Raw genomic sequence first — 118,846 nt, 5'->3', positions numbered from 1 at the left:
CTCCTGACCAGAGCCAGATCCTGTCCTGGGATAGTACCCGGCTTGGATAGTACCCAGCTTAGAGGATACCCCTGGACTACGAGCCAATATTGCCTTCATAAGGACTCTGGTGAGGATAGAAGCCCCAGCTGTGCCGAAAGACAAAGCTGCACTCCTCATCCTCAGCGTTGTCCAGTGGGAGCAGTGCCGGTGTGCCGACCCCTCGGGTTCCCCACGCAGAGCTGTCTTTGATAAAGGCCTTTCTGAAGGAGCTGCTCTCCTGTTTATCACAGTGCTGGCCTGAAGCCCCGCTATCGGGTTAAGTGCTGCTGTGCTGGCCGTCCAGCCTGAGCCCTGCAGGGTGGGACAAGTGAAAGGCCAAGGAAGTACACTTCTAATGTGTGATTCCTGGAGAAATTGAGGTTCTTAACACTGTAGCAAATGTTTGCTCCTTTTGCTGCCTTTTCCTAGAAAAGGCAATCTGAAATTTTGCAGGTGAAGAAACAACAGGCAAATAAAAGCCCCTAAAATAATCTGTGATAGCAAATCAGTAACAAAATGAGTGGTGTTTGTTTTTATGTTTTGTTTTAGTGGGCTGGGAAATGTTTTCTTTGTAGAACAATCAAAGCTTTGGGTTCAGCAATTTAGTTTGTATCCTAAATGACACATGAACACACAGGTAGTGTCTCTCTGTGGGTTATTGCCACAAAATTTTTCTGTGACATTCATTTAAATCAGGCAGCTGGAGCTAATCCAACTTTGTTAGAGTGGAGTTTGTCCACAAGTTGTTCCCATTGCATTCAGCTCAAACCAGCTTCTTTTTACATTGACTATCTTAATGGATGGAGCCTGCTTTTAAATTGTACCTCCGTTCATCACAAGCCTCTCAGAAAACTAATAGCTTTCTAAAGTTGCCTTAAAAATGGAAGGAGCACAGAGAGCTGGATTGCTACCTTTTCTCTGCTCAGCTACCTCACCAGGGTCGGGGAAGGTGAGGTTGGGAGGCTGTATTGTGGCCAAGCCTGTCCCTGAACGGCCTCTGGAGTGCACTCAGCCAGCACAAGGGCTTCTTCAGCCCAGCCCGGCGGCACCAATGCAGATGAGCTCTGGTTGACTCTCAGTCAGGGTAATAGAAATGAGCTGTGTGCCAGAGCACCCTGCAATTTGTGCTGTTTTGCTTATCAGAGGAGAAATCTTAAGAATTGCTCATTTTGGAAGACAAGAATGCAGACAAACAGCAGCCTCTGCTGGGGAGAAACTTCCTGTGCTTTTTGCAAGTGCTGTCAGTATCAGTGGGGAAGCCAGAAGGAAAAAAAAAACCCAAAACCAACTTAATTGGAAAGACATGGATTTGGCAGAGGCTGTGGTAGTGTATGCAAGCTTCAGGCTTGGGGATGAGCCAGATGAGCTAAGAGTGTGTCTTTTGGTGCCAAAGTAAGCAAAAGAGGCAACACTGCTCTAGGCTGGGGTGCTTAAGTTGTGATCACAAACCTTTGGGGGAAACTACTGAGGTGAACAGAATTGTGCTGATAGGTGGCAGATCTGTGAGCTGCCCCTGCACAGCTTTCCCAGACAGATGTTCCTGTTCTGATTCTTGTCTTCCTCTTGGAGATGCTTTCTCTGCCTCTCTGAGATAGGTGCAGCAGAGCCTGCTGAGGAAAGACAGGGAGAAAAAATCAATTGTGCACTAGCAAAATCATGTCATGGAAAGAATGATCACTCTGGTGTTTGTGTCTTGAGGCAGCTGGTCTGAGTTCTGCTCTTGTCCAGCACCATATTTATCATGCTATACAGTGCATTGAGAAGCACTAAAAAGTGCTGACTGCTGAAATCCCAATAGAGTAAATCTGACTGAAAGGGGGATGCTGTATATAAATATTATGGGAAATATTTTAATGGCTCCTGCAGTGAGGAAAAAATGATTCTTCTTTTCCAAAGGGAGAAATGTTTGGGGAGAATTTCCACAGTCATCTGGCATTCCAAGCACTTCAGTTTGGAAAATCAAAGCTTCTTATATGCTTTCTTACTCTCCTTTTGTTCTGCTTACCAGCTCTGTTGACTGAATGATATGTACATCAGCTGTAATGCATTAATTCCCAAGCCCAGCTCTGGGCTTTACTGTGAAAAGAAAATGATAACATCTACTGAGCTGTTATTAGAGAATTTTGGCATCTGCAGTATGGCTCTTGTAGAGTGAGTGCTACCCTCATGGCCAGGTAAACGGGATATTTCTCATCAAAACCTGCCTCATTAGGATTTGTACACTGTGAATTACAGCAGGGAGGCAGGAGATTCTTTTTTGCAGCTGCTGCTGTGGCAGTCTAAGGCATTCAATATTCCAGCTAGCTCTGCTCTTCCCTGATAGCTCCTACCCCTTCAGAATGGGACAGGGAAAGATAAAACCCCTTCTGCTGGTCTTGTCTGGCCCAACCCAGGGCTCCCCTCTTGTAAGGTCACAGAGGTGGGTGTTCAGTGCTCACCTATGCCTGACCTGTTTAAAACCTGTTTAGGTTTAGTGGTTTGGGGTCTTTTCCCTCTCCTTTGGACCTGGAGAACAACTGTATGTTAATCCCTTTGAGCCAGCCTTCTGTGTAAAAGGAAATTGCTGAAAGAGAGACATTTTATGCTTTCAGCCCACCCCCACAGCTGTGGTTTTTGCATTTATTGCTTGTACCAGAAGCTGTCAACTTATGGTGTGTGGTACCTTCAAGCAGAGAAGCAGCTCCAGCTGGATCCTTGGCACTGATGCCAGAACAGAGCAAATTCCCCCAGTTTTTGTTTTATGTTGTTTTGATGTCTATCTTTTCAAACAAACAATAGTCACAGGGCAATTACACTTTTTCTCTAAGGCCGGGGAGATCTTACCTGTACATTTCATATTAGAGCTAGTACTTGACATGTACAGAGCTGTCTAACCAACAACAGCAAAATTACACATTGGATTAAAAATAAAGATACAAACAAGGCAGCTGAGCAGACCTGAAATTTCACAAGGCAAGTACCTTGCTATGTAATCTGGAGAAATAAAGCGATGCACAATAGAGAGACTTGTTTTATTAACTGTTTTCCTGAGAACTTCAGTAAAGCAAGTGATGACCAGAGAATGAAGTGCAGGAGCAGGGATTTCCAGACCTATGGTCTCCTCACCATGTCACTGCAGGAGTGGCTCACCAAACCCACTTTTTCAGAAAGGATTGGCACGTTCTGGAAGCTGCTGAAGCTGCACTTAAAACATTTCAATCCTTTTCAGGGAAGCAGGGGCTTGTCCTCGCTGCTGACCTGTGACCTGGCTGCCAAGGCCTTGCTGAGAGCCACTGAATAGCAGACAGAGATGAGATGGAGTAATTACAGTGCATGAATGGGGAAAATAAAGATGGACCCCTTTCTTCTTTTATCTCAAACAGAGGAGCTAATTTAGGGAACCTTTCCAACAAAGGCTCACAGTGACCCAAATCGTTCCCCCTTTGACTCGCTGGGGACAAAGCCAGGCTCAGAAGCAATGGGTTAGATGGACACTTTGGAGGCACGGGGCGATGAGTGTGGCTGGACCCTGGCACGGGCCTGGGAAGCTCAGCTGGGGCTCAGGGTGACCCCAGGAGCCCCTGTGGCTCCTGGGACCTGCCAGAGTCTCTCTGCAGCGAGAGGAAACCAATTGAGAGAGACTCTTGACCTTCTTTATTCTTCTACCAGCCTTTTCTTCTTGTATCCTGTCACTTCACTGAGGCTTTGTGCTGGTAGTGTTCCAGGAAATGGATGATTTTGTTTTGATTTTGAGTGAGTATAGCATGTCCCTGTGTGACTCATGAGGGTGACAAGGCTTTTCTGGTAACTGCTTGTAGCTCTTAGCTGCAAGCTAATAAATACCTTGTGCTACTGAGGGCCTCAGGATCTGCACTGATTGGTGCTTTTCCTTCCATTGCCTTCCCTGCTCCTGTGGTGTCTGTGTCTTGCTGCAGTGCTTCAAATCCATGTAAAAAGAGGCAGGTGGGCTGTTTTCACTGAAAAAAAATTCACCTGAAAATCAGCCCTAATCCCTGCTGTGGAAAACACTGTCAGTGCTGTTGATTTGAAAAACTTCTTGTTTGTAGAGAAAAATACCTGTTTTAAACCTCAGAAATAGATCAGCATATTGTCATTCCCAGTCCCAAAAACTGCTTGCCAGAGTGCTTAGAAAATGTTCATCCTGCAGAAAAATTGTGAAGAACCCTAGGCCTACCTTTGCCACTTTGTCAAGCTGAAGGGCAGGCAATCATGAGCAGACAAAAGAAGGGAGGTTTTACACCACTACCTGTAGAGATGATGCTGTCTGGTCAAACAGCTAGAACTTCTGTCCCTCCCTTGCAGTTTCTGGGAAGCTATGTGAGGTTTCTAGGAAGAAGATTTTACCTTCCCATTTGTGGTTCATGGCCTTCATCCAGCAGGACTGTGGTGACTCTTGAGCAGAGCACAGCCCCCAGAGGATGCTCTGCAGAGGTGGCTGTTTCTCACCAGTGCTGGCTCAAGGTGAAATACTCTCAGCCTCTCCTGCTTTGGGCAGTGTGCTGACCCAGCTAGACACCAGATGCCCACCAAAGCTGCTCTGTTACCCCTTCTTCAGCTGGACAGAGGAGGGAAAATGTAATAAAATATTCATTCAGGTTGAGATAAGGACAGGGAGAGATCAACCTCCAGTCACTGTGATGGGCAAAACAGACTTGATTTGGGGAAATTAGCATAATTTATTTCCAATCAAATCATAGTATGGTAATGAGAAACAAAATCTAAAACCAACTTCCCCACTTTTTCCCCCCACCCGTTCTTTCTGGGCTTGGTTTTATTCCCAAAACCTCTCTCTTTCCTGCCAGCAGTGCAGGGGAATGGACATTGTGGATTGCGGTAGCTCATCACAGATAGGATGTCTCTGCTTCTCCTTTCTCCTCAGGGAGAGGACTCCCCACACTCTTCCCCTGCTCCAGAGTGGTGTCCCTCTCATGGAAGACATTCCTTCATAAACTTCTCCAATGAAGTTAGTCCTTCCCATGGGCTGCAGTTGTTCATGAACTGCTCCAGTGTGGGTGCCTTCCATGAGGTGCAGCCCTTCAGGGACAGAATGGTTCAGTGTGGGTCCATCATGGGGCCACAGGCCCTGCCAGAAATCTGCTCCAGTGTGGGATTCTCATGGGGTCACAGCATCCTCTGGGCATCCACCTGCCACCCCATGGACCTCCATGGGCTGGAGGGGCACAGCTGCCCCTGCCCCCACACCCCAAACCTTGCAGCAAACCCAAGATGGGCAGGGGAACAAGGCTGTAGCTTTTAGCATTCAGGTCAGTTCAGGGCCATCACTTCTTCATGAGTCATCAGGAGAAACAGCCCCAATCCCTGGTCTGAAAATGGAGCGTTACTGAAACAGATGGAAGGGCACCTGAGCCTATTGCTGCTCTTTGAAGCCCCCTGATTCACTGTCCCCAAACTCCAGGAGCTGCCACTAATCCTATTTTTCCAGATTCTTTGGTCAGAGTGGCTAGCAAACCTTGCCCTCTTTTTCCCCTTTCTTTTATTTTCTTTCTTTTTTTTTTTTTTTTAATCACCTGGTGCTGAAACCATATGTCTGTTGCTGCAGTTCTTTAGCTTTAATTCCCCCTGGCTTTTGCTGACAGACGAACAGATCTTAGGGCTCAGGGACTGCTGGTGTGGGGCTTGTGCCTGTCCCCATCACCCTCCCACCGCAGCAGCCGAGCAGAGGGGCTCTGTGGGGGTAGCCTCTGCTCCTCTCTGCACAGCTTTGTGCAAGACAGCTGCTTTTCAGAAACTCTCAGGCTTGAAACTCCAGAGAAGTTACGGTTCAGCAGGCTTGACTGTGACTTTTTGTCACAGCTGTCAGGGTGGGTCAAGGAGAGATGAAAGAAACAGGGGCTGAATGGAAAGGAACTTGCTGGGCTTCAAGCCCCCACCCTTGCTGTGCTGCCTTGGGGGAGAAACGGCATTGCTGCTTTCTTTCATGGGCAACTCCCAAAATACTTCCAAATTCCACTTATTATACATCATTCTAGTAACTTTCAGCCAGTATTTCCCAAAATGTCTACTTAGTCTGATTGCCTCAAATATTTTGGGTGCTCCCACTGAAGTGGATTTGGTTGTTGTGTTTTATTATTATTTTGTTTGATTTGGTTTTGGTGGAGCAGTTTTAGCTAATTGCTTTAAAGAATCCAGCGCATGATAATCCAGCACATTTCTAAAAGGGAAAGAAGACAAAAGAACCAGTTCTCTAGGACACTAAAGACCAACACTGGCAGCTCAATAAGGCTGATTTTAAAGCCAGAGCTGATATGCTATCCCAGCATAGCCTTACTTCATTATGAATGAGGCAAGTTGCAGGTTTCTTAAAATAATGATAAAGGAGGAGGCAATTCTACACTAAATAAATAAATAAATATATATATATATACTGGGTCTTGTCTATAATTTTAAAAACTAAAGAAAGAGGGTTGAATTTCCTTATTGGTGCACACAGGACTTTTCACTACAGTGGACAAAGAGCTGGAAGTTGAAGCCAGTGGAACTGGAAAATGAGGCACTACTTATTAGCAGCAGGTGATTAAAACAAGCTGTCATGGAGCAGACCATCTCTTTTTTTTCTCAAAAGCATTCAGGCCTGACCTGAAGCCCTATTAGAAAATATGCTTAAAGCACCCAAGCAAACATGGCTCCAGCTAAAGCTGAGTGCTAAAATTCAATGCCCTGTAGCTGCCTTAAATTTAATAGCCTGCGATGTCCAGCAGGTCAAACTAGATAAACAACGGCTACTTCCTGGCCTGGAATCCTGGATGATTTGGAAGTAAATGGGTTGTAAGCATCTAAACCTAAGCTAAGCATCTAAACCTAAGCTCAGGGCTTGTCATTCTTTCTGCCTAGTTTGCCTTCTCCTGGCTGGAGAACATTAGAAACACCACCAGTCCATCTTTGTTGGTTTATGAATTGTTTGGCTGCTCCAGCCCTGAATATCTGGGCTAAGAGCTGTGCAGTAAGTGATGCCCAGGGCCAAATATTGAACAGTGAGCAAACAAAAATCGACCATCTGCATGTTAACTGAGCACCAGCAGCCTGAAAAGGTGCCTGGGGCTCGATGGCACCTACTCAGCAATCATCCAGTGGCCAATGACTGCAAAAATAATAACTGGTGCAGAGCAACATGCTCTTGAGGGGACTGCTCATCCCAGAGGTCAGCACCATTGCAGGCAGCAGACAATACTGGAAACAGCAGAGCACACTGCCAAAATTGTGTTTACATTAATTAATTGGGACATCACCTGAATTACACTGATATCAGGAGAATTCATGTCACATATTCATCCACAGAATGAATTCCCTCCTGTCCACCAAAGAGTGTCCTCCTGTGCAAGTATACAGGAGGTGTGAGGGCTAATTGTGTAAACAACTTGGAAATTACTTGCATCTGGGGTATTTTTGTTATTGGAGAAAAGTTGACTGGTGTTGAGGGAAGGAGATAGGTATGCTGAATCTACCATAAATTAGGAGTAGTTTAGAAATGAATAGCTTGTGTAAATGTAATGGCTTGTGGGAGCTCTTGCTTCCAACAGATTGCAAGAAAAATGCAATTCTTTCAAAAATGGCCACATTTGTTTTGGCACTTAGGATTACAGAAAGGCTGGAAGATAGCTTGGAAGCATGCATCCCAGGACCCACTGAGCAGGGAAGAAAATAAACAAACTACTTTTATTGTTATTTCAAAAGGCTTCTGTGATTTTGATGTCACTCTATTGATTAAATTAGAAGTTTCAACCCAAAGATTTTTTTCTTGTTGGCACAGAGCAATGTTGTTGTAATGCTGTGTGGCAGTGATCACTTCTCTGCAGGGTTAGGAAGGGAGGCCTTGCCTTGCAGCAGTGGGTTTAGGTGCTGCTGATGATTTGCCTTTGCCTAATGCACATGACAAGGCTTCCTGTCTATAACATGAAGAGAATAGCTCTAAACTGTCCTGGGAAAGGATAAAGATGCTGACTTTTAGTGGCTCTGGGAAGGAGGGCTGCTCATTTGGGAGATGAGGTGGGGAGAACTAGGTGCTGCCCTTCTTGCAGGTGCTTTGGTCTCAGTCAGCATTAGACACAGCTGGAGAGGAGGTTTCTTCATTTCACTTGTTCCAAGGGTTTCCCACATCTGTGCATGGCCAGAGCTGCTCAGTGCTCCCCGAGGTGGCTCCCTCCTGCCTGTGTCACCTTGCAGGGTGTTCCAGAGTTAGGTGGTGGCACACCCAAGGTGTCCCCTCCCATTCCCTGAGACACTGGGGTGAGGCTGGCCAGGAGCTCATGTAAGCACCTGGTGTGAACTGTGCTCTTCACAGAGCCCTCACCAGATGTTTCACAGGAAGCCTCACTGATCCTCAGGACTGACACCAGCAGTGGGACATGTGTGGGATGTTGGCCAAGGGGAATGCAAGTCACCTCTTCCACACTTCAGGAGAGTGATGAAACAACTTGGCTACAGGTTGGGAGTGAGGTGGGAACACGACTGGATGTGACTGGACATGTGATTGGGACACATCTTCATAGCTCACTCTTTTTTGTCAACATGTATAGAGGTAAGGGGAAGTAAATGGAAGTTTTCTGTGACTAGAAGAGTAGTAGATAGTCACCCTTTCATGCAGGTGTTTGTGCAATTAGAAAAAAAAATTCCTCCTTGTATTAGAAGAGGTTGTTAAATTTTGCCATTAATCACTGCATGAAGAGTCCTGTGTTAAAACAGAGGCACTGGAGCTGGCATATACACATCCTCAAATATTTTAATAGAGAATGATGAGCTAATGCCATCCAAGTCACTAATAACACTTTATGTAATTTACAGAAGGAATTTCCAGGTAATGAAAAATGAGAGCACTTTCCTTTCTAAAAAGAAATCCCTCTTCAATTCAGTTTAAATTACCATGAGATAGATATATACAAGCTTACAGATTATGGAAGTAGTGATAAAGATGGGATGAGGCTTAAATACCAAAAGCTTTTCAGGTGAGATAATAACCTAAATGTCTTATAGCCTCAATGTCCAGTGTATTCTCACAGAGAATAAGTACCAAAAGCTATAATCCTGCAGTTTGATTTCAATAGCTGAATAGGTTTTGGGGTACAATTTCTGCAGCACTGCAAGTATGATTCAGGTGTGAATTAATAATTTATTTCTCCCTCCCTCCCCCCAGCAATGACTTATATAACTCAAATTATTTTTTCTGAAGGTAATATCCCAAAACTAAGTGAGCATAGGTGCAAAAGAAAACTCCCCAGTGACATGCAGTGTGTTTTTACCATGCAAATAAAGCAAATCTCAAAGGCTCACTGTAAATGCCAATGTTATATGTTTTATTTTTAATCAAGTAATTCTTTGCAACCTCGCAATATCCATGACTGACAGGAAAAAAAGACATTAGGCATGAAATGAGAATATAAAATACATGATATGTAGAAAGGCAATCAGTGCTTTAGTCCCTCAAGACAGTAAACAGGTGAAATGACTTTCAAAACTTCAACTCAAGGTTTTTTTCTTACAACATAAAATTCAAGTGATTTTTCTTTTATTTCACCTTGTAAACAACATACAAGTCAAAATGGACAATGAGGTAATCTATACTACAGAGATAATTTAAAAACACTAGATAAGACACAGTATTAAAGACATATAGAAATCAGTGTTCACTTTGGTCTCTAGTACGGTTATTGTTATTATTATCACAAGCAACACATACTAGTTAAAGCCAGTCTGGTGATGTTTATCAGACAGTTGTTGCTTAACTTAGTAATCCAAGAGGTAGTCAAAACCATTGTCCTTTGTAAAGATATTCATACATTTGGTTCAATGACAATGGTAGCAAATACCTTGCTACTTTTCAACATTCTCAGAAAAATACTGCCACAGCTGCTGATACACAGCCCTGGTTTATACAAAAAAAAGAAATGTGTCTTCATAGATCAACCTCTTGTTATCAGTCAACAGTTGTAACAGGGGTAACACAACCACTGGATCTTAAAGAGGCTGTTGATAAAACTAACCAAAATAAGATCGATGCATTTAACAAGGCTCTGCTTGTTTCTAAAACAATACTCAAATCTCATTAAGACTTCTAGGAAATTAAAATCAGTGCATCTGCACATGTACACATCTTCCCAATTACTTTTATATCTAGCACAGGGGAATACATATATATTTTTTATGATAAACATTTCTTACAGATAAATTAATTAAATTAAAGACTCCATGCAATTTCCCATGTTCTTTTATAATGCTTCTTACAAAGAATGGTACAAGATCTATAAGCACTTTTTTTAAAATGGGGTTCTATTAACAAAACTAAGTTAGCAGGAACCAAGCAGGAACTCCAGGATAACACTGGTGCAGAATAAAATGGCTGAAAAAGGTGGCCTGCAACGGGAAGAGGTAGGATCCAAATGTGGTGTTTGGCACTCCCTGAAAGCTGGCTAAAGGCAAAATATTGCAAATGGTATTACAATGCCAGATCTGCTATTAACTGCAGCAAAAAGTTATTTGGCTCTTCCTCATGGCCTATCTTTTGTAGCATGTAATTAAATACTGTGACCTCTCCTTGGGGAAGAGTAAAAAATATCTCACAATGTCCCTTACAATTAAATCACATAGAGCGTTTTGGGATGGGGGAAGGGGAGGGAGGGAGATTCTTGCTTCAGGTTTACCCTTATCTCCACTATTGTTAGGAGAAAAATACATCTGTCTGAGCAGATATTTGAACTATTTCTACTCAAATGAGTTTTACTGTGGAGCGCTCTGGCAAGGACAGGCTGGTGAATAGGGGGAGATCCAGCCTGAGCAAATTCTGCCGAATATTAATTTTGTCCTTAGGCATGAAGGAAGAATTCCAAACTCAGTCTGTGCCTCCTCCTTTAAAAGGTTCTTTGCTTATTTGGAGCAGCCAATTGAAGGGTGTAACTACATTTTTTTTCCTACTGCAGCCCAGTGCTAAGTAGTTACCTGCTGCAGCTTATGCTGCTATATGTTTAACTTAGGCATGTACATTTTTGTCTCTTCTGGAGCTGTATTCATTCCCATGAACAGTGCCCATAATCCTTTGGACAGAAAAATAAAAACTTTCAAAGAAATGTTTGGAAAGGTCTCATAATTTCAAATGGATGCTTCATCTTAAACAAGTATTTATCATAACGTCTGCAGTGGTGAACTAACAGTCACATATTCAGTACAGATAAAAAGTATGTACCATAGATCAACAGCCACCTTTAAGGCCACAGCAGCACAAAGGTGTGTTCATGCAGTAGATATGAGGTAGCCTTTTGCTGTAAACAGAATAATAATTTTATTGTCACCTATGTAAACAAAGTGGGCTTGATGCTTCTGTGTTTTTGTTCTTCCCCCTTCACCCCAATCCCCCATCCCTCCCCTCCTAGAAAAGCCAAGCACCATAACCCCAACTGGAAGTCAGTGGGAGCTGTGGTTGCCCAGCATCTCTGAAAACTCAGACCCTGTGAATATAAAGACAAATGCTCACATAAGCAACCAGTACATAATACCACTTCATCATTTCACAGGAACTTATAATACAAAACGCTGAGATCTGATTATCAGAAACGTAGGTCTACGTCAACTCAGAGGTAGTTACTAACATCAGTACATAATACTTATACAGAGATAAAAAGGTCTAAGACTATTTGGTTTGTTCTGAGTAAGCAGGTCTGTAGACTATTCTGTAAAGAAAAAACATTACATGGTATATTCCCTGAGCAAAGTTCTTTGTCCTGAGTATGTTATGTAACAGTGATAACATTCTAATATATAAAAATAAAACCTTAAGCTTTCAACAATAAGATAGGGTTTGGTATGTGCTCTTAGCAGTTCAGTCTGACTTTGGTGCGCACAGTGATTTAAACAGCACCTACAAAAATCCACATGTTGAAAACATTTCTTTATCTCAGCTCTGAACTTCTTACATATAAACAGGGAATGACCAGTTTTCAAATCCACAGTTGCCTATTTCTATAAGGAACTTTGGTTTAAATTTTCAAAGTGACCTAAGTTTTGCATCTTTGCTGTTTAACCTGGTTTTTACACCGACTAGAAGGTTAAGCAATGCCACTTTGATTTGTCTACATAATTTAAATAAGTTTACTATCCTTACGTAAGGCAAGGACGTTCTCTATAGATATATCACATTCAATATCGTCAAAGGTAAGCTTTGCATTAGCATTACTGAGAACTTCAGTACAAACCTTGAGATTCTTGCAAACACTGGCAAGGAATTCACACAAAATAATTCTCTCTCGAAATTGTGCCCTTCACTGAGGAGTTTGATGACTACCTGTTCACTGAAGCAGCAGCAGCACCAGTAAAAGTCTCATGTGGCAGGACAAGTGGGAAGGGGAAAGGCCAGGCAGTGAGCCAGCTGCATACCTGGTGTAACCCTCGGCTGCAGAGGAGTCACCAGGGTAGGACTTTGGCTCGCTGTAGCCTTTCATGCAGGCTGTTTCTTTAGTTTGATTATCTGAGCTTAAACCTACCCGACACTTTCAAGCTTTAACAGCCTGTGTTTATTGCCAATGTTAAGGATTATACAGGTTTCTCTAATTAACTTACATCCACAATGGGATTTGTCAGAGTACGTTATCTTACATATGACTTGGTAATTCAAAAGTTACAAATGGAAAGCGACTTGAAGTTTTGATAGGCTCCAACTCTATTAACCCCGGGCAAGGCCTGCAGCCCAGGGAGTCTCACTCTGAGGCCACCAATCTTCCTCCTCCTTCACACAGAAGTGTGTGGTCCTAGGGCACTCTGCACCAAGGCTGGTCAGCTGCAGCCCCCAGTTCACCAGAAGCAGGTGATGGCCAGGGCTTCTGGGAAATCTGCAGGTCTGCACCCATGCTGTGTCACCATCTAGGGAGGCCAGCTGAGCAACCCCCAGCGCCCATCAACATTTAGTCTTAGGAAACTATTCAGCCCAGGATCTCATTAGCTTTGCATTTTGTTTTCTTGAAAACCCAAATGGACAACAACAATAAAAATCCCTAGGGAGTTCTCTCCACGGTATTTCAATAGGAAATAAGGGGGAAGACCCTTCAAATTGAGGGACACTACTTGGGACCAAGAGAAATTGCTGCTGCTGCGGCTACTACTGCCACCAAGGTACCCTAAATGTTCACAGTATACAAATGGCTAACCAGGATGGCATCCTGACACCACTCAAAAGGGTCTGTTCGGTAACAACTTACACATTCTCCCCTACACAACAGACATCTAAATTACAGTCACAATCATATTAATTTAACAAAACATTTTGAAAAACCATCACAGAAACTACACATTCATTGTCTTTTCTGGAGCTTTAAACTCCTCACCAACAAAGGGTGGTGGCAATGAGAGTTGTCTTGAGTCATGAAACTGCTCTGCACTGGCATGGGGAGGGGAGGGTTTTGATATTTTGTGGCGATGAAAAAGGAACTAATTCAAATTGATGGGACGGGGGATGTCTTAGTATCTTTAGTACCATATGGCAGCTTTAAAATATGAAAGTATCCTTTGGTTCACAAGAAACGTAACAGTCTTGATCTCAGTTCTTTGTGTGGTTTATCAGTTCTTGCTTGGTTTGTTTCTGAGTGAAATTTCAGAGAATTAGGTTTTCTTGTTTGCTTTCTGAACACATTTAGAAACAGGTTCTAGGAATGAGTTCAGGAACATTGGGTGGGTACAGTGACTTTTGCTTCACAGTAATGTCTGGTGGGATCTGGAGAATGGTCTGATGGAAAAATATATATTTATAGATATGTACACATACACACACACATGCATGCACACTCACACATACACACAGAAAGTAAAACATAATGCACCCTGCTCAAATGTATTTTGTTTGGAGTGATTTGTCTATCAAAGAAAAAAAAAAAAAAACAACAAAAAACAACAAAACATTCACAGTTCCTCAACAGTAGTTAAAATTCCAGGTCAGCTACTGATAATGAATTATTTCCCCTGTACTTGCATGAGGTAGACATCCCAAGAGGGTAAAGAAAACGGAACATTATGAAAAATGCATTAAGTTTTTTTCCTTTTCTGAACAGAAGGCCCCTTTCTGTTTGGTTCTTCAGGCGACGCAGACAACTTACTCGACGACACTTCCTGCGGTGACCTGCCCGAGCGCTCCGACATCTCCGGCCTGCCTTCCTGAGAGTACGATGGAGACGAGAAGCCGTGCGATCCTCCCCCTTCTCTCAGCAAGGCAGAAGTGGAAGGCTGCGGTTCGGCTTCGTGTCTTCCCTGAGAACTAGCGGGCTGCTGCGAGACAGTTTTATGGGGGCAGTTAGCCACCATGTGCATGATGCTCTGACAGTAATGGCACTTCTTTGGCTGCGGAGGTAGACTACATTCTTTAGCGTGGTGGTCGAGGCCACCGCAGTTGTAGCATCTAAAACCAAACAGAGACAGAGATGGAGTTACGCGAGGCAGCGTCCAGCGGGAAGGTTCCTTGCGGGCCCGGGCGCGGCCCCACTAGAGGGCACCAGATCTCCAGCCATGGCCGCTCCGCTGTCCCTGCGAGCCCCGGCACCCGCTCCCGCTGTCCCGCGTCGAGCGGGGATGCTCCGGCTGGGCCGCTCCCGGAACCGGGGCCCGAGGGACGCGGGGCCGGCAGCCGGGGAAACGCGAGCCCGGGGAGGGGCGCGGTGCCCGCCCCGAGCCAGGACCGGAATTGCCCCAGGGCCCGGCTCTGTCCCAGGGCCCGGCATTGTCCCAGATCCCGGCATTGCCCCAGATCTCGGCTCTGTCCCAGGGCCCGGCATTGTCCCAGATTCCGGCATTGTCCCAGATCCCGGCTCTGTCCCAGGGCCCGGCATTGTCCCAAGGACCGGCTCTGTCCCAGGGTCCGGCTTTGTCTCAGGACCGGCTCTGTCCCAGGGCCCGGCATTGTCCCAGGACCCGGCTCTGTTCCAGGGTCCGGCTCTGTCCCAGACCCCGGCTCTGCCCCAGGACCCGGCATTGTCTCAGATCCCGGCTCTGTCCCAGATCCCGGCTCCTCGGCTCCTCTGGCTCAGCCCAGGCACGGCGGGCTGTGGCCGCGGTGCCGCTTTCCTGGGATGCGCTGCCCGGGGTGCAGAGAGGCCCCTCCAGCCACACGGACACGGCTTCTCCCACACTTCTCAGAAATGGCTGAAGCCCACAAAACCTCTTCTATTTAACCTTGTTAGCCAGGGGAGTCCTGAAGAACTCTCCAGCAATTCCTTACAGAATCCTTTGTAACACACATCAGGAACACCAGTTATTGGATTACATTATTCTAACATACGATACAAAGAAATAATTACACGCCTTTGGCATGGTGACCTTATGTGCACCACCGAGTTTTCAACTTTGGCTGCTTTTGTATGCTTTCTGTTTCTTTGTTTTATAAAACTTGCACTGAATGCATAGACATTTCATTTCAAATAATCAAACATTACTGGAAAGAACTAAACCTGGGGGGTTTTTTTGTTTTGTCTTTTTTTTTTTACTTTCCCTTAACCACCAACGAATTAAAAACAATTATTTCACAAATACTTAGGTCTGTGGAGTCAAGGATTAAAAAAAAGACTGTAACTATAACTATGAACAAAATACTGCAATGTGCTCTGGATCAAGCCCACATAAAGATGTGTTACACTTTCAGATTCCTGAGAAGTAACAAAGCACCATTTGACTATTTCACCTAGGATTTAGAAGTCCCTACTAGTTTATACAATATCAAGAAGTTTAATCCAAGCAAAGCTTATGTATAACTGAAGTCTCACCTATGGAATTTGCTTTACCTTGCAAAGAAATGCTATTGATAAAACCTGTGTAACTTTTAAAAAAAGACTGCAAATACCAACATTTGTAATTCCACTCCAAGAAACAATGCCTGGCACCTCCCACTTCACATCTCTTCATCACTAGCAGCAAGATACCAACCATATCTTCATTTTCACAGACAAACAAAAAACCAGCACAAGTTTCTCATGGCATGCTGCATGCCATCATGTCCTACAAGACTGACCAGTAATTTACAGAAGTTAAATAATGAACAGAACTTCATTGTCCTTTCAGAAATTATTGTGATTTATTGTTGTATCTTCCCTAAAAATGAGTAAGAAGAAACCAAGCCCAGTACAATGAACTCTGCACTTCTACAACAACTGCAATAACATATTTTAGGTGAACTGGTTCCATTTTGATGTCACCACTGCCCTGAAGTTTGATGTGATTTTTCAGTGGAATTTGAAGACTGTGCTTACACTACTCTGTCTGCATATACTACAGACTAACCCATGAAGGCAAACACTGTCTAACAAAGCTTCCTCTGAATCACAAAGAAAATAACATGCACCAGCCCCATTATCACTTAGTATTGATTTCCCTAGCACAGGAAGGGAAATGACATACTAAGTACATTGCAAAATCCAAACATCCTGATCTAAGACCAAAACATCAAGGTTTTTTCTCCTATGGTTAAAAAAAATAATTTTCAAGTTATTAAACATTATCCCTACTTTTTGCCAAATCATTGCAGGTATTTTCAAATTAGTGACCCTCACTTGCCAGTATGTTCAGCATTCAGTCTTCCTAACTGGCATTCAGCTGCTTCCACCACAAGCTTTCTAAATACCTTCTGAAAAACGTAGCAAGGAAATAAAGCCTTGCAATTGGAGAAATGAAACAATAGCAGCAAAAATCTTTTAAGTGTTTTACTTTCTCCCCTTTCAATAAATACATCTAAGGATACACAGATGTGGTACTGATTGTAATTTAGGTTATATTAGAGAATGATGCTTATTATTTGTCATTGGTTTCTAGCAGTGTACTTGTTCCTGGGATAAATGCATTCTAACAGTATAGCATAGGAGTGTGCAGACATTCTGGAAATTGTATTTTTTGTCTTAATTCAGGATATGGAATTTTATGGCTGTGAATGCATCAGCACATTTATTTTCTCCCTTAATATCACATCTATTTAGAACAGTTAGCAAAAAGAAAAAAAGTTTGAAAATAGGGTAAAGGGCCTCAGTAGCAGGATAGGCAGTAACCATGGACAAATCAATTTAATCAGTCACTATGGTATGCTGTGTTATCCAATTCAGTGGACCATTTCACCTCACCAATTGGCAAAGAACCTGCTGTCAGGGCCCCTGCTTCCACTCAAGCAGCCTCTGTCACCCTTTGCATAGCTACTCAATCAATACATCCTATTTGCAAAATATTGTAATTCCTTGCTTTTATTTAAATTTTCATTGAAATGTCACTGTAAAAGAAAAACTGTCACAAGCAGTTGTGATGAAACTCTGATTTGGTTTTTGGGGATGTTTTTTGTTACCAACCAAATCAAGCATCTGGGTAAAGTGTCAAATTAAAGTATATATGTGCCAGCCAGGGTGTTGCCTGGACTTACAGAGGAGGGTGATATTTATTCAGTTCTTTTAACTATTTATTCATTCCTCATCAATCACTCTTACCAGGAGAACAGATCACACCTCGCTCTGAAACGCCTTCCCTTTCCAAGGGATTTATCCCAAAATGCAAGTGGTCAGCCACGTCAGAGCTCACAAATGACAGCATGGCATCATCCCCAGACATTAAGGTATGGCATTAACCCTTTCATTCTGAGCACTTCAGCCCTTTGCTCCTCTCTGCTGCGTGTTCTTATGTTACACCATCACGAAAGCCGAGAGCACAATGTGCACATGGGAGCTCACACATTCACATCTCCACCTACATACACACACAGAACAATACACAAGCTGATCCTGCCATGAAAACTGGAAATTCTCATTCCACTCTGCTCACAGAAACTCCAGATTAGTGCAACCACAGCAAGTATCTCTTCTCTTCTGAAGCACCACGGAAAGAATGTATGTTAGCTTATTAAACACAAGTTTATATGTAAATTCTACCGTGAGATGAATAAAACACAAAAAGCCCTTAAATGTGCAATTATAATAGAATCAGCACTTACAAAGAACAAAAGTAAGAAGGATTTGTTAAAATAGGATTGTCTTTCTCACAGTAGGCTTCCATGATTTGCTAGCTAGCTTCAGGCTCAAAAATATAAAGAGATGGCAATTATCCTAACGGGAAATCCTTTCTTCTCTACAGCACTGACAGGAAGGTGAATCAGGGTGATTTTTTAATATAAAAAAGATGAACACCTTAATAGAGGAACACCTTGAGGAACTAGTCTACCATTATATTTCAATACTCTCAAAAAAACCGTAACAATAATACCTACTAATGAAGAAAGAAGCGAGCATATAGCAAGGTTAAGAAAACCTCCTAAATTCTCCTTCACTATGGATTTGTGATTGCACAAAATTATACATATTAAAGGAAACATGAAGAAGCAGAAGTGTACAGATTCCAACACAAAATATGCTGTATTAATTGCAAAAAGCTAATGACTGAAATTGATTAGAAATACTCAATTTCACGACCAAATAATACCATCTAGTCTTTAGCCTTTTTTCCTTCTTCCAGCAATCAGATACTCCTACTCAGGAAGCACACCCCAGCCCTAAACTTTTTAAAACAACAATACCCTTGCCTTGCAAATATGTTTTCCACAGTAACAACTCAGATGGGTTAAGCAGCAGTAGTTAGAGTAAATACAACTGCTTGCTTCTCTGAGCTGTTTTATAATACAATTTAGATGATAATCCAATACATATGACAAGTAGAGAAAAAATATGTGTAACCCCAGACTGTTATCTGTTGAGAGAAAAAACTGTAAAATTACCCTAGTGACTGACTTGGGGGAGGGGAGGCAGGGAGTAAGGGGTTAACATCTAACAGGGATAGGAAAGGGAGGGAAGGGGGTACACTCAGAGGAAGACTAAAATAATTCACCAGGATATACCCCACACCAATTCCTCTTTTGTTATTCCTTTCTGAATGCTATCAGACCACAAAAAAATGATTCTTGGCTAACAATACTCCATCTTGCAACATTAATGCCTTGAAAACGGCATGGAATCCTAGCAGTGTGTGCACATGAGATGCTGTTACAATACACTGAATGCAACTGTGCAGTTAAAGCACAAAGGAAATGTTTAAAATCGTACCTAAATGTGCTGTCCTTTCCAGGCATTACTTTCACAACATACCTGAAGAAAGGCAGATGGAACAGGCAGCAGATCAATTATTCTATTTTGTAAATGGCTGTAAGGGGAAGTTAAACCATCCATGATTTAACAGAAAAATGGATCTTAGACATAACTAAGATTTCTTTCCTCTGTTTAAGGCTTCAGTGACTTGTCTTGAAAATAAGGCCATGAAATACTGCAAAGGGATGCTTCTCACTACCTGGATGTGACATTTAAAAAAGCTCAGGGTGCTTGCTCAGGTACCACCTGGGACAAGTGACAAAGACCTCCCACACCTCAGCAGGTGCTGGAGGATCCTCAGAAAGGATCTTCTGGACTCTCGAGGATCTGCTAATTTCAAATTGTCTTTGCTGCAGCTTGAAAAGCCAGGTTGGACGGGACTCCAAACAACCCAGTCTAGTGGAAGGTGTCCCTGCCCGTGGCAGGGGAGGTTGGAACTAGATGGTCTTTAAGGCTCCTTTCAACCCAAAGCATTTTGGTGAGCTGACAAGACACACAGAAGATGAGTGGAGTGTACACTCTGCTTGTGCCTCCTGACAGGGAAATGGATGGGATGTTCCTGCTCACAAATGCATTGCTGGGGTGTACACCACTCTGGCTATCAACCTTTAATTCTTAAGCTGTAGCTGAATGCAGGAGAGAATACAGACAACTTTGAAAACACACTAAACAGGTATTAGAATTAAAAGTAGTGAACACTGAAATACTACTGAAATAATAATTAAGGTCATGTGAAATTATCTTGTTAAATAAACTAGAGAAAGGAATATTTACAATCCTCATCAGAGCATTTATGGCTTGTCCATCAAGCAGGCTTACAATGAGGAAGAAAACCTCACTAGCACCTCATCTATCAATCCATGGGGAACAAAATCAGTTTAATTTTACTAAGTGTTTAGTAAGTAAGTATTTTTAATCAAGAATGTTGTAAAACAGTGTATTATCAATGCAGAAAATGGCACACTGGTGCCACATTTAGGTTTGTGTTGGTCCTGTGAGTATTTGCTACCCAAACTTCTCGTTCATGCAAAACACTGTGCAGAGGCAACATGCTGGGAAAGTTAATTGCAGGCTGGCATTTTTCAGTGAAATTCAGTTAGAAAATTTCCTGTGCTTTACTGCCTTTTTGAGATATTTAACAGGAATATATAAAAAAAGATAACCTCTTAAAGAAAAAAAAAAAAAAGATGAAATACAATAAAAATTCTCACCCATCTATTATTTTTCCTGTGAATCCTACAACTCATGATAATATACCAGAGATCCAAGACTTTCAATTTTGCGAGAAAAACAAGGTCCCTCCATTTTTTTAATCTTGCCTTCTTTCTTTTTACAGACAGCCCCATCACACTGACACCCACCCGCACTGTCTGCGAGGCTTCCAATAACACAGGGTGGAATATTGATGGTGTTTACTCTTGTTACAAATAAATAAATAAAAATGCTCTGTTGTAAACTCATCAGATCGACTCGTTTTCTGTGGTTAGTTCTAAATCAATCTATTTTCCCCAGTGTATCACAGAACTAATATCAATAGGTTACGGTCTTTTGTTGCTCGGGTTTCCCCTCCCCCTTCCCCCCAACAAAGAGGCTGACAAACAACGTGCGGCATTTGTCTGATAAATCAGGCCTGTCAGGATACAATTTAGCTTAAGTTCATGAGAAATAAAATTGTTTAAAATTTCCTAATACAATTTCACTGGAAGGTGATGGGGTTTGTTTTGTTTTTTTTACAATCAAGGGCAACAATGAAACAGAAAGGTGGTTCAAAAAGCACAAAATGCAGCTTTTTCTCCACAAAAATGGAAAGGACTACAGAGACAGCAGATCTTAAAAAATGACCTCAACGATGTTGTTTCCATTCTTCTTTCCACTAAATCTTATCTCTACTATCCACTCAGCTCCCTTTACAGGCATGGAGGAAAATTATTTTTCACACAATCACACAAAAATCCTTAAGAAATGCATCCTCATGGAGGAATGATTGGGATGCATTTTCATTTATTACAACCAAAGGGTTTTCTTTATATTAAGAGCTAAGAAGTCCTGAAATAACAATTTAAAAAGTGAAGTTTTGTTTCTAAATAACATGAAGGATGGTTTTGCTCCTATAGTATCAATATAGCATGGAAAGAATGTGTATATTTTAATGGTTTCAACCCATCCAGATAAAGCAGATACAAAATCAGCAATGGTTTAAGGAAGTTATGTTTTAAACAGCCATATATCACACATTTCAAACATGAAATGATTTCAAGCAAGTTTACTACTGTTAATCTTTTTGCACTATGAAACCACACACACAAATACTCTCAACCACAAATTTCCCTTGTAAGCTTTAATTTCTGTGGGAATAATAAAATAACCCAGTTTTTCAACAAGAACAGCTCTGCACACAATAATTTTTTTAAAAGTACGTATTTTCCACAGTTCCTGCTGGTGGTGGCAAGGCTGCCTGGGCTCTGCCCTGGGCACTGCTGCTGTGTGCACCCAGGTCTGCAGTGCCCTGCCAGAGCCAGCTGGGCTGCCAGGGCCTTGCAGGCCTCGCTGCCCGTGCCTGGAAGCCCTGCTGAGTGCCCTGTTTTCAGAAGCCTGCCTCAGTAACACTAGAAGCCTCTCACAGAGGTGGCTTGAGCCTCCTGGCCATGTGGATAAGGATGCACGCTGCATAAAACCGGCTCAGCTCTTTCTGGGTCAGTGAGGTGCTGGTCATGAGCTAAGAGGCATGCCTGACCTTATCTGCCTCTCAGCAGAGCTGGTTCCAGGGTTTCCACATCCACTGATCAGTTAATCCACAGATGAGATAAAAGGCAGTAGGTAACTGGGAATCAGTTGTTAAAAATTGCATTTTCAGTTTTGTTCCTTATTTCATTGCTAACATTAGCAGCAAATACAACAAATACAGCAAATGCAAGTGACGCCAACTCACAACAGCAGGAAACAGTAAATGGCATCCTGGCAGTAGGCTGGAGCACTGAGGCAGGCCACAGTAGAGAAAGAGAAGGAAAGGAGTTATTCTGGGAGTTCATAACCTATTCTTCCTCCTCAAATACCAGCTGTGAGTGGTGTGACTTTAGGTACCTCATATAAATCAGTTTCACACACAAAGTTTCAGAAATATCTGGTTGCAGGAGCATAGACTGACTTAGATGCTGGCCTTGAAATGGATTCTCCCATTACATACACTGAGTTAGATGGCTTGCATGAATACAGGCTTCATGAGTGTTAAGGATTGCAGGATTTAACCAGCAGCTCACATTTTCATTTCATTCTTCAGAAGCAAAGGGATGGTTACTGTCTCTGTGACACACTCTCTACGAGGAGACCACACCAGCTATCTCTGTAGCGGTTCTTTCCAGAGCTAATGGCACTGATAAAGTCATGTCACATGAATCACATGGAGGGCTTCCCATCCCAAATGTGGAACAAAAGGGCATCAAACATGGTGCTTGGTTTTGCTTGAAATAGCACCTGTAAGTTCATACATTCAATACCCACAAGAACAATTAAATAATTCAGATGCTCTATAGCCACACTTTAATGGTAAGGAAAATCTGCATCACTCTGATTGCACTGACTGAGAAAGGAAGCAGCCACCTTATTCACTTTTCTGAACTTGCACCTTAAGATGTCTAAAATGGACCAGCTTCATATATTTACATTATTACTAAATGGCTGGGCTGAGCATTTTCTCTAACACATTTTTAAGAGGCTTTCAGTATCTTGAAGAGAAAAAAATTATTTTGCAACTTTCACATTAAAATGCGGAAGCAACAGTAAAGCATGAAAAGAGGATTTCGCCTGCAACAGGATTAAGCCTTATATGTTAAAGCTTTTAATTCCCACCTGAGGCAGGTATTCTTGTTGTCCCACACTGCCTGATCCCTGAGCATTAAAAGAGAAATAATGCCATTTTCTACTATTCTGCCCTACATCACCACCGGATTTATCCTCATCATTAATTCTCACTATTAATTGTGTACATAAGATACATAATATCTTAATATACAAAAGACAAATACAATTGTGTACCCAAGAATAGAAAGCAATTTATGCATATAAAAATTATTGTTAATTCAGAATTTGGTGTTTCCTTTTTCCTTGTTTGGCCTCAGGATGGCAAATCTCATGCACATGTTTAATACTCATATCTCTGAATTTTGTCTGTATACACTTAAAAATAATGGAACATAATGATCTAGTTTACTACATATAGTTTCCCTATATGTGGTAAACTAGATCACTTTATCCTCTTGGTTGGATTATGTAGATTAAGTGGTATCACTGCAGTAAAATTATAACAATGAAGTTAATAAAAGTTTTCTTAAATATTGCTAGTTCCCAGAAAAAGAGCATCTTAATGGTCTTAGTTCTGATGTCAGTCACAATGGCGTAGATCCAGAGCAATTTTGATGACTTCACTGAGCTTATTTTCTGTTCTCTTTAATAATGTAACACAGAAAATTTCCCACTGTACAAATTCTGAAAGGTCACACAGCAGCAGCCAAGGCTGGTTGCAGAGGTCAGGTTGGTACAAGCTGTGGGGCCACAGAGCAACGTAGGCTGAAGCTCCTTCATTCCACCTGTAAATTTGTGTTGCTGGTTGATGTAACATTTGAAAGCAGAACACAGCATAAATCACAAAGAAAACCAAAGAACTGGGGCAAGAGTGGAGGAGTGATGTGTCTTCTGCCCATTTTTGCTCAGCCTTTCAGACTAAGAAAGAATGAATTATCTCAAAATTAAGGATCCCTGGTTTATAGGCCAGGGATCAGCTTTTCTGGCAGGACTGATGAACTGACTGATGAACTCTGAATTAGGAGATGTTATCAAATAGGAACCCCACACTTAAATAAAATGTTTGAAAGCAAAGAACAATTCAGACAAGAGCACCCCAGTTGTGATCATGGCAAGGGAAGAACAGATTACAAGCTGGACATTGAGTAAAGCTGCCACAGGAAAACACAGTGGATATGGTCACTGAACACAGCACAACCAACTTCCTGTAGTTTTGATCAGAAATTCACACACCAAAGCCCAGAATTTACAATTTTAAAAGCAGTCACAAACCAGAGGAATAATTAATGTCAGCATCATGTCTGTGTTTTAACAATTCATTAATACTCTGAAACAGCCCTCCAGTTATCCAGTAGCACTCACTGTGCAAGGCAGGAACACTGTACATTAAGAGTGGAAGAAGAGGCAGAAAGGGCACCATAATTTAATGCAAGCCCAAAAGTTGTTAGTGATAAATCCAGACCACTGGTTGGGGTGGAAGAAGGCACGTGCGTCTCTGCAGTCACTCTGTGAAGTGTGCAAAGGCCACAGGAATGGTTACAAGGGGATTGGCTACAAGTTCTTCCAATTTGGCAGGAAAATCTTGACTTCCAGTAAAATAGAGGATTACTCAGTTATGCTGGTAGCCTGTCTGCTCTCCTCAGATCCCAGGCTCTGAGGCACATTAGAAGACACAGAGAGGTGACTGTGACATACTGCAGGAGCTAGGAATGGAACATATAACATGTCAAATCCATAGGACTCCATTAGCCCTGACTGAAACTCAGCTTCTTCCTGCTTTAATGATTATTTACCACACTGCCACAAGGTTATGGAGACAATTCTTACTATTCATTGAGCTGTAATTATTCTAGTGACAGATCTACTGCAGGAAAGATTGAGAGTATCCTTCTGTCACAAGACCTTAAAGTATCACAGCTGGGGCAGGGGATTTGAACTCACAGCAAACTGAACTTATTCTTTTCTTCATTCTGGATAAACACCGAGTGCTTGAGGAAGGAGGGAGCGCACTGGCAGGCAGTGTGAGAGAGCACAGTTCTCAGCATCAGGCTGGAGCAGGGTCCCTCCCATCCACTCAGTGTCCTCCAGTGGCAGTGTCCTTTGTCACAGCTGCTCCTGAGGGGTGGCACATGGGTGCCACAATCCTTAGTGAGTGCAATAACAAATTGTACTGGCTGTGGGTGTTGGGTATCTGTATCACTGCACCACTGGAAAAACCAAACCACCAACCTCAGGAGCTGCTCTGTAGCTGAATTCTTCACCCTCTGCACCTCATGGAATCCCAGAGCCTCCATCACTGCCTGTCCTTGTCAGGTACAGTCTCCCCCACATCTTGTGCTGCTTCCATCACTGGGTGTAATGCTCTTTCAAGTGGTCACTGACCCTCCTTCCCCAGAGAGTGAAGATGAGAAACCTGGGTGTCTCACCTACAACCTACTAATCCTCCTTGAAAAGGCTGAACAACCCTCTGAAGATTACAGCAATCTCCTGATGGAGGGAAGATTGGCATCCAAACTTGTCTTTCACAAGTTTCACAAGGGGGAGGTGTGTGGTGAACTGGGGGACCTTTTGAGTAGGTTAGAAGTGTGCTCACTGGCTTGGGCCATACAAGTGAAGAGGAGAACTCAGAAGTCAACCTGGTAATTCCTGAGGGGCTCAGCTGTAAAAGCTAGAGCACAGAGTTGCTGCTGTCCAGTAAAAAACTCAGCTGACATAAGACAAAGACAGCAAGTTAAATTTGACATTCGAGTCTCTTGGCAGCCCCTAAACAACAAATCTAGGAACCAGATGCCTTTTGTGAGGTTGGAAATAGTCACACCTGAACAGTGTTAGCCATAGAAGACAAGGGACTGGACCTTTAGAAATCTGTCACTTCCTACAATATTCCTGGATACTTTCAGGAACAAATCAATTGTTTATTGAACCGACCTCTCTCTTAAAAACCTAAAAGGACTTTGCTGCTAATCAAGGTCCCTTTGGCTCTCCTCCTTACAAACCTTCTATCCAAAATATCCAAATTTCCTGGAAATACACAATCCCATATAACCACAAAATGAAGGGAAACTGTGTCTGCCACTCTGGATTTCAAGCACAGCCCACAAACTTCCCTTATGAAAAGTCTCATCCTTCCCAGGCTCAGAAGCTGCTGATGGAAACTTCTTTCTCTGTTATAGGCAGCCTGTGTGACACAGTTAGGTATAATCAAATGCTTACAGGAATTTAAATGCCTAAGTCCCACTGACTTCAGAGCTAAACAAGGTCCTCATAGCTTAGAAAATCTGAGTCTGTGCCCCTCAGGATTATATCTGGTACACCAAGGAAAGTTATGGTACAAAAAAGTACAACCACATGGTGATCAGGCCACAAATTGCCATTCACTAGTACAGGAATTAAGCACATGCTGAAAAATGCATAAAATACCTGATTTTGAAACTGTTCTCTTTGTTACAGCTATTTCACCACTGTCCAACTATTATCATGAAAAGTCATAGACAAGTTGTGAAAAGTAATTTCAATTACATCAGAAACATTACACAGAAAATGAGGGCTATCATGAGCTTAATTGGACTTCACATAAATGCTGAAATCCCCTCCACAAGTCTTTTACATTCCCTCTTGGCAGGCAGCACAGATTTGAGAATTAGATGAAGAAAGCACACACTTTCTAAACGATGAAACAAATCTAAACTAGAATGTCCTCAATAAGCTACTGTGCTTGGATTTCATTCCAGTTTCCTGTAAAGCTTTGCACAATGAGTGCCACCACTGCTTGCTGTCTTGGCAGCATCAGGAGCAGTTCCCAGGGTGCCCTTCTGTTTTCATACCCTGCACTGCAAAACAAGCCAGCAGCAGTGTGCTGTGCCAGGCAGAATGCAGGGAGAGTCAGGGACCCTGCTCCAATGCTGCAAACCATCCAGAACCATCAGCAAGTGACCAGGACTCCAGCTCAAATATTTAGCATTGCATTCACAGCTTTTCCTTGGGTAATATAAAAATAAGTGGAAGATAATTACTGAGTAAACAGCCCCCTTTCCAAGAAGAATGCTTCCAAAGGCATATAAACTGCTTTCAAAAACTGCTAAGGATGATCCCTGTAATGATCCATGCAGTCACTAAAATGCTAGCCAATTCTCAAAGGAAAAAAAATCAGTTAATTCACTTTTTTTTTTTTCCTATTTGTAGCATTTATTTAGCTTGCTTCATATCACACCTCCAGTTTTGAGACAAAATCATAAATCATTGCACTGGCACAACTGTGGGTGTGATAAACACTGTCAGGAGGTGGGAGGGAGTAGATTTGGCAATGCAATTCCCATTGTCCTCAAACACTCTTGCAGAGGAACTACAATGTGGAACAGGCACACTGCCTGGGATTTACCCCTGGTTTCACACAAATCTATACCGGATTTCAATCTGGATTCATGAATTTGTCAATATCATAATATTCCATCTGATCCCCACCAGTAGGTGTGTGTAAGTGAACAGTGGATGTAAGAATCACACACTCCAAGTCCAGGCAGAAGATGCAGATGTTCAGCTTAGTCTTGTGTGGCTGTGGCTGAATTTCCTTTCAGTTAGAGACAATGAGCTGGAAAAGAACTTAACTGACAAAACGTAGCTGAGCTGTGTGCTTTGAGTTAAATACACTCTAAATATAGTGCACAGAGATGCTTAACATCCCTCCTCTAAGGAAATAGGTTTTTTCACCATTCTTTTACATATTCCCCGTAAATCCACCAGCCCCATTTCAGGCTAACTAATGCTTTTTTTATGAACTGTCCCTCCACTTATGCAGAGCATGGCTAGGGCATTTCCCACTCGTGCTCATGCAAGTTACAGCTGGACATATGCTTTTACTTGCAGTCTGACTATTTTCCTTTTACCCCTTCACACGTTCTGCCTTGCTGTGTTATTCTTTCTTCATTTTCCTACCATTGCAATGCTTCATGTGGAAGCACTGCACCTGTCAGGGCTAGCAAGAATAGTTCTCTATTTTCCTTTTGAGGCTATTGTTAAGGTACGGCTTCAGAAAAAAGCTGCTGCTCATGGACAGACCAGCAGCTAAAAAGGGATAGGAGAAGGGAATGTCAGTGGTTTGTCACCAATTACATGAGATGACTTCTCAGCTCAATTTATTTTGCCTGTAGTTACCTCAAATTCAGTGGGGAGGAAACCTTTGAGAGGAGCTTGGCAACTTTGACATGCCTCTCAAATTTACAGTATTGTAAATTTGTAAAACTACTGCACGTTTCAATAATCACGGCTGTGATTACAGAACTGATGCATATAGTCAGAAACTCAAGTGTCACATTCTGTGTTTCCTGTCTTTGCAAGAGAGATGAAAAGGCAGCATGGAGGGGCCATAAGGGTGGGTCAGAAAGCTGAACAACCGAGTAAGAAGAGGGATAAACAAGAAGAGGGTCACCCACACCAAGCCACTTAGTAAAGGCAAGGGAGGCCATCAGCAATGGCACTGTCCCACCTGCTGGCAAAGCCTGGAAGGCACAAAGCAACTGTTCAGCCCTGGGGAGGCTGATGCCAACCCCAGGATGCTCAGGAGGAAGTGTGTCCATCACAGCAGCACTGCACAGCTCAGCAAGGAGGAAGCTCAGAATGGCAAGACCTGAAAGCCTTCCCATGTGAGCCTGCTGACACTGCCAGGATAACTGTGAGTCAACCATGTCTGCTGCTCTTAGGGTACACAAGTATAATTGTTTAACTTCAGGAGCAGAATTAACTTCTGTTCCACCACTGAACTCACAATTCATGGTCAGAGGCAGCTGAGATGGCCAGGTCATCCAGAGCAACACTTGCTCCATTCTGAGGAATGCCTTGAACACCTCTGCAGCAACAGCAGTCTATCCTCACTCTGTAAATTACCTTAGCTCTTTACCATGGATTTAACTGCTCAAATGCCTGTCTTACAAACAAAACAGCTTTGAGATTGAATTATCAACTTTAATACTCATTCAATAACAATTCATTTTTATTCAAGAATGGGACACCATAGAGGACGCTTGGGTTCCCTTAAATATGTCAAAGCTGGGACAAAGAACCTGATTTCTGCAATATGCTGGGATAATTCTCATGCCTTATTATACTCAATGGCATAGAAGTTAACAGGCCAACATACCTGTTGACATACCACTGGCTCTCTAGAGCAAAAATTTTTTAGAGGTTGTTATCTGCCATGGTTAACTCTGCTACTAAGTGCTTTGGTGGCTCTGAAAGCAGAGTGCTTTACAACAGAATACACCTATATGTATCAGTATCCCTTTTAGCTTCAATGAATACTTTGAAGTTTTGAGGTTTTCATGTCAGAAATGCTGGTGTCAACATTTCTAGGGCCTCTAATGATTTCTGCTGTTACTTAATCCAGCCTCTAATATTACCGTGCCTGTAAATTACTTGGAGTAAACAATATTCGACTGCAATTCTAGTTTGTTGACAGGATTAAAAAAAAATATTTAGGAAGAAACATCTGCACTTGGAAATAGTACTTTAAAATTATCTAAATGCTACCACTCTGGATCTTTGAAAGAGCATCAATACCAAATGTGCTTACCACACATCTTAGGCGACTCTTGCCGCGTGCGTTTAGAGTGGTGCTCCCTTCGGTCTGGCTCCAAAGTTAAAGCATCTGAAGTGTAAATTGTGTGTGACACAGCCAAGGAAACCCACTTTACTTTAACCTTGTTAATGGCGAGCCAGATGGAACCGCTGAGGCCACCCATTGTTCGGGTTTGCATTTTTTTGTAATGCCATGGTGTAGGTCCATAGGGCCTCATGAATTCCCCTCCTCTGAATATATACTGTGCTGTTAAAGGCACTGAAAGGATCAAGCTCTGCTCTGAGAGCAGCTGGCTTTGTATTTTTTTAATGGTTGTTAGCAGCAGCAGCAGCAGGTCCATTCTACTCCCCTATTCTTCCTCTGCCCTTCTTAAAATCCTGATCTGTTGGTTCTTGAGGGAAACCAAACCCTAACTCTGACCTATATAGCACATCATACATTACCTCAGGGTCATTACCCCAAATATTAATCAAAAGCCTCAGATTCTCCCTCCCTTGCAGCCTCAGATCCTGCCCCAGCAGTTCTTAATCACACAAGTAATCATCACTGACTTCATCAACAGTCAGGTTGTAATTTCTTTCCTACCAAACCCAGGTAACCTGTGAGTGCATCATTTTTGTTAATGACCATTGCCTTCTGAAAATTTGGTCAAATTTCCCTGTCTTGACCTCCTTTGTGCCTTTAAGATGAAAAAGGAAGTAAGAGGAGTTTGAGCAAAGCCAGCCCACAGCCAATGACCCTGCCTGAGAAATAAGGGGGTGCTTGCAAATTGTTACATGCCAAGACCTGTTTGAACAGCATTTGTGATGTAGAGGATGATACCTCGCAGTGCCAGTGCAATGATGCAGAATTGTCAAACATTTCCTGATGAAAAGCTGCAACACATGACTTAACAGAGGTAATAGAAAATCCACGAGACTACAGCTGGCTGCCTAGCAGGTTTCCAGTTGCTGTGCAAGATAACATCATTTTGGGAGAAAGGAGTATTGTTCTCCCGGTCTACTCCAACTGTGGTGCATGCTGCTCTGCACAGGATGAGGAAAGCACAAAGCCATCTCTTCAGCCCTTCCTACCCAATGGGCCTGCCATCAGGAAAGCAAACTGCATCTCAGGAAAAGGAGGCAGCAGCCAGGAATTACTGAATTGCATCACTGAGCACCAGACAATGTGCCTCCCTCTCTGCAGAGGACTTGACACTGCAGTTAGCACAACCTGTGAATGGCACTAGAGGGATGCTGCAAACAATTATCTGTTCCTACAGAAACTGCACAAAGGCTTTGGCAACACTGAGGCTGATCAGGCTATTAAAAGAGCTGAGAAACCATAATCAATACTTCAGAGCAAATTCTCTGATCTGTTCAAAGTGGTTTGCTTTTGCACTACACTGGCACAGTAAAGAAGGAAGGAAATCCTACTACCTGATTCCCAGGCTCATCTGGTATAGGAGACACACTACTCATTGAAATAGATTATACCCCTGCCATTCCCAGTTAGTGTGTGTGCCTTTAGGAAGGAGAGTCAGGAGGCACCTGAAGCTCAGCAGAGCTTAGCCTGCTCTAGGCATGAACTGGAGTAAAGAATCAAGGACCTGATAATTTATCTTCTTTCCCCAAACTGCTCTAGATGCTGTCAAAAGAGCTGCTTCCACTGTTCTACAGACTCCCAAAATCCAGCTAAATTCCAGCCAAACTCTTTACTCTTTCCCAGAGTTCCTGTAACCTGACACAATAACTTTGGGGCAACCATGGCAGGCAGGAAAAGGGGAAGATCAATGTACCCCAATGTTCCCCAGTGACCAAGGGCAACCACAGGAGACACACCAGAAGAAAAGGCAGGATGTGATAACTTCTGCTTCCTCCTACAAATGTCAAGTTTAAATTCTGTCCCTTACCCCTTTATCTTTTACATAAATAGTAGGGTGCAACTTAGGAAAATTATTTTTACTTGAATACTTCTCTAATATTGTTGTTCTTAAAGGCTATCTGTGTGGTGGTGCTGGCATAAGTGAGAGATGCTGCACAAGGCACAGAACTTTTATATTCACTGTGTTGTTAAAACCATTTCCATTTCTAAATAATAAATCACAGGGGAGGGTTCAAAACCAAGCAAAGCTCTTTTTCCTCCAAGTAAACTATTTTTCAACTATTTCATAGTTCCTGTATTGGACTTTCTTTTAACAAATAATTTTCCTTTGCACATTGTAACAGTTCATTTTTGAAGGCCAGACTACCTTTAGTATATTTCCATTGTCTAAGAAAATGATCCAGTTAACAGAATACAAATACTAGATAAAGTAAATAATAAAAAATAAGGCACAATTTGGAACTGATAAACTAACATTGCACTTCATTCACTTTTTATAATTTTCCTGTCTTCTCTATTTGCAGGATGCAAAGCTGTCATAAATATTTTGAAATTGGACAGGACTGATTGCCATTGCTTGCAGTTTTTATATCCCTTTTTCATGAACATTCTTTAGTCCTAAGTCCATATCTCAAAGCAAAAACTGTTAATAATCCTGGACTGATGTGACACTCAGTACTTTAGCACCCTAGGATGGAGATTATGTGCCCCCCTTGATTTCAGCATGTTAAGTTTCCTTGAAGCTTTGTTTCTTTCAGAGGCAGCTGTCTGCATTTCCATACCTTACCCTGCCTCTTGCCTCCAGAGCTTAAATCACATGGGTATCAGTTAGAAAAAAATAGATGCAAAATTATTTTTTTCCTATGAAGTCTTGCAGAATTAATTAGTTCAGCTGGTAACTTTCCTCTGCTGATGATGATGACAAGAAGAAAACCACAAGCTGTCTTATAGAAAGGGAAGTCATCAATAAATCAGGACTTTAGTTGCCAGTACCACATTCTTTGTACAAAAGGAACTCTGAATAACATTAGTATCACTCTAGAGCTTTACCATAAATTAATTTTTTTTAAATGAACTGGTTGTTTGTGTGAAGTTTTTTAAGACACCTGTTCAATTTTCTTAGTAACTGAGGGTGTTTGAAAGATTCAAAATAATGCTAGTTTACTATCTCAACATTGCAAAATAGCATTTTATAATTTACTTTTATATTTGAGCAGCACTTATAAATCCTTTGAAAACTCACTGATTCCTAGCAATGACTAGGAAAATACACATATCTGGAAACACCAGGGAATATATATTCCCTTTTTTGGAAGCCTGGAAAACACAATATTGTAGACTGAGTTTCACAAAGTTACTGACACTTAGGTCTGCCTTCCAGCATTACAGTACTACTAACTTCAAGTGCTGATTCTATCTAATCCTTCCCATTTGGTGGGAAAAATTCCTTTGAAGATCTGTCATTAAGAAATCTGAAATATTAACTTCTTCTGTATGACACACAAACACACTGTAATTAGAGCATGTGGTAAAATCAGATGGAAAGAATATGGTTTTCTGTTACTGTATGTGAAATTTATGTTATTTTTTCCCTTGTCATGAAGAATGCAGGCTATAATTTTAGTACATTTACGCTCCCAATGAACCTCTGAAACTGTAACACCCTTCCGATAATATGATTGATGTGAAATAGCTGAGCACTACAATGGGAAATACTAATTTCTGTACGTATCTCCAATTGTCTTCACATTGTTCACAGCACTTCAAACAAATGCAACAGAAGCAGAAAAAAAAGAAACAGATTGTTTGGCAGGAGCTGGCAGGGAAGGAAGAGCTGTGATGGCACCACAGCTGACTCCTCCAAGCCTACTGCTTGCATTTTGCAAATTTTGAGGAACAACTGCTGAAAGGCAGGAAGGGAACTGAGAAATGACCACTGCATACATACTAAATGCCAGACTGGAAGTTGGCAGTGAGTTAAGCCTGAGCACTGCAGCTTTTAAAGGCTGCTCTTCAGTGCCACAGGGATGTCAGGCACAGAGCTGAGGAACGCCGCTCACCTTCCCAGTCAGCTGCCAACTTCTGGTGCTGAACAGTTTCAGAGACAAGTTAATGGTGTGGTGGCACCAAAGCATCTAAAATAGGTAGGATTGCTTTTTGCATCCTATTTTCACTCCCTGGCCAGGGAAAGCACAGGCTGCAGCCCTGCTAAGAGGCAGGACCACGGCTCTTGTGTGCAGCGGGATCCACTGGCAGTCTGACAGAGGGAGCTCAAATAGAAAAGACCTCGCCTGGGACACTCCCCAAACCCTCTGCGAGGTCTTGCTGATGCCTAATTATACCTCTGGCCTTTTGGAGGCCAAACCCAACTCCCTGCTGGGTTTTGTGTTCCTGACACTTTCCTCCCATGAACCCCGCTGGCTCTTAAATCAGCACCTGCCACCAGCGAGGGCAGACTTCCTCTGGCTCCTACTGCAGAGGCCAAAAAGCTGCTGCCAGCAGGGAACGTCTGTGCCACGTCGAGCAGAGAGCACAACACGGCTCACGCCGAGCCGCCCGTGGGGTTCCTCGCTCCAGACAAACCCACTGAGCTGTCACCAGCGGCGTCCCCCACTCTGCCACCTCCCTGTCCGGCTGCTGCTCGGTGCCTTTCACTCCTGCAGGATTAGTTTGTGCTCAGTTACGCTCCCCAGAGTGGCTCTCTGAGGAATTAGATCAGCACTGGTGACCCTGCAGGCAGAGCACCACAAGGCCGGTGTGGGTGCAGGGGGTCAGGAGTGCCCAGCCTCGGTAATTTGAAACTGCACCCTGGCAGAGCCCTGGCTGGAGTCAGGGGCAGCATCCCTTTCTTTTAAAGCCACAGCTCCCCTTCAGGAATGTGAAAAACGCAATTTATGCATCATGTATGAGCTGTATGACTATGCAACAGGCTGTTGCTTTTAAGGGTTAATCCTTTGTTAACGGGGGTCCTTTTTGGGCTCGTGCTGCACAGAAAAAGGTACCCGGACGTCCATAGCTCTTTGTATTTGTTGTCTCATACTGTCCTAATTCAAATTGTCCAAATTATTATTACACTAATTGTATTACTATTTTTATAACCATTTTATTACTATTAAACTTTTAAAAATTTTGAAAACAAGTGATTGGGGTTTTTCACAAGGAAAAAATAATAAATAGGGATTCAATCTGTTAACGCAGTCCAGAGCCTTGGAGACTCCCATTACTTCGGCTTGTACAGAGCAGTGCAGACAAATCAACAACAGCTAAAAAACCTTGTATGTTTTATACTTGAAGAAGCATTGTTTTCTGAAATTTACATTACTTTCAACTTAATGGTGCCTCTCTAGCAGTTCTGGCTGAAGAATTCTGCTGCAATTGTTGGGGAGAGTTTTGGCAAACTTAGATCAGACATAATTAAACACCAGCTGTGTGTCCCCAGGGAATGTCAATATGGGATGACAAGAGTCCCCAAACCCAACTATGTATTAATGGATACAGGCATGAGATATAGAACCAGTGGGTGAAAGTTTACACTCTAGATATTCCATATATGATTTACAAGTATATATAAAGCAAAAAAAAAAAATCTCTGGACGTTCAATGCCTACACTGACAATAACCTAGACATACTCAATTTGCTGCATATTTAAGAATACTTACTGATGCAAGAAATTTTAATTCCAAAATCTGAAGGAATTTGTCTTGAATACCTCTGAGAAAGGGTGTGGCCTAGGGTTGGGCTAGGCCCACCTGTGTACCTTCCCCATTTTTGTCTTTCTTTCAGAGTGGCTCTCTTCCCTTGTGGAAAGAGACTGTGACATGCAGAATTATCTTACTGGCACATTCTGCCAAACAGGTCTCCAGGGCTGTGTCTATTACAGCATCCTCAGGAGAACTCTCCTGGCCACATTGCTTGACCATCTCAGCAGTCTCAGCAGTGTCATGAGTGCTGTCTGTCTGCAAACCAAGAGGGGAAATGTTACAAGTGCTTGTCTTGTCAGAGAGAGCCCAGTCCCGGGAGGGAGCACCCTGGGGCTCCAGTCACAGCACAGCCACAGGGAGCCTGGCTCTCAGCACCAAACCATGGCCTCACCACACTTCAGTGCAGCCACAGCTGTGCCACACACTTTCATTTGTGCTGGCTTCCACAGACACTGCACATCCCCATGCACAGAGTGCCTGGGGCTCCTGGGTGGCTGCCAGGGTGTGAGCCCCAGCAAAGAGCTGTACCCCAGCCAAGCAGAGCTCTGGCCAGACAAGCACCCTGGACCACTCAGCTACAGCCTCTGCTGTTTTCCCTCTCGGTCAGCTTGCAGCTCACCCATGTTTGGTACTCCCCCTCCTCTGCATCCTGTGGAATATGCACTTTAAAGCAGCTTCTCTAGCTTTCTGCAGGGGAAATGGGGGTAAAAGCTTTGGTTTGGGGCAGCAGCATGCTGCAGACCTGCCTAAAAGCACTGAAGTTATCAGTGCACAGAAAGCATCAGGTCAGAAGCAGCCCTGCCTCTGTCACCAAAGGTGAACACTGCCCACCCACCAATGCTCTTTATTCAGTCAGCCCCAGTCCCACAAACTACCTAGCTCACATCAGTATTACCTGTTACCATCTCCTTCCCATCTCCAGTTCTGCACACCCCCACCTTCACTTCCATGCTGATTCTGCTCCTAAAAGGCCCATTTGGCTCTTATGTACTGATTTTGCCTTTAGACACTGATTGGAATGAACCATTTCAGGGGACAGCTGGCTACTTTAAGGAAATAAGGATTTTTTAAACTTGAACTATCATGTAACAAAGAAGTGGGTTTTTTTTCGAAACAGGAATAATAATAATAATCATCATCATCATCATCATCAACCTGTCTCTGTGGAATCTTTTTTTTTTACTCATTTTTACAAATGAGAATCTGCTTGAAGAAAATATTTCCAAGCTAAATGAAAATGGATTTATATGCCACACACAAACTGTAGTACTCTACAATGTAACAAAATATGCAAGCTTAAGCAAATTTACCACCTGCTACCATAGCAAGGGAACATGGTGGAATCCTGCTCACAACACAGCATCTCATTATTGCAGCTGGATGTTCCACTACAGTGATTAGTGTGCACACAGTGGCACAATTAATTTCAGTACTAACACCACCTTCATATAGTTTTTCACTTACAGTCTCAATTCTTGAATCTGTCATTCAAGAATTTTTGCAGGTTTTTGGAAACTCTCAACTGGCCTTCCTACACAGACAAGACTGTAAATGATAAAAGGGCATGTGACATTTTTACTTCTGTTGTTACCTGGCCTAACAAGAGCAAGCTAACATAGCTACGTTATTATAGCTTCATTTTGGCTGATACCTTAAAACTTATTAAGTCATCTTTCTTCAGAGCAACTGAGGCAACCTTTCATAAATCTGTTGTATATACCATATATGTGTGTACAACACATGTATACAACAGATTTAATAATTATTTTTTCCTCTTGAAAAGTCTATTTTCTATGAAGTGCATCTTAACTTTGCACTGGTGTAAACACCTATTCTGACAAATCCAGAAGCTTTCAGATTTGACTAATTTGTATTTTATCCAATAATTAAGCAAGAAATGTGGGTCATGAAGAAAAGTTATATATAACATCTTAGATTTATTACCATATACTTCCAAAGATTCTATGGACAGCTATCACCTGAAGTATCTCTTACATTCATGCTCTCTTGGCAGCTGGAAACAACTTCAACCACTACTTAAAACAAAACCAACATGCTTTTTTTGCTGGCTTCTCATTCAAATCAGCAGCAAGAAACAGATGAGGAACACAAACCTCAATAGTCCCTTAAAAAAAGGCCACCAATAATCCAGTTTTCTGAAATCCTCTGAACTCAACTTTTTGTAGAAAGGGTTTTCTGATGAGTTTTTATTTTGAAAAGGAGGGGGGCAGTGCAGGCTAAACCCTAGAAAGCAAAGCAGAAGCAATAATCTCTTTAGGGCAGCTCATGGTAAGGAAGTGACTCAGCTGAGGAAAATTACAGAGTCCATTTGGAGACGCTGATTCCAAGAGCACCAGGGTCTGCAGCCAGGACTCTGGCACAGCTGCACTGCCAGAGATTTCAACCTTCACAAACACATAAGCCTGAAAAATACTATTTGCAGGAATTCTAAACAGGTTTGTCTATCTCTACAGCATTTTTTTGTTGTGAAAAGAAGATGTAAGGGAACTGAGGATATATCCTCAAGCTATTTCTCAAAAGGCCAAGCAAAAACAAAGCAGGGTTTCATCATAAGGAAGTCAAATTAATTTCTAAATAATTCAAAAATTGCATTATAACTTTCTTGAGTTTTGAATTACCCTTCCACAAACTCAGCAAGCAGTCTATTCTGCCCTGTAAGCTATGGCACACAAAACTTGGAGGCAGCTCTTAGCACATTTAGAATTAATGCCACAATTACTAAGAGATGAAAAACCTCCACCACCTTAAGAGTGTGCACTAGAGTAGTTTTCGATCTGCAGATCTCAGATATCTACAGATTATGTTTAAAGGGTGGGCAAAAGATATTAAGAAAAGCAGGCTTGTGAACAGGATGCTTGCATCATCAAAGATCATGAAACAAGAGGCTACACACATACAGCAAAAATCCTGGGGAGCAGTACTTCCAGATCAAAAAATGTGTGTGCATCACTGCATGCTAATAATTCAAATAGCCAAGAATCACAATTCTTGTAATAAAAAACTACAGTGATTTTTAAGTATTATATGGACTAAGAAGGATTGCATTGAAGAGTTTATTGGTAAATAAAGAGGACAGAAGGAAGGTATAGAAATGACTCAGGCAAACAAGAAAGTTTTTTAAGTCATTTCAGGTACACTATCTTTGTAATTAATTTTTTCTTTACTAATTAACATCTTCTGTCCCTTCACAAGGATTCACGAGTTCTCACAAGTGGGTAACCAAAACCATTCTGTAAAACAGAATTAGCCCTCCAACTATGGATTATTTAACCACAGAGAGTGCTGACAAGCAAGAAACCCAGAATGGCTGATCAGAAGCTGCCCCATTTTATCCCAAGAATTCAAACAGGGAACAGGTCACCAAGATGCAATAACATCAGGGCTGGTTCTGCCCCTTCAAATGCTCTGATTCCCAGTGCCTGTGGCACTCCTAGGGATGCAGGACACATCCAGGACCAGCAGTGCCTCCAGGATGGCAGAGCACAGCCCTGCAGCTGGCAGAGCCTCTCCAGCAACCCAGTGAAACGGCAGGAAGGAAACAAAGCACTCCCTGCACCCCTGGGAGCAGCTCCTCCTGCTTTCCCTTCTTTTCCTTCCATGAAAGAACAAGAAATTGTGGTGATAATTTTGTTCTATTTCCCCTCAGGTGCAAATCAAGACTAAAAGCTGCAAAAAGAAGGTTTTCACTGTTAGAGTTTGTAAAGTTATAAGCTTGCAAAGGGGTTTAAATCTCTTATCCTTCATTATCCAAAGTGGAAGTTACACTGAGGTTTAGAGATGGCTGTCTTCTTGAGTTTAACTGTATTACAGTACTTCAATTTAATTAGCAGCCATACCTACAGAAGCAGTACCATAATCCATATGCTGTGAGTCAGAGCCTGAGCTGAGAGGGACCTGGAACTTTTGTTTTCTTTCCTGCTAGATGGGTTTGCATGCTGAAACATTACTCTGGCTTTTGCCTATGATACTGAAACCACTTCCATTTGCACTTTAAACAACCAAGAAGAAAATATGATTGCTTACACAAATCCTCAAACTTGCATAATTGTTCAGATGTGGGAAGGTGTCTTCTTCTAGATAATAACATTTTTGAAATCAATGCACAGATGAAAGATGAAGTTGTCACTCTTCTAAAAACACACACTAATGAATTTTGAACTATGTCAGACAAGAACAAAGAGACAATGGTGTCTTTTCTTGTAAGTCAATTTATAATCTATAAAAGAACATGTCTTGGTCACAAATTTGTATGGGAAAGGAATTCACACTTCAAAAACTGAAACAAGGAGAGATGCTTACAAATGAGTTTGAAAGTTTTGGAGTTAAAATTTTAACTTGGGAATAATTTTTCCTTTGTACTGAGAGCACCTGCATTCTCCAACAACAGCAAGGGGTCTTCAGCAGACTACAAGCAAGTTTCAGGTTCTACAACACTTACTATTGCTGTTTGTAAGCAATACATCTAATTAAATGCACACAGACTGTATGAGCAGATCCTGAATTATTATCTCAAAATGTTGCACAAAAACATTTAGAATACAAAATACATAGTGCATTTATACTGAAGAGGCATTGTGTTTCTCCAATAAAAAAAAAAAAATTCTTCAGTGTTAATGTTCTCAAATAATATAAATTGCTTGCGTCAACAAACACAGTACAATTAGCTTGTTACCCTTAAACTGAGTTTAAAATAAGCAAATTGTTTGATGACTTTGATGTTTTCCACCCAAAATGTGCTGGCTAATTTTTCCATTCCAGTTCCCATTCCAGTCTTTTAACTGCCTTAATCTCCTGCCCTCAGATGTTGACCTCCTAAGAACAGAGGTCATAGGTTAGCACAGACAGACCTCAAAAGATCTGGACTATCAATTCATGCCTGAAAGATTTCTCTTCCACAAAAGAACTACTAAAAAAGCAAATTCCAAAATCCAACTCCACAGGCTGCATAAAATGTAAACTTGTTGATAAACTGCATTCATAAATATTATAAAAAGATTGGATCTAAACAGTGTGAATTAATTTCTGTAGGATACAAAAATAAACCATAGGCACAGACATGGAATAATGACGGAACTTCAAAGATAAAAAAGGAAAGCTCTAGACAGGGCAGAATTAAGAGTCGGCATCTTTAAGCACAGATATGCGTGTTTTAAATGTTTCTAATCTCTACATTTGAAAGTACCATTTTTCCACATCAGGCATTTTTAAACACGATTTGTTTTCTTGTAAGGGTGAAAGTGTGAGATTAGCTGACTCAGTAAATGAAACAGCACCAGTTAATACAAATTTTAGTGATTATTAGTGAGACTACTGCCTCATTTTCTTGCAATAATCAACCACACAACAGATTCCACGCTGCTTGATTGGTCAATGAGCAAACAGCTCTCATTAAAAAAAAAAAGCCAGATGTTTCTTTTCTATGTATAAGAGAAATGTATAAAATTGTAAAGGAGAAAGATAACTTCAGGAGGCTCCAGGGAGGTAAAAATACAGAGATAATAAGAAAGAACCATTTGATAAAATTATTTCTGGGATCCAAGGAAAATTTGTTTGTTACACAATGAACATAAAGACAAAAATTCCAGAATTTCTCACTAGTGAAGTGAGTAAGGATATTCTCACATTTAATAACATAAAATCACATTCAATTATTTACCGTGTAAATTAAATGAGGATTACTTTTTTACTTAGAAAATGAAACTGCTTACACATTTTAACTAATTATTAAAAGGAGGCGTATGCACATATTTCTAACAATTATTATTTGACTGGCTAACCATTATTCTTCAAAAAACTATATCAAAACATAAGAACTTGAAAGAATTAGTCTGATAAACAGGAAATAAGAGATTTTTCATTTACTTACTAGAAAGCAGTGATTTATAAAAACTGGGGAGAAAGAAGGTAAATACAATGAAACCTTTAAAAAGGTAAATTAATAGGCTTACATCTGAGCTACATACAACTTCTAATCCTATTGCAACCATTGATGGCTCCTTCTCATTGATGCAAGCAGTAACACTGCACAATTCTGTAGTACAGCTCATCTCAGGCAGACACACACTGACACACACTCACTATCGTTTTGTTTTATATTATTAGTTTAGCATAACAAAAAGGCAAAGATACTAATTTGAAACACTAGCAAATCAGAAATTGAATTTAAAACATGGAACTATTTCAGCTTTTTATACTGGTGAGAATATATTCATTTATCATTAAAAGAAATCAAAGCACTCTGGTTAAACTTTGATGCAAAGGCTGTTGCAACTTTAATTGAGCATTCTGTAGTTAGCTGTTGTTTGCAGAGCTGTCTAAAGTAAATTAAATGTTTAGCATTTAAACTATCCAACAGCTAAAAGGGTAAAACTCCAAGTGACTTCTAGAATAGAGGCAGCCATTCAAAACAAGACCAGTACAATTTAAATAGATTTTTTTACTTTCAGCTATTCGTTGTAAAAACTCTAGTGCCGGGAGAATCAACATCATAAGATTATAAATTAATGGAGATCAAAGAAAAGAAATTGTTTAGCTCACTCCCATATTTCATAGTGAACTTTCACAACTCTTTCCTCCTTAACCATTCCACTGTTACTGAGCAAAGCCAGCTCCCACTTCATCAATAATGCCATGCTTGGCTTGCTATTCCTCCAGCCTGGCCACAGCACCTCTGCTCTCCTGGGCAGTGTTCCACTTCCTCCCTGAAACTCTTCATCCTCATCCTACAGCAAACAAAAACTAGTCCAAATCCCAAAACTAGTGAGAGGAGTATGCAGGTTAATTTCTACAGATCCTATTATCTACCGAAAGATAGAAATAATTTACACTGCAGTAACAGCTTGTGAACCCACATGTGAATTCTCCTATATTGCCTTTTCTCATTTGCTGCATGAAATACAAATTATTGCACCCTTCTTCCTTAGCCTACTGAATTCAATGCTTGAACTCACCACCAAATCCAGCTAAATCATGAACACAAAAAATACTGATTTTGGGACTCTCACTATGATCTCTTTGTGCACTACAAACATCAACTACTTTGCAATGTCTCTACAAAATGTGTGGTTTATTTGGTATCAGAGAAATGCACCGGATTCTGGAGCACAAGGAAAAAAAAAAAGCCAAAATTATTTTCCAGAGGAGCATTATTCTAAGTGCCCAATTTGAAATACCAGTGCCCTTGGAGCACTCACTGTTTTTTAGCACTTGATGCATTTAAGGCAAAGTTCAAACTGAGCAACTGTGAGGGCTGCATTTGGTGGTTCTGCAAGACAAACTCCAGATTGTCAGATGTGTTTCGTTTGTCACCTGGCAAGCAAGGAACACACAATACGTAGAATATTCTAGAAAGTCCCATTTCAGGTCAACCCTCCCAGGTCCACTGGAATCACCACAGCTGCTGCAAGGCTGCAGAGCAGGAGCTCACATACCAACCTGTGCTCCAGCTCTTGATTTGCAGCAATTTTGCAAAATGCAGGAAAATTCAGTTGAATCCCTGACTGTGTGTGCAGGGAGATTCAGGTTTTTCTGTAGTCCCTGAAGAGCAGCAGAACCACCAGCATTGAGGCAACCATTTGGAGCCTGGAAAAGATCTGGGCTTCTCACACTGACACTCTTTTCAGTGGTCTCTTCTCTGTTTCCTAAGTCCTTTCTCATCCACCTCCTTCCTCATCTTCCCTGTGTTTGTTTTCCTATTCCTGCTTCTTCCTAATCTTCACCCTACCTTTTATCCTTGAAATACCTTCCTATTACCCTGCCTGAGGGATTGTGGATACCACAGGAGCGTTTCTATTCGAGCTCCACTGTGTTTTCACTGAGCAGCTTGTCATAACCAGGAGAAGAAACTGCAAAGTCCCACTCAGTGCTGCTACTTCTGCATGGAGGATGCAACATTGCTGTGCAGGGGTGGCTTCAACTGGTGCATTTTCCCCGAAATAAGAGTCCCTTTCCTGGTGTAAATATGCCCTTACAGACTCATGACTTCTTTCAGGACACCGCCTGTGTGTCACTACCTGCCTGACAAATGCTCCAGCTCAGGTGCTTGAGGTTTTGGGGGATGCACAGTGGGAAGAGCAGCATCGTGCCTGCACCACCACTATGGAGATGACTACCTCTGTGACACATTCCTCTTATATAATGAGCTGCTGAGCTTCTTGGCAAAATAAGATATTGAAGTAAATTCACATTTTAAATTATTCATATTTAAGTAGGTTTGATCTTTAAGTGTCAAGGACAGAAACATGAAGCCACAGCTAATAAAAGAAACAGCTGTAGTGACTTGGAATTACATTACCACACAGTCTTTATTAATTTGAAGTTAAAGGGCTCCAGAACTTTTATTCCTTCTAAAGAGCATCAGATTCATCCACAGTGGTAAATCAGGGGCAATGTTTCAGGTATTTAGCAAATATGCTGTAATTCATTTTTCTCCAGCTTTCAAGTTTTGGTATCTTTTTCAACAGGCCAAAATATATGACAATTATTTCCATCATCTGGAATCACCATTATAATTGGTCCTCAGTGTTGTGTATTTATTACATTTTATGTTTTATTATTGTGTTTTGAGTATGTTTGCTAGGTGATGCTCGAGTGCAACATATGTTAAAAAAAAAAAAGGCAAGAAATGCAATAGTTTTCCTAAAATAGGAGATTTGGGGTTTAGCTGTTTAATTACAGTGTGCTGTCATAAAATACAGCACAGGCAGTCTGCACCTTTAGAAAAGGCAGCTTATGCTGTGAGCAGGTCTTTTCCCAGTTCATTGACAGCTACAGCATCACACTTGAGTGTGATTCAATCAGTAGAGATGGAATTGATATAATATCAAGTTTGAAGTAACTTTGCTGTCCTAACCTAGCTCTCCTAGTCTATTTAACTTCAATTCAAATGTCCTCCATGGCATGCCACCATGTGTCATTCAGCTCTTTCATTGAAAGCAGCACAGTCTGTAGTCAGGACCAGGATCAACTTAAAACAGAATTATCACAATCTGGACAATATCTTCAAATAATTCTCTGTTCCCTGCTATTTTCAAAGCACGAGAGTATTTCCTGATTTGACCCCTGAAAATGTATGCACTATTTTGTTTATTTTTGTCTACTTGAAAATAGTATAGTAGTAAGAAATTAAACACTGAGAAACAAATTTGAATTAAAGAAGAATATGCCAGTTATGTCAGGAAGATTTTTTTAGAAACAGAATGATTTTTTGAAAATTATTTACTAAGATACTTTTAACATATACTCTACTGGATTTATGCGTAATGTCTGTTAAATTGAGCAAAGCTCTCAATTCTTTTTGCTTCTGAACTCCTTCTGGTATGTGTAATCATTAGTACAGTAAGAATGCAGAGGGATCATTAGGTGTATCAGTGCAGGCAAAGGTCTGAATATACACTGAGAGTTTACTGTAAGGGAGAAAGAGCTCACCCTGTGATTAAAGAGAGTGGAATAATAGTCAAAAAACATGAAGCCCAGAGACGACACCTGATTGAAGAAAAATATTCTGCGTTCCAAAAACAGTGTATGTACTTAAGAAACCCATCTGCTGTGCAGGGACAGCTTTACTCTACATGAGGCTGCACAGAAATGACACCTTCCTACTCACTTCATCTGTTCCTGGTATGTTTTCAGAATTGAATCTACTTACTTTAGCATCAAATTTGGATTTCTTATTATAAACACTGTGAAAAATTTGGGGCCTCTCTCTTCTTAACTGTACATGCATACAAACACATACCAAAAAACTTTTTCCAGTCTCTACTCTGTTCTAAGCTTGTAGTGATGAAAATCACACTTGGATGTTGCTTAGCAGAATCATGGCTACCAGGTTCCAGGCTCTTCCCTTGGCACAGATATTTGCATCTACTTGAAGAACATGAAAAGCCCCACCAGAAGACACATGGTGGAGAGGCAGCACATATTTTTGCATCTTTTGATGATCTGTAGGCCTCAGTGCAAAGCCCAATTCCTGCTTGCACCCAAGTGTGCAGGCTGAAACACTGCATGGTCATGCAAGCTCACCAGCAATGGAGGATCTGAAAAGAGTTCTTACTTTAAATGGCCTTGTGATGGATTTAGTAGTTAAATTATCTGAAACCAGAAAATGGCCTTTTAAATGAATGGGGATTGCTTGTGTAAGCACCCAGCACATTATAGTGTGCCAGGGTACCCCCAAATATCTAAAACTGACCTGGGATCAAATTAAGCTTTATAGCCTGCATCTAACTATGGGCCTTGGCTTTGCAAATCTAACCATGATTTAAAATTTTGAATGGGATTTCTTCCATGTCTTCTGAAAAACAAAACCTTATATTCAAATATTATACATGCTGTTATTCACAACTGTAATCATTTTCTACACTTTGCTCCAACATGCAAGCACTGATCTTTCAGCTCTGCATGCTGGCTCCTGACTGCTTGAGTTACATAACTACAGAAGAGAAATCCAGTGTCTTTTGAGAAAGGCAGCTCCCAGTGCTGTATGTTGGATCTGGGGGTAGAAGCTAGCCTGTCTTCCAAGAGGTGAGGTTCTCCTGCTTCTGCTCTCACTCTGGAACACTTTCCCATAGTTCTACACCAGGCATTTCAGGAAGACTGATTTAGTTACACCCTGTGCCAGAGAAGAAATCATGACACACAGTGTGCGGTCCACGGTATTGGGAGCTATACACACCAGGCAGTGGCAGTTGTTCTATCTTTTCTCCCTTAAGCCACTTTCTTTCTTTTCATTTTTTCCATGCCAAAAATACTTGCTCCTTAAGATCTGATTCTGTTCTTAGACTGGACAGGCCAAGTCCTGGAAGCACACTGTGCGTTTGTTATGCAGGAGGGCTGTGACTGCCGAGCTCCCTTTAAACAGAGATGGATGATGTAGATTTTAACAAGGGCTGTCTAATGAATATATGCACTAACACTTTTCAGAGGGTTCTGACTTAAGACTTGGATGGGTCTGCACAACGACAAGCAAAGATTGACCTCCTGCCCTAGAGATCCATCTCCAAGCCAGCTTTCAAGCCTCCAAGCCACAGCACCAACTGGTAGCTATTTTTAAAATTTACCTACTTTTTAACCCTACCAACAAGACCCTTTGGTATTCTGGTTTTATCTCACACCTGGAATACTCAAAATGTTGCTAAAACTTCCAAAGTCTTGCCAACCTGAGGAAAAAAACCAAGGATAAAAAACTTTGTCCCTAATGTTTGTAGCCCTGTTATGTAGCCCTGTTAAGGTGTTAAGATAAAACCTTCATAAAGAAGTACCTGGAGTATTGCAAAGCTCTCAAGGTAGTTTTTTGTTTTCTTTTATATATATATATATATATATATATATATATATATATATATATATATATATATATATATATATATATATATATATATATATATATAATTTTTTTTTAAATTCAGCATTCTGAAGTTCCTGTTACAAGCATTTCATGCCAGTTTAGTGGCTTATTATGGCACAGTCAGCAAATATCAGTCCTAAAATTATGTAAGGAAGCATTACTCAGAGTGGTTTATCTCCATTCTAGCCCATTGTCTAGACATGCAAATTGTTAACTCTATAAAACTCTGCACAAATAATACCAAGCTTTGCTTGAGGATCCAAAAGGAACTTGCATCCAGCAAATTCAGGGACTTAACACTTAATCTAATTTGTCTTTTGCACATTAGTTGTTGATACTGAAGGAATGTTTAAACCACTACTGCCAGAGATAGAATGCAATACCTCCCTGCTTTTTACAGTCTCTCCTTAAATATGTGCCTGTGTTGGAAAGATGGTAGTAGGCCAGAGGGACCTCATTTCATAGGGCAATTTTCACATAAGAGAACAAAATTATGGCTGTCTTTCCATTCTAAGTTTAAAAGGTTGTCTCAGACAACACTGGAAAGAGCAACTAAACACCTAACAAAATAAATCATTATGATGCAGAGAAAGGGCAAGCAGTCAAAAAAATGCCCTATGCTTGAAAAATGGGAAAAGCAAGAATGAAAATTGGAATGAAGAGATTCTTACCATCTAATACCAGGTGCAAGGGAATCATAGAGGAGGTGTTCATGCTCTAATTGCTGAAACACCACCCTTGAGCAATGTCCTTATGCAAGGTTGTATTTCTAAGAAACTGGTGCAAACCATGCAATATTTGCATTACTTGTGTGTCAGTTTCCTCTTTAGAAAATGGCAGAACTGTGAATGCAATCTACATTGAAAAGGAGTAGGAAAAATTCACCATCTCACAGTAACATGCTGACACCATTTTGTGCCAAAGGCAACAACTCCCTGAACTTGTTGTCCATTTCCCTGGCTGAATGACTCAGTTTGCCCATTCCCCACTTCACCTCAGTGCTGTTCAGGACCTGCCCAGAGCAGGTCTCTGGGGCTGGCCAAGTGATGTCTCCCCATTGTCAGGGCTGTGTGCGGTGACAGCCAGCCTGGCCTTGCTCACTCTCAGCAGAAGGGACTGACAGGCTGTCCCCACCCATCTGCTGAGCAGGGGCTTTATGTGCTTCTCCCACGTCGGCACTAGCTCAGGGCTCTCCTGCCCAGCCCATACCACTCTCATTGTTCACATCTCCTTCACAAAAACCTGCTTGGTTCAAGCCAATGGAGGCTTTTCTGTGAAAGTTAGATTATACACTTGTGTGTGATTCAATCAGTAGAGACGGAATTGATATAATATCAAGTTTGAAGTAACTGCTGTCCTAACCTAGCTCTCCTAGTCCATTTAACTTCAATTCAAATGTCCTCCATGGCATGCCACCATGTGTCATCCCCTCCTGCACCACACCAGCTTAGCGGCTGTTTGTGCAGATCACGAGCTTTTAAAGACCTTTAAGATTTTCTTAATATAGTCTGACTTCAGATCATCCACAAAATGTCTTCAGATATTAAAACCATTTTCTGTCTGACTCAGACACAAACTAGTTTTAAGTGACAGTTCACCCAGGGAGAATTATATTATTTAATTACAACCCCTCCTTCCCTAAGTGGCTCTATTTCCACCCTGTGGGTGGTTTAGAACTATGTTCTTCTTCATTTGAAGATTATGGGTTTGGTCACATTCAAGAGTTACTGGTGAACACCATTTATAACATCTTAACACAAAACCACTTCTTTTCTAATTGCTCCTCCTTCATATTTATCTATATTGGAATAAAAGTTTTCAAAGTGCTGTGTCCATGCTGCAGCACTCATTACTGTTTAGCCAGCTGAGCTGCAAACACGTGGCTGTTTCACCAGTCATACCCCAGAGTGTATTCAGCATCACCATTTATCCAGTGGCAATGGTTCTTTGAGCTCCATCATTTGGAGCAGCTCCCAAATCCCTTCCTCACAGCTCACTTGCAGGGCTGCACTATAAACCAAGCCAGTGAAATATTTCATGTCAATGTCCAATCTCACAATGTAGTATTTACTATTACATGTTTAAATCTAAACCAGTTACTGACACAGGTCACCTGTACTAGGAAGTTTCCAGGCCACAAGTATGATGTTAGCAGAAGGTATCAGAGGACTGAAATGACATAAATTAGAACTGGGAGATGGAGTTATACTCCTAATTATTTCTTCCTTGTTCCCTTCTTCTTGATTTATTTTATTGCTTCCATTTTGGTGTAAAGATTTCAAAACCAAAAAATAAAGAAAAAAAAGAAAGCTGTCAACCTTCCCATCTCCCCCAGAACACTCCACATGAAGCAAGTGCCAAGCTAAGCAAATGCAGCATAACAGACACTCTGCTAAAAAAGTATCCAAGTTTGAGCTCCTAGCAGGAATATTTACAGATACTGGGTAATACCTCTAGGTCCCAAAGATAACTCTAGCTTCTAGTCCTGTGAGCACCATGCACCTTTATTAATATTGTCCCAAAGGACTGTGGGTCAAATTATTTATATGTACACTGCACTAAAGAATATTCTCCCATCTATATAAATAATTACAACTCATAAAAGAGTCCTTTACCTGGTTTATTTTAGGTGACATAGAAACACTGGGAGTGCTTGTTAAAAAAAAAAAAAAAGAAAAAAAAAAAGAAAGTAGTGTAATTTTTTCCTTCTTCCCTTTTTCCTCTCAACTTTACTCTGCTGGGTTAGGTTCTAATTTCATTTGTTCTACTCTAAACCATAGATGTCTCAACAAATGACTAAGTACTTGATTAAGTGTGATTTCAGAGTGCTTCATCTTTTCTGCATCAGATCCCCGTGGTCATTCCTAGAGAGCAGCACAGCACACTTTAGTGCCAGCTCACTGCCAAAGCTGAGCAAAGCACACTGTGGATGGAATGTGTGAAGAGCTCCTACAAAGCGAGCTGCACCTGGTTACAGTGCAAATCCTCACAAATATCATCACAGCAAGGTCCCCACAGCAACAATACTGCAAATTACAGGGACCCTGAGTCTACCATGGAAGCCTCACAAAATCCACCAACGTTGGTAACCTCACTGTCAGGACTTTTTTTCCTCCCTGTCTGTACATATTGCTGCTTTTCTGGTTTTTCTCCCTCCACCTTTGCTATCTCTAACTCCTCTCAGTAATTAGAGTAACAGAATCCATCAAATGGGATCCAGACAAAAAGATGCACTGAGGCTGGGCCCTCACACTCTTACACTGGTAACATAAAAAGAGATGAACACAAGAAGTTGGAATTAGCTTTCATAAATGGAGGCAGTTCTCAGTACAAGAGAACAATCTTGTAAAATCTTCAAGAAACTTTTCACTAGACATGTTGGAGGTGCACCTTTTTAATTGTCTAAGCATTCAAAACTAATTTTTCTTCAAGCAAAGACACTGCTTTTCACTGAGTGATAATGTCAATGCTACTTCAAACATTTCAAATTTCAGCCTTTTTGGGTGTCTTATGACTTAAGTGTAAGAATTCTGAGACAGAAGTGGGTAGATGTTTTTGCCCACATTTTCACATTCAAATTAATTCAAATTAATTTTAAATTCTCCCTTTTTTAAAAGGCAAGTGAACATTAGAGAGTACACTGTCTCATAGATCAGCCCCCCACACTGTTTTCCAGGGTATATCTGTTCAACTTTTTCTATGCTTCAGCTATGAAAAAACATGATTGAAAGCAGAATTCATCTCATTTTATTTTAGAAGTTTGTAAGGGAAGCATTTACAGGATTGGAGCTAGGATCCCTTTGTAATCCCTGAAGAGGAACAGCAGCAAGGTAAGATACAACCCCAACGTTTTATGTGCTTGAGATGAATTCCATTTGGAAAGTTCTGCTTCCCCCTGCATCTACTACACTGTATACTACAGATTGTTCAAATCCCTGCCTCTATCAATATGTATTCTTCCCTCACTGCCTACAACCAGCCCATTTCAATTTCAAGGTTTCTGAAGCAAGGATTGTCTTCCTTCATATACATGTGCAACAAATAGGTAAACAGGATCACACCAGCATGACTGTGGCCTTTATTTGCTGCCAAAGTATGAAACATCAAAAACAGTGGTAATGCTAATACCCTGAACAGATTAGCAATTAGAATTCATGGAAAAAACCAATTATTTAAATAAGAATAATACTGAAAGCCTATGGCAAAATAACAAAAAAACCCAAAAAACCACCCCCAAAAAACCAGCCATTGCATGCAATACCACTCTATAAGGCCAGATATGGAGAGCAATCAAAAAGAAAGCTTTGTCCAGCTTACACAGTCCTTGTTGTGGTTATGGACTCTGATCTGTTCCAGCAGCAATAAATTTTCTTTATGGCTTTTAGCTTTTACAAAGGAGGTGAAAGAGGGACAAATATCATGTTGTATCATGTTGTCTCCACTCCTTAACTAAAAAAAAAAAATTAAAGTGGGGTGGGTGGGACAAAAAAAAAGGGCTTTTAACAGAAGTAGTGAGGACAAGTGGAGTTCATCTGTAGCTAGTAAAGGTTCCTGATCCCAAATTTCTCAAACCTGGGCTACATTGCCTTTCAAGGTGACCCTATCTTTCCTAAGCTACGCTTTGCTTCAGAATGTGCAAAGGAAGAGAGCATCACCTCCCAGTCATGCCATACATTAAACACTGCAGGCAGAACCTGGGCTGTTCTTACTAGGATCCTCACAAAGTATGTATTCCCCTTGCCTTCAGTCATTACAGGTCAGGGCTGGGGAACAGCATGAGGAAAAAGGGTGAATTCACCTAAACAAATAAATAAATACATAAGCTTTTGAGCAGGAAGGCTGTCCTTGGTGAACCAGGTACAGGTGGCTTTGAAGTGGACAGGATTCAGAATTTCTTGAAGCCATCAGAAGTAGAAAATAAAGGGTAACAGTGCAGAGCAAGTCAAACTGCTGCACATGTGTAGAGACAAGTGCAGCAATCAAAATTACTTGAAATTTGTAAAGCATTATTGCAACAGCCCCTCAGACCACCAGGAATTAAAAGCTCTGAAACACCTTATTCTCTGTTCACTAAGTAAAAATGTAATTAACCAAATTATGTACATCTGAACCCTTACTGCAGCACCCACATTTTTTTCCATATAAAACTACTGATGCAGTTTAATGATAGTTTGATAGTCTCTTTAGCATGCACAATTCTCACCTAAACATGACATTATTTCACCTGTGTTCAGACTGACCTCTCTCCAGTCTAAGAGCAATATCTTCAGAATAATAATATATTCCTCTGCAGGCTCCCTCTAATTTAATAAAACCTTCTCAAGTAAAACTCTTCAGTGGGTGACAGCTTTAATAAAATTACTAAGCTACATGTAAAAGCCAAATGTACACAGAAGGCTTTCCTTTCACAAACAATAAATGCTGAAAACACAATTTCAAGAAAAACTTGCAAAAGGAAAAAAGGGGGAATAACAAAGTAAGGTAATTACCTATCTCCCTTTGGTTTTCTTTTTTGTACTGTCTTCCCTTTGGGTCGTCTTTCACTTCCTAAACAGGGGCTCCCACCAGGGCCTGTTACCCGTATTGATTCAAGGCCTTTGGAAGATTTCTTAAAAGTAAATTCCACAGGTTCTCCTTCTTTTAGGCTTCTAAATCCTTCCATGTAAAGCTTGCTCTGTAAATAGGAAAAACACCGTTGGTTACCATTGCCTGAAAAACAGTATTTACATTTATAATCAACAGGACAAATCACCCCGTGTACCATCCTACAACACACACAAGTTGAGTAACAGCTTCCTCTGCATGAGCTGTAGCAGATAGTACAAATTATAGTCCTGGATACACTGAAAACCCCATTCAACACTAAACAAGTAAAAATAACCTATTTTTAGTATCAGCAAAACTGAAATAACATTTTCCTTTTCTGTGATGAATGCTATAGATGAAGCAGAAAAAAATGTTGTATTCTTAAAACCCTTAAAAATTCTTAACTGGTCTCAGGAAGTGAAATGGTCTGGAAAGAGAGCAAGTGCTCACTTCAGAGCAAATTAATTTCTGATTAAAGTTTTAATTCTTTATATCTGAGACATGGGTCTGCTGCTCTGAAAATGAATCAAAGACACAGCAAGCATGAGAGGCACAAGGAAGGAACTCTGAACAAAGTCAGCTGACATGGGCAATTCAAATATCCCTAGTGAGCTGCTGAATTTCTGTTGACTACACCAAAAAATCCTATCTACCTAGCACAATTTATGTATGGGTTTATATTTTCATTCACAGAAAAGGAAATTTTTATCATCAGGGCAAGTGAAATAAATACTGATAAGTATTTTAATAATACACTGCAGTAGAAAACTCTTGGACAAGCTGAAGTCAACAGGAGCTTACCACTGATTCTGATACAATGAAAATTTTCATCATGATTCCGAACAATGAAAATTTTCATCATGATTCCAAACAAATTATGTACAATAGTAAGTAAGCATTCCAAAAATCTGATTAATCAAACTCTTAAATAAAATGATAATTGAGTTAAATGACAAGGAGGCTTTTAGGGGTGGTGGAGATAAAGTGGTTGCAGTACATTTTTATTTTAGAAATTACACAGTACATGAATGAAAGCAGTTGGACTCACAGAGAATATTACAAAATACCCCAATTTACACACATTTGGGGGCCTTTCAGGAGAGTTATAACACCTATTTTCTTCCTTTGCTCATGAATTCCTCAAAGGAAAGAGAAAAAAATGTATCCTGGCTGATTCTTAATCCATTCCCTAACATTCACTTGGCTGAACCACGGAGTCCAGAAGGAAATCTCCACTGCAGGTGCCACCCCAAGTCAGCCATGTCAAAAAAAGCCAAGTGACACAAAACCTGCATCTGTTACTTGCCCAGTGCAACTAGGAACATGTAGAAATCAGCTGGCAGTCCTGACCTGGGCTCCCTGTGCCCCCTGATGGAGCTCTGCAGCACCTGACACTGTTCTAGCAGAGCACAGGAACTGACACAGGTCACTGTTTCCACACAGAGAGGGAGCTGGTTTCTCCAAAGGATGCACAGAGAACAGGACCAAGAGCAAGGGCAGCTCCCCCTGAGCTGCTACACAGCAAACTAGTCTCAGACATAAGGAGAAATTGCTCACTATAAAAAGAATTAAACAGAGAAGTCCAAAGTAATAGTTGCCTTTGCTGGAAATATTCAAGGCTTGTCTTACCAGGGCACTGAATAACCCAATCCAAGGCCCTGCTTTCAGCAAGATGCTCAACCAGATGTTCAAATCAAGAGGAGCCTTTCAACCCAGGCTTTCTTTTGGTTCTGATTTATTAACCCAGTGCTGGTGAGCCTGGAGAACAGGATTACAGTTCCTGGTTCTGCAGCAGAGCTACCTTGGGGCACCTGTGTCACTTAACTTCTCCCTGTTTTTCTGAAGAGGGGTGCCACTGAAAAGTCTATTTTTCACAGCACTAATAGATTAAATTATAAAATAATTTGGAATATTTATTTTAATGAAATCATGTAAAAGCACATATGCCTCAGCTTCCTCAAACCCCAAGTTCTCAGTGCATCAGCACAAGGCACTACTGCTGCTGGTCTGACTGAGTGGCTCAGGTGCTTATAATTTGTCCAGCAGCCAAAAGTAACCAAGAACACAGCTTCACTCATTAGGAAAAAGGATGGTTTTGTTTATCCAGTTGTGCAGCTCTAGTAGGCTTGGCTCTCAAACACAAATGTAACAGTGTGAAATATGAGACAAATCACTGATTTTATAGGCTGGAGGTTGAACACTATTTAAATGTGGGGGAAATAACATGGAAAGGCTGTGGAACACATGAAAGAAGAAATATATCTGTTCCCTGAATCATTACCTTGGCTTTTTTGAAATGTTAAAATTTAAGGCATGAAAAAATAAATAGGCAAATGTTCTTACTAATGCAACTGGAGGACAATAATTGTACACAAACCAATGAGACAACCACCCAGGAGGGCAGCATTATTTCAAGCAAGCTCTCCACTTTGAAATGCCTGTGTAGCAATAAGGGGATCCTTGCCACAATGAAGAACATCCAAGTTCAGGATGTGCCAAAAGAAGACACCACCACTCCTCAACTGAAACAACAGACAACCCTGAACTGTCTGTGGTGTGAGTCCATCTCTAGGTCTGTCCACAACTCTTCAGCCTTCAGTGGCCACCAGGGACATCTTGGTGAAAGGAAAGAACTGAACAATGTGTATTATGTCCTAAAATAAGCACACAGCTGAATGTTCCAAAACCAGACAATCAGTACAACACAGATGGGTGCTGATCACAAGGGAACCTCAGAGGCATAAGCCCTTATTTTCCTGTAATACTCAACACAGCATGGATGCTTCTCTACTTGCTTAATTACAACTTAATGAAGATACAGTTAAATCTCAGTAAGAGTTATGCATTTTCTTCCTGATTTCCACCATTATTAAAAAATGCAAAAAGGTTAACATCTGATACATGTAACGTTGTCTTCTTTTTTACCTCAAAAAAATACTTGCTTCAAATGCAACTTAAAGCAGGGCATTATTAGTATTCTAGAATGTTTTTATTTTTCTCATTTCACTGTTAACAACAGACCTTGATTTCTAAACAAAGCACTCTATTTACAAGAGATTTTTAAACATTTAAAAGCTTAAGTAAAGCAACAATCATGCTTTCATGAATCACATGTTATGCAGGTGTACGTTTTTTGCATGTGTTTTTTTCGAGCACTTTTAACAACAAAAAATGTTGAAAAAGCCCCACTTCAAATGACTTGCACAGTTCTCTTCTTGAATAGATCTCAACAGCTTTTCAATGTCAGAGATGGATTTGGTGCTGTCTGACTTTCTGTGCAAATGTATAGCTCATGGTGAGGTTCTCTGAGGGTGCAGTAACAAACAATTCAAAGCCATTGTGAAAAAATGGCATTTGGAAACCAGCAAAACCAATCTAAAACCTGAATCCCTCTTAACTCGTTTAAAGAGTTGGACAAAAAATGTCTGTAAAGTTGATCATTTAATGTTGAGAGACCTAGCTCAGTATTTTCCTCACATTACTTAAACAAATAAAACTGACACAATTAAAAGCAGCCAGAGTTTCAAGTCAGTGAACCATTTCTAGAGCCCTGAATGGGATGTATGGGCACACCGCCAACAAACAAAGAGAAAAACTTAAAAGCAACATGCTTTTCCTCCTCTCTCTCTTTCAGCTGTCAGAGACTTTACTGTTATTTTTACCAGCAGTCAATACAGTGGTTTCAGACTGGAGCTTTTTTTTTTTCTCTTTTTAAATTTGACAGGACCATTTATGGTGATTTGTTGGGGTTTTTTTTGTTTTTTTGTTTTTAATAGATATCCTAATGTAAAATCTCACACCTCTCTGTTACAAGCAATGGCTTGGTCCAAAATGCTGGCAATCTTGTCGTAGTATTGGTAACAACAAATATAAATAGAAAACCCCATGATCACAAGTTCATGGAAGCATTTCCTACTACAAAACAAAAACTAAAACCTAACAAGTATAAACTGTATTAGTAAAATGGTCCCCAAAGAAATGCACCAATTCCTGGGCAGTGTCAGGGAGTGCTTACAGCTTTCAGCAGGCTCTACAAAAGAAAGGAAGTTTGGAATTAAGGATCATTACAGGGGCCCTGATTGCCTCAGATATGTGTGCATTACTTTTAATAAGTGTGGGGAGTAAGTGCCTCATCACAACTTTGCCATTTCTAGTCAGGGCTGTGAACAACTGCTTTTGCAGACATTAAATCCTTTAGAGGGACGAGGGAGAAAAGTTATTTGGTGGCATTCTGCTTACCTCATTTATTTTCTGTATCTCTCATTTCTGACCCTTTTAATCTAGTGATTGATTGATTGCTTAGTACAATGACCAGACGCCACCAGTATGCTGAGTTTCCCAAAGTAAGAAAACTGTTTTTCCTCCAAAATTATCTACAATTAAATCCAGACATGAAGGAAAGCATATTCTAAAGCCCAGCTACAATAAAAATTGTAAGAAAATCTCTCCAAAACAACCTCGTACAGTTCCATCAAGAGTCGTCTGCCTTTGAGTAAAGCAAGGGCACACAGTGAGAGGACCCAGAAATAAAACAATTTAAACTGGATGCATACTACTGCCCTTCCTTGCATTGGACCAAAACCCATGCAGAATAGTATCAGGTCCATGACACAACTCCTGCTATGAGGACTTTTGCTGTTGACCAAAAGTTCTTTCTAGGAGGTTTGGGAAGACCGTTTTTGTATTTTGTATTTTTGCAGGCAGAATGCTAAAGCCAACAAAAAATTCACTACCCTGAATAACAGCCCCTCCAAGGGCAATGTGCAGCTCTGCTGCACTAACACAGGATTTGAAGACTGGGAACTTGCAAAACACCTCAACACTGCTCCTGCTGACCCTCAAGGGCTTGTTCCTGCTCCTAGGGGCTTATCTTGCACCAAATCTGGCACTTCTTTTGGTCCTCCCCATAAGCCAATTTAACTCGCTAATCTGACAGGAAACAAACTCAGTTTAAAAAGAAGGGGGGAGGATAAGAGGAAGAGGAAACAGAGATAGATTTTTGTTTTTCCAGTGAGCTAAATCTATTCACAGAGAAGTTCAATGAGCTCTGGGGCACACACAGTGGAAACAGCAACTTTTTGAGATGAGAATGTACTCCTTAATATTTTATGTAAAAAAGCAAACTCTACAGCATCACAGGGGGTTTTTTTAAAGCTTAACATAACACAAAGTAACTTTCAAAAAGCTACAAACCACTATTTCTCAAAGATTTGCACTTTGGCTCTAAGACAAGGAAGAGCCATGCACACTACATGTATAAAACATTTATGAGAAAGGGTGAGCTACTGCAAGTAACTTTACAGTAGGGAAAGAGCTGGTATGTAGGCAGTAACCACATGCAGCTGGTACACTGCAATTTCACACCTTTATTTACTTGGAATTTGTTTCTGTCTTGAATTTCCACCATGACCGTAGTCATGTTCATAACCTTGTTTCCATTCATCATCCTGTCGCTGTCCCCACACTGTTATTTTTCTTACTGAGAAGTGTGCAAAGGTATTTATTTAACTTTTGAACAAAAGGCTCTGTCTAATTCAAATCCACCCTCCCTATACAACAGAAGGATTTCTTCTTTCCCAATTTATATATCTAAGAAACTTCTACTACTGCTTTAACTTTTAAGAAGATTAAATGAATTCTAACTCCACTCAATACTTACAGTTCTTGTTTCGTCACTTCCAATAAGTGATTTCTTTTGATAATCTGTTCCTTTTCTGCATTACCTTTTCTCAACCCAATATCTCTCCCAAGAAAAGGGTCTGTGCTAGAATGATTAGGTAATTTGCCACAATTCTCCTTTTCCTTTACTTGTGATTCCAGTTGAACCTTTTCTTTATTTAAGCCTCCAGTACTTCAGCTCACCTATGTTTACTAAACTGTTCTCTTAAATTTAATGCATATATCTTCAAAAAATTACAACTTTCTGTCATCTCATTTATCTCATTTAATTTACACCAAATATACACAGTTAATATTGTACCTTCATTTTTTAAACAAGCATGTGTTCTGTAGGGTCAGCAATTCCTTTCAAGCGCAAAATAACACAACTTCTACTCTGAATTACTCTTTTGGTAAGAAAGCTATTGATGGTTGTATACAGAAAAAAACATTATTACATCATAGTATTAGACATGTTGTCTGTATATAAATCTAAGCTAGAGACCCACAACAAGTCTCTCATAATTCCTTCACAAAGTGATTTAGGCCAAATAGATTCTACTGTGTCCATGCTACTCTTTGTTTCCAAGGTGCCAACTTCACTGATGACACCATATCAATTTTCTGCATAATTTTAAGTATTTGTGTTCAGGCCATGAATTCAATTTGGCCTGTTCTCTTTGTATCTGGTTACTTATCCAGCAGTGTCTGCCCTGACTTTGTATACTAATAAAAAGAGCCTGGATATCAAACGTATTTTTGCTTTTCCTCCTCAACCTAACCCTCTTTTCCTGCTATAGTAAGTGTATCTTTTGTTAGTGTAGCACATACACAACTAGTGTTCTGCTAGTAATTTTCACCCTTTTCTCCTTTTCATGGACCATGTATGTTACTGCATATGCAATTCTCATTTACCCAATTTTCATTGTTCTGTGCTTTAATACCAGGCATGGAAATCAAACCAGTCTCTTCTCTCATTTATAGTTTAAGTAGTTTCCCATCAGTCACAGTAGGCACAAGAGAGAATTGACTCACTACAGTCAGTTTCAAAAGGGAAGTTCCTCTTTTCCCACCAAAGCCTCAGGTTGGCTCAGGAAGAAAACCGTTTAGCTCTCCTTGGCAGTGCCAGGTTTCTGCTTTGTTTCTGCTCCCTGAATCAGTTCTATGCCGTCAAAAACCCACCAGCACCCCTCAAAAGAAGCCTTGTGACTGTGCAGCCATGGCAGGTAAGGCTGTCCTGTGCAGCACCTTGCCAACACGTACATTGCTTCAGTGATCTCCTGAAACCACACTATTCATCTCAGATAGTTTAATCTCACACTGTTAATCCCAGACACTCAGAAGTTCCCCCACTGAGAAGCATCTTCTCCTCTTGATGGTCTCCCAATGGTCAAACACCTCCAAGCTCCCTCCCCACAAGCGTTCCTTGCTCCCAGCTGGCTGTGCTGCTTTTGGGAGCCCCACAGACACCCCAGGGTGGGGGCCCTTTCCTTCCTTCACTCACCACTGAGCCATTCCACCCTCAGGCAAGTGCAGCCACCCCATGCAACTGAAACCACCTTTTTTTCTGTCCCAAATACTCATCTGCTGTAATGCAGTTTTGCAGAAACCCAAAGGTTCTTTTCTACAAAGATTAGGAACAAACAAACATGACCTCTTATGCAATCAATAAACAGGGCAGATTATCCTCTTTCTATTTTCATTAGAATGAGGCTCTTTCTTCCCCACCCCCCAATTTTTATTCTTCCAGGATATGAGGCCCTGATGTCCAGCTGACCAGACTCTCCAAGGCATCCTGATATTCAATTCATTTTAGTGATGCTTCCAAGTGGAAAACTTCCCAAGAGGGAAGAACACCATCATCAGACTCTTTGGTGTACCTCTTCCCCTGACAATGTGCAATAAACTGAAAAATTAATGAGCTGCATACTTTTGTAGTGTCCACCTAGGCACAGTATTTTTCAAACCTCCTCTCTGTTAAAAAACACAAACTTCCAAGGCAGAGGTCAAAACAAGCCACCCCTGCAGCTCGTCTATTACATGAAGAAAGGAGCTATCATACAGAAACCTAGACCTTATCTCTTTCTCTTCTGGGAGAAAGGAAAAAAAAAAAGGAAAGAAGAAAAAGCAGAGTGAGCCACCAGAAAATCCAAAAATACCACCAAGTCCACTCCTCTAATTTCTTCCAGAATAGATACAAATACAGCGAAACCTGCAAGATGGATTTGGACAAGATGTCTCCTGTCAGGTATCTCTCCTGTAAGTTTAATAGTGAGGACAGAACACAGCATGGCTATGCTTGACTCATTTTAAAAACCACACTGAATATACTGAAACACAGTTCTCTTCTAGCAGATCTAAAAGCTAGCATCATTCCACAGAGGTGGAAATCAAAAGCACAGGAAGGCGCAATGTACAAGTCACAGTCTGCTGCATCTTTCAAGTACTGAAAATGTACTCTGGTAGAAAGCAGAGAGTGAATGGCAGAGTTATGTCACTTAAACCACAGCTTCCTGCAGATGTACTACACCTTTCTGGTGTCATGAACCATGTTTCCAGAAACAGCTGCAGCACCTCTATTTTCCATGCCTGCCCTATGATGTCTGTGACCTTAATTTCTGTGCTCCTCCATACACCCCCATGCACAAGAATGACAACCCCTGTGTCAAGAGATGTTTAAGCTATATAAAGGTTTCTTATCCACCTCCCTCACCACCTCCCACCATCCCAAGACACTGCATATAATTAAAAATAAATTAGGCTCACATTGTGATCTGCTAATTCAGATGTAGCAGGATGTCTCTCTGCACATGCACCTTTCCCTTGCTCTGCATAAAAGTGGCCTGAGAGTGATGTTTTCTTACTATAGACCCTTAACATCCATCTCTGAGGAAGCTGTTCTTAACTTTTAAATTGTATACCAGCTGCAGAATGGTACCAGGAAAATTCTGAGAAAGCAGTTCATCCACCTTTTTGTAACCCCTCACATGAGAAAATTAAGTGGTTCACACTTCACTAGTAAACAGAAGAATGGCTAACACTGTGGGCAGCTACAGAAGCCACAGGCTGGCACTAAAATCCCCTTGCATTTCAAACAAATGAATCAGCAAATCAGCATCCATATGGAGTCCTGAACCTCCTGTTCTCATGGCAAAACCTCCATCTCCCCCTATTCTGCTGGCAAAACATATCCCAGTTATCCTGAACTGCCTCCTTCTTCCTGAAGCATTGTATAACAGGTAGCCACCAACAATTCTGCAGCCCAAAAGGGAAACAGAAGATTACGGTGAGCATGGCAGGGTTATGTTTGTAGACATTGGCAAATAACCTGTAATAATAAGGACAAAAAAGAATCCTACTTGTGAGCAGTAAATTGAGGTAGGGCTCTGGGGTGCTAAGGAGGGAGGTAAGAGAGTGGATGGTTGTTGTATCCTGAAGGAATGCAGCAACTGGAGTTTCTCAACAGGCCAGGGACAGGGTGGTGGAAGGGCTGGGTAATGCCAGAAAAACAGGGCTGGTACCTCACAGGGAATGGGCTAGGGCAGGGGCCTGGCTGAGGCCTGAAGCCAAAACCAAGCTGTGAAAAAGAAGTGGCGGACAGTTACAGCAAGTGAAATCAAGTGAAAAAGAAGTGGTGGACAGTTACAGCATCTCCAGGTTCTCACAGCCACAGACAAGCCAACTGAGCCCTCTTCCCAATCAAGTACTGAGCAGAATGAAGGTTTACAGGCCAGTCCTGACTTGGGTCATGCTGGCACTCCACCCCTGCCCCTACCTCCTTCTTTCTCTTCCTCCCCAGCTACCTCTGGGCTGGAGTCTGGAAACTGTCCTCACATCACTTCCACCCTCTCCAGGCGCTGAGAGCAGGAGCCCAGCACAGCATCCTGACTGCCACTTCACCTCAGAAACCCGAGATCATGCTGCAGAGAATGTTTTCTGAAAACTGCCATCAGCTGCTTTAGTGCAAAGCTCCTCCATGCCTCAATGACCTCTTCTAATTCTTCAGAGAAAAACACTGTCTGCTTGAGAGCTCCTCTGAGCCAGGAGTGAGGGAGTAAATGAACATGCTTGGTATTTCACCCAACTGAGAGCAACCATGCCCTAAGCAATTCCAAGATAAAAATCCATGTTCTTGTAAACAGACACCTCTCTTGAACTATTCACCAGCTTTTGGGCAAACACAGTTTTCACTTTTATGGTACAGGTGTCCTTGCTTCCCACCAAGGACTCACATTGCACTATGCAAGGTCCTACACAAATGACAAAAGAAGCCATCCACAGGCAATGCATCAATGCTGCTAAACCATTTGGAGGTCAGAACCTGTATTTGCCATCTATTTTTTAATTCCATTTACTTAAAATGTCAATATACAAGCAAAACACAAAAATAAAATACTGATAGAATATTTGTTTACTAAAATCAAAGTCACCATGCACACAAGAATAAAACAAGATTATCTGACAAAACTGGTGGGGTTCAAACATTGCCTATAAAACAAGCAATAAATAGGCTGAAATTTTCATTGGGGATGATTACTTCTTTTCACAACATTATCTGTACTGTAAATGAAAGCCCTTTTCCCTTTACAATAAAAGAAAAATTAACAGCGACATTTATACTTTATTAACAATTCCTAAATTACAATTCAAGGTCCCTAGTACTTCTATGACCCTTTAATTATGGCTTCCTTAGCTATTCTTGTACAGCAGTTATACACATTTACTCAACTTTTAATTTTTTTTTGTTTGAACGAGATAATCGAGCATGACATCAGTTCTACCAATTTATAGGCAGCTATATTTTAATTTGATACAATTTTATCAGAAGTACAAGTATCTATTATGTGTTCAGATATTTGAACAAAAGAACCCATTTGGTTTGGATGAAGAATGAGCACAAGGTTATTTTACACTTCAAACATTAATCACTTTTTCTTTTGGAGGAAAGGGAGTGGCAGATGATCTAAATACATGATAATCAAGATAGCAGATAGCAGTGAAACTAGTAATAAAAGTCTCATTGGATGTAACAGGAAATGAGTGGCTGACTTCAAATTAAACTATTGAGGAGATAGCATTGAGGATTCAAAAAGTAACTTGAACTTAGCAGTACTTTTAACTTAGTATTTGGGTGAATACCTAATTTCTAACTTTACTGTGAACCAGTTCCCTAAAAAGCTGCATTTTTAAAACTGACAGAAATTGTTGGTTTGGAGCCATTTCTGTTATCAAATCTATATTCTGTTACAAAAGACACAACTTGTGTTTCAATTAAACACCTCTGAATATACAGTGATAAAAATGATAAAACAGCATTTGAGGCAAAACCCTTCTCAAGTAAATGGAAGGCAGATTTAAGTGATTTTTATGGAAGACAGCTAAGGATTTTAACTATAAACTGTTTGATGTTAGCATACGTATTGGACAGGTACTAAGAAATGCCTGAAAAACTCTACTTTTAAAATACTGTTTTATTACTATGGTTATGATTATGTTTATTTAGGTAGGAAGTAATTGTAAAAGTGCAATATCATGCATGCAACTGCATCAATCAAATGACAATAATGTTGGCTTCAGCTCAGATTGCAGAGAATACAACACTTAAATATTATTTGAGACTCCATTATTGAATCCATCATTTTTATGTCCCAATTTTAGCATGCTCTGGCAAAGAATGTAAATGTTTTCTGAGGCCTCCTGAAAGAGGGTCAGACCAGCTGCAGCAGGAGGACACAAAGGGGTTCCTTAAGGACAAGTCCTTCCTCTGGCAGTGTGCTGACACAGCTCCCACCCACACTGGTGGAGGAGAGCAGAGCCAGGAGTGTCACCCTGCTGATTCTGAACGTGTTTGCCTTGTGGGCTGATTGCACCTCACACATGCCAGACACATCTCACATGAAACCCAGGCAATGGTGAGTTCTGGTACAGCTGCAAGGCAAACAATCCACAGGAGAAATCCTTCCAAACACACATTTGTGGTTTATGTGCCTCCCCTAGACACATCCTTCCAGTATCTGCCCTTCTCTCAATCCTAGAGGCCTGATGTTTCACGGGGCACTGGTGGCATGTGTGCCACACTCAGGTTTCCCTGCCTGTCAGGGGCACAGATCCTCCCTGACAAAGGCAGCACAAACAATGATTGAGTACATTCTCTTCCAGATACCCCTTCCAGCCCAAGGGATCACAAGATCAGGCTTTGCAGTATTTTCTTAATTTCCAAGAAATTTATTTCTATTGCACCCATCTGTAGTAAGATTCAATCAGTCATAATTACACTCTTATACTCTTCCTCCCAGTTCTGGCTGAAGACTTTTCTTCGCCGTAACATTACACTTCATATTGGAGAAAAAACCCCATTAACTATATAAAATTGCATTTTTTTTCACTACAACATATTTATGTTTCCATTCAGTCTTTTTGCTGCATTGGTGTAATGGTCTGTTCTTACAGACAGCCATAACACCAGTGAAAGCTTCCACCCCTCCCCTTCCCTACCCACACCAACAGCTCAGGACCCCCAAAAACCTGAAATCCATAATAAACAAAATGCAGCCTGAAATCTCTACCATCTGTATTACTCCTTTACAGGTCCAATAAAAGTGGCCTGTTCCCCATGCTGTTTGCTTTTAATACCAGAAGTAAACAAATCCCAGGCTTCATTTTTATTGGACTGTTTGAAAGGAAAAGCTCCAAAGACTAAAATCAGAGCTATAATCATATAGTAACTATAATACAAGAAACCCAGCTGAGTTGTGGGAAACAAAAAAATTCTGAGCATTATTTTTTTTCTAGACTCCTTTCAGTGGCATACAAGATTTATTTTCTGGCTGCTATGTAAGATGCAACCATTTGTAGCTGAAAGCACAACACATTATGGAATGGAAGGGGGCAGGTAATAGGTGATCATAAAAATCAAGTGAGTACAAATTAAAGTGAGAGAAGTAAAAAAGGATAGACTTGTTAGGTGTGTGACTTCAGCTTCAGCATCATCTATGTGCTCCTCCTTGACTGCACAAACTCAGCACTCCCTTATCACATTCACATACATGTGTGTGAGCATGTGAAAACACACATGTCATTTAAAGGCAACACCATAACCTAGTTCATCAAATCAAGCAGCAGCCAAATTAAACACCAGGCCACACAAAGTATCCATTGCAAAGTATAATAAAGGCTAGCTAGGAAGTTCTTGCTGGCAGAAAACTTGTCAGTAACGAGCTCTGCAGATGTCTCTTGTCCACACTACACATAGGCAGAACAGCTATGTTGCAGTATTTAACTACAAAGGCTTTTTAAAATCCAGGCAGCTTAACTCCGGTCAGTACCTACACCAGATGCATGTGCCCAGCAGTTCTTGCAGAAATCCATTCCTCTCCATTGGGAGAGGAAGAGAGCAGGATCAGGAAGAAAGCCACAGGAGAAGAAGACTTCTGACCAAGTGCTCAAGCACTCATTAAATAAACTCTAATGATTATCAGTAGATTCACCTGAGCATGGGCCAACCCCCATTTGCGCAGTCTTTGACTCAGATACAGCTATAAACAGCTGTGAAGGTGCAGGGAAGTAAATCAGGAACAGCCACCTCTGTGTGGGAATGACTCAGCCTTTGTTAAAAGATGGGAGGTGAAACTCTAATGTGAAATAGCTGTGCTTTGTTTCCACCAGGTGTGGACAGCTGGTAAAACACAGTTTTTAATCCAACTCAGATTTTGCACACTCAGCCAAAAGCCATCTCCACCTTCAGGTGGGGACTCAAAGCTGCTGCAGGTAAGAAGGGGATGATCAGGATCTAACAGGTGTGGGTTCATCCAGGCTCCATGCAGGCAACAGGAGGGAGGAAATAAAGATTGTGACAGCAATTCCCCCTCCTGATGTGCAAGAGGAGGCCTGAGAGCCATGGGGAGAGTACAGGGATGAGTTAGTGAGCAGACCTGCCTGCCTTGGCCAGATGGGAACAGGAACAACAGAGGGTCTCATTTGCTCTCATAGAACACATAAAGGACAAAAGGCATAAACAGATGAGCAAATAAGAATTTTTCACTAACCAAAGCCAACAAAGGTGTCAATGTGATGCTACAATCTCCTCTGGAAAAATGTTTCAGCAATTTTGGATAACACAAGAAGTAGTTTTAATTAGGCACAGTCTAAGAAAATAATCTGTGGTAGAGCTCTTGCAAAAAATAATAATCGATTAGTAAATGCTAACATACTGCAATTCTATTTACTGTGTTGACAAATTTAACCTGATAAATCTGCTTTTTAGGTGTTTTGAAGGCTAAAAAAATACATTACTGATGTCTGTATCCACAAAAAAGTAGTGCATTAATTCCCAAAGCTGACAACCACCTTACACACAGGAAGAAGATGACAAAGCTCTGTACCACATCTTCCATGTCAGAGAATGATTCTCCAGGAGTGGTCATGAAGAGCTGGCAGGCTGTGCAGCAATGCACCCACAGGCTCTGTGACACAGCACAGCTGCTCAGGAGACTGACACCATGGGCATGAAGCGCATTTGGAATTTGTTTCCACACCCTGGCAAAAAAGGAACCACAAACAAACCACCCCCTCCTCCAAGAACAGTAAATATCATGGGCTACAGGACTGTGTAGGCTTGGTAAACACTCCACTCATGAGCAAAATGGGCTCATGGACAGAGAGAGGAGAAAAAAAAAACCAAAACCAACCAAACAAAACAACACAAAACTTAGGATAGTGACTGATTTTGAGACCAATCTGACATAATTTATCTCACTTTCCTAAACATTTCAATTCAACAGATCTTAAGGACAAACTAGCAAACCAGCTTTTTTTCTCCATGGCACTTTTGCACATCCCAGACCACTTAGGTGTGACCACTATTTCATACAAATAGTTATTTTAAGAAAGCAAGAAAATCATAAGATTATATTCATGATTAATCACCTGCCAGGTTTCTGCAGTTCATATAGCACGTGGGATTTCTTATGGCTGGCTTTGTTCTGTAAACATGGGAATATTTTTCAGAATATCCAGGTGCATAAACGTCTGTTATATAGACAGGCAAGATATTTTTGAGATAAGAAATTGAAAAAAAAAATGTTTACAAGAAAACAGAAAGTCAAGAGTACAAAAATTTAAAGCCTTGATTGTTGTGTTTTTTTACTGTTAACACATATTAACTTGTTAATCACACTCAAGTATTTCCAGAGAAATAAGCCCCTGAAGCTAACAACAAACATGGGAAACTTAAAAGTGAGAGAGGGGCAGCGCTTGGCAATTAGGACATTCAAATACATAGAGAAGAGACACCATAAAAATGGATGCAGAACTGGAAGATATATGATTTTCACAGACTCAAGACCTCAGGTTTTCCTCCTGTACTAAAATTAAGAATACCTGAAGATGCAAGAATTAGTCCCATATCAGTAAAATTCAATTCAGCTGTTTAGAAGAGAGTTAAAGAAGTAAAAATCATCAGTGTGATATCAAAGCACAGCTTTAAGACCTGGTATTCTTTCTCAAATGACATAACCTAATGTGAATGAGAAACTTTCTTAGAGAGTAAAAATGGGGACTGACTGTTTTCCCATCAATGCAGATTCTAAAAACTAGAAGTCTTGCTGTCCTGTCTTCCAAAGGGCACAGAAGAAAAAAGGGCATCTAAAAACTTTTCCTGCTTGTCAAAGAAAACATACTGTGAATGTACTCAAAAATAGTTAATTCACAGGTGTCTCTCCTGGGAAATAACACTCTAATCCAATCCATTTCTCATTTCCTGATATGACAGACAATGAAGGCTTATCACATATAAAATCAAAGCCAGTAGCAAAGCCATTTGTTGTCTGGTGAAAAGGACACAGAACTGGCTATGTATGATCAGGCAAATGAGAACATGGCCAGGACAGTGACAGAGAGCTCTCATAAGAACAGCCCAGCAAAGCCACATGCAACAACTGGGACAAACCCGATGATCCTGGATAAAAGTTGAACAAAATAAAAACTAACTGAAGAATGAGAAAGGTCATTCTCAAAGGAAAGGGCAGGGTCCCTGCTCAGAAACTAGAAAGATGGACCAGCCCAAAGAGACTGCATCACAGCCATCTGCAGAAAATGGGTGTTACTCAGCCCAGGAAATTACACAGCGCTGGTCTTCAGTCACATGCTCCGTGGCTTGTGATTTTTAAGATGCTTTTCCCTCTGTTGCTTTTGGTTCTATAACAATTATACTTCTGTTTGAAGGTAATTTCTGGTCACTGATTAACACATCCCTGCTCTCAAGGGAAAGAATGGCAGTTATGAGCCCAGTTGCACTTGCTGAGCAGGAACACCACAGACCCTTTTACAAGAGAAGGATGACAGAGCCAGGGAGCAGCTGGGTCATGGATCCAGCCTGGGAGAGGCTGGACACATTACCAATGCAGCCTGCCCCAGTGCTTGCTAGCACATGATGCATCCCTCTTTAGGGAGCAAAAATTTTGCTGAAGGGACAAGCTTTAAAGTGTTGTTAAAAGTTTCTGTAAATACAGAGCCCAGAGCCTGCCTGCTGAAGGTCTGGATTGCTTGCACGTCAAATGTCACTAGATTATTTCAATACACAGAGTCCCTTTCCTTGCACTGGTGCCTTTGGTTTTCTGTGCCCCAGTAGGACATAAAGGCAGAAACAGTGGTTTTGTTTATATAAAGACTCACACAGGGTTTGGTCTCAATTACAGTTAATGGTGTTTGAACAACTATCTGAGCCCTTATTCGTAGAAAAGGTATTGTCCTTGGCTGGTCAAAATGGCTCCATGCTTCAAAGCAGGATAAAACTCAGAGCAGCCAACAGGAGCTTCACTCACCAAATCTCATGGTGTAAACTATCACTGCCAGATAGATGGCCATCAGTGGTGTTGAAATCTGAAGAATTCTCACCCACCAGAATGTGTTATCAACGACCTGATATAGATAAAAACATTTGCTGCACCTCTTTTGTGTTTTTCTACATCAAATAGTTGCACTGCATCATTTCTGATACAGCCCACTCCCAAGCCTTGAACATCTTCTGACTCAATCATCTAAACATCAAGACTATTTTTAGCTTCCTTAACATGCTTCAACTTCCAGGGCTTAACTGGAATTTAGATTTATAAGATATACTAACTGTATTTTATGCTGTAACAACCTGTAATCACAGCTGTACAGAATATTGTGGGCTTGTCCCTGATACATTTCTGTTCCATTACAGTCAATATAAGAAGCCATCCAGGCAAGGTTTTTGGCCAAATATGACATTTGGTTCTTAAAAACAAAGCAACCAACCCATTGCAAATGAACTGATCATAAAATAAAAGCAGTTGGCTATTTAAACAGCAGGCTGAATCCATAGTATCTTACAAAATTCTATCAGTAGTGCAGACAAAGAGAGGGATATGGACATCTGTGTGTAGATACATACAGAATATCCTATTTTCAGAATATCCTGTTTTCAGAAATTATTTCTGAAATGCCAACACAACTAAAATGATATAAACTCATTAATGTAATTTTTAATTTAAACAATTAGGAAAAAGGACAAGGCTTCTGCTCTTTCCTGCTGGAAATGCAGATTCTTTCCTTCACCCACTGTACCAGGTTTGGCAATCATCTGAATAATCACCAATTTAGGGATCAATGTTCACACAAATGTAATTTTAAAAAAAAAGAAAAAGGTGGGGTTGTGTGTGTTTTGCTTTTAAAACAAGTTCAACTTGCTGAACTGCTTGATGCTGGAGCCTGGGCCAGCACAGAAAGAGTAAAGAAAGTAAGACTGCTCCTCTTGATGCAGTGAATCTAAATGTACTAAACTATTCAAATCAGACCCTAAGAGTATCAGTAAAATTTAACTTTAAAAGATAAATTAAGTTTAGTAATTAAAAGCAATTTTAAAATATTTTTCTTTGTGGGATGTTTCACTTAGGTATTCACACACTGCAGTCAGAACTCAGAGGGACACAGATGAACTCCTCATGGAAAATTTTGAATATGTCACAAAGCCTTTCTATCAATAATGACAAAGACCAGTTCAGGAACTCTAAAAAAATATTCAAAGTTTACTTGGCACTTCACTGGGAAGTAAGTTTGGTTGTATTAACATAATATACTGAATCTATACAATTAAGATCTGGTAAGCTTAGTAACTGATGAGCCAATCAAGATGCTGATTTTTTTCAACCCCTTTCATATCATCTTCACACTTCTACTGCCTCTAAAATCATGAATTAGTATGTGCCAACATACTGAACTAGAAATGGCAAGTACTGTTGGATTAAGTCTGAGTAAATAGTTGAGCTTCTTAGCAGCTAGGGAACTAATATAAAGCAGGAATGAGGAACATTTCTGAGAAAAGATCAAGTTTGTGGAGCAGTGGGCCACAGGGCTTTAAAAATTATTGCCATGAGATCCCCCAAAAAGCAATTAAGTGACAAGAAAAGATATTCTACTTCAGTATCAGAGCCCAGCATACACAGCAGCTGACAAATAAAATGGTGCTGAGCACACTGTGCTGATTCCTCCTGCCCTGCAAAAGGTGTATTATCAATAGCTCACACAGCATTTGCAAAATACATGCAAGGAAACACAAACTACCATCCTAAGTTCCACTCAGACTGTGGATGGGGCTAAAGTTAAGCACATTCTTCATTCACTGTCTTATGAAGAAAAATTTCAACCTCCAGCAAAAAATGGTAAACCTGACAATCAAATATGTACTCACATTTTAGACTATAACTGTGGGCTCATCTTCACTACTGTTAAATCAATTGTACTTAACTCAATTACAGTGAGGTAATTACATTAACATGAGTCAGTGCATCCACACATGGCATTTGCACGTGTGCTGAGTGAATTGCTGTTACCTCCCACATGGCACAAGTCCTTTGCTCAATCACATTAAACAGGACACAGGTCAGCACACTTTCCCCTGCAGCTCAAGTCACCACACTGCTGTCAAATGCCTCTATCCCACCTGTGCAGGGGGAGACCCACTGCACAGCTTCTCTTAACCAGGTACAGACTAACCCTGGTGTGGATTTACCCACTGTAGCACCTTTCATCTTCTAAACCTTGCTATGTCCTACTGCTTTTGGAAAGGGAACAAAAACACCCATCTTTGCAACCTGTTATTATTAAACTTAAAGGCGATGAGAACATCAACAGTGATAAATAAATTTTTAACAATTCAACGAACCTGTGTGAGTTACAGAGGTGTTACCATTAATACAAACAGGGTGATTCACTGGCTCCTGCCAACATCTGCTGGCAGCCACATGCGCACCCGTCTCTACAGTCTCAGGCTACATATGTGCCTCTAATTAACAGCTTGGGCACCTTTCCCTGGGTCTGAAGCAAGGTGGCACAACATAATTGAACATTCATCTGGCAACATTCTTTCCTTCTCCACTTCAGCCCCATTCCCAGCAGTCAGGGTGGCTATGCCACGACAGCCCTTCCCGTGTGCCAAATGCAGTAAAAGCTGCTGTGAGGAGGACAAAAAACAGACACAGGGAATAATGTGCAGCCTCTCACATGATGGAGGATCACACTCCACTGCCTCAACCTGCCCCTGACCCAGGGTTATTTATCACTCACCTCAGAGTGAGCAATACTGGTTTGTTAACTGGGAGAGTTTCTGTCACTGATCAGGCAGGTGCTTGCAGAAATTACATATAGCTCGCCCGTACTTTAATTTAAGCAAGAACCTGTACCCTGGTATCTGTGAGCACAGCTCAGCAGTGCTCCTTGCTCATCTCTGCATCCTGAGAGAAATCTCTGCATTACTTTTTAATATAAATGACAATCAGTTGCCAAGAAACTGAATCCGTAGTCAGACATGTAAAAATCAGACCCACAGGTACAGCACAATAAAGTGACGCAGCATGTCCTTTCTCTTAAAGGACTTGCCCAGAGCCACTGAGCACAGTATTAAGGAGGCTCTGTTATCAGACATTCACAAAACTTGTGAATGCTTCTCCTCACTGCACACAGAGAGCAATGACTGATAAACATGGAAATGAAAACCCAACTGCAGAACATGTCCCCTGGTGCCCAGGTGTATGACAAGGGTAACAAATGGTGGTGCTCAAATCCTATCAAGGGGAAGATGAAAATCAAACTCAAGGTTTGTATGACTTTGGAGACAGAAGGACAAGAGGAATGAAAGTTTCTTATGCTTGTCTCAAGAAGCACTTTCTAAAACACTTTTGAAGGGTTTAATCATGTACTCACTAGGCAGGAATAAGCCCACTTTATCACAAAAGTACAAGTACTTTCTGCTTACATTCTGTATTTGGACACACCATTTTACAAAACATGGAACCTGGAATACTAATGCCAAGAAATAGGTTAAATATATTAATACAGGGTTCTAAAATATCATTATTACAAAACACTAAGTTAAGGTCAACTTCTGAATAAAAAAGCATATTTATACACATCAGAGATGTCATCTCTTAGGAATAAATAGGTATTAATTTGCAAGGCCAAATTAATATTTAAATTGTGTCACATGGTTTTCAAAGGTTTATTTTGGGGAAACTTGTTTGCAATGAAAAAAATACAAAGAAAATAATTCTTCTGTTTGGTGCTTGTTGGTCTTTTTAGACTCAGAGTGCTTATTCTTATTTCTCTGGTCTTATTTTTTCTGAATTGTAACAACAAATCACAAGAGAAAAATCAGATCTTAACGAAATCTATATAGGGATTTTTCACAAATAGCTGTGCTATCTGGCAAAATTACATGTCAAACAATCTGTACGAAATTCAAGCCCTGTTTCAAGACTATTGCATTATTTTATACAAAAAAAATCTGCAGACCTCTGCTTTCCTTTTGCTGCCTTTGCAGACCCTTCCCGGTGCTTTCTGAGCCTGCCAGGGTCCTGTGTGGCTGCAGGCTCACACAGCGAGGTCAAGAGAGACCACAACCAGAAAACTTGGGAAAAAGGCAAACAAAATGGAGGAGGGGCAGGAGATGAAGGAGAGCCAGCAGAAATGCCCACAGGGTACAGCAGCATTTCTCTCAGCCCTCATGAAATAGCATGTCCTTAGCACTACCTGAGAACTTAAAAAAACAAAAAAAAAGATACTAAAGAAAAGCTCGTCCCTGGCCAACCTCCACAAATTTCCAGCAACAATCTGGAAATTACTTATTTATTGTGGGTTATATCCTATTTGTAAAGAAATCAAGAGCTCATTGTAAAATGCTGGCTCACAAATGCTAATCTGATGGGACAGAAAATAAGTTTATACAGCTTCCTCTTGCAATTAGTGATTTATATATGTTTACTCAGAAAGGGTAAACATTGTTTCATTTTGTTAAATAAAAAACTCTGTGCTATGCAAATACCTTTAAATGGAAAATAAATTTACATTTCATAGTAGTTTTTCAAATATTACTTTCACAACCGATATAACTTTTAAAAATGTTTTCTCACACACAGCTTATTCTTTCTTACAATAAATTTTCCATTTGTTTGCAACCCTCCCCCAAGCCCTGGGGGAAAAAAAACTGCTTACTTTCATGTCAGTGTTGTAACTTATTATAACTATTTCAAATTTGAAAATCAATGATACGAAGAACAACTTACAAATAAAGATAAATGGTATTTTGTTCACTTAACTCACTCTTTGCTAGAATAATTTGCCAAATTATTTAATTTGTTACAATATGCCTAATATTGATATTCTGCTGATTCTTATCTGTGTACCAGAAACATCCACACCTACTTTGGTCACCCTTAAATTAAGGCAACTTGTGATCAGCCTAGACTGAACATGTAATATCAGTGCACAAGGCACACAGATAATTGTCTGCAAAAGAAAATTACTTTAATCAACCATTAATCCACTCAATAAATCAAGGTTACTGAAAAGTCTAGTGATCTTCTCAGTTACATGTTACACTTGAACAGAATTTTTTTAGTTTATCAATTTTTCTTTCTAAAATAAATACCTAGGTGCATTTATAAGAAAAGTAGCTACAAATTCAAACCATCTGAAATTTTACAGATGAAAGACAACCTCATTGTGAGGATCCTGATCAAATGCGATTACACAGAGATTTGCTACTGGACAGGCTCCATTCATGAGAGGCAATCTCTCTCTGTAGAAGAGAAATATTTCCTAAAATGTCAGGACATACATTTTGCTCAATTAAAAACAGCTCCTACACTGCCCATCCCAGCTGCCTGAGGACACTCACTTTGATAGAAATTACATATATATATATATATATATATATACACACATATATATATGTAATTTCTATTATATAAAACATGCACATACAACAGAGAATATATGTATATAAATAAAGGCTCCCTCAATTTATTTACATCTGTATTACCTCCTCACCAATCTCCTTGGGGACAGGGTGAACACTAACATAAATTAAGTAGAACTGCTCTCTAGCCAGTCACAGCAGAGCTTGTGTCAATAAACAATTTCAAGACAACCATTCTTGCTTTTTATTAAATACAACATCCTTCTGACCTCATGTTAAATCAGCAAGAAGCAGAACTCAATGTTTTAATGTATCTACTAAGTTTGCCCACATTACATGCATGCAGCGCCCAGCATAATTTCATTTTCCTGTACAGACAAAACTCAGTCCCACTTGCTCTCACACAAACTGAGGTCCCCTCCTGTCACTTGTCACACAAGGGAGTCCTGCACAGAGCTCACTTCCAGACTTCACTCATCAGCGGCCACATCCAATGAAATCCAAGTGACTCTGTAATTGTGGCACAGTGTTGTGCAGCACTGGACTTACACCATGAATGACAAAACATCTGTGTGAACATGAGAAGTATTTCTTTAAGAACATCTTTTTTGTCATTCATAGAGGTTTATTTCAGTGAAAATATTTTTCAAATGTCCTTAAAAGGAAAATTTAAATTACTGCTACAGCTTGCTTTGAAACAGTTTGCACAACAGGAGAGAAACTGTTCATAGCTGAGCCTTTGTTGAAGTAGCCACCGAGATCATTTAATAAACATTACACTGAATCTACTAAGAAAGTTCAAATCATGGAGATACTTCCAGGGAACTTAACATGATCCTCCTGTACTATTAAGGAAAAGCAGTGCCCAGTAAAGAAACAGCTCTGTTATACCTGCTAGCTACACACCAGAGGGGCAGTCACAAATTAAATGTTGCCAACAGGAAAGTCATTCTATTTTTTTTAAAGTTACAGAACAAGACACACCCACTGTTTGCAGGACTGGACTCTTAGCATCTCTTTCTGAGGAAATGAATGCCAGAAATGAAACCAAGGCTGGCACTGGTACAATGTGCAGTCACAGTGAGCACACACCAACAGAGGTGGCAGCTCCATGAGATACAGCTGTGCAAAGTCTCACTCTGCCATTTCTCTCCTAGGTAGCATGTTGAATCAATGAGAGCAACAAGAAGTTCAGGGAACAAGACCTGCCATTTAATTTTGGCTCAGTTCCTCAAAAATTGCACTCCACCACTGTGCTGATACAAAATGGAATGGTGTATCCCAAATTTCCTCAGGCTGCATGCCTCTGCTGCTTTCCTCAAGTTAGCTCAATTTTTCATGCAGCAAAGCCAAAGCCCTATGAGTTTCATGATACAAATGAAACCCAAACACAGAAAATAAATTACCAGTTTGCAGCTTAAGAAGAAAAGTATTGTAACTCCTGCAGCTACAGAGCAGTGGAATTGATACGGGAGTCTAGGTGGAGGAAAGAGTGGGAAGGATTGCCACTTCTAGCAGAAATCTACAGTTTTGTGGCTTAAGGCAGTAATGAAACTGCAGGGTCGTAACAAGCAAGGATTTCATCCAGGAGAAGAAAAAACAAAAAGCTAAAACCCAAATCAAACAAGTGAGCACAAAAACAACAACAAAAAAAGAAACTTAACCAAACCAAACAATCGCAAAAGCCTAGCATGGATCATATCTTCGGCAAACAGTTTTTTCTTCAAGATTAATAGAGATGCTTGCTTAATTTAAAAATAACCATGCAGAATAATTAAAGCGCTCACAGCAACAGCAATGAAAAGTTTAATGTCTATCAACCAAATGTAATTATGCACTGGTGTATGGAATGACAATCACTGGGCTCTCCAAGATATGAGATTTGGGAAAAGCATTTCTCCCATTTGGCATTGTAAAAGCAATATGTAACATTAACATTAAAAACAGACAAAGAATTTTACATAGAAAGGTTAAAATAAGTAGCTAACTTCATACAAAACATCATTAAATATTCCCATTATCTAATGTGTCTATTTAAAAACAATTTTTTGTACATTTTGTAAAACCCTATGTTTAGCTGAAATATGTAAATATAAGGCACACATGGATTAACTAAAACTACAGAAAACCAACTTACTTTGTACTGGAAACATTAAATACTTCTGCTTGCAAAACACTTTCAAAAAGCACGTGCCACCTATTTGAAGGCAGCAATAAAAGTAAAGCAGCCTTTAATCCCTGCACTATTCTGAAACAACCAAAGTAACCTTAGGTTTGTCTGTAAAAACTCCTTTCATAACATATGCTTCTAAAAAATTATCAGAAAAAACCATGAGATTCCTACAAGTGGGATTCTGATGGGAGGAAGGAACAATTGACACAAATGCATCACAGTCAATGGTGTTACACCAAACTCACCCCATAGGAGAGGCTGTCCCAGAGGGGTGAATCATTAAACACTGCTGACAGCCTGGAAGTACATTTTATATTTAGGAATGCAAAAAGTACTGCATTTAATTATGCTGTTATAAACTACAGTGAGAAAACTGGTAAAAGGTTTGCACAACTCAACCACAGACCAAAAAACCAGCATAATGTGACCTGCATTGGGAAAGATTGCTTGACGTTACTTCCATTAGAGCAAAACTGTTGGTGGGAAGAAAGATATGTATTTAATCCATAGTACATAAAGAAAAATTTCTATAGACCATCAATTCTTTTTTCAAAAGAAGTCTTTTTAAGTAGTAAAGCTATAGTCATAACACAAGGTAAAAACATCCCATCAAGTCCATGTGGAACTTCACCCAAGGACAGACAAAAGCAGAAGACCATTTAGTTATAAAAGCTGCATATTTAAGGTCCTAATCTTGAAACCTTTATTTACATGAACAGGTCTTACTTTAAAGAACAAATGTTTGCAAGATTGGAATCCAGCAATCATTAATCTTGTTGAAAGACTTTTTAGCATGAAGGACTTTGCTGTCCTTCCAAATAAACAAAAGCAGATAATTCTGCTGAATATTTTTCAAAAGTTCTGTCTTGTCACATTACAGAACTCAGAAGTTCAAAAGAGATATAAGATATGAGGTAAAACATCACTGAAAAGTTCTAACAATTCAAGGAGAATAATTTGTTGTAAAATTTTCTTCCTTTTCAAATATTTCTAAAAATATGACTGCTTCAAGGTGGTGTAGTATTCTGTAGTATGATTTGTTTGATCATTAGGAGGGCAAGCCTGAGAGGCCACAGAAAATTGTGATGTGCCCAATTTTTTATCATCTTTGCTGAGTTGGTCAGAGCAGGGTGATGATAAAACCAAAGACTGTGGGTTTGAGCCCCATAGGGACCATTCACTGAAAGCTGGACACCTCTGGGTCCCTTCTGACTCAGAATAATCTGTGATTCTGTGACTACCCAAGTTTAACTCTTCCTCCAAGCATCAATGAAGCAAACAAATGACTCCTGAAAGGGAGGCTGCATTTCTTTTCAAAGTTGTTCTTGATGTCACCCTGCTGCCATCTTGGTGTGTGGCAGCTCCTGAGAGCCAGGCAGAGAAGTGCAGGGCTCAGTGACCCCAGCTCGGCTTATTCCACACCCCAGTATGGACAGTGCTGCCACAAACGGAGGCAAAGCTCCAGGGAAAAGTGTTTGCTGCACAGAGCTTTATTGGCATTGTCTGCGTATCACTGTGCCCTGTGGCTGATGGAGGACTGGCCATGGCTGATGTAACACCCTTCCCCGATCAGAGATCAGGGGCACTGACCTCTTCTCTCTGGCAGTCAGGGACAGGACCTGATGGAATGGCCTGAAGTTGTGCCAGGGGAGGTTTAGGTTGGTATCAGGAAAAGTTTCTTCCCCAGAGTATGGCGGAGCACTGAAAAGGCTCCCCAGGGAAGTGGTCATGGCACCAAGCCTGACAGAGCTCAAGAAGTGTTTGAACAAGGCTCTTGGGCACATGGTGGGACTTTTGGGGATGTCCTGTGCAAGGCTAAAAGTTGACTCAATCCTTGTGGATCCCTTTCAGCTAAGACTATTTTGAACCTGTGATTCTAGTCTTTCAGCACAGGGAGCTGTGATTGTCCCTGCTTGCCCCATGCCAGCATCCCAGTGGAGGGCAGGCTGTGTGTCACTGCAGGGAGATGGGCACACACTGCACTGTGTGTGTGTCACTGCAGGGAGATGGGCACACACTGCACTGTGTGTCACTGCAGGGAGATGGGCACACTGCACTGCGTGTCACTGCAGGGAGATGGGCACACACTGCACTGTGTGTGTGTCACTGCAGGGAGATGGGCACACACTGCACTGTGTGTCACTGCAGGGAGATGGGCACACTGCACTGCGTGTCACTGCAGGGAGATGGGCACACACTGCACTGTGTGTGTGTCACTGCAGGGAGATGGGCACACACTGTACTGTGTGTCACTGCAGGGAGATGGGCACACACTGTACTGTGTGTCACTGCAGGGAAATGGGCACACACTGCACTAAACCCATGAGCTCCAGCAGTGCTGCCCTTCAGACAGTTTTGATCTATCATTATTTTGATCCTCAAAGATATTAATCAGCATTTCCAGTTCTGCACCGTGTGCCAAATCAGCTTTTTTTTTCCCCTTTATTTTTTAAAATAAAACAAATAAACCGAACATTTAAACCGTATTTAGAGAGTAATAAAATCTTCGAATCTCTCATATCAATCACTTCCTTGGACCACAGTCAGCTGCCCGGGGAGGAGCGGGTTATAAATGGCCGAGGAAGCGATAGGCAACGAATAGCCCTGACCCCCGCTTCCCCGCTTCGCTCGGGGCTTGCAACCTGAGCCGGGAGGGGGCAAATTCCTGCGGCTCCCGCTGCAGCCGGGCCGGCCAGGGGAGCCGAGGGCGCCGCAAGGGAGGCCCCGGCCCCTCCTCGGCGCCGCCGCGGCACCCGCGCCCCGCACACGCCCTGCCCGAACCCAGCTCCATCCTGCCTAACCAAACCCAGCTCCATCCTGCCTAACCAAACCCAGCTCCATCCTGCCTAACCAAACCCAGCACCCCCTGCCCGCCCGAACCGAGCTCCATCCTGCCTAACCAAACCCAGCTCCATCCTGCCCGCCCGAACCGAGCTCCATCCTGCCCGCCCGAACCCAGCTCCATCCTGCCCGCCCGAACCCAGCACCCCCTGCCCATCCAAACCCAGCACCCCCTGCCCGCCCGAACCCAGCATCCTCTGCCCACCCGAGCCCAGCTCCATCCCGCGGTGCCTCCATCCACCCTCGGAGCACCGGAGCAGCTCCTGCAGCAGGAACAACCTGCCCTGCCCTGCCCTGCCCGCGGCATTCCCGGCTGGCCGCGCCATTAACGCTGCATCCACGGCGCAGGAAAAGCCGAGCGGAGCCTTTCCGCCCCCCGCGCCCACCGCAGCGCAGCAAAGTCAGCAGCCGACAGGCAAACCTTGCCAGCGAGCGGAAAAATTAAGGCCCAGACTGTTTTCCTTCGGCGCCTTGCAGATCTGCAGCGATCCAGAGGGGAACTGGCAGCGTAAAACCCGCGGTAAAGTCTGCACCACCCTCTGCCATCCCTCCACCCGGCACAATCCAAACTGACCCACATTGTTAAACCTGCTTCCTGAAACACGCAGGAATGCTGTACAAGATAAAAACAACGCTTGTATCAGGGATCTTGTATTTCCTATATTAGCATCTATTCATGGTGGATATTTCATTGTGGGGTTTTTGCATAATTTCTAAATTAATTCTTCTGATTTGATTCCTTAATGCATGAATGTAACATTTTAATACAAAATTTTAATAGCAACATTGCTACCAGAAAGCTTTTGATAAAATTTGTGAAATTAATAGAAACTTCATATTTCAAAATTTTAACAGCTGCTTTTGACACAACAGTATTTTGTTTAGTAAATGTGTAAAAATTATGTTACAATAATATAATCAGTACTTTTCAACAAACCAATTATTAAAGGAAGAAAGGATTAATGTCCTTCTTCTGTATTTAGCATGTCCCTTATTGTCTGATGATTTACTTCCATGCAGATTTAATAAAAGGAAGCTATTTGCTCTTTTGTCCATCGTATTTAAAAATATGGCAGTGAGTTGTTAGTGTGCCCAGAACAATGGGCTCATAAGACATACAAATTCAGATCAACTTAGTTAAATCACTGGAATTAAACAGTAACAAAAAACTCCTGTACTAAATTTTCTACATGTTCACTTAAGTGGAGAAAACTGTGGATGAGTACACATTTTTATCTCTTTCAGTCCTCTTTCCTCTTTCAGACCTGAAATGTCAGGAATTTCAAACTTGTCCACAAAGTGGCACAGCTACACTTAAAATAATGAAGATCCTGCTGAATGTGCTGCAAGAAACTCAGATGAACATTTGTGTATGATAAGTTCATACAAATAATACTGTTATAAAATTAGTTTTGAGGGCATTTTAAAGATTACAAAGCTGCCACAAAGATAGTAAAAAACAAGTCCACTGAATGATAGCTTATACACACAAACTCCCCTTTCATTTATTTAATCAACGTTTTCTGGTTTAAGTATCTAAGCTCCCAAATGAAACTATCAGATAAAAAATCCTTGAGACAAACTCTGCATATGCACTGAAACTCCTTGACAACTATTTCACTGACTTCACATGGCTCAACATTTCATTTCTTAGTAACATTTGGTCCTTGAAATATAGATAAAACATACTGTACTTTCAAAATGCACATCAGATGGAGGGAGAAAACAGAAACTAAGCTAAGGTTTACCAGTTTTTTTAAGAATTTAACATATAGATTATATTTATAATCCTGAAACCAGAAATGCTGCAACAAAATCAACCATGTTATGCCATTAGCTCACTCAAGAGAATATAATACACTATAGGTGCATTTCATGACACCTACTGTGGTCAGTGCTGGCTTAGATCCCTTATCATGGACACTCAGATTAAAGGAAATCAAATTATAACTACAAAAACATTTTAGTGTTTTATGTATGCTTTAAAAAAATATACTGATTCCCATTAAAAAGATATTAATATGTGGATCACAGAAAATCTTAAACATTGATTATACTATCTAATAATGGCCACTAAATATAATTCATTTTTTGCCAAATGCTCCAACTGTAGCTGCTTTGGCAGTCTAATCTTAGTCCATTTACAGCTGTCTCCAGTAAAGAATGATCATCCAAAGAAGAAGAACTGTGTGAAGATTAACAATAAACCCACACAAGCATGGAACGGGCTATCATTTCTCAATAAACTACTTATGATTATTCTCAGTAAAAAAGAAACTATACTGCAAGAATAAATTAATCTGCCATTTGAAGAAAATATGTAATTGCTCAATTAAAATAAATTAATGAAAATTAACGTGAAAATTCTTCAGGGAATCTGGATCTACCAATTACGTTATCAAACATAAAAAGATGTTGCTCAAAGCAGACTGCAAATTAATTTAAAAAGCATCCACGTTCTTGAAAAATGTAGTTACTAAATGTAAATACATATAAAAGGGAATATGCATTTTTATTTTTTATAGAAGTCTTTAAGAATTTCTTCTGAAGACAATGTAGGCACAGATCAAATTTAAAGGGACTTTCCCAATCAGTGTCTTGAATCTATATAATTTTAAACATTTTCAAATAAAATTGAATGTATTTTGGAATATTGTAAACTTCTTTTTTTGATTCTTGAGGAAGAGAAGGCATTGCTAAGAGGAGAATCTGATAACCTACTTTCTTAGTGTAGATAATAGACTATAGTCCAGGATAATTAAGCATTCCTTAGTGAAAGATGTGGTAATTACTGCTCCATTTAGTGTTTGCAAAAGCAGGAACTAACACTAACAAAATCCTATTCCTCCAAGTCTAAGCAAAAATTTTATCTTCAGATAAAATTATCTTGTCTTTTATCTACTATATTTCTGCCTAAAAATTTTGAATTTCGTTTTCATCTTAACAATGGACCTTTAAAATGTTTAGCTCTCTTATCCTCTACAGTTCTATCCCACAGTCCTCTCTTTGTGCCTAGTGCTGTAAAGTCAATGATGACATGTAAAGTTCTCTAAAGTATGAGAAATCAAGAGTTTATTGGTTTATTAATGCATCTGCTTCACATCCAGAATAAATTATTTCAGTAGAAATTATCCAGTAGAAATTATTTCATCTTTTTTTTCCCCAAGTTGCAGTAGTTTCTAAACCAGAATCACACACAACAAACAGGATGCCCTTAGATCAGCCTGCATGCCAGACCCACCCAGACCCCTACACAAGAAACCACACATTCCTTACAGGGTTCACTTCCACCCCACATTTCCCACCCACTGAAAAAGTTTCTGCAAAACATGCTACATGAAAACATTGAACAAACGTGATTTTTACTCATGTAAAACAGCTATTTTTACAAATGCAACGTGCTTCTTTAATTGACACACACACACAGGCACACAAACCTCCAAAACCAAACAGCAAAGCAGGCAAACAAAGCAGATTTGGCACAGCCAAAGGAGAATGTATTCACTGCAGTGGAGACCCATTGAGGACTGTGGTGAGATGGAAACTTTTTGACTAACTGCATTTACAAATATTTGAGGATTATACAATGCCTCCAAATCCATGAACTGTCCACCTGCTCCTGTCTGAGCAGAAGGTTCAGCTGCTTCCTCCTCCCCACAGGCCGTGCTCTCCCTTGTCTCTGAGTAGTATCTCTGCTCTCCCTTGTCTCTGAGTAGTATCTCTGCTCTCCCTGTCTCTCAGTAGTATCTCTGCTCTCCCTTGTCTCTCAGTAGTATCTCTGCTCTCCCTTGTCTCTCAGTAGTATCTCTGCTCCCCCTTCTCTCAGTAGTATCTCTGCTCTCCCTTGTCTCTCAGTAGTATCTCTGCTCTCCCTTGTCTCTCAGTAGTATCTCTCCTCTCCCTTGTCTCTCAGTAGTATCTCTGCTCTCCCTTGTCTCTCAGTAGTATCTCTGCTCTCCCTTGTCTCTCAGTAGTATCTCTGCTCTCCCTTGTCTCTCAGTAGTATCTTTGCATCCCTAATACTAGGGCCTGGGAAGAAGACAGATCCTAAAGGATCCATCCAGCATGACTCCCATCCTCCCCCTCGCCAACACAGATATGCAATACTGCAAGTTACAAGGTTTTCAAAAAAATTTGCCAATACCTACTGCATCCCATCATCAGCCCTGCCAGAAATCAGAGGCCCTGCATGGGGCTCAGAAACTGTTCAACACCCCAAAGGCACTTTCACTGCAAGGATGAACTGCACTCACCTCCAACAGAACCTGCTGTGCCCACACTGTGGATCCTTTCCCACACTAGGAATATTTCACATACTTCTCCCACTTTCTCCTACTGTGAGGAACTTATTTGGGACTGAGCAATTTTTCAACAGGAAGATGTAAAAAAACCACATTATCATATTATTATTATATTATACCTTAGCATCAGAGCAGACTGGTAGATGCGTGGCCAGGTGAATTTAGGTGAGACATTAAATATTACACGCTCACAGTAGGAAAGAAGGAGCATACTGTGAAAAGTATATACAAATTACATACATAACATAGTATGTGTGCATGAACTCAACAAGTTGTATCACTTTTAGTCAACTTTTAATTATGCAACAGTAACCCAAATCCTGTTTACAACCCTACATTTCAGGCACTGTACAGGAACAGCTCAGATCGTTTTTGAGCACAAAATGCACACTTACAGCCTTATGAAAACAAAAGCCTGTGAACCACAGAGTTTCAGTAAAAACATTCATGTAAGAGTCTTAACATCCACTTGTAACTTTTACAGGTCAGTAGGACCTGTATTCACGAGAGAATACTGAGCAGAATTGGGCCCACCAGGTCTATAATCAACAAGAAGGGAAGGGATGTCATAATTTCATTGCATTAAGGAAGAGGTGCTTAATTGTGTTTAATATCTGGGGAAGAGGGCAGCAAACAGGTTTGTGAATAATTCTTGGATTTTATTCCACTTTATGTCAAAAATGACTGATTCTCAGGATGTACAATCTGCATGTCTTAGACCAGGTAGCTAAACTGGGTGAGATAATATATATTTTAAATACAGGATGCAGTTTGGGGTCTAATCCAACATCTAGAGAAGTCAGCTTGGGTCTATTAGGTATGTTTGATACTACTACTTTTATATATTTCTAGCATTTCCAGTACAACGAGTCTAAGAATATTCATAAATTATTACACATGGTCAGCAGAGGCTTTTTAAACCCCCTTATTTCCCCTAAGATTGTATTATTACAAATGGCTCATAAAACTAACCAAGGTTTTGATTATCACCTTGCAAAACACAGTTGTAAAATTAAATAAACTATTTTTTAAATTATAGCCCATGTGCACAATTTAGGAATTTTAAAGACACCTATACTTTGAAAAAAATATGAAATTATGCTTATTCTGGTCTTGTTAAGGAACACAATGGCTATCACTTTTACTCTCAGTCTCAGACCAGGGTTTATTTTGGGCCATGTATTTATATGACCATAAACAGAGAGTTGTAACACAATTGTTAAAGTAACCTCATGTGGCACTGTAATAAAAACAATCAAGAAAAAGAAATTCTCTCAGCACTGCCTATAAATTAGCATGGCTAATTTAAAGAAGGCCTCTCTGGGAACAGATTATCTTTGATGGGAAAGCCACTATCAGCTAAATTGATGAGAATTACACATTTATGAATGTAATAATAACATTAGCATTTTCTGAGAGTGCACAAGATCTGTAATAGTCATGAAATATTACTTTGATTTTGTAGATAAATTCATACACTTCAAATATTGATTACATATGCCTTTACTCAGATTTTATGCATTAAACAACTTTAATCAGTGAAAATATTATCTTATGATGCTAAAAAATGAATCTAAACTTTTCAGCCTTCTTCCTTCCAAAAAATGCAATTCTAGCACCAGATCAGAATTTTGAAATAGAAACTGTGTGATTTTCTTGGCTCCTGCTCTGATAATAGAATAAGAATATTCTAAAAACTCAGACAAATAATCTCAAATGCTTTGATGTACTTAATTTTCTAAGTTGAAATTCCATACACATGGAGTAATTAAGTAGCTGTACTTTCCAGATTATCAACTAATTTCACTAAGACCTCACCTATCTGCTAAAAAGTTCTATCCAAATTATTATGTATATGCCCTGTAAACATGCTTATTTCAGTTCAGTAGAAGAAAAAGCCCCCATATTATTTACATGTATCAAGGGTTCCCTGATTTTTATCTGCCTCATAAATAGTGCTTTTTAAAATCTGCAATCAATATATTTCAGTGCCACCACTGAACCGCAATCTCCAAACAAGAAAAAGAGAAACTGGAAAACTGAAGTGTGACAAAAAGATTGCTGAAATCAAGTGACTGATTTCACTTCCAAAGAGAGCTCAGATGCTTGTACTCTCATGCCAATACCCTCAAATGCCCTTTTCCTTGAAAAATCATTATCACTTTCGTTGTGTCTCCATCCTCAGCTGAAGGTGGCAACACAAGAACTCAGCTATTTTGCACCAGGAGGCTGCAGCTCCATTCATCACATTCCTGTGACAGCAGCTTCCAACTCTTTGCTCCAATTCCTCCACCTCACCCTGGCTGCTCCTTGCTTGCACCCTTGGCCACCCTCCCACGGTGCCAACACTGCCCACCCCTATTTGTGGGGATCATAGGGATTCTCTGCTATGAAAAATGATACAAAAATCAGATACAAACCTGAACACTTCCCCAGCTGAGTCTGCAATGCAGCCCCACAAGCATTTATCCTAGTCCAACATGAAGAATGATGCAAAAGCTCTTGAATCTTCCTGAGGCAGCTGCACTGCTGCCAAAAGGAAAAGTCATCCCTGTAGGATTCCCACTGAGAAGGGTGGCTGTAGGAGTTTAAACCTCCACCTATTCACCCACACTGCTACTGCAAAGCCTTGTTCAGCTGCTTGCAGAGCAGCTGCTGAACCTGCTGCATGATACAGCTTTGCATGGTCAGAAAAAATCAAATTCAGTGCCAGTTTTCCATGACACAGCAGGCTGTGAGGTCTGCAGCAAGGTCCACAGCTGCTCCACCAGCAGCCAAGCCATCTCTGGAGTGAGATGTGGAATTCCCTTTAGCTATTTCTCTAGTTAACCCCCTGCTCCATTTTAAGTCAGAACCAGCCAGACTAACCTGAGGAAAAGCATGGACACCAGTTTCTTCAGCTGAATAGGCTTAAGCAATTAGATGCACTTCCCCACCTTCCATGCAGAGGTGTTCAGTGATACTCTGCTGATGTAAAAGCAATTTAAGGATTCACTGCTTTTACCAGTGCTATCCATCAGGCAAAAGCCAGTCCAAATCAGTCCTGAAGAACTGTCCTTTAAAAAGAGCCAAGCATCACACAATACCTCTCTAACATTCCTGGTTACTTTCAGCTGGTTTTTAAAAAGGCAAAAAAGCACTCCTACATACAGGGAATTAAAAATTTAAACAGTACATCCTTATTTATTTGTGTTGGTTTTAAAAAGCATCATAAATGGTCTTTAGTTTTTAGTTCCTATCATTCTTAAATGATACTTTCACAGTCACTTTTATACACCTTTGTAGAAACTGGTGGGCCTAATTTTGCTTCTGTTGATAATTAGTGAGGGAATATGGCAGGCCTTTACTGCAATGGGTTGCTTAAGGAAGATGAATCAAACAATATTTACATGGGAGTATACTTTGTGAAACAAAGCTCTGGATGGTTCTAAATGTACTTACTACCTTGGTAATGTAGTTGCAAACCAGAACAAGCAACAATAACAACATTTTTCCCAATTTGACAATTCATTTCCTTTTAGCTTTGGTTCATACATCTGCTTTGATATCTTATGTTTGTGCCCCAGACAAAATATCCTCTTCCTTCCAGTATCCCAACTCCTGTGCACAACTTCCTCAGTCTTGGAGAAAAGGAGGATAGCCTGCTCTGGAAAGGGTGCATTCACTGCTCTGCCAAAGAGGGAAACATCTCTTAAAACAAAGTTGTCCCACTGAAACCCTCTGCCTTTGGGCCACTTGGGATTTCTACTTGTCAACATGCAAGGTTTAAAACTCTTCAGCCAAGTCTGATCTGATTGAACACCACTTGGGTTTAATGGTGCTGCCATTCACTTAAACACTATATAGGTTTACTAATAACAATTTACTACAGCATTGGGGATAGATGTAAATAGATGAAATGTGGAAGATTAAGAAGATGGCAGGTGCATAACTCAAATAACCAAATTACAAGTTTCTTCAGACAACCATCTTAAACCATCAAGCTGTCAGTGAAGTATATGTGTCCATACACTATGCTAACTCATACAATAACTAGTAGCCAAAACAAATTTTTCAAAATTAAAAAAAAAAAATCCCAAACTGCTGTAGCACTCCACAGCACAATCAGTGGTCCCCATCATTTCTGTGCATGCTGCAGCCCAGCTGGTGAGTGCCAAAGCCTGGCTGGCTCTCCAGCAGCTCCATCCCATTTGGACACTGCACTCAGCGCTGAGGCTGCTGAGCAGACTCTGACACCCGTGGCTGATCCCTGCTGGATCCTCCCCACGCTGCAGACACACTTCCTTCCTCAGCCTCCCTCCCCAGATCCTGCTGGCCACTTTTGTTTTGATTAGGACTGGGCTTGCCTGGTCCCCAGCAGAAGTCAAAGACGACAATTCTGTAGCAGCACATTCTGCCTGGGGATTTCTATACCCCAAACAGGCACACCTATGTCATATTAGACATAGGAGCAATGAAATACTGATCCCACTTGCTTGCCCAGCACTTCCAGTTATCCTGAGCAATTAAGTAGTTTTTAAAAGCCCCCAATGAAACAAATGAGAAAGGTATGCTAGATGAAAGAATGAATGCATCCTTGAAAAAGCACAAGATCACAAGTGCTCACAATGTAAGAAAGTCAGCATTGAGTGTACAATGTCATGCCCTACTCTGTCATAGAAAAAGTAGTTCAGCTGCGCCTAAAAACTAGGAATTCAAGGAACACACATCTGATTCATCCTTGAAAAGAACAGTTGGTCACATTAAGGGAAAAGACTGTTCAGATGCTGCTTATATGTCTCATTTTCCATTTATTCTTCTGTTTATAGTCAAAATAGTCACAATAATTTTTCCTCCTTCTTTAGTTATAGGTACTTGAAACAGTAAGAGCAACCTTTATAATACACAAATGATAGTACAGTATAAAAGGACTCAATGCAAGAAAAAGGTGCTTTCTCCATTTTAATCAAATTTTGCAGTAATAGTAAGAAAGTCCAGATGAAAGTGAAAATTTTCAAGCCAACTATGTTCCTTTTAATGAGAAGACAAAATACACCAGCTCCTACATGCTGCTCCTCCCTTCCTTCCTCTCCCTATCTCATAAAAAAGGATCCCAAAGAATGATTGTGTTTAAGGTCCCGGTTCAGAAATATTGTATCAATCCCTTAGTGTGGTAAGAATTTTGGACTACAGAGCCAGGTCCCAACAAACTCCATCTAAACTGAACAATCCATTCCATCCTGAAAAAACACATTATTGAGAAACAGACATAAATTCTTAACCCTCAATACTCACAACCATACATTTAATTGCATCTGTTTACATTCAACACCCTACAGCTCATGATCATCTTTAACATCTGTGCTTCACACTAAGCAAAGGAATAAAAGATTTGTTTCTAACTTAGTCTGTACAAAGTGTGTGTGAAAAAGAATAAACAGCATTTTTGCCTTACTGCCAGCATCCAAAAGAACTAGTATATATTTAAGTTGTCTAATTTTGAATGTGCAAAAAAAAATGTAACAAACATCATCCTTTTCTGATTCTATGAGAACTTCAGCTCTTCTGAGTTCCTTGCACTGAAGACCTTTATTCATGTGCACCACAAAAGGTTTCCCTCGCTTCACCTCTCCAGTCTGCTTTACCCTTTGACAAATAGATCTTCTAAAATTTAGTAAGAGCCACTCACACATAACTAGGTCCAGAATTCACATCACAAAAGAGAAACAAGCTGTATTATTCATTCCAGTAAGGTGCACAGCCCTTGGATTTAAAAAGGTTACAAAGGACTATCATTGCTACTCTTCCATTTTTTTTTTTGAGAAGAAACAGAGTTGACTTGGCACATTGCTGCAGTGAACGTGGCTTCTGTTCCAAAAAATCAAATTGTTTATAGGGCTCATAATTTGTATATGACCCTGATTGACTCAAACACAAGACTTAAAGATTTAAGCTGCATCAGAATAGAGCTAAAAAGGAAAAGACTGGACGTGTGTAAGTGTACCAAATTACACTGTAGACACACAGATGCACATATATAATGGCTGACGTGTTTCTACCTTAAATAATGCATCCAGCTCGAGGTACTTCATTACCAGAAGGGTAACAACAGTCTGAAGGTAGTTCAGAGGAGATCAATCGAAATGATTAACACCAAAGGAAGGACTTAAAAGGCAGGGTTAAAAACTCAATACTGCAGCTGTTTTGTGAATAGGACTTTCGCTGGGTGAAGGGGAAGAGAAGTCCAAACAAAAGCATGGTCCTCTAAAAATATATCAATATATACAATTAGCAAAGCACTGACTTTAGAAAAATGTGACTATAACTCACACATAGCTAAGGGGGAACTCCAAGAAGAAAGGAAAATTATTTATTGCAAGCTCAAAAGTCTAGGTATAATGAGCTTAAACTATTACAGGAATTTTGACTTGACATACTGTAAGTTTTTGCTCATAGCAAGATCTCAGAAACTGGGCATAACCTCACCAAAAAAGGGTAAGATAAGAAAGTAAAAACGCTGTTGTTGGGTTCAAGCTAGCTTTGAGAGGACTTAGAACTAAGTAAACTAGAAGCTTTTCTCCCTTGTTCACACTGCTTAATTCTATAAAACTATACTATTGGCTACAAACACTGCAGAAAGAGCGAATGAATGCATGCAACACTACCTGCACACACTTCAATGATGAAGTATCTTCAAAGCAGTTTTGAACAGTAGGGTTTTGTTTCAACAGATTAATAAACTAACATCTTTGCCTTGAAAAGGACCCTTCACGTGGCAAATTTTTTTCAAATTAAAGAAACTAATAGGAATAGGGTCCAACCACTGCTCAGGCAACAGACTGTTGTACAAGCAGGAGCATTAAATAACATTACAGAATTAAAGACATTTTTATGCTCTGGCTGCTACTGCTAGAACTGGTCAGCTAGTTAGCTAACAAAGCATTGTACATAACAATAACAATTATCTAAAATGTACTCTGAAATACAACAGGTAGTAGTTCTCCCTGTTACACTACACAGAAAACTGATAGAAAGAAGATTCATGTCACCATGAAGTTTATATATACACACCTTAGATTTCATCAGAATGAAAATGATGAGTAACATACTTTGCTGCAAGAGCAATTCATTGCAAAATACTAATAATAACTTCACTCAGTAAGACATATCTGTAAGTAAGCTCAAAATGACAGAGACACACAGTTAACATGCAAGGAAACATGGTATTTTTCACTGCATTTTACACTGTGATTGTCTTAGAAACCCAAGGGTATGGATAAATTGTAGATTATTAAACTGTAATAAACAAACTTGTCTAACGTTTCCTTCTCTTCCCTTCCTTTAGGGAACACAACTCAATAGAGACCTTCAAATTTACAACTACTTTATTATTTTCTATGACTACTTTCCATTATGAAACTGAAAACCTTGTCTAGTATTACTTAAATGTATCAGGTTATCATGCAGTTCAATACTTCTCTATTTCCATAGCTCTAAGAATATCTTTGTTTCCAAATGTGTTTTTTATTAACAGCACTGCTATGTTTTAAATATTTGTCTTCTACAATTCAAGAAGCAAAAAATTTACATACATTAACACAAAATTACATTAAGAAAGAGGGAGTTTTATCTTTAAAGTAAATTTATAGAACTGTAAAGAGCAACTTCGTGACTTAAGATACAAAGAAGGGAAGAAAAGGGGAAAAGGAGGAAGACTGCTCCTTCTTTGATAAGTGTTTCATTCATTCAGTTCTAAAGAGAAAAAGCAGCAGCAAAGAGGGGGCAGTTTTCATGGCAGCACAAAGCAGGAAGTGTAGGAATTTAGTGAGTTCACTACTGGATTCTGTGCTTTGTACATAATTCCAAATGCAAGCAGCTGTATTGGAGGTGCAAGGGCACGTGTGTGTAAGGCACTAGGACAGAAATCCACCCCACCCTGCCACAGCAGCACATTCTGCAGAAGTTTCAGCCACCTTTTCACTAACCTAATCAAAGGTGTATGATTTTAAAAAGCCTGATAAACTTACTGGAGAATAAAGCCGGGCCACCAAACGCACAATTAGAAGGGAGTCACTCTATAACCACGAACAGCCCCTTCACCGTCATTGCAGACGTCACAGCAAACGGACAGCCACGTAAAAAGTGGAAAAAGATGCCTTTTGCCTCCCTAACATGGCCCTAGCCAAGCCCAAAATGGTCTCTCTACCTGAGAGCTCTCCTCTTCCCTGATCACAGAGGAGATGGGTGAAATTCAAAATAGCACTGTTGCAACTGGAGACTTACAGAAGAACCAGGGAAGATCTTCTTTACAAACCACAGTACAGGTCTCAGAAGAAGTTCCCTTATTATTTCATACCGATTTTGCATCTGAAACTCGTTTATCATGAAGGCATTCATACCAGTTTCCACGTTCAAAACACAAAACCAACTATGCTGCTTAAAATTAAAACCATGGACCCTACACCCTTTGTCTCCCCAACAGCCTTACAGAGACACTGCTTTTGGTCTGAATATTTTATAATTACTCTTTTTTTTATTCCCTAGAAAGAAATAATTAAAAGCCAACCAACCAAACCACGTACACGCTTCAGAGTATCACCACAGGGACACTCTCAGGTCTGAATTACTGCAAAATAACACTATAATTACGTCTTAATTTCACTAACTAATCTCAGATGAGCTTTTAAAAAGTAATTCGAGGTTTACAAGTAAGCCGTTTAAAACTGTACTCAAATGTTATCTGAATGAAACCCGACATTTATTTATCCTTTTCCCAGCTTAATTTTAAACAGTTTCCAAGGAAAGGCATATCTGCTTCTGATCAGTCTGGTGACAAATGATAAACCTTGTTAAAAAGTGTGACATTTGAAAATAAATAAAAACCACAGGAGACTTTTTCCAGCCAAGGAGGAAGATACGAAGAAACATTATACCCTCGCACAAATCACCAGCCACAGAGACCAAGCACAATCTAACGACCTTATTTACTCAAATTGTACACTGCCAACAAAACCACTACCTAAGGCAACTCTTTAACTACAAATGTACCTAAACACCGAGAAAAAAATAGGTTACTTCTCTTCACATAAAACCGGAGCCCCACTGAGCTCAACCAAATGTGGCAGGCTGAGATGGAAGACAAAAACGGGTCTTACTTGGTGTACAAAGACATCAACTGGAGACTCCAAGGGGCTTCCCTCTCGGTTGCTCATGGAGATGAACCCGAATCCCATTCTCACATTGAACCATTTGCAATGGCCGGTCCCGTGCAAAACCTGGGATTCCTCTTCTTCCTCCTGCTCCGGCAACTTCCCGGGCTCGTCTCCACCTTTACTCGCCCCTGCTGAGGTAGAGGGAAAGGCGGGGGGTGTGGGGGGGAAGGGGGGAGAAAAAGAGGGAAGAGAGGGACAAGATGCAAAGCAAAGAGTTAAATTCTGGTAACATCCTTTTGCCGCTGTATAAAGGGGTTACTATAAACGGAACGGGGTAAAAAAATAAAAAAAAAAAGGGGGGGGGCGAACAAAACAAAATCAAAAAGCAAACGGTGAAAAGTGCGTATTTTTCCTAAATCCTAAAATAAACAACCTTCTCCCCAAAATACGTAAAAAAATTAAATCACCGGAGGTTACAGAGAGGAAACACTGCGCACGGAGGCTCTCCCTCTCTCCGAGCCCAGGGCAGCCCACGTTTCTGTACATACGTGTATTTTTCCATTTAACTCCATCTTTCAGCCACATTACAGCACGGAACGCGATACTTTACTTGAATATTGCTGGTTTAAGACCGATCCCATTTCTCAACAGAAATTCTCAGCCCAATTAGTCTCTCCTCGCAAGGCGCAGGACCGGGGGGGCGAGGGGGGAGGCCGGCCGAGGAGGGGTGGAGGAGAGAGAATGAGCAAAATTGGGTAGATTGCACAACTGCTTATTGCACATGCAGCGCCGAAACCACTATTTTCCACCGTGTATCCATCCCTCCTTGGAATAAACTTTCGATTAAAGTTGGGACAGGTGTACGGCCGTTTTCTCATCCCACCACTGCAACTGTGCTTAATCAAACAGGAACAATTCAAACAATAGCCCCCTGAAAGCTTTTCAAGTTGTGAATCGGTGTGGGCGGTACGGAACAGTTTCTGAGCTGGGTAACAATGGGTTTGGAGAAAGCCCCCTTGCGCGAGCTGCTAAAAAAGGGTAATGCATAGTTGGGTTAAAAAAGGGTGGGGGGAGGGGGGGAGAGGGGGAGAGAGCGAGCGAGCGAGCGAGCGAAAATCATAGTAAAACAATAGAAAAAGAAAATTAACCTTCGGCCATGTTGCCCCACGGGCCCTCTGCTCCAAACTCGTGAGATGAAAACTTTCCCTGTGGATCGAAGTGGTCTTCTGCATTAATCTAACATCCTGATTTTGAACGATCGCAAATTTAGCTCGCATGGTCTAATGTGCTTTCCCTCTTTTGATTTTTCCCCGTCTCTCTGCTCCGTTTCTGGCCCCCTGCGCACACGTGACTCGGTCAATTACATGCTTTCTTGCTACTAATTTCGCATCGGATCCTTAAGGGGTTGGTAGCAGGCAGGAGCAGCCAATCGCCATTTCAAGTAGCCTGACACACCAAAATAATTTATGAATGAACAAGAAATTTCCAACGCGGCGCTTTTTTTTTTTTTCCTCCCCTTCCTTTTCGGACAGCTAATCTGCACGCTTCTTTACGGGAAATCGAGATGACGTATTATTCTGGGGTTTCTGCCCTCCCGTGCGTGCAGAAATCCGTAGGAAGGTCCGTGTGTTTCTAGATACGGCCCAGTGAACAACAGCTGCACGCAGGGGCGGCCGTGCGGGGGAGATGTGGGGTGTCCGTGCCCAGCGCAGGCGGGATCCGCGCACGGAGGCGAGATGCTCCCGCACGGGGACACGCGTGTGTGCGGACATGGAACGGGGTCACACGTGTGTGCGGACATGGAACGGGGACACGCGTGTGTGCGGACAGGGATCGGGGTCACGCGTGTGCGCGGACATAGAGCGGGGTCACACGCGTGTGCAGACACGGACCGGGGACACACGGAACAGGGACAAACGTCTGTGCTGACATAGAGCAGGGTCACATGTGTGTGCAGACACAGACGGGGGACACACGTGTGTGCAGACACGGAACAGGGATACACGTGTGCAGACAGGGACCAGGCACACACGTGTGTGCACACACGGACCGGGGACACACGCGTGTGCAGATATGGACCGGGGACACACGTGTGTGCAGACATGGACCGGGGACACACGTGTGTGCAGACATAGAGCGGGGACATATGTGTCTGCAGACACAGACAGGGGACACACGCGTGTGCAGACACGGACCGGGGACACACGTGTGCACACATACAGAACAGGGTCACACGCGTGTGCAGACACGGACCGGGGACACACGTGTGTGCACACACAGAACAGGGTCACACGTGTGTACACACACAGAACAGGGTCACACGCGTGTGCACACATACAGAAGAGGGTCACACGCGTGTGCACACACGCACAGCGAGCGCCCGCAGGCATCTGTGGCACCCCGTGCGCACAGCGCGGGCAGATGCGCAACTGAATCGTGACTAATTTCGCATTCAAATGAGAAGCGCGCCGGAAACGCGGTATCACCTTAATATGCCCCAGAATGTGCGGAGATCTAGCGTTTCACAACATTTCTGGAGGGGGGATGGGGCGAGGAATTGTACTTCACAGGTTTCTCCGCCATCTCTTTCCGGGGGAGGGGATGTGATTAATGACTTCCTAAATAAGAGCCCAGTTTTCAAGCCGAGAATTGGAGTGAACCTCAATCAGCAGTTGGGAGAGGACTGACAGAGAGAGGGATTTACTGGAGAAGAGGGCAGAAAAAAAAAAAAAAAGCCTCGGGGGAAGAGGACAAAGAGGGGAGAAATAGCGGTGACCAGGCACTGCTGGTTTAAGTCTTCACTGCCAGCGGGAGGGGGATCCGATTCGGAGAAGAAATGTGTGATGTGTAACGGGCTTGGTAACAGTCCCTTTGCAAGAGAACTCCCCTTCCGCGCTCACAGGTACACGGCTCTGGCCCTGCCCTTCCTGCTGCTCTACGCACGGCCAAACGCTTGTAAAATAATACTTTAGAAACGTGAAAAACGAACAGGGGAGAATTAGTTTTATTTTTCCACCTGCCCATCTCATTTAAAGTTACAGATTAAAGTATTCTGTCCTCATCACCACCTGCTCGCATTAACCTGTCTTTCCATGCGGTATTTATACATATAGATACATGCATATATACGTATATATATAGATATGTGCTTTAAACGTTGCCCATACCTTGTAAAAACCAGGACTCCGACTTTCTTTTTAACCTCCCCCCTCCTCCCCAGCATCCTCTCTTATCCCAAGGACACACAAACAAAAGCCAAGGCAACAAACCGATCCGTGCAGAACCTCAATGCAAGGGGCTTATGCATTTGCAAAGCACTTGCTGTTGTTTGGGAAGTGGCGTCGATCAGTCTGCCCAATTAAGGGGAACGCCTTTGCCCCCATGGGCCTGTTTACTCCTTTTGTTGCCTTTCGGAAAGCGTCAATTCCCCTGCCAGCGCCTCATTCCTGTGTGAAACACCAAGGTGGAGGCTCCGTGTGATCGCCGGCAAGAAAGAGGCGAGGGTGGGCAAGAGTGTACAAATACAAGCACCCTGACAAGTGGAGCAGAAGCTTTAAATCCTGAAATTCCTTTGCAGTCTTCAACCGTAAATTTCCTATAGGTTATTTCAACAGTCAGGTCGACTTCCTACACTGACCTGCCTTACGCATTCGTGCTACATACCGCTGCTTTTGGCTCATAACCTCCCTTTCCCCCTTACAACAGCGATTATTTTGCAAAATAAATCGCCAGTAATTTTATATGTTTGGTTCTTATGACCCGGACGATATGTAATATATAATGCTTGTACACGATTTTAATAAACGCGAAACCTCAGTTATGAACAAGAAATTAAGGTTACCGGAAGAAAACAATCCTTACACCTCTTACTTGAACTGCCCAAGACTACATATCTACTATGTAGCAGAATGGCACATTAATAAAATACAAGATCCCCCTGCCCCTCGAAAAGAAAGAAAATACCGGTTTAATAAAGTTTTTTAAGTCTTTATTTTAAAAGATCGGTTTAATTTACCGGTATTCGGAATTAAAAAAAAAAAATCCTTAGAGGCTAGAATATTGGTTTAAAAGACACAAACGAGTTGATTGAGTTCATTAAATGGACAAAATGTCTTGTTAGCAAATTTCAGTGAAAAGAAAATTCACTATATGTTCTTCGATGAATAAATGAACGACTACTAAACCACGTAAATAAATGAATGTAAATATATTGGTTGCAAAGTTTTTCTTAGGTTGCAAAATAAGTGCAGATTTTGTAAAATGGAAGGGGGGTTGGGATTTGCAATGTGTCTTTACGGAGATTTTCAGGCCTCCAGTATTAGTGGAATTAAGGTTGGGGTCACTGGACTGGTCACTGGTGTCAGATGTTATCGACTCATTCATTTCCTGCAAGGGACATCAGCCTTTCAAGTTTTGTGGAAGGTAGAGAGCTGTTGCCAGCTGGGAACTCTCCGGGTAAAAGAAAAAAAAAAAAATTAAAAAGAAATAAAAGGAACCCCAACCAACACCCTTCCAAAATTCATTCTGAAAGGAGGAGGGAAGAGGTAAGAAAACCCTACAGAACAAGCCAGTTCGCGGAAAAAATTAGTTTCATAGTAATAGTTTACTTTTTCTTTTTTTAGTCAACTTCTATCCTTACATTTCGCTAAACAGATGCTAATTTTGGAAAAAACAATTATAGGAAGCTGGAATCATTGTCTTCCCACATGCACAGCAAGAGCTCGCCTGAAACTATGTAACCAAAACCAGTGGTGTTGGATTTCCTATTTGTCACCTTCCTAAAGCTTTTAAAGTCCTAACTTTGCTTTCTTCTAGTCCCCTAAACAAAACCAAAACAAGGCAAAAACCGCACAACCCCCCTCCCCGAAAATACTACAATATTACTCGCCTTCTCAAAAAAGACCCCATCTCAAAAAAAAAAAAAAAAAAAAAAGAGGGAAAAAGAAAACAGGGGAAAAAACAAATCACAAAAATCCAAAACAAACGGCGGAGCCGCGCGCATTTGTGCGTTTGAAACAAAACGCGTGTTTTACACTTAAAAGCAGAGCTCGGGGTGCTGCTGCCATTCCCATTTCAAAGCACGGGCAGCGCCGCTCGCCGACGGGCGGGCGGGGCAGGAGCGGCAGGAGGGGCGGGCAGGAGGGGAGGGAGGGGCAGGAGGGGCAGGAGGGGCGGGCGGGAGGGGCGGGCAGGAGGGGCGGGAGGGGCGGGAGGGGCGGGAGGGGCGGGCAGGAGGGGCGGGAGGGGCGGGAGGGGCGGGAGGGGCAGGAGGGGCGGGAGGGGCAGGAGGGGCGGGCAGGAGGGGAGGGAGGGGAGGGAGGGGCAGGAGGGGCAGGAGGGGAGGGAGGGGCAGGAGGGGCAGGAGGGGCGGGCGGGAGGGGCAGGAGGGACAGGAGGGGCGGGAGGGGCAGGAGGGGCGGGCGGGGCAGGAGGGGCGGGCAGGAGGGGAGGGAGGGGCAGGAGGGGCAGGAGGGGCAGGAGGGGCGGGCAGGAGGGGAGGGAGGGACAGGAGGGGCAGGAGGGGCAGGAGGGGCGGGCGGGAGGGGCAGGAGGGGCGGGCGGGAGGGGCAGGAGGGGCGGGCGGGAGGGGCAGGAGGGGCGGGCGCGGCGCCCCTGCCCCCTCTCTCTGCTCGGCGCCGCCCCGCCGATGCTGCACCGAATGAGATGCCCGTCGTGTTTTTTCTGCACGGTCTCCACCGACAGCGGCTCTTCCTAGATGTGTGGCCGGAGGGAGGCCTTTCCCGCCGCTCCTGCGGCCGGGAGGCTGTGCCGGTGCGGAGCTGTTCCCGCCAAAACCCTCTCACCTACATTTTGGGCGCCAAAGCCGCTTTCCCTTTCCGCCGCCGGGCCCCGCTCCCGGTGTGGCCGTGCCGCTCCCGGGGAGCCGAGGCCGCTTCCACCGCTGCGCCTCCGCCGGGCCGGGCGGGAGTCGGGAGCCCGCCGTCAGGGCCCGGGAGGCGGCGGATCTGTCCTCCCAACCCTGCCCAAAGCCGGGCTTTGCCCCCGGGCTTTTGTTTAACACTGCCCCGAAAATGCGGCTCCTTCCCGGCGGGGACGTGGCGGTGTGCCTTCCCGCGCCTTTGCGAGAGCAGGGTCGGACGCGCTCGGGACACCGCCAGTTCCCCTGGTCGGGCTGATTCCCTCTCTTTAAAACGCCAGCATTAAGAGTGGAAAATATGCAATTTGTAATTATTTTTATAAAAAAAACCGAAACGGCGCCGGCCCAACTGCGTGGTGCCACGGCTCGGATCGAGCAGGGACGGGATTTGCCCGACGTGCGGCTGCGGGTATGAAGTTAGAGGCTTTAAGGAGGCGCCTTCGCACCGCGCCCGTCCCGAACCGCGGCTCTTTTCGGGAAATGCAGTTTCCAAACTGCATTTCAGGGCTCAGAAAGCGCCTCTCCGCCCTCACTCCCGGCCGCCGCAGCAGCTCGGGTTTTTAGCTTCCCCGACGCTCCTCAGCAGTCACACCCACGGATGCCCGGAGCCCGCCCTGCTCCCTCATGGGGACGGGGCAGCCCCCGCCGGGGTTCGCAAGCGCCGCTGCTCGAGGTGGGGTCGGAGCGCGGTTTCAAGCACGGGCTTTGCGAGCACGGTCTGTCGGAACGAGAAGCGGCGGCCGTGGGTGCGGCGCTGCCCGCCCTGCCGTCCGTGCACCTCTGCCGGGCGTGCCGGCGCTTTGCGGGGAACTGAAGGTGCTGTCAATTACTGCGATCCCGCGCGGGAGGACGCGGGAGGCGCTTCCTCGGGTGCAGGATGTGGTCTCACGTACATTAACCGTCTCCCAGCTGAGGATTTGCGACTGATAGCGGCCGCTTTCCCGGGGGATTTAAGGAGGCTCTGGAAGTCGTCGCGGGAGACCGTCTGACAGGGCTAACGCCCCGCAGGGAGCACTGGCCACCGCGGAGGGACCGGCCACACGGCCCGGTGTCACCGCTTCGCCGCCCGTTCGGCAGCCGCTGGACGATGAGCGGACGGGTCCGCGCCACGGGCACTTTCGCTGCAGCCCGTCCCCTCAGGCGGGACAGCGCGGCTTGAGCGAGCCTCATCCTCCCCGACGGGCAAGTGCCCCGCGCTGACACGGACAGCTCCTCCCGCCCCAGCACACAGCCAAGCCCCGGCGCCCGCCATCGCCCCCCCAGGCCGCCCACCGCTGCAGGGATCGCGGTGCAGGAGCGCGGTGCGGGTCGCGGTGTCCCCGGGACGCGCGTCCTTCCCTCGGGGGCGCAGCGCCGCTCCGCGGGGAGCTCCGCGCCCCGGCCCGCGCATGCGCCGCCCCTGAGGGCACGGAGGGCGCCCGGGCAGGGGGACGGACGGGCGGGCAGGCGGACGGACGGACGGACGGGCAGGGGGACGGACGGACGGGTAGGGGGATGGACGGACGGGCGGGCAGGATGGACGGGCAGGGGGACAGACGGACGGGCAGGGGGATGGACGGACGGGCGGGCAGGGGGACAGACGGACGGGCAGGGGGACGGACAGGCGGGCAAGGGGATGGACGGGCAGGGGGACGGACGGACGGGCAGGGGGACGGACAGGCGGGCAAGGGGATGGACGGGCAGGGGGATAGACGGGCGGGCAGGAGGCGGACAGACGGCACTGCTGAGGCGCCGCAGTCGCAGGAGGTGCGTGGCGCCAGTGTGGCAGCGGCGCGGCAATACCGGGTTTGAATTTGAGCCCGTGACTGAGGTGTGTGCGCCCACCGGCGCGCCTGCCGCGGGGATGGTCCCGGAGCGCTCACACGAACCCGTGAGCTCCCACCATTTGCGACAGGTATGCGACATGCGGTTATTGTAAATAAACTTTCCTTATGTAATTGTTTATTTTTCTTACAGAAGCCGAGCACTCACGACTGCATCCAACAAGAACTCTGAAGCTGTGGACAAAATCAGCGGTTCTTCCCCATCCCACCCAGTGATTAGTTCATGAGGGTCAGCGGGACAGAAGTGCTGAAGCCCGTCAGTTTTACAGATACACAGTCAGCCACGTAAGACGCTGGAGAGAAGACTGACCTGAGCCTGAGGAGACCTTCTTGAATGACCTCATCGTCTTCTGAGGAACCTAAAATCAGAGAGCCGGAGTCAGTACCGCGTTCAATGTCCCAGAGTACCGTATTTAATTACCTCAGCTCCCGTTCAACGGCTCATTAGGAGGCCATAAAATGCCAGGGCACTGACTCTATGAAGTGACCTTTAAACCTACTGTGTGAGACTTACCTAGCTCATCAGAACCACAGGGAGATAACCGAGAGAAAAAATTTAAGTGCTGCTTCCCCCCTGTCCCCCAGTACCAGTAAAAGCATTGCCCCTTTCATTAGTCTCTTATGAAAGCTACACAATTGATGACAAGAGGGAAAAGACACAGATTTGCAGAATATTGGAAGGTGTTATTTTCCTTTATCAATATTTAATTGCAGTAGGTAACCTAAGAACTAGTGAGCTGTCTTTACTATGCTTAAATTGTACATAATAAACAATTAAGTCACTCCTTGTATATGATTTATGAAAAGCCAATAAAAACAATTCTCCAGGATTCTTTCATGGTCAAAATAGTAACTCAATGCCAACTTATGAGTATCAACATAAAAATGCTTTTAGTTATGACTTATAAAACTGCAGAGCACAGTATGTAATATTAAATTCTAGGTCTCAATCTAAACAAAATCAAGCAGTCATACAAATACAGATGTGTGACTTGACTGAAACTTCATAAAAGGTGTATTTTTGCTCTAGTTGAAAAAGGCCTGCCTTATTTTGTATAATGTCAACGAAAATATCACACAGAAGAAACCCACTGCAGATGGCACGAAGCATTAAGGAAAGTACCTTGGTTTTGGAGTATTCTTCTTACTTAGGTTGTCCAGTTTGCTTAACAAATGAAGGATGAATAGACAGGAGCATGCACAAACTCACCTGCCACAAGCCTGTCTTCCTGTCACCCTACTATCTTTCTGAATAATCCATGTTAACCAAAACCCATGCAAAAAGAAACACGGAATTGCAGTATCAACCTGTTTAGATATAAGCCCAGTTCTCTTCTGTTTTAGAGAAATCTGAGTTCTGTCTTTTTTCCAATTTAAGAGAACATCTGTACAGCTATCCTGCTCTCGTACTAAAAAACAAAAAATGGAGTTGGATATCCTACTAGGAGTGAGAAAAGTCACAAGAATGAACAAAGACAAATCAGAACCAATTTTCTTTAACTTCTTTTCCCTTACAGTTAAATATCCCGAATACTTTCATACACCAGAAATGGGAAAAGGGGGTGGTACAATTTTTCTTTTCAGTGCAACAACACTGGCAAGTTGATTCTGTTCCTTTTCTTTTGTAGTAACTAAGTTTTCCAATGGAATTGTGTGGACTTTTGTCTAGTACTAAACCTAACTCTGCTTTTACACCTTCAAGCACTGAAGCCCAATCTCTTGTATCTGCTTCTTTGTTCTGCCAACCTGTGGCCATGTGGCTTTTGTGTCTTTCAGATTTACCTGCATTATTTATGCAACATAATGAAATATGCAAGCATAGAGTAAAGGATCCGTTCTTGGCTTTGGAACATAGCCTGCTTCAGTTTATGAAGGGATTAAAAATAAGTATTTGGGGGAGTGGTGTTGGGATTCAAAGGAGGAAAGTGCAGTTCTTAAAAACTGTAGCAGAAAACAGGACAAGTTCAAGCTATTCTTGTTTCCAGTATTGTCATTTTGTGACACATTTTTAAGCATCATATATTATAGAGAGTCACAGATTATTAAGCAGAAACATGGATATCTAATTTTTTTATAATTATTACAAAAAGCTTCCTGATACAAATCTTAAAGCTTGGCATATAGATGTGTTAGTGTAGAAGAGCTTGGGCATTTCAATTCTATTAACTCATTTAAATAGATAGTTTAAATGAGAAATTATTCTGGCATGTATTTTACTGTGTCCTACTGAAAGACATACAAAATCAGTTCCTGATTTAAATGGAAGCAGGTTTGGGCTCTGAAATGGCTCATGGTGAACTCTCCTGTGCCTGCTTATGTTGTACAAACCAAATAATTATTTTGGCATTTTACTTCTGCAACTATCTTGGCATTTACGTGAGCTTTGTAACTGCAAGTAAGTAAATAAATGCTGCTGAGGAATTGTGTACTAGACAGCAAGATGTTTTCAGGGAAAAAGTCACTAGCTTTGAAAGCAATCCTCATTTTTACCAGGCATTCACAGCATGTGGAAGGATACTGTAACAGTAAGCATGAAAATTAACGCGAGAGAACACCAAATAGAATTATTGCTGGATAGAAAATACAATGAAAAGTGTAAAGGCACACTGACAGACACTCAACAAAGGTAATCCACTTTCCCTTACAAGTAGCACATTCTGTAATTGAACTAACTTTACAGCTTATGTAATCTATTTTTGAAAACTTATCAATCAGTAAAAAAATAATAAGTTTGTATCTATTTAAAATGAATTCTCTGAGATATGGATTGTTTTGAATTCATTACCTTAAGCAGGTTTGCTGCCAAAGAATTTAGAAACATTGTTTGTTTGGAAGAAAGCAAAGCAGAAATAAATAGTTACTCCATTTAAGATATACACTTTCCTCCAAAAGTAAGTTGAAAAGAAAAATTAATATGTTAAACTCATTTCTTTGACCGAGGTAGCCAGAGGACTGTTTTCTTCCAGAGTAAAGCCAGCAGTATTTTTTAAAAGAATGCTGGGTACTGTAAGTATGATTAGAGAGTAAAAGAACTAGAAAACAAAACCCACCAATCCTTTATTTTATAACAAACAAGGAAAATAGTGATGCAAAGGAATAGGGGAAAACATTCCAGTGTTGAAAGGATCTTCCTTCAGTTAACTCACCAGGAGTGAAGACTTAAATGATGAATGCTGCAAAGCATATACAAAATTTTAAAACTCTGTGGACAGAACCTAAGCATAGTAAGAGCATAAAACATGAGCTTTTAAAATATATCTATATACACATACACACCAGTCAGATATGTTAACAAACTTTACTGTCATTTGAACCAGCCAGTAAAAATTAATCTTATTTACTGTTCCTGACTGCTGATAGAAGCATTATGCACACAGTATTTTGATTTCAAATCTCACAAATGAGCGTTGTCTGGCACTCTGAATTTACATGTTTTACACAGATTCCTCAATGTGCAATTCTAAATATTGGATTTCCTCCTGACATGTTTTTATTGTTTAAACTCTTTTTCCTCCCTTTTCATTTTGTTCAGTTCAATATAGTTACTTTGAAATGCATATATAAGAAAAATTAAAGTTTCCAGAAAAGGTACACTCAAGCGTTAATGTCCTTATGTAATGAGAGGGTGGATAAAGTTGAAAGCTCTCACAATTTTATTCTTTGTTTAGCCATAATTTTCTTTGCTTTTCTTCCATATTTCTGTTTATACACCATTACAGTACTTTTCTAGCATGTGAAGGTGAAAGCAAGCATGCATGAGATATTTAAAAATATTTTCACAATGCTAATTTAAGGAAATTAATTGAACAACTAACAAATGAAAACTTTGCCTTCTTTGCTAATTTCACTCACTTTTGTCACTGATCGGAAGCAGGGTGACTACAGCTTCAGGTAAATAACACAGCTAGGCAATAGCCCAGATATGTTTTTTTTTCTGATATGAAAGAGGCTAAGCATATCTTAGTTTTTAGGAAATGAACAAACAAACATCTAGTTACACACCTTTTAATTATGTGTAAGAATGTCATTTGACTACAGTGAGAACTGGAACAAAGAAAGGCAGAATGTGCTTCCACCATTGTTAGGAATCTGATTCTTTTGGGCAATAAAAAGGGTAAAGAACTCGACACAATATCAGAACAGGAGCCAATGAAAGCCTGACAACTCCAGGATCAGAGTTTCTCCTCAAAATTAAATGCTACTACTATACTGACAATTGTTTAAGCAATAAAAACTATTAACCATTTATTTAGTTTAAAATGTTAATAATACATAACAAAGGAATATGCTGAACAAGGTTATTTTTGTTTAAAGGATTGAAATTAATTAGATACAATTTTCATATTTAGTGTATTTGATTTAGTAAAATCTGTAATTTCTTATGGTCTGCATTTGAATATTCATATCTTAAACAATGATCATAATTCTATAATTAAATAGCAATGTAAACCAGGTATGTTTCAAACAATATTCTGTGATTCAAAGATGAAATTTTTAAACACACAATGTAAAAATGGATCACTACTGTTCTACTTCCTACATATTTAAAGTATTTTGTTCCCAGTTTACTGTTAGTAAGGGCATTTGAAATTGCTGCACATTGATTTGCTATACAGCAAATGAAACAATGAGAAAACTACCTTGTGATCTTATTATATGTTTTCAGATGGATTTTTTTCTTTGTACTTCTTAAATTACTTCATATCAGTACTTTGTAAGGAAAAGAACTTTAAAAGCCCTAATTCTCAAATCATAAGTAGGCAATATTTTTCAGAGCTTGATCACTCGTTTATTTTGTTATTTATTTCTGTGAGAAGCTACATATAAAGAGTAAGATTCTATTTCCCCACTTGATACCTATTTGCAAACAAAACAATGCCAAATGAAGTACTGAAAAAGAACCCTGCTAAAGGTCAAATTAAGAACAAATCTTATGACTAGCTGAATTCAGTATTTGTGTAACTTACAACTTTCACCTAGGTTATAAAAATACTGCAGCCAAGTAGGATTTTAATATCATCCTGTCAAAAGTGATGGCACTACAATTTTTATTTTAAAAATGGAATAATTTTCATTTACTTTTATAACAATTTTATTATGGTTTGTTCAGATCTCTTTTCTGAAATGTTTTCCATTAACACTTGTTTTGATGGACTTTACACACCTTCACATATCTCTTCCTTTGCACAAAACTTTTGTCTTATTTGCACGTGCTATTTATCTACAAACCACAGAATCTTATTTCTTAATTTTTGTTGGGTTTTTAAATCACTGAATTATTACTTGAGAGCACTACTAATGATGGATTTTATAATAATTTGTACTTTGCAATATGTTTATCAAGTATTGTCCATTAAAATAATAAAATCAAACATTGTAGAAGGTAAAGAGCAGATGAGTGTCTGTATTTCAAACACCAATATTCACTTTCCTAGAAGAGTGGATAGTTCAGGACACATCTTTCCCATTTCAGCTGGAGTGGACATCAGTCCTGTATGTCAATGGCTTCTAACTGAGTCATGGTTTAAAACAACCAAACAAATAATGCAATAGTCACTTTTTATAAACTTTCGTGGAGATAGGTTATTAATTCAAATAGGGGGAAAAAAGTAAACAAGAACATCAGTGATATATAACTAAAATTCACAATATCTAAAAGAAAAGATAAAAACTTTAAAAACAATGTACACATCAGTAGCTGAAGTAGGTACAGGATATAAAGTATCTGAAAAAAAAGCAAAAAACCTAATATGTGATACAAAATTATTAGTGAGTGAGTGTACACATTTTAACAGTTGAATTTCTAGTAGTTATCCTTAGGTGTTTCATTACTGCATATGGTCACCCTATAGAATATTTGTTAAATACCTTCAGAATATTTATGAAAGCTTGGTTTAATTTAAATGTGATATTACTGATATAATTACTGAACCAATACCTTCAAATTGTTAGAACACTGAATCTTAGTGCATAAAATAATAATCACATACACATACTTGTTAAACAGTCAGGTATTAGGTCTCTCTAATTATTGCATTTGGACATAGAGCATGCTGCAGACTGAAAGTAGGATTATGGGGAAGTGGTTTGCTAGAAATAATAAGTATGTGCATGAATGCAGAATGGACCTGCAATCTAACTTTATTGAAACAACAGCATAAGCAGGACTTTTTTTTTTTTTTTTTGCTAAAATCACTGAAAAATCAGAAAATGGTTACACAACCCTCTCATCTCTGATGCAGTAATATTAAGTAAAGATGGTGGATTATTACATGTTAACTTAAGAAATGCATTTAAATATTTTAAGACAAACACATTTTGCACCAGTAACAGCACAAATATTTCCCTAACAGAACTACATTCAATAAAATAGGGAATTGTGTAAAACTTCTTCTATTTCTCTGTTAGAACTGACTAGTTAGGTATTACAGTCCTTACCCTTCTGTATAATTAAGCTTTTGTTCAACTATGAAAAAACTAGAAACTGATTGCTTGAAAATGAGCTGCATGACCTTTGTCCTGGTTTGTCACCTCTGACCTTTAATTTGAAGGTCAATTCATTCTGCATATCAATTAATTCTATTTTTAGAAGCAGAATGTATATTTTTAAAAGTGTTATCCTCCCATATGAAACACACCATGTTGGCTTTGTATTTTTGTCAGCCTCTACACATCACACCAGAGGAGCATATTTGCCTTTTATTGTGCAACTGTATTTGAAACATCCAGTGTGCAATTACAGAAAATGAATGCTTGTCTCTGAGATGAAAAAAAGTCTTTTCTTTTTCATGTGGTAGAGATGTTACAGCACATTAAAGTGAATTTGGTAAAAAAGATCTGCTAGACAGCACACCTTTCTAAATTTGTCTTTTTTAAATAGAGGAAAAAAGGAGAAAATCCTATGCCTGTGTTTGCACTGCTGCTAATGGATAGCAGGTTTTTCCTGAACCTTCCCTGTGCCACGAGTGGTTATTTCGTGTCCACTGATGATATCCTGTTTCAGAACTTCCTTTCATAAACTGAGCCTGTGGTTAAAAACAGCGAATACCAAGTTCTTGTCTAGTTGCTGGTTTCATCCGCACACTTCCATTTCACATAGATAACGTTAAGTTACAAGTTGGCTACAAAAAAATCTGCGTTGCTGGGAGCGCTCGCGTTCCGAAGGAGAAAGCGCTGTGGCATTTGCCATTGATTTTGCTGTCAGCATCCGACACCGGCGCGATGCGGTGTATGACACACAGGCCGTGGGTGAGCGCTGCCGTGACCCGAGCGCTGCAGCGCCGAGAGCGGCGGGGGCAGCCGGGGCCGGCACACGGCAGGAACATGGCCGCGGCCGGCTTCAGCACCGCGGACAGCGCCGAGACACCGGGGAGGGAGGGAGGGGCCGCGCCCGGCACCGCGCTGCCAACCCCGGCCGCTCCCTGAGGGGCACCGCGCTGCCAACCCCGGCCGCTCCCGGCCGCTCCCTGAGGGGCACCGCGCTGCCAACCCCGGCCGCTCCCGGCCGCTCCCTGAGGGGCACCGCGCTGCCAACCCCGGCCGCTCCCTGAGGGGCACCGCGCTGCCAACCCCGGCCGCTCCCGGCCGCTCCCTGAGGGGCACCGCGCTGCCAACCCCGGCCGCTCCCGGCCGCTCCCTGAGGGGCACCGCGCTGCCAACCCCGGCCGCTCCCTGAGGGGCACCGCGCTGCCAACCTCGGCCGCTCCCTGAGGGGCACCGCGCTGCCAACCCCGGCCCCCGGCCGCTCCGGGCCGCTCCCCGCGGGCACCGCCGGGCACCGCGCTGCCATCCCCGGCCTTTCCCCGCGGGGCACCGCGCTGCCCACCCCGATCCCCGGCCGCCCTCCGAGGGGCACCGCGCCGCCAACCCGGCCCCTACCGGCCGCGCCCCGCGGGCACCGCGCTGCCAACCCTGGCGCTCCCGCCCTCGGGGGATGCGCTCCTGCCCGCCCAGCCAAGGCAAAAGGCTCCTCTGGAAGCTGCTCCCGGCCCAGCGCCCCGCTCGCAGTGCCGCCTCTCCGGCCCAGGATCGCGCTGAGCGCCGCGGGCTTCAGCTGCCGCCCAAACAAAACGCTGCCACGGGGTTGCAAAGCGCAAAAAAGAGGAGGAACAAATGGCTTAACAGCTTGGGGTTTAAAATTCACTTCTGTGCTCGGCGATGCAATGTGAAACACTGCGTGTGACCTACCACTGCATCCTGCAAATGGCCTAGACTGCAGCTGCTCAGGCCTAGGAGGGAGAGCATGTGGGGTTTCCTTCTTCCTTCCGTCTTCCCTCTCATGAAATTCTCAGTACATGCCAGCTAATAGATTTTCAGATTAATTAAAATTTTTTCAATAAAGTTTTGATAAAAATGAGACAACAGCACATGTCCTTTACAGAATGTATTTTAAAATGATCAGAGTAGAAGGCAGTTACTTTTGTGATACACACAGAGGCAGAGTTTTTAGCACAGCTGCATTTTTGTAACTACTGCAAGGGACAAACATCAGATATAATCACTATCTTTGCCATTACATACATGATTCATTTGACTACAGCAAAGGAAACTTGACTTCCTGGTGTATTAATAATTTAGGTCATAATTTAATTCAACATTGATTCTTACTACTCTTGTACCAAAGGGGAAAAGAAATCATCATCCTTTGAAGAATTACGGCTTAGCTGCATATATTACAAATATTTTTTCAAACAAGTTTGTCAGTATTACCTCCTCTGAAGCTTTAAGGGTTTGTTTGGGTTTTTTTTCAGCAGTATGTTTTAAAAAATAAATGTGAAGCATACAGATATCAATCGAAGAGTAAACACGCACTATTGCACTTCAGTACAATGTTATATCCAGATATCACTGAAAGTATACAAAACTACATTTAAATTAACTATGACCAAATTTAGCTGTAACTATTTTCTTAGTGTCTGATGACTTGTCTATCACAGGACACTTCTCCATACTTGCAATTTCTATGCAAGATGGGAAATTCCAAAACAGGTGGGGAAAAACCCATAGCCCTGTGAATGGCCTATTTAAAAAGAACAGCAAGACCAGTTACATAAGGAAAAGGAGTCAAGCCTGTAAACAAATCAGTGTAGCATGCACTATGGTTTTGTCCCATCACTGTAAGATAATCGTATATCATTTACTCACCATCACTAATAAGCTAACCAGCTGGTAAGAGAGAAACAAGTAAATGAACCAAATCTCTTTAGGTAATATGTTTATCAGATTTAAATGCGTAATTCCCTCATGTTAAAGCTAAAAAGATACTTAAAATTAATTAGACTTTAAAAATGTATTTAGATACGCCAATTGCATATTTTATTATAGCTTGGACAAAATGCGTGCATTGCTGCTGTTTACTTATTTTCAGATCACCGTTCCCATTCGATAGCTGGTTATCTGACCCGCTGCAGGGCGTACTACAAAGACACAACAGGCGAGCGGAGCTGCCGGCGCTCAGACACGCTCGCTGCCCGCGGAGATGCCGCGGCCGTACCCTCCCCGCGGAACCGCGGCCGCGCAACCGGACCGGGAGGAGCAAGGCGTGAGGGAGGCATTTCGGCACTTTATTTGTTCTCCCCCGCACCGCGTCCCGCACCGCGCCCAGCCGGCACCTCAGAGCCAGCCGCGGGGCTCCGTGTCACGGCGCCCCGGAGATCCCGCCCGCCCCTCGCCGGCGCTGTCCCCGCTGTCCCCTCAGCCCGGCCGGGGGCGGGCAGCGCCCGGCCGCGACCCCGCGCTCCCCGCGCCGCGGCGGGAGCTATCCAAGATGGCGGCCCGGCCGCCACTCGCGTTAAACCCCCCGCACCGCGCACACGGCGCCGCGCGTGACTCCGGCCCCCGCCGCCCCGCCGGTGGTTACCGCAGGGCGGTCGAGCCCCGCACCCTTCGGGGCGCGCCGCCTCCGCCCCATCTTCCGCTCCCCAGCCGCCTCGGAGCGGACGCGTCGCCCGGCGGGTGCCGTCCCGCCGCCAGTGCGCTCTCCTTCCCCGGCCTTCCCTTCCGCCGGGCCGCGGGCGCCCCATGCCGGTCCCTGCCCGCCCCTCCCGGCCACGGCGGCTCGCCGGGCGGTCACCGCCATCCGGCGGCGGCTGTCGGCGGGGCGCGGGCCGCCCCCTGGCGTCGGGCTGCCGCACCGTCCCCGCGGCCGCTCCCCCGGCCCCGGCCGCCACCGGCTCTCGGCGGGGCGCTGCGCCCCGCTCGGCGCGGGGGGCGGCTTCGTCCCTTCACCCTTTCCTCTACCGCGGTTGCCGTCGTCGTTGGCGTTTGACGGGCGGCGCGGCCCCGCGCCCCCTTTCCGCGTGCCGGCGGCTCGGGCGCGGGCAGCCGGGGCCGGAGCGGGCGGGCTCGGGGGCAGCGGCGGCCGGCGGAGGAGGGGGCGCGGCGGCGGCGAAGGGAGAAAGGTGCGAACCCGGAAGTACACCCGCCCCGCCGCCGCCCGCAGGGAGCACCCGCGCCCGCACACACAACAATGCGGCGCCGCTCCGCCTCCGCCCAGCGCAACTTTTCCGCCGGCACTGGAGAAACCCGCCGGCCGTCCCCTCCCCGCGGCCGCCCACCAGCGCCCCGGCAGGTGCGGCTCCGGCGGGAGGGCGAGACCCGCGAAGGGAGAGAGGTGAAGGGAGCTCGCTTACCTCCCGCACGCCATGGTGGCCGGGCTGAGCGGGGCTGTGCCGGCGGCTGCCGCGGTGGCGAGGCGAGCGCGGGGGCTGGGGGGCACGCACCCACCGACGGGCGCCCCCGGCGGGGGGCTTTGCCTTCCCGAGCCACTGGGAGGACGGAGCGGAGGAGGAGGAGGAGAAAGCGAGCTGCGGCGGCAGAGGGAAGCGGCGCTCCCGGCGGGAAGGCGGCGGCAGCGACAGCCAGCGAGGAGGGGCGGCGGCGGCGGCGGGCGGACACGGCCCCGGCGCTGGCTCACGCCGCCGCAGCCGCCGCGCACCTGCCCCGCCGCCCTCCCCGCGGGCGGGCGGGCGGCACCGGCGGCTGCGCGCGGGGGCGCTCCAGGGCAGCGGGAGCCGGCGGGCGGGGCGGGGCGGCCGCGCCCCCGGGAGCCGCCCGACGGCCCCGCCGGAGCCCGCGCTCGCCCAGGGCCCGGGCCCCGGTCCCGCATGCAGCCGGCAGCCTCCTCCCCAGGCGCCTCCTTGGCCGCGCATCACGGAGGCCGCTTGGCAGCTGTGGTGGCGTCCGGCTCCGCCGCCCCGAGGACTGGACCCTTCAGTGTCCTCTTGCGCTGCTGCTCGCCCCCAAATCTGCCGCTAGCAGGTGGGAGGGCATCGCTCTGTGTGGATCTTGTGCGTCTTAACAGCACTTTAATCAACTGCAGCCACGACCTGCTGATGTGCAGCCCACAGCCACAAAGCAGGCAGGATTCCCGCTGTACAGCTGGTTTGTCCAGGACTTGTCCGTTCCCAGTAGCCTTGCAGCATGATTGGTTTCCTTTAGTGGCATATGAGACTTTAAAAATGCCAACGTTTTCTTTTTCTAGCTTGTCCTGTCTTAACTGTGGAATACCCCAAGCGTAGTATACATACTGTCATAAGCCAGCATCAACTTCACCCAAAGGTATATTGTCTTTGTTCTAAAAATAGAAGGGTTAACAAAGTTTGGCTAGCTATGGACCCAAGTTCCACATCCTTTTGCTACCAATCCACTCTATACAGGCTCCAGTAGTCACCACTTTGCACATGCACTGGCAAAATGGGTATGGTTCTCAGCAGTGTGGTTCCTTTCATGTGCTGAGGATTAGCCAGCTGGTGAGTCAAACAGTAGGCAACTGCTGAAGTCACACCGGCTTCCATCTGGAGAGGACACCGATTAGCAGTCTCATTTTCCCGACTGCTGGCTTTCGTCATGACTCGTAGTATTTCTGGGTCCTTTATGTTGATTTGGGCTGAAACTGTGAAAAGGGTTCAAAATTAGCCTGAGAGCAAAGAGATGGACAGCAAATGCAATTCCATTTCCTTAAGAGAACAAGATAAAAACTAGTGAGCCCAGTTCACATGTATTTTCTATCATTAGGCATTAGTATGCTTGCCTTGAACTTCCCACTCTTGGGCTTTCCTTTGTAGATTTAAATGTTGAGGGTACAGTAAGGCTTTCAATAATTTATTAGCATTTTTTGGTGTAAGTAAGCACAAAGTCAGCACTAAAATTCTTATCATACATAGCTTTATAACTTCCTTTCAACAGAAAAAGCTTTACACAGAATTTTGCTCTGCGATCTTAGCCTGTGATTAAAGCAGCTGTGAAATGTCTCTAGCCTTCAAATACTGTGCCTTACTTAGCTCAGAAAGGTTTTGTGTGGAACAGAGATGCTTCTAAGGCTCAGGAGGGAGTCTCCCAGAGACCAAGTGACCAAACTGTTTCACTTCAACTTATCTAAGCACAGCCATAGAATGCTGCTTCATGTTTCACCGATGAGATTTTAAGTGCCTGCATTTCTCTAGAATCCTAATATTTGGCTCTCTTACCTAGAATTTGGTGCGTAATCTGTGGGAATATATATAAATCTAGCCTAGCACAGAGTTATATTACCTTAACACAACTTTAGGTATATTTGGCTAATAGTTTGAGACTACACAATCTTTTCTGAAAAACAAACAAGCAAAACCTAATCATGATCAGAAGTTGGTTTTTCACTTAATTTTTATTTATTTCTTATAGATGGGGAAGAGTTCCTTCCTGGTACCCACTATTTCTGCTGAGGTATTTATTTTTGCAGAAAAAGAAACTTCCCCACATGCTTTGTTTTGCTGTGCCCTAATTTTATAGCAAGTTTGTATAAAACAAATTATATATGGAACATAAGCAGAATTGAACTTCTTCAATAAATCACAGCAAACAGACTGTGAAAACTCTGCACATTTTTTCCTATTGCTTTCTCTTCTTTTTCAGCTTTTTTCCACTGACCTTGTTCATAGGGTTTCCCCCTGAGAACTTGCTGAAAAATTTGTTTCTTCCTATGCAGATTAAACAGTACTAGGCATTTTCATGAGCCATGGCATTTCTTCCTAACGTGACCTGTTAAAGTGGCCTGCCATCCCAACCCACATTTTGCAGATGTGCTTATAAAATTTCTTTCCTAACTTCCCATACTTTCCTCATGGTTTTCTAATCAGCCTGCCCTATCCTTGCCTCTCACAATTAATAGGAGAGATGCTGCTGCTTCCTGAAGAAATTTATGACAGCTCTTCCAGCCAACAGTAATGCTGATCTTCATAAACTCATTTTCACATATTGCAGACTAAGCTATGCTGGCCAATGGACACTGATATGGCTGAGATGCTTTTGGCAGTGAGTCTCTGCCCCTGCTCCCCAGTTTCCAGGCTTAGCTTTTTGCCCCTTGGAGCTTCCTCTTAATCCATGTTTTTTCCTCATTCTGGTCTTGCATTTGTCTTTTTTTCATTTAACTAAGAGATTTGTTTTTTTAGACCACATCAAGTCTACCATAAAACTCAACCAAAAGAAATTACTGCAGTTTCAAAGCTGAATGTTCCCTGCATGCTGGCAGCAAAAGTGATGTGAAATGTGCTATAGGACACTGGTGAGGGTCTTGTTTTCTTTCCCCCAGAAATGCTCATGGTCCAAACTGTTTCTTAGCTGTCAATGGCTGTGTGCAGTTATATAACCATCTCTGTCCTCTTTTTAGCCATTACTCTCCTTTTTTGCCTTTGGGTTTCTTTTCTTTTTTTAATGATCCCATGAAAATGTTAGTAATGGAGGAGTTTCCTATTTTCCATGTCTTCCTCCTATTTTATTTGCATTTGCCAGTGGGGCCAAAGAAATGAAGTGATTTCTTTAGAAGTTTGTTTGAAAAAGCTGTGCCAAAATATGCTGTTCTGCTTTATTTTGTGGCCTTATGAAAATTATGCTGCATTTTATGAAGCTTTAAATTTTAATGTGAGATTCTCAAGAATGTTCCGTTTGCAGACCTAGGCAGATATCTAAGCACATGAACATTCAATATGGTAATCAGAGAAAATAATTTTATCAAAAATGACTTTTTAGGCATTTATTTATTTGCTGCAAAGTCAATTTCTTACACAGGCACACCCAGAGTGCTCTGCCAAGCCAAGCCTTAACTGTTACTTCTCCACACCTTTTCTAAGCCATTTTTTACCAACCTTTACCAAACTAAAAAGGAAGATGTGAACCCCCACAGTGAAAGCAGATTCAGCTTTCTTCTTTTTAAGCCAAGGCCACACATGTACCTCCAAAAAGTGTTAGCTTGAGCTTTCCTATTAATGAGAATGAGTGTGTCAGTATGTGTCACATAGATAGTGGTTTTATACCCGGGAAGAAGACAAACATTTTGCCCCTGCCAAACCAAGTATAAGGGACTGTTCTCAGTTTATGTGTTCCCCCTACCAGGTTTTGTTTCATGGATGGAAAATCCTGTGCCCAGGTCCTCAGTGCTGGCTTGCTTGCTCAGGGATATGGAAACTCTCTGGCCACATCTGAATTATCAAAATGAACAGGACCAAAATGAAGTGCCAGAGCGCTGGTTGTGCATAGTCCATGAAGAGGTTTAGTGCCAACCAGGCTTCACCAAAACAATAAGTGCCAGGCTGTGGCTGAGGAGCTAGCATAGGAGAAACTCAAGCCCTAAAGGGCAGAGTCCTATTGATCTGGTTTTAGGAACAACTGGCTAAAACTCCTGCATGGTTGTGAGATGTGACAGGCTAGTCAGCCACAGCATAGCAGAAAATGAGCCCTGGAATTTTTTATTCACTGGTAGGACATGGCCTTGACCCCACGATGACTTTGGTGAGGGGAGGGGAAGGAGAGAAGGAGGGGAGCAGGGGAGTGTCCACTATGAGGGCTCTGTTTTTAAGAGCCAGCTTTAAAAATGAGACTCATAATTGAGTGGTTTCTGCTCTCAATACAGATTTCTTCTGTATTTTACATTTTACCACCATTAAAAAAAAGGTTAGTAGGGAGGAAATAAAGACACAGGTCTCCTTGTGTCTAGCTGATTACCCAAAGTGGTAGTTTTGACCAAGATTTTAAATGTTTGTTCTATTTCTGATTTCAGGATTCAGGATCAGTTCAAACATAAAGGTTTCAGAATGCTCCTCTTCAGAATGATTAGAGAGTGGAGGTTGTGGTACTTTTTAAAAAGGAAAAGTAATATGGAGCTTTTCATATAATGCTCATCAGCAGTAACAGCAAAGAGTCTGAGGCAGGATGAGGGATTTATGGTGAAGCTGAATTAGTGCACAAGATCTTCACACATAAACAATTACTTTAAAATGACAACAGTCATGTTCAAATGCTGTTTTAGGAATTCAGGGACATGGACTTGGTTAACCATTTCTATTTAATGCTTTTTAAATCAATATGTGTAGCCTGTAAGAGGAATGGCAATAAGAAAATGTTAACATTAGGAATAAATTTTATTTTACGGCTCAGACTGGTCTGTGGGCTTTATTGCATTACACTGGATGTGGTTTTCATCAGCTGAAACTGTCTGGCTCCTTAGAGCAGCTTGATTTAAGGAGTTTGAACTAGTTTCCTTTGGGAACTGCAGGCTCAAAAATTGAATTGTTAGCTGGTAGAAAAAAATTATAGAACATTTTTGAAAGTGTACAGTGGTGAAGAAAGGAAATGATTACTTGGAGTTGGGGGTGTAGAGTGAGAAAGTGCCTGCCTCATGTATCTGTGGGTGGAAAGGCACAGTTGGCTTATACATTTATTTTGTTTCTTCATCTACCATTGCTCCAATCACAAGAACTAATTACAGTCAGTTAGGTCAGCATTTCGCTATTCGATTGAATATTGAAAAACCAAGCAGAGAAGTTAACATGATTTAGAAAGAGCTTCTCTGCATTTCCACTGGACTAGAATAATATGCAACTAGAATAATAATGTCCAAGCCTTCATTTGCAGCATCACTCTTATTGTTACTCTTGAATTTTAAGAATGAAACATTAATTGATAAGCAAGGCTTAAACTACTCAAAAATATTGTCTCAAAAGATTTTGTTTCACTCCTGGCTTACCTCTGCCACTTCAGTTTCAGTCAATCAGAATTCACCCATAGGTTAATTGCAGAAATAAACCACATTGCTAAAGGGTGAACTGATTGAAAGTGACACTGATTCAAATGGAGACTGCTTTGATACAGGAGAGTCTTTCTTCATATTTCCCATACCCTTTAAAATAAATAAATAAAAAAGACAATGGAAATAAAAGCATAGATTTTTAATAAATTTTGAAGTTTTTTTCTGACTAAAAGTCAGAATAGTTTAAGTCCCATTGTACTTGCTATCAGAAGAAATTTGGGAAATTTCAATTAGGCAGAGTCCAAGTTAAAATCTGAGTGGGAAAGGAAGCATTGAAGGCAGATCCTCACAAATCCTACTTATTTATTCTTGCAAAAAAGCAAGAAATGAAAAAAAAAAAGCATGGCAGGTAACAGACAGAAATAAAAATTGCAGAGAAAAAGAAGGGCTCCTTGGCCAAAGTAAAAGTTGAGATAGGAAGTGGAGAATCAGCTTTCTGTGGAAACAGGAAGATCTCACAACTTTTTGCAACAGATTCTGCAGTATAAATAACAAAGGCATGTCTGAGGCTCAAAATGAAGGGAACAAATTGGTTAGCTACAGAATGGTGGCAGAGGCAAAGATTCTCCAAGCAATCAAGGAAGAAATAGTGATGATGAAAAGGAGGGCAGAGAAACTGGAGCGTCAAAAATTTGACAGTCACTGCAGGACCAGCTATGTGAGTAGCAGTGATATTTGGCTGGTTAATGAAGCCACAAAAGAGGAGACTCCATGCCAGAGCTAGGTGGACATGGAGGAAGAGGGAAGGCAGGAGTGACACTCAGCAGCTGAAAAGTTGAGTGATGAACTGTGAATTTATTAAAAACACCTAGGTGTCTGACATTTTTCTCTCTCAGGAACAGAGCTGACTGAGACTCTGAAGCTATCAGGCTTAGTGATTTTGGCTAAATTCCTTGGTAGAAAAACTCCGCTGCAGGCACCGGAGGTATCAAAGAAATTATTCTGGACCTCCAGTGCTACAATTTATAAAGACCAATATGTAATTAAGTAGCCAAGAATGTACCTTCTAGTTTTAAATACTGTCCTTTTCCCAAGCAATTTATTTATACTTCAGCAACATATCCTTAATGTGGGGAGCTGAAAGTTGCCATTTTTGTGTGTTTCTTTAAGTACCATGTTTCAGTTTTCATGTGATAAAGTATCCCTTTCCTAATCCTAGCTTGTTATTTTTTCAAAACACATGGACCCGTGTCCTTTTCCTCTCTTATTACCAAGAGATGAAAGTTGCCATTTTTGTGTGTTTCTCTAAGTACCACGCTTCAGTTTTCATCTGACAAAGCATCCCTTTCCTAATCCTAGCTTGTTATTTTTTCAAAACACATAGACCCAAGTGTCTTATTACCAAGAGATGAAAATGGAAGTGACACAAATCAGTGGAGAGAATTTTCCACCCTTATATATAAGATTGATTTTTCATACTGGGAAATTTTACCCAATGAGCAAATGTGGAAGATCAAAATGTGAGTCATTTTGATGACAGCACACTCATATATAATTTTCAGGTTATTTGTTAGCAGTGTCTTCTTGTGACCCTAATTAAATTAAAAGTTACAGGTGACCCAACAGCAACAGAAGAATGATCATTTCCTGTGGCCCAGTTTAATGACTGCATTATCTTTAAACCTAGATTTCTGCATTGGGAACAATAACATACCAATGCTGTCTAATGAAATCAGCCTCAATTGTCATGACCTTTTGTTTACTTAACCTTTTGCTTCCATCGTTAATTATATGTGTTTTATAGTTAGTGTAGAGGGCATGATCATTAGCAAAACCTATCAAGCTTGCTTTCTTCAGAAGAAAGGAAAAGCTAACAAACAAGCCTGGAAAGAAGTAAAGGGATAAAGCATTCATCAGAGAGGTGAAGACAGGACTGATAAACTCTCCAGTGGCAACATACACAGCAAGTAGTGGGTAAGACATTCTTGGAAAAAGGAGAAGATATTTGCCGCCATACACATGGTTTGTAGTTGTTTTGGTTTTTGCCTTATTATTCCTGTAATAAGGAATTACACTAATAAAAGATTATAAACTGTCAATTCTCTGAAATTAAGTGACACTCATCTGGACTAACTGCATATTTTAAATATATTACTTGGTTTAGAGCTTGCAGTACCCTTCTTACCCTTTCAAACATACCCATACCTTCATTGTTTCAGAACCTGCCATATATAGAAATCAAGGATTTTGCCTTTTCCAGCTTCTCTTCAAACATTGATTGTTTCTAGAAAAAAAACTAAAAAACACTGCAAATACCTCTTCCTAAGTCTTGGTTTCTACCAATTTCCTTTGTACTTGCAGGACTCTATTTAAAGATTCAGTTTTACTTTTGAAAGGGGATTTACTAAGACAAAGATTTTATTTCCTTGCATTACTTTGCTTTTCTGGGCAATGGAAGACTCTTGAAGGCATTTTATTTCTTGTAGCAATCTTGTTTGAAGAACAGTCCATTTTAGGAGCATATCCCAGGATTGACAAGAGTTGTAAACTTGAGATGAATTCTACAAAAAGGGACAGACATGAAGAAAAGACCCAACAAAAAAATCCCTTTTCTCTTTAAAAGTCATGGTAGCTTTGATGTAGATTTTTGCAGGGAGAGAGTTGAGTTGCTTTACTCTTTCTATTTGACAAAACCCAGAAAGAACCTGCACAAAGACTAACAAGTGTCTTAGAGAAATGAGAGGCTTTTTAAAAGATGAATTTCATAAAATTAGTTATAAAAGCATTTTCCCTGCTCAAGTGCAAAGCTGCAAGGATTGATTGATAGGTCAGAC

General features: G+C 41.9%; 1 protein-coding gene across 2 annotated transcripts; it reads right to left on the bottom strand.

Moving 5' to 3' along the window:
* Positions 1–14,037: 14,037 nt before the first annotated feature.
* Positions 14,038–100,356, bottom strand: LIN28B (lin-28 homolog B). 2 transcript variants are annotated; one of them, XM_058802636.1, is made up of 4 exons: positions 100,323–100,356; positions 92,315–92,502; positions 51,895–52,079; positions 14,038–14,407 (listed from the first exon to the last, which is right to left on the bottom strand). In XM_058802636.1, exons 1-4 carry the CDS (start codon positions 100,354–100,356, stop codon positions 14,038–14,040), a joined length of 777 nt encoding a protein of 258 aa, XP_058658619.1. The 2 variants fall into 2 exon arrangements, with proteins under 2 accessions (XP_058658619.1, XP_058658618.1); XM_058802635.1 differs by lacking the exon at positions 100,323–100,356 and adding an exon at positions 92,779–92,857.
* Between the last annotated feature and the right edge of the window lie 18,490 nt (positions 100,357–118,846).

This window comes from Ammospiza caudacuta, chromosome 3 (genome assembly GCF_027887145.1).
Source record: "Ammospiza caudacuta isolate bAmmCau1 chromosome 3, bAmmCau1.pri, whole genome shotgun sequence".
In the NCBI taxonomy this organism is placed as follows: domain Eukaryota; kingdom Metazoa; phylum Chordata; class Aves; order Passeriformes; family Passerellidae; genus Ammospiza; species Ammospiza caudacuta.
Note: the sequence above shows the minus strand (reverse complement) of the source record. Positions and strands in the feature narration are given on the sequence as shown.

What these genes read in the sequence shown, in the direction of transcription:
- LIN28B (XM_058802635.1), bottom strand. Translation starts at nt 92,857, where the DNA reads ATGTACAGAAACGTGGGCTGCCCTGGGCTCGGAGAGAGGGAGAGCCTC. An exon ending in TTTCCTCTCTGTAACCTCCG is followed by an intron (nt 92,503 to 92,778) that starts GTGATTTAATTT and finishes CCTCTACCTCAG; the next exon opens with CAGGGGCGAGTAAAGGTGGA. An exon ending in TTGATGTCTTTGTACACCAA is followed by an intron (nt 52,080 to 92,314) that starts GTAAGACCCGTT and finishes TCCTATTTACAG; the next exon opens with AGCAAGCTTTACATGGAAGG.